Source organism: Perna viridis, chromosome 4 (genome assembly GCF_037379345.1).
Source record: "Perna viridis isolate PV_CMFRI_1.1 ecotype Kerala chromosome 4, ASM3737934v1, whole genome shotgun sequence".
NCBI classification, from domain to species: domain Eukaryota; kingdom Metazoa; phylum Mollusca; class Bivalvia; order Mytilida; family Mytilidae; genus Perna; species Perna viridis.
In genome coordinates this window covers 33262338-33373838 of record NC_142448.1, presented here as the reverse complement: position 1 = coordinate 33373838, position 111501 = coordinate 33262338, and the positions used below count along the sequence as shown (strand labels likewise).

The 111501-nt window shown below is 31.5% G+C and overlaps 6 protein-coding genes across 16 annotated transcripts; 3 read left to right on the top strand and 3 right to left on the bottom strand.

The window, feature by feature from the left end:
* Positions 1–1696: 1696 nt before the first annotated feature.
* LOC148619819 (uncharacterized) lies at positions 1697–10396 on the bottom strand. 2 transcript variants are annotated; one of them, XM_088580142.1, is made up of 11 exons: positions 10258–10396; positions 8266–8428; positions 7274–7346; positions 6709–6844; positions 5858–5972; positions 5218–5418; positions 4773–4876; positions 3864–3988; positions 3562–3617; positions 3066–3137; positions 1697–2636 (listed from the first exon to the last, which is right to left on the bottom strand). In XM_088580142.1, the coding sequence occupies exons 1-11, from the start codon at positions 10326–10328 to the stop codon at positions 2442–2444; spliced, it is 1311 nt and encodes a 436-aa protein (XP_088436268.1). In that variant the 5' UTR covers positions 10329–10396; the 3' UTR covers positions 1697–2441. The 2 variants fall into 2 exon arrangements, with proteins under 2 accessions (XP_088436268.1, XP_088436266.1); XM_088580140.1 differs by lacking the exon at positions 10258–10396 and adding an exon at positions 9689–9956.
* On the top strand, positions 10118–19393 carry LOC148619818 (enkurin domain-containing protein 1-like). Of its 2 annotated transcripts, none has more exons than XM_088580143.1 (7): positions 10118–10234; positions 13068–13181; positions 13677–13837; positions 14221–14364; positions 15657–15817; positions 16908–17044; positions 17415–19393. In XM_088580143.1, the coding sequence occupies exons 2-7, from the start codon at positions 13106–13108 to the stop codon at positions 17573–17575; spliced, it is 840 nt and encodes a 279-aa protein (XP_088436269.1). In that variant the 5' UTR covers positions 10118–10234; positions 13068–13105; the 3' UTR covers positions 17576–19393. The 2 variants fall into 2 exon arrangements, with proteins under 2 accessions (XP_088436269.1, XP_088436270.1); XM_088580144.1 differs by lacking the exon at positions 10118–10234 and adding an exon at positions 10362–10448 and having other exon boundaries at positions 17415–17715.
* A 4730-nt stretch (positions 19394–24123) lies between these two features.
* Positions 24124–41108, bottom strand: LOC148619817 (uncharacterized). Of its 5 annotated transcripts, none has more exons than XM_088580128.1 (8): positions 40894–41108; positions 35176–35290; positions 33871–34741; positions 33373–33467; positions 31364–31643; positions 30343–30443; positions 27760–27865; positions 24124–27414 (listed from the first exon to the last, which is right to left on the bottom strand). In XM_088580128.1, the coding sequence occupies exons 2-8, from the start codon at positions 35278–35280 to the stop codon at positions 27230–27232; spliced, it is 1743 nt and encodes a 580-aa protein (XP_088436254.1). In that variant the 5' UTR covers positions 35281–35290; positions 40894–41108; the 3' UTR covers positions 24124–27229. The 5 variants fall into 5 exon arrangements, with proteins under 5 accessions (XP_088436254.1, XP_088436258.1, XP_088436256.1 ...); XM_088580132.1 differs by lacking the exon at positions 40894–41108 and adding an exon at positions 39290–39309; XM_088580130.1 differs by lacking the exon at positions 40894–41108 and adding an exon at positions 37253–37341.
* A 34-nt stretch (positions 41109–41142) lies between these two features.
* LOC148619816 (integrator complex subunit 1-like) lies at positions 41143–84218 on the top strand. The gene is made up of 45 exons (XM_088580127.1): positions 41143–41297; positions 44322–44582; positions 45474–45670; positions 46534–46671; positions 47021–47165; positions 47646–47736; positions 48302–48488; positions 48801–48946; positions 49408–49549; positions 50186–50368; positions 50773–50881; positions 51940–52060; positions 52967–53044; positions 53462–53619; positions 54240–54336; positions 55129–55281; positions 56018–56093; positions 56996–57120; positions 58041–58170; positions 59640–59810; positions 60060–60209; positions 60742–60894; positions 61676–61780; positions 62318–62485; positions 62729–62840; positions 63164–63322; positions 63723–63971; positions 66590–66714; positions 67139–67195; positions 67599–67658; positions 69510–69602; positions 69982–70153; positions 71709–71838; positions 72401–72673; positions 73415–73502; positions 74050–74276; positions 75047–75173; positions 75712–75845; positions 76501–76690; positions 77474–77598; positions 79801–79997; positions 80806–80876; positions 81831–81922; positions 82926–83035; positions 83727–84218. The coding sequence occupies exons 1-45, from the start codon at positions 41267–41269 to the stop codon at positions 83843–83845; spliced, it is 6225 nt and encodes a 2074-aa protein (XP_088436253.1). The 5' UTR covers positions 41143–41266; the 3' UTR covers positions 83846–84218.
* A 1526-nt stretch (positions 84219–85744) lies between these two features.
* LOC148619815 (N-acetylglucosamine-1-phosphotransferase subunit gamma-like) lies at positions 85745–97827 on the bottom strand. Of its 4 annotated transcripts, none has more exons than XM_088580122.1 (10): positions 97673–97827; positions 95842–95890; positions 95436–95567; positions 95038–95121; positions 92430–92523; positions 91782–91979; positions 90879–91034; positions 89117–89240; positions 87791–87842; positions 85745–85828 (listed from the first exon to the last, which is right to left on the bottom strand). In XM_088580122.1, exons 1-9 carry the CDS (start codon positions 97728–97730, stop codon positions 87805–87807), a joined length of 933 nt encoding a protein of 310 aa, XP_088436248.1. In that variant the 5' UTR covers positions 97731–97827; the 3' UTR covers positions 85745–85828; positions 87791–87804. The 4 variants fall into 4 exon arrangements, with proteins under 4 accessions (XP_088436248.1, XP_088436249.1, XP_088436247.1 ...); XM_088580123.1 differs by having other exon boundaries at positions 87791–87827; XM_088580121.1 differs by lacking the exon at positions 87791–87842.
* LOC148619814 (outer mitochondrial transmembrane helix translocase-like) lies at positions 97809–109572 on the top strand. Of its 2 annotated transcripts, XM_088580119.1 has the most exons (11): positions 97825–98449; positions 99069–99110; positions 100213–100390; positions 100856–100924; positions 101818–101906; positions 102042–102084; positions 103822–103836; positions 106394–106590; positions 107064–107114; positions 107570–107715; positions 109382–109572. In XM_088580119.1, the coding sequence occupies exons 1-11, from the start codon at positions 98126–98128 to the stop codon at positions 109506–109508; spliced, it is 1281 nt and encodes a 426-aa protein (XP_088436245.1). In that variant the 5' UTR covers positions 97825–98125; the 3' UTR covers positions 109509–109572. The 2 variants fall into 2 exon arrangements, with proteins under 2 accessions (XP_088436246.1, XP_088436245.1); XM_088580120.1 differs by lacking the exon at positions 103822–103836 and having other exon boundaries at positions 97809–98449.
* The last annotated feature ends 1929 nt before the right edge of the window (positions 109573–111501 follow it).

The following is a 111501-nucleotide window of genomic DNA, read 5'->3' as shown; positions in this document are numbered from 1 at the left end:
ACCATATTGCAATCACCTTGTCTGTCCATTCGTTACACTTATTTAAAACAGCTTTCTCAGCTTCTACTTGCGGGAAAGCTTAGAATTTGGTATATTGCTTTCTCATGATGACTTATACCGTGTCTCCCCTTTTCAGGTTCCTCGCTCATCTACTTCCTGATTACTGATCATAGTTTTTTAAGTGCTGCATTATGGAAATTTTCCTAACAGATTTCACAGCTTCTACTGGAGGGAATGCTTAGATATTTGGTATATTGCTTTCTCATGATGACATGTACTGTGTCTGTCTTTCCCAGCTTTGACTGAAATGGTTTTGTGGGAGTAATCTTAGCATGACATGGCTGGTTGTTCTTGGCTGTAGAATGTATTTCATTGACATTGTAAATCATTGGGATTAGAACAATTGCACTGATTATGTTTCCCCAACAAACATATTGTTTTTACTTGTTTTAAGGTTTCGTCTTTCTCCTAACCATGCACCTCCTCAGAAATGGCTGAATGGATAAAAACCAAACTTAGCACAAAAAAAGGCCACCATATGTAGATGTGCACAAAGATTTTCAATTTTCAAATATGGCTGCCATTTCAAAATATGGCTGCTGTCCAAACTTGTAAAATTTGTCCAAAAATCACAATAAATCGTAGAATATTCATACTTGGTTTAAAAATAGGTCACCGCAAGGGCTTCCAATCAGTCATATTGAAATTTAAAGAAATAGCCGCCATTTCCAGATGACCACTACTAAAACAGTTTAAATATTCCAAAACGAATTTGTCAAAATTCAGGAGCGGTGTCTACACATTTCCTTCATCCCTTCACTATAAAATAACTAATTTACTTTAATGCCTTGAATGACATGAAATTGTTAGGACCCCTGCTACAATAGTCTTCTTAGATAAATATAAATCAGACACAAATATTCTTCTTTCATTATTGTGAGGAACTTGACATTTTAATTGAAGATGGGCAGCTTAAAGCCTTTTTGGTTGGAAATCTTATGAGAACAAAAATCATTTTTTGCCCAAAAGCATCAATCATTTATTTATCAAAGTGAAATACTGCGAATGTACTTTTGATTTGTGGAAACCAATTTTCATGGATTCAGGAAAAAACACAAGTTAGTGGATTGTTGAATTCATGGTTTTGAGGTTTTCAGTATACCAGTACGCATCAATGGAAATCTCCTTTTTCGTAAGGGACCAAATTTTGTGGTTTGGCCTATCCATGAAAACCATGAAAATTGATACCTCATGAACAATAGTACTTTCACAGTGCATCCTTGTAAATAAAGGTTGCTGACTTTCTGTATATACAAATGTATCTCATGTCTTTACTGCTTGAAGTTTGTACATGTTCATTTAATAAATAAGCAGAATATGGCAAAATAATACCAACAATATTGTAAAAACTAAAAAAAATACAGGTTTCTGCTTTCGAACTGAATAATATCAGGTATATATTTAAACAAAATGGTGACTTCAACTGATAAACAACTGATAGTATTTTAAATATTTGGGGGAAAGAGAATGCAACTCAATAATGTTCCCATCAAAATAAGTTGATGTTTTCAATACAACACAGAATTAGATTTTTTCAGCAGCGTCTTAATTTGGCCATATGCATAAGCTGAAAGTAAAGAAATAACTATCATTCTTTTGTCATTTTAGGTTTATGATAAAAACAAACACATAAAAATATCAGAAAAGTGTTTTATTGTTTCAGGTTTAGATATAGTAATATTCTCAATTATTCAAAATCAAAATGTATGAAAAAATATATTTCTAATTTGTAACATTAAATACATTTTCCATTGATAAGATTAAGAATACATCATTATTTTAAATGTAAGCACTAAAAGACACAAAACGTGTTTCATGAATTGTACTTCAGGGGAGGTAATTCAACTAATGTACAAAAGAAAAAAGACAACTTGTTTTTCAAAACAAGAGGAGAAAGGCAAATAAATATATAGCATGTTCTTCTGTCGGTATAAAATACAAGGAAATATACAGAAAGACTTTTAAACATTCTCAAACAATTAATACACACAAGTATTGTATACATGAATAACAATATACAATAATTTAACAATCATCTGTGAGATATTCAGAATAAAAAAAAATGCATGTATGTAAAATATTAAATACAAATTTTTGCCAGTTTGAACCTTTAAGTATCCAATTTGACCAGCTTGGATAAATGTTCTTTTCATTACAGACGGCTTGACTAATTATATATGTAACCATTCGTAATTTTGGGCCAGTGATATTCAACTATTAACAATGAATAGCTCACACATTGTATCGGACTTCATTTTCCTACACATTTTCCTATAGTATACAAATATTATACCAACATAATTAAGCAAAGATCATATCCTGGCTACAAAAAATAGCAGAATTTCAATTACATAAATAAATACTGTCCCAAACTTCAATTATCACGTAGTAATTCTTGCCTGGCTTGGTGGATGGGGTATAATAGGGGGCAGTGGTGGTGAGTCTCTAATTGGACGTAATATCGGTGTGTGTCTATCTAGTAAATCAGCTACATTTAATGTTGGACCAGATACTTTAGAATTCACTGGTTGTAGGTTCTTCTGACTCGCAGCAAATAGATCTGCCTTTCTCACATACTGAAATAATGCAAACAGAAGGTTTTCAATTAACATTTGATAAATGAAACTTATAAAAATATCATTTTATAGTCTTGCCTCAGTGAAGTAACTAATTTACAAGAGGTTACAGTAAAAAGATAGGTTAACATTTCTATTTTTCTACATAAATACCTCAAAATTAAAATTTATATACCTTGCCTACATACGCAAAACCAATAGCTTTCATCTCATAATCAATCTCCTATAAAAGCAAGCAATAATTTCATATTTCTTTTAGTACAAATTTATTTTAGATGGTCGGTGATCTTCGAATTTTAACAATTATAAAAACAGCAACTTAAAATGTTTACTTAAAAAAATATGTTTGAAAGCAGAGATATTTTCACTTATATTCCCACATTCTCACTGTACCATATATAATTGATTTGGCATTTATTGAAAACTTACTCTAGCAGGACCCCTTCTTGTCCTTTCTCCTTCCTTCACAGTGACACCTGCTGACAGTTCCATAGATTCAATCTGCAGGGTCATAAAAAAAGTCATGTGATTGTGGATACTTTCCAGTTATTACATTTATGTTCCTGAATATTGCTCAAAGCTCATATATATCAACTTGCTTAAGCTTTTACTAATTTTTTATTATATATCAACAGCAGTGATTTAGATGACATGTCTCATAATTGTATTTTCTGTTATTGATTACCTTGATTTTGAACTATTGCCCTTGATATCTATGGATGTCACTCAAAATACTATTTATTTAAGTTTTAATTCAAATTCATCAAAACACACTTAAGTGATGTGAAGTATTTAAGCATATTGTTAAAGAAAAGATGAACAGAAACTCAAATTGCATTGCTATCAATGCAAAAGGAAGGACAATAATCCTACATGTAATGATTAACACATACTCCTGGCTTCAGTGATTCAAATTCATACTTACCAATGGAGGAGGCAATGGAGTTTTCACATCCTTTGGTAACATTTCTTGTGAAGTATCTTAAAAGGAAAAGTCGATATTTTACTATCATTGATAATTTTAGGATCTAAATAAATCTATCTTATTGCAGTGTAAATTGGGTTGTATTATCTTATTAGCAGTATATCATTCATAATTTTCTATGCTCCAAAATAACCTCAGGAACATTTACACAATGAAAAGACCAAGATCCCAACAATTTTAATAATCAATCATAATCAACAAAAAACATCAAAAAGAAGAGGACATTAATATCATATACTAACCAACAGATCTTCCGTCAGATTTTTTCTTTTGTAATAATCTTTTCTGACGACCATGTCTCATGGCATCCAGTCTGGCTTGGGCTGCTTCTACAGAGGGATCTACTACCTGATAGTTCACCTTCACTCTGAAAATATTATAATAACATTTAACTTTTCATATTTAAATTGACCTTTTTTAAAATTTTTATGACATTATTTCATAATAAATTACTTGTGGATTTCCTCAATAAAGCTTACTCTTGGTCATTTTTTTTTCTGTTGTGTGTGATTGTTATAAGATTGCTCATTTTCTTTTAGTTTTTATAACTTGATTGTTGTTTCAGTATGCTATCTTTCCCTTGTCTTTATTGAGTTTTAATTAATACTGCAGTAATAATGGTTTTGCTTCAATCAGTTACTGGTTCTACTTCATTCCATTAATATTACACACTGAATTTTTGTTAGAAGGTTCATAAAGTCGATGGATTTCAACTGCCTAAAAATGAAATATCGACTGCCTAAAGATGAAATGCAATTTACACTTCTGCAGGCTGATGGCCAACAATTTTAACATGTTACTTCAGTAATATGCATTTACATTTTGAAAATATGATTAAACATGTGTATGGAAGGTTGGCTTTTGATATAACAAATGATTACTGGTAATGTTAATCTATGGTAAACTTTTATAGTTGAGGGATTTGTTGAGAAATATCAGCCTAGGACAGAGAAATGTGGTGTGAACTTGACTACAGCACTTATCTCCCTAAGAAGAAAAGAAATTAAGTTAAGTTTTTTTAAATGCAATTTTAGAATTGTCAAAGCTTCAAAAAAAGAATTTTTAAGTTCATTGAAGACCATGTGTTTTGGTGGATGAATGTCTAATTGGCAATTATTCCACATCTCCTATTTTAATATTCTATAACAAACCTATGGTTGGGTAATCTATCTGGGTTAATCTTCACTACAGCAATGACATTGCCCATATCATCGAACATAACATCTTTGTTGCCAGGTGGCCGGCCTGCTTGGACCTGGATAAAAAAAATTATATACACCAATTAAAAAATGGAATTAATGTAATGTTTTGTGAATGAAAATTTTATCTTTTTAGTCAAAAAGAACAGTTGTACATATTGTCAAGATAGGTATACCCCCTATTTGTATGGGAAGTCGACATTGGACTGCAACCAAAATCTCTCACAACAAATGCCCTAAATTTATAAAGCCACATCACAAATTTGAAATCAAACCATCCATTAGAAGCTGTAATAATTTCAACATAATTCAGACATACAGACAGATGGACAAGATGATTTCAATAAACCACCAGATCTTTGAGTGGGGATATAATACCTTTATAGAATTTTTTTACCTTCAATATAGAGTGACATGAAGCTGGCATATTAACCAGTCCACTTTGATTTTCTAGTCCTGCCTGGTATGAATCTCTCAGTTCTGCAGCAACAATCTTCATCTCTGTGTCATCCAATGATTGTGTCATATTCTTGACACTTGCTGATTTGAGCCGACCAGTGTATGGCTTAAACTTGGTCCTCTTCTTCTGTTTTGTATCCTGAAATTATATAATTGTTTTAGGAAGCTCTACGGAGATATTGATAAAAATGTTTGAAGTTGATCATGTTGATGGTTGGTCAGGTATGATAAGACAGACTTTTCAGACCTCAAACAATGATGAGAAAACATGTCAGACCAAGTTTCATGCTAAAAATAAATAAACAAAAAACTCCCTTTTTTTCGCCAATTAACTTAATTATTTGGAAAGAATGGAAACTGCATAAATAGATATCACTAATGCTTCAGATCTTTATTATAGCTGCCAACTTGTACTTACACTTTGAAAGGCAAAAAAATTCTGAACACAAGGTGGTATTAATTTAAGAACTGTGCCAAAAATAATCCATTGAAAAATTTGAAGAAATTTTGCTGAAAATGAAGGAAAAAATATCTTTACTTCAATCCAAAAAAGAACTAAGAACTGTAATGATTCAAACCTTGACTGGTTCTTCCTTTTTGGATTCTTCTTTAGCAGGTTCCTCATCATCGGAGACCTTGTCTTCTAGTTCTTCTGGTTCTTGCTCTTCCGTTACCTTGGACACCTCCTTTTCACTAAAACACAATTTCCAAGGTAGATAATTGAATAAAATTCTCTCATTATCACTCATTTCAAGTGTCTGGTCTGAAAAAACTCTCAATCATACAATTTAAACTGACAAGGTTTTTAGTGACATCAGATAAAGGAACAAATGAAGCTGATACAATAATTTTTGTGGCTATTGGATCAGATACAAATTTAAATTTTGTTTCCTAGACTTAAACAAAAAATAAAAGGAAAACGATGAAGGGATTTCAATCACATAAGAATATAAGATTTTGCCTGGTAACCAGAATTCAAAATTTGAGTTAATGATCTTGTTGTGAAAAACTGCCTTTTGTCCATCCATCAAACTTGAATTTTTCATAAAATACTGTATTTTCTATTATGGACCTTAAATTTTCTATTTTCCAGCCACTTTCAAGCTTTACAAGTTTCTAACAAATGGTTAACTTGTGATATTAACAATATTTATTGTGTGATATTAGCTGAACAGAAAGAGAAAATTGAAAAAAAGGAGACTAGGAAACACAAAGTGTTTTTTTTTTAATTCACAGAAGGTATCAAAGAAGACAACAAAATTGGTTAACACATTTTGAAAATAAATGTTATTAGGAGAACATCTTTAATTATTCCAAAACTTTAAATCAAGTTTAAATGCATGTATGCAAAAAAATTTATTCATATTCTTCATTGAAAGCAACTAAGTATTGGGTCACTACTATTCAAAAACAAAAGAACAAATCTTACAGCTCAGATGGTTCTTCATCAATAACATCCGGATGTTCATCAAATTCTTCTGCTACAGGAGAAATTGGACGTGGTGGGATGACATGCCTAGGAACAGATCCTTGTGCCCAACAATCAGTATCAGCAGCTTCTGGCTCTGTTATGAAAATAAGTATTTAAAATTGCTGATACTAAATCACACTGTAATTGTATATGAATATAGTGTCACAATAATAAGTCATTAGTTAATGGTCTAAGGTTTTCTACTTTTTATCTTATGTCTTTATAATGATTTATTATGTATCAAGGAATATCATTTTAAGTATCAACTGCCATTTATCTTTACCATTAATACATAATATACTGAAAAATGTCTAAATCAAATCTTTTATGAACAGTATAATTTGTTCAGTTTAGGCAGGGTGGGGGGTTCATTTACACAAATTCAAAATTCATTTAAACGAAAATAGGGAGATTTTCAAAATTGTCTCTTTTTGACAGATTTTCAGTTTATTTGGGGTTCAATTTTAGACAGATTTCACTGCATATTAAAATGATTTATTGTTCACTGAGCAAATTTGTATACCTTCATCTTCCATCCAACCTTCTTTTGTGCTTTCCAGTTCTGTTTCACCCTCATCTCTTGCCAAAAATTGCCACTGTATAAAAGTAATTTAAAGCTATCCATAAGTTACATTTTTATGTCTGATCATGTATTATTACCAATCACAAATTATGAATTCTGATTATAAATATATAGCAAATTTCTTGTTTTTCTTTATGAACTCATCTTCTAATATTTTCACATTCTATACAACAAAAAAAGCAAGATAAATGAATTACTGCAGTACATTTTGTAATGTTATGTAGTATTTGTAGATTGAATTTTGGTTATAATCCTTTTTCACATTATTACAAGGTAGCAATTAAAAAAAAACAAGGCTAAAAAATCCCAAACTAGAAATCACTGAGATGGAATCTAACAAGAGTTTGTCAACATAAAAAAAGGAATTTGACCTTCAGATCAAAGTTCAAGGTCACTATCCATGGTATGTGACACATTGTCTTTCTAGTGGTCTACCTACATGCCAAATATCAAAAGCTTACACTGAAAGACAAAAAAGGTATAGCACAGACATGAGTTTGTCAGCGAAAAACTTGAATTTGACTTTGAGGTCAAAGTTCAAGGTCATAGGGTAATATCCATGGTATGCAACACATTGTCTTTAGGTGATCTACCAACATGCCAAATATCAAAAGCCTACATTGAAAGACAAAAGAGTTATAGCCCAGACACTATCTGTTACGGACGGAAGGACAGAGTGATCACTAAAGGGCGGGCCTTAATAAAATTACTAATACCCCATCTACAATGTAGTTGTCAAAATGCTGTTCAAAATGCACTATTTATCATATGTCTTTTTTCCCTGCTAGCTGATGGCAATAAAAAAATTTAACCAAAAATTCTAAATTTTTATACATTTTTCCAAATTTCCCACATAAAAAAGTAAACTTCCCCAATAAAAATAAACAGGTTACAGGGTAGTTTTAAAAGGCAAAAATATTACTGGTTATTACCTCAATGACTTGAAGTATAGCATCTTTTGCCATGGTAACTGTAAAAGGTAACAACTGTTTTTCTAGGTAAAGCTTGTAGATTTTATCCATTGATGTATCAATGATTTCATCCACAATATCTTCAATGAAGTCTTCCGATCCATCTTTTTCTAACATCCAGTTCCTGAAAATAGCAGAGTTGATGTTAGACTACTTCAATGATCAACAGAACTACAAGAATATTAAAGAATTAATTTTATTAGCTGTAAACTCAGTCCTTGTGGTTTGGTTGCATGAGGAAATTATTTGGTAAGTATGCATCTACTAGCATGAAAAGAAAATATTCCTATTAATTTTCATAATATGAGCAATTGATATTTTTTTTTGGAACTCAAGTTTTTCACTGAGGTTTAGAAAAATTGAATACACATGCCTGTTGGAGCTCACGCTATTGCCAGAGATCCAAACAGGTTGCAGCCTCACTTCACTATATTTCCTTTTCACTTTAAAATGGCACATCTTATTCACACATTAGCTCCTCGGACAGCCCTGTCAAGAGGTCACTTTAATGCCAAATTTTATTGTTGTTGTTTTTGCATTTTTTAGATTAATGTAAAAACAAATTAAGGCATATATAAAAGGTCACATGAAGTAGGCCTGTCCTACACTCCTTGAGATATTTAGGTTTCCCACACAAAAACGATACATAAACACATGCTAAACTCTCACCAAACGCATGATAAACGAATGCTTCTATTGTGTATTTAAACATAAGCTCCCAGGATGCAATTAAACGCATGATAAACAAACACTCTTAGCATGTGTTTAAATGCACAATAGAACAGCAATGAAAAATAACAATATTAACAAATATAAATGAAGAAAGTTAAAATCGAAAATAGAATTAATGAAAATACAAAGAATAATAGCCAAAATTTTAAAAATAAAGATGAATAAAGGAAATATTGAAAGTACAAAAATAAACTAACGCTCCTATCATGCATTTAAATGAAAGCACATATCATACGTTTAATCAAAAGCTCATATTGTGCATTTAAACAACTGCTTCTACTGTGTGTTTATCTGAATGCAACACTATGTGTAAATGAACGATTAATGATGCACGAATGCTAAAATGGGAGATGTGAACATTTCAAGGAGTGCATATCTGGGTGAGCATAACAGCCATTCAGTAGACAAAGGAATAAAAACAAACATGATATATCATTTTGCTATCTAACTTGCTAATGGCAGGTTCATTTCTTCCATGACATATAAGTGCAGCATTGACATTGCATTTTGCATAACCTGTAAGTTGCATTTGTAAACAAGCACCTGCAAATGAAGTCCAGAACTTCAAGTATGATATGACAAGCATGAAGTGAAATCCGTTAAATTAACATTAGAGAGGCCAAATGAAATAACTCATAAACACAATACTGACCAGTCTTGATCATTGAATTTCCCTGGGACTATTTCATGAGAAACGACAGGTGTGTGAGCTGGGGCAGGTTTTGCCCCTTTATCAGCTCTAGATTTTGAAACTGCAGCTCGCGACATTTTCCGGTTTTAGAGTAGAACTTCTACATCAATAGCATTCACGTTTGGTTTCTGTTTTTCTACATAATTAAGAGTTTTAGTATCAAATTTGCATTCCCCTATTTTTTTTCTGCTCCAAAATCTCATCTACCGGATGTTTGCGTTTTCATAGAAACGACGCAATCTCGTTAAATTATCGGTGTTTTTTTTTGGTATTTTTTTGTTCAATCATGATGAATTTAAGACTGATAAAATATTTTTTTTAAAAGTAAATATGTAACAATTCATTTTAAGAAAAAAATATTTTGTTTATAATTTTTTTATCACGTGATCACAAATATTCAATATGGACGCCGACGGACAGTTTACCTTGTCAACACACGTTCTGTAGATTGCTTTTGTATGCTGTCATTATACAGGGAAATCAAGACCGCATTCCGGGTTTTTTAAGGCATGTTTAACTGAAAAACTTACCATTGTATCGTTGCCAACTCTGTTAAAGACATTTCTTTCACTTCTGTATTATCTGTAATTGACAACCCCATCTTTGCCGAATCTCAGGTAAACGTCACAATAACAGGAAACATTGTCATATATTTCAGGGGAACAATCACGTCGTTTCTAATTGATACGTGTCGCCAAGTTCAGTTGATGAAAAAATATTTGTAAGTTCCCTACAAGGCAGTGTTTAATGGTTGTAACTGTAAAAATGTTGATATCACATCAGTGGCAGCTAGTGCAGTTAATGTGAATCATTTGTGTTATCAAACTCTATTTGACTTGACTAAACAAATGTTCAATTATGATGTTTCTTTGCACAAAAATTGGGAAAGAGCATACATATGCAATTTTACTTTTCATCTGAAAAGAATACTTATACAGATGTGGTGTATGAAATGGTTTGAATAAAAAAAATGAGATAAGAAATTTTTGTAACAGTTTTTTTCTGAAACTGTTTTCTCACAGTCCCTTTAAATTTTGAAAGCAGTTTTAAATACAAGTTGTTAACACACATTTGGAAGTGATATGGATGTTTTTGCCCCTTCAATAATGCTGGAAGTTGCAAACAGCTGATTACTGGTTATTGGCATGTGACCTCATTGGTAATATCATCGCCATCAGCTCATTGTCAGTGTTACTTCATTGTTAAAGAAAGTTATGATCTGATTTTGAATTCAATAATTTGTTTATAAATGAAGAAATTGCATTCAAATATATGACTTTCCTTATATTTTGAGCAGAATTAGCATGTATGGTTTGAATACGAAATTATATTAACAGGTTTTTTCTGCTGCTACTGCCATGGCCACTTGATTTTTTGGCAATGGCTTTTATAGGTATTTTATTATATTGTAGATTTCTATTTCAAAGTTCAGCAAAAGCAACATTGACAATTTTGTTTATATTATGTCTTCATACATGTACATGGGCAGGGTATCCATAAAGGAGATGTGACACAAAAAATATCATTTTATAACCATTTATATTTATAAAACTATAGTATGTTTAATTAAGAGTGTAACAAACATTTTCTCATCAGGTTAGCACTAAATAAAGTTGGAATGATTTATTTGTGTTTTCATGATGACCTAATTAATATGCATGAATGAAAACCGGAAGTACTTTGTTACACTCATATCCTATATATGGAAATGCTACGTCATTGGTTCTCAATCTCCATTTGGGTACATTGAAAATGTATACACATGCCTGAAAAAATTAATACGTCTTTGAAAATAGCTTGTATTTCTGTCAGCTTTTCATTTTCGTTAGGCATACATCCCTACACAACTGCTTTGCACACTATTTTTTAGGATTTGAACAGGAGGGTACAACTAAAATAGTGACACTTGATGTATCTTTCTTTCTTTGCCACTGGGTTATATTAATAAACAATCCCAGAAGACTGAACTATGACCAAGAGATAGAGTGGGCAGCTTCTTTTATCTTTACATGGTTCAGTGACGCAGATGTCGACGCAGGTGTATGACTTCGATAATAATTGAAATAAATTTTAATTTCTTTTGTCTTACGGATTTTGAAATCCATGGAGAGTGTGACACAATACACAGTATATAATAGGTGATCCTAGGTGAGTTTATGGGAGCTTTCTTGGTATGGGCAATATTTTTTTATAGGTCTGTTGAAATATTTAATTATAGTGAAGAAGATTTACAACAAGGGGATGCTTCAGCACAAAACCCTTATGGGTTATCAAATAAAATTTTCAAAAACCAATAAAAGATAACAGGTTTGTATTATCCTCTGTATTGACAAGAACTTTATATTACGCTCCATGGTACTGGTACACTTGTCAGGAGTAACATTTCGTAAAAAGGGGTAAAATTATTATTTTCCTTGAAGATCGAGATCAGAGCAGTGTAAATCTTAGAGTATGAATTTAATTTACTTTATGTAAAAAGTTCAATCTTACATGACAGAACACAATGAAATATTTGTATGTAATCTTCCAGCAGAAGTGGTGTTGTCTCACTGTGGATAGTCTAGTCTTCATACATTTAATAGTTCAATGTTTCTGACATTGTTTATCATTTTCTTCTCAAAGTGGTTTAAATTGATACAGCTGTAAGTATATATTCACTGGCAAACCATAACTTTCAATATTTTCCCTCTCAGTTGTAGAAATCATGCAAGAAATGCATAAGCCCCATGCATTTCAACCACTCAATCTATGAATTGTGAACCATTGACGTCAAACGGTCAAGTGACCACATGGCTAATTAAAACTTGTATCACTTGGGTTGTAGTTGATTTTGAATCAATTTATCTCAAATTAAATGACATAAGTGACTATAAGGGGTGTTTTTATTATATACATGTATATTAGGTACAATAAATCAAATACATTTGTAAACCAAAAATTTTAAAAATGAATTTTTGTGTCACGCCTCCTTTAAATAAACTTTGCACACAGTCTTAACATGTAGTTTGTTTAGGTTTTTTTTTCTTTCAAGATCATTCACTGGTAATTGACTTATCACAGACTTAATACCTGATAAATGGGGACCAATCTGATCCTGGTTTTAAGGGTTGATCATTTCTTGTAAATTTAAGAATTTTCTTTTGAATGAATCTAATGTCATGTTCTTTTAAATTACTATTGAATGATTATGTAGCTGCATGGATTGGTTCAGGTACTGTACACTGTAATGTACAATAAAAAAAAACTCTGAAGAAGCAACTCATAGGTCTAATGGACAGTTGTAAATGATTGGAAATGATTGTTGTACATAGATAAAATATACTTATTTACCATCAAACAGGTAATCTTAAGACAAAGCAATCAACAAACAGCTCTAGAATGAAAATGCAAACAGCAAATACCTTTACACTACAAGGTACAGGATTCAGCAACTTACAGAATCACTACAGGCCAGGTGAGTATTTTTTTTCATTTATTTCTAACTATGGATGATTAAAATGTTTTACCTATGTACGGTTTTTAAGTTTCTTTTGTGCCTTCCAAGCATCTGTCTCTAAAGGGGAGAGCAAAATTTCATGTAGATTTTCCGTCTGTGCATCTTTTTGTCAGTCCTATTATAGTTCATATTGACTCTTTTTTTAAGATTTATTTATTTTCTTTATCATACAAAACTTTCTCTGCCTGTACATGTTGAAATATATATATATTTTATGAAAAAAAAAGTTTATTGTAGACCAGATATTGGAAAGATGGGCTTCTTAGTTTACATAAATCTGGTCTCTTTTAAAATCGTTCAGTACATGGAATAGATCTTAATGACAATAACTCACACTGTCAGTACTATCAAAAAGATTTTTTCACATGTGGGTATTTGATGCTTCAAAATATTGTAAAGAAAACTAATTTTTAAAATGTCTATAACTTAAATTATTGAATACTTTGGTTGCAGATTCTAGATCAAGGAATCATTATGCTGAGAATATGAGGAGAATTCGACAGATTCAAAGACAAAGCAAACAGAAGGAGAATGAATCACACCAGCCCGTCAAAGCTCTGTGGAAGTCAGAAAAATACAGTACAGTTACATCAAAGATAAAACAAGATATTGCTGTAAGTTGTTTTTTAATTTGAAGAAAAATTGAATCTTGGCTAGCCAAGGGTTACAGTCTTGTCCCCCTCTATTAATGGAGGGGAAACAGGACCATAAACCTTTGATAGGGAAGATGGAAGAAAAGTTGAATGAAGCATTTTAGGTCTAGCATTTAGCATACGAAGGTAGAGGTTCAACTGGAACTTATCAGTACCAGTTTGAGGAATGTTTGCATTTAGATTATATCTTTAAGCAGTCATAACTTAGATCTGAACTATCTAATACATAACTCTTGTAATGGAAACATCCCACTATCATAATGTCTGAAAATGTGAGATACTAAACTTGTTAAAGTTCACAATTCTTGGGTTTTATTTATTGTATCTGTTCTTTTTTTTTATAGAAAGAGCCTGAGGCACCAAGACCTCATACTGCTAACTTTCTACGAGCACACTCTCGTATGGGGCCACCAGCTATTCCTGTACAGAATAGACCATGTTCAGCTGAACCGCCAGTAGAGAAACTTACAATATCATCCTCAAGCGATGTAAGTACAGTGACATCTTTGTTCATGTAATCGCCTAGGTGATCTCAGGGTAGTGTGCTCGACTAAAGTGCTTTAGGGTTTGATCCCTGTCCAAGTCACACCAAAAACTGCTTCAACACTATTAAGTATGTAGTATTTAAGGTTATAGAGTGATAACTGGCTCCGGTGCCACCAAAGTTAGAAAAAACTTAAGTATGAGAATATTCTTAAGGTGCATTATAACTTCAGTATAAAAAAAATGATGTTGCATCTGTGAGGTAGCACAATTAAGACCCATCTAATCATGTTAAACTAGTACAAAGCAGGGTGTGTTTGATTGGTCAATCTTTCTGGTCTAGGAATGCATGAAATACCTAGAATATCTAGAATCTGACATTAAACCATTATCAATCTATCAATCTTTGTTCTGGTTGCATTTATGTTTTTGAATATGCTTGAAAGATGAGAAATATCCTGAATTAATTGTTGGAATCACTATGTACATGTTGAATCACTAAATGATGGAAAGAAAAAATTTGCATGATGCATTAAAATACTACACTCGAACTTCACTCACTTGAACTTGGATGGCTTGAACACCCGGGATTTCTTGGATGCAATTCAAAGTACAAAAATTTTCCCCTATATAATCAATATAAATAAACTTGGATTTCTCGAACAATCTAACTGACTGGTCAGTCCATTCGGTAATAAATCTTAGAGAATAACCCTCACTAACTCGAATTCGTCAGCCACTTTGTCAGCATGGGTAATAAAAGGTGTGAAAAACTGAAACCCTTTCATTAATCAGTGTCATTTTAGTTAATTACAGGTAAAATTTAAGTCATTACTCATTAGGTAGTTTTGATCTTAACATAGCACTGATTGAAGTTCGAGAATGTTCTGAAGTCAAAGAAAATCAGATGAAAACAAATCATTGACTTAGGAACTCGAACTCTGAATGTTTTTAAAAGCAAACACAGCATTTTTAATGTCCACAAGTCAACATATTCTCCCTAAAGTGAATGAAAAAGATGCACAAACTAACAAAACTTTGTAGGAAATAAGCAATTTCTAACGTTAAAGTCAAACTCAGACCGGTAACGAAAAAATCCAGAATTCTATGAACTTCAATTTCTCGAACTCTCGATAACTCAAACACTTTTCAGTGGTCCCTTGGAGTTCGAGCTACCAAGGTTTGACTGTACATTGTATTTCATAGATCTTCCAGTCATTTGATGGAAAAAATGTTAAGTCAAAACCAATACTGACATAGCATTTGAACATTTAAAGCAAACTTTTGTTCATTGCAGGTGAAATTGACAAGGCATAACTTTGACTTTATCAAAATAAATGGTATTGGAGCAAAAAAGTCCAGGATGGTCAAAAGTCCAAGTTTGACTAACTTGGATGAACTTAAGAAGAAACAAGATGAAGATTTGAACAAATATAAAAGGGGAGTTGTGCCTAATTAGTAAGTATAATCTGAAACCAGAATTAACTTTGTATGGAAGGCAATATTCTACAATAATATACATTTCAAGAAAAAAATTAACTTAGATAATACCTATTACACAGAGCATTTTTTTCTGTCAACTTGCAAAATAAAAAGGACATTTATATTTTCAATTAACTACTAGTGTGTTCAAAATATTCAAAAGAATTTTTGACAATTGAAAATTGGTATGGTAAAATTACATTTAATAAGTAGGAAAAAAAAAGCTCTTCTCAAAGGGAAATAATTGATGGGAAACTTTTTCAAAGGGGAGATAATTGGCAGAAAAATGTTCTTTTCAAATGGAAGGGCATTAAAGTTTTTTTTAATATTACACGAAAAAAGAGTTTGGTGACCCCCAATTTTCTTCTTGAAGTGTGAAAGATTTTCAGTTAATTGTTCTTTATGTAAATTAATAAGAAATCCTATTTGCCAGTTTTTCAATAGTATGCGAAATAGTGAAAATTCCCTACAGAATCCATATAAAATATTGTAAAAATTTGCTTTTTTAGGCTAAATTATCTGGAAATCAAGTTCAGTGACCTTTGTTTTTTATGTTAAAATTCTGAAGAATGTTCATTTAAGTTCATCTTAGAGAAAAACTAGAAAAATCTATCTGCTAAAAATGTTAGTTATGATCTACCTTTAAACAATGAAGTATTTTAATTGGCTATTGGTGTAAGATTAAAAGGCACAAATATGCACTTTTGAAATTAAGTCAAATTAAGCATATTTCTTGTTCATTTGACAAATTATGTAAAAGTTTATATGTATGAAGATTCACACTTTATTGCTTGTTACACAGTTTAATTGTAAAGCTTACTCATTTTTGTGGTTCAGGATTTAAAGCTGGTTTGTAATGTCGGTCTGCAGCAATAGTATTTTGTCTATGATTTGTCATAGATGACAACTATAATGAAATAAATTGACAACAATATTTAAAAAAATCATTTTGTTGACAATAAATTAAATGACGTGCAGTCACTGGCTTCTTATCACAGGGTTACTCTTTGAATGTCATAAAATTCTTAAGATGTGAATTAGCATTTTCTTCTTATAAATTTTTCAGTCTAGTAAATCGTAAAGAACAGTGGAAGAAGGATGAGGAGGACAGAATAGCTAATACACCTGATCCTGCCATGCCTCCAGGCCATCGTGTGTTACCTGAAAATGAAAGGAAACAAACCCTGAACTTATTGCAAGAGAGTGAGTATCTTTTAGCCATATTGGTTACAAAGTATAACAATGTTTAGATTTAAAGTAGTGGTTAGTTTATTTTTAAATTCGTAGATTATGTATAAAATGTCAAAGATATATTCCATTTGAAATTATGTTTTGGTAACTATGATAATTTGCTCACAATGAAGGAATGTTTTTAAAGGAGCAATTTCTTTTCTGTGAAAAAAAGTAAAAAGAAACCATTTGGTTTTTAATTCAGTGACAGTTTATTTAATCAGGACTCCTTGATAGGATCTGCTTTCTAATGTTGAAATTTTTTTATATTCTTGACTTGGAGAGTTTTTTTTTAATTACACAAATATTTGTATGATTGACATGAATCTTTTCTTTTCAATAGGAGAAAAAGATTTAATACAAAAATTATCAGCCCTTCCTTTAAGGATGGACACATATAGACTGAGGACAGAAAAACAGGAGTTAGAAGCAAAACTAGCAGAGATTGATGAAGGCAAAAAGATTTTCACAAGACCTAAAGTCTTTGTTAAGGTTGACAGCTAAGGCATTGTAGAGAATAATCACAGTTTATTATGGGACCATTTGGGTGTTGCATCATGGGAACAGTCACATGTCAGATTTATATGACTGTTGACTAAAATGATGCTCAAAAACTGAACTTAGATATCTGCTCAGTTATTAGTAGTAACTTTTTTTTAAGTAGATGACACTATTTTTTCTTGAGCTTGAATGGCTATCTACTTGCAAGATATACATTTATTCATGGAATTTCAAAAATCTATTATGATTTAGTAAATTTTAAGAAAGCCTTTTCATTTCATATCAAACTTCCATGCTTAAGTAAGTTAAAAATATTTATCAATTATTAATTTATTAATTTAATTAAAATATCTATAATGCAGGTTTATAGTAGAAGTTTACAATAATTTGTAATATAATATTGTTGTAACTTTCTTTAATTGTCTGTGATATTTTATTTTGTATTTTAATGTTTAATGTTTCAAATAATTTTCTTTTACCAATATTTTTACCTTACATAAAAATTATTACTAGGTAATTATAATCAAATTTATGTTAATCGTCAGTTTTCACTTGCAGTTTTTCAAGTTCATGTTTTTCTTTTATTCTTCTATATTGCTTTTATTTTTCATAAAACATAATAACTCAAAGGTTATTGAATTACATATTTTAGTAAATGCAATGATTTAGTCAAAAGAGCATTTTCCTGAATCTTTCATAACTACATTTTTTAACTTTTTAAAGGATATTTTGTTAGAAATTCAAAAGACTACCAAATGTAATTAATTTAATAGCACATTTTTAGTAAAGATATGTTCTAAACAATCTTCATTGTAACTGTTTTGTAAAATTTGTATGAAAGTTTACAATGAAATCTCCACTGCCAATTTTTTCATATGATGTCTCTTGTGTTAAAAATATCTGTCATAAGATGTACATATTGTCAGTTGGTATTTTTGGTAGTCATTGGTATGAACTACAGTGGTCCTTTTCACAAAAAATCGTAAGTGTAAAAGTAGTCGTAAGTTATGACGTCATAGTAAATAAAAGTATTGTGACGTCTTAACTTACAACTAATTTTACTCTTACGATTTTTTGTGAAAAGGGCCACAGGATATTATCTAATGTATATGTTTTCTATGGTGTTGTAAAACTATTGTAACTGTATGGCCATATAAGCATGAGAACAATTTGCTTATTTTCCAGTCTTATTTATTATTGAGAACAAAAGCTTTTAAAATTTATTTATGTCATTAGAATTCTATTGTATCTGAATGGTTGTGGAAGTTAGGACATTTTTTTTAGGACATAGAAGTATAATTGTTATTTCACCAGAGCTTTTCACTACTTCATACAGTTATTTTAGGGTATAATAAAAAAAAATTCCTAGATTCTCATCCAGCTTCTCTGAAAATTTTTTTAGAAACCGAAAATTATTTTTAAAAAAAGGTAGGTTCCAGACAAAACATGGATTATTTCAGGAACTTTGAATCGGGATTTTTTTAATCAAAAATTATTTCGTAATTAAAAAAAATATATTGGGATGTGGTTGGAAATTTAGTCAGATAGGAATGAGAATCTAGTAATTTTGTTATTTTTGCCTTAATGACAATTTTTATTTCCCTATATTAACCATTGCATTTAGTACAGAAATAGTGGAGAAGTTAATTTTATAGATATAATCAGCTATTTTTAAGATACACCAAGAAATGTTAACTGTATGGTCGTACCTACTCCTAGGTAGAGATATTTATTTAGAAGTTTGTTGATCAAAGTTCAATTTGTAAATACTATTTTTATAAATATTGATTTTAGATATATAAAGCAATATAACTGTTGATACTACAGAATTATTTTTTACTGCCTTCAATTGAATAACTGTGTTTTAATATTGTTAGAGGTATTATAAAATGTTTCCTTTCTTGCAATTCAGTTTCTCTTGATTTGCTGAGTATGTTCATGTACCATGAAGTGAAAGCAAGAGGTTTCACATTATTGCGTTAAGGATACTGTACCTGATCCAATCTGTGCCACTGTAATTGCTATCAGACATCAATCGGTTTCTGATCAGTCATTGATCCATCGAATTGATCCTTAAAACTGATGAGCACTTTCATTTTACACTACATGACAACTGATTGGTTTATTTATTATATGGAACTGTTTGTTTCTTTATTCCAAATTACATAAATGTATTAAATGATGTAAATTTATATATAAATTCAATAACTTTTCTTTTAAATCAGATTTTTAAATGAAATACAAAATGTGAATTATATATTTTAAATACAAAATTAATTAACTGTAGCATTATATTAAATTCCTCCCAATGAAAATTCTTAAACTTGCATAGATCGATCATCCATCATTTTTTAAAATAACAGAACTATAAATAGATTGGTCACTTGTCATTGGTTATGGATCAGTCAGCAATCAGTCCATTAGTGGTCTTCATTTTGTGAAATATTTGCACGTATCCATTCAGAGACAGTATATACATGCATTTAATTTGTAAAATAGGAATTTGTAGTCTTGATTTATAATGAACAACTTCTCCGGTGCTATCTGCTGTAAAGCAGAGAGTGCTTATCGTTCTGGTGGACCTGGTCCATGCTCTCAAATTTTAGTGAATTCCAGGTTGCTCATTTACTTGTGTTTTAAGTGGGTGTTGGTGTCTGTTTTCTTTGTATAGTTGTTATCCTTGGATTATATTCTTTTTGATGAATGTTAAAATCCTGGTTGCCTAAGAGGTGTTTACTAACACAGATTTTGCGTATTTTGACTGCAAATCAGGCTCTACAGATTGTGAATATATCCATAGTACCTTTGTTATAATTTCAGAAAATTTAGGATTTTACGGATTATTTCCATTGAATACTGTGAAAAGTATGGATTGTCATCAAGTAGTATAAACAGATCTGTTGCCTTGATTTCCCTGTCAAAGCTTCAAACCAAATATGAAGTCCGTGTACAAAATTCAAAGTTTTCAATTTGAATAAAATTCAGGGTTTTTGGTTTGACAAGCTGAAAACGAGATACTGCCAATAGCTAATTATACCAAAGCTACATGACCCCTTCTCAAGGAATTATGTCCTAAATCTCTGATGGCCCTTCCCTTGTCATAATGACTAATAACTTTTAACTTCAACTGAACAAACAAATAATATAAATTTTATTGAGTAAACTGAAATGAAAGACAAAGTATAACACATGAATGTGAAAAGACATATATTAGCTCTTTAAACACATGTTAGACAACATAGATCTAATACTTCAAAATGATCAGACATAAATGACATTGTATACCATGAAAATATTGTGCCTTATTGGAAGCCACTATACTCGGAAAAGATCTATGCATTTTTTATCTATAACTTGTACATTCATACATATATGGGTCCCTGTACGTATATTTACTACCATTTTGTCTCTACCGACCTGAAGAAATTGGTCAAATGAATTTTGAAAACTTAGTTTTACTAAGTTTGATCAGTCCATTTGTTATGTATTGCAATGAAATAATAACTAATTTTTACCTATATAACGAACATGGCTTTTCTTTCTTAAATCTGGTGACACACATGGATATTTCACTGTAAAGTCATGATGTTTTTCTCTGACCCTGTTTCACTTACTACATGATTCTTAAAGAGACTGGTAATTAACCACACCTACAACTGCCATATACTCTTAAAAAATAAAAGTTCATACTTGACTTTCAAAGTCAAGTTTTTAGCATGTACCATATGCCTCCAGTTTGTATGTACAAGGTAATTGATTATTTAATCTACTAGAAAGTTTGTGGTCTGGCAAAATATCATGAGTCAAACTGAAAAAAGGTACTTAAACAATGTAGCTCCCTAATGGAACTAGATAGAAAATCATGTAACAATGGAAGAGCTGAGCAAAATGACCTAAAAAATTTCCTACAGTAAAGTTTGTAATATCATATAATGAATAGTATGAGCAATTATTTTTCCTGAAATATATTGTATATATCAGTTTTTATCACTCCTACTAGCTAATGGGTTGTTAACGTATTTGTAAAAAATAAAATAGGCAGTGAAGTATTCATTTATCACAACCTATACTTCATACTGTGAAAGTACTATTTGTTGTGGAGTTCCAATAATCATGGTTTTCATGGCTAGGCCAAATCTTGAAATTTGGTTATCAATGAAATGGAGAATCCCACTAATCACTATAATGAAAGCCTCAAAAGTAAGGATTCGAGAATCCACAAACTTGTGTTTCTTTCCTTATCCATGAAAATTGGTATTCACGAATTAAAGTACTTTCACAGTACTTTAAAATTAACTGTAATGTCAGTCTATGTAAGGGTAAACAAGGTCATTTTATATTCTGAGTCAGTAAAGTCTGATTCTCAAAATATGAGTAAGATTGTGAAATATAACCAATTAATTAAAAAGTATTTATTGCATTACTGGGTTTTTGCTATAAAAAAGCAAGTGTGAAAAGTACTGATAGTATCCTTTATATAACAAAGCCTGAAGTTACTAAAAAAAATAATCCCTACTTAAGGAGGTAGACCTAGGGTAAGAGACATAACTCATGAAATCAGAGGTATGTTTGTATTATATTCAATTTCACCAAAGCCTCTCAAGCTTTCGTTTGAAGCAGAATAAAATGCATCCAAGTAAATTAGACGCTTACATAAGATTGATGTAAAATGCTGAATATAAACGTTCCAATGATTTTTAAAAGTTGTGTCCCTTACCCTAGGTCTACTTCCTTAAACAAAATATACCCATGAAAAAAATGTGTATTGTGTAATACATGCAGTAATATACCCAAAAAATCACAAACTTAAATACCACATTAAAATAACAAACATCATAAATTTAAAACTCCCAGCTTAATCAGAGCTATCAAATTAGATGCAATCTTGTTTGATTAAAAAGGCATCATCTATCTTAGTAAGTACATAATGGATTAAGTATTTATGGTATGAAATGAAATAAGTAGTTTTAGACAGTTTTTAAATCTTGAGTTACCTCCCTTTCTCCAATTCTAGCCTTTAATTTTTAGTTAAAATGATTAATTTTATAGAGGTTGTCAAAAAATAAACAATTAATCAGTGTAATTTTGAACAGAAACATATTCTAATCTTCAACTACCAAAAAGTAAATAGAATATCTTATTTGTGTTATTTTTAAACCTTATTTTGACACAATGGGGAAACTTTCATTAAAGGAAACAGCCTTATTTTGGATGTAATTTAAGAATATCACTGGTTTCAAACATCTTAAAACAATTGAGGCAGAAATTGTATTATCCCCGGCTGGGTATCAATACTGAAATTTGATTGGTAAACTACACGTCGCTCATAATCCCATATCCCCGGGGGTAGCTAGACATTTTCCTGGGGAACATAATGCGCACTGCTGACAGTATTTCCGTCCTCAATGAACACACAAATGACTGAATTAAGAAATCAACTGTCCGGAGTTAACTTAAATGACTTGCTCAGCAACTTTGCCGGTATTTCGTGGATGTTACATTGGATCTATCAACATCAACCAAAACAAATGAACATGAACTCCGATTTTAGCGCAAAATTTCTGTGATCGAATTATAAAGTTTTTTTGTAGAATTACTTGAAATTCCTCAAGGAATGATGAATTCTGTACATTTCATATATCCCCAGTAATTAAATGTACCTCTTAAATGAATTAATCCTTTGAGGCCATTAATTTGTCCTATTTTTCAGATTTTTTATGCACATGCCTTTGCTTAGTCATCATCATCGTCAATGGAATTCCTGACTTAGTTTAGTTTCGACATCACATCTCTGACACATGAACTTTTGACGTAGGTGACGTAGTGCTCGAGACGTTGACCAGCAAAAACAACATTGTTGATTTCCATTGTTATTTCAATTAAAATACCTTATATTTGGGCCCCTGTAGAGTTCTACCAAAGGTAGTACCCTACATCCGATAAAAAAAGCACTCAAAATTTGCATATTTCACTATATCTTTAAAAAATACTTGCAAAAACGTCGCATTTGCATTACATGTTGTGTTGAAAATCCCTTAAAAAATGCCTGTTCAAGCTTGAAACCGGGGATAAAATCGACATCTACGTTTGTGTCCATAGATATGGAGATTTAAAACCCTTCAGTACTACCATACACCCATTGGCTTCACCTGAGGATGTACTAACTTACTAACGTAGAAATAACATAATAATGTAATAACTTATAATATTACCTGAATGGGGATAAAATTGAACAATATTATATCTAAGTAAGCAAAAACAGGAATTACTTATATCATTTAATTTTAAAAATCTATCATTGTACAGCTTGGTCAACCCTGAAGCAATTTTTCAAGCCGTGTAGCTTGGTTAATAAAACCTGGAAAGACACATCTTTTAAGTTCGTGACTGTAAAGGAGTTCATGTAATGGAAACACCAAATTGTCGGACAGATTGTTATATAATCTGATGACAGCTAACAAAAAAGTTACAGGGGTCAGTTTAAGTACAGTAACTGTTACATCATTAGTTATCTCCCTTTAGAAGATAATTTATCAAAAAACCTTATGAAATTAACTTATTTTTTCTTCTATATAATCATATCAATATCTACAGCTTAATATCATATGATGTGGTTTAAGTACAGTACTTTAAAATAACTTGCACAAAAGAAAGCAGAAAAGTTGAGGTAAACACTGCTACATGTAATTGGGCTTGGAAGTCTGGTCATGTGATCCTGTGAATGCTTGAGAATAGATCCTTAACTCCCTTTCAAAAGTGTAGTAACTGGTTATTCATGGAATAGAGATTATTATCTTATCAATAAAAATATAAGGATTAAGTGTAAGTGTTTGTAAGAATCAGGCAAAATGGGAAAAATCAGAAACATGCACTTCAAAACCCTACCAATCTGATAAAAAAATACCACTCATAGATGCTCTCTCTTTTTTGAAAAGACCATTAGTTCATCTCTGTATCATTGGATTTGCTCAGAAAATTTTCAATAGAAACTGAGGTTTTTGACAGAGTTATTTGCCCTTGAAATGTTCATTTTCAGTGCAATTCAATGAAATTGTAACTCAACGGTCCAGCATGATGCAGAAAATCTTGTCTGTTTTCCTTAATTCTGATGGTGCAAATAGTCAAATTACACTATCAAAATGATGGCTTTTTTCATACCATGTTTCACCTACTGCCTGATTCTTACATGGACTGACACTTAACTATTTCTACATTATAATAAGTTTAGTAATAACAAAAGACAGAAAGTTCTGATAACTACTATGTATTATATTCATGTACCCGATAGTAACTAAATAAAAACACATCTGTTCTTGGAATCTAAATGCTTTAAACAGTTGAAATTCTCGATTAAAACTGTACATAGAATGAGACTTAAAAGCCCAATTGATTAAGAAAGTACTTTTAACAACAAAAATAATCTGTTTGTTTGAAAGATAATGAGTTCTACAAATACAAGACCACCTATATTTATCTAAATGTTTTGTGGAGTTCTGAGGAAAAAATATGAGCAAAAACACAAAAAAAAACATTAACATTAGTTGTCCACAACACCATAAACAAAATGTAATATCACATGGAATGTAAATAACTTAATGAAAAGTAAATGACACCATTATCTACTACAATAAAATATGTCTGAGCCAAATCTGGAATAAACCAAACACCTGTCTAAACCAAACACTGAATAAACCAAAACCTGTCATAACCAAACACTGAATAAACCAAAACCTGTCTAATCAAGACACTTTTTTAAAGTCCCTTCATATCAATCTAAATGTACATGGAACTTGGGTAAACTAAACAGCTGTCCAATCAGAACAAATTCTACAGTTCAAAAGGGAATTGTTTAGACATCAGGTTTCACTGTATTACAAATTAAAAGCTTTAGGGGCGGAATCCAGGATTTAGGAGAGGGATCCAGGATTTACAGGATGGATCCAGGATTTCAGGTAAGTGCAGGGGGTGTGTAAATATAATTAAAGTTAGTGCAAACAAAGATGAGAAAATTTTAAGGAGGAATATTGGAAAAATCAAATTTCATGTAATTTTTTTCCCCATAAAAAGGGGAGGGTACACCTAGCACATATTTCCATAGATACATGCCTGAGCATAATAATTAAACTTTGAAATAGAAACATTATGGAGATTCTCAATTTTGTTTTGCTGTAGTAGACCAGAAGCTTCATGTACATGTACCATAGTTAATGACTTGACAATAAACTGAATTATTGGTCAATTGCAAATTAAAATTCTAATTATGCAGATAAGTTAAATATGTACCTAAGGGCAGATAAGTATGAGGATGCTGTACCTGGGTACCTTGGTTCCATAAGTCATTACAAAAATAATGAGTATGTTTTTTAAAAAAATATATATTAAAAGGGGTCGTGTTATATGACCTCCTACTGTACGACCTATGGTACAATTTCAAATTCTTGTTGAATAATGATTCCTTAACACAACTACTAGTACATTGTAGAGAATGAATCATTGGTCACAAAATATTGTAAAAAATGACCCCTTTCACACCCACACAAAAGTGTAGTGGCATTAACCTATGATTATGACCCAAAAATATCAATTCTAGTGTAATAATAAGAAAATTGTACAAAACATAGTAATATATGTAAATATATGGAAATTAAATATTTGTAGCTTAGGTTCGTTGCAATGTTGTAACAATGGTACCACAATTATATGTCACTTAACATGTACTGCTAAAAATTGGAAATTTTGTCCTTTTTCAGACACATTTACACCCAGAAACCAAGGAACAACTTTGAATTTTTTTTTACATATATGTATGATGAGCTAATAAACATCTTCACAAAATATGAAGTTGTTTCTAGGATGTGGTCACTATCTCTTTGCCAGAGATACTAAAAAGTACAAAATGAACAGAATGTTCAAATTTTGTATACCTCAAGCAATACTTTTGTCATTTTAATGCAAAAAAATCTGGCAAAAATAATTTTAACCAACTAATACAAAGATATCAGTACATGTATTTGGAATGTTTGGTGTGTATTCCAAACTGAGAGAGATGTGTTTTCTTCAATTTTCAAAATGAAATTCTGCTTTTAGTAGGAATTAAAATTTTCACAAAAAACAAATAAAATGCATGTTATCTACAGTATGTTTTTTTTTCCCCGGACATTGGGAAAAAAACTGATGTCAGTAAACTGAGAATACAGCAACAATAATTTCATAATACATGTATCTGATTTTACATTTTTCAATTTTGACATACTCTTAAAAAAACAAACATTTTTATGGATAAGTTAATGATTACCTAAATATAGGATATGAATGATTGTATACATGAGTATTCATTACAACAATTTTGGTATGATATAAGAAAACCATGAAAAAGTTGTAGAACAGTTTTGAAAAATCACCGTCTGAAATTCGTGCATATCAGTTTTTGTACATGCAGTAAATGACTTCTGAACTTGCTCACCGACTTGTTGAAGCAAAGTAGTCTATAAAGTCCAAATACATGTATCCAGTTTTCTTCGGGGATTTTTTTTGCAATAATTTTCATTATTTTGTCTTTGCAAGCATATCCATATTGCCCAAAACCAGTACATGTAAGTAAGGCAACTTGCAAGTTTCACTGAGGTAAGTCTGAGTAAAAGGAACACCCATCTAAACCTAAATATCTGTCTGGTGTATAAGTTTAACAATAACAGAATACAAACTGACTATACTGCACACTATACCGATAAAAATTATAATAATATCTTTGGCAATGATAAAACGTGACAGTTCTCCCCAACATATCTTTAGGTGAAACAGGCAGGGTAAGATGAAAGCTAAAAGTGAACTTCCAACAGCACCTGAAAAAGATAAACAAATATTATGGTCATTGCAGCCAACATCAGTTCAAACCTTCCTTTTGTGCTTTAATTTCATAAGGTTCCATACATTTATTCATAAAAAACATTTTCTAAACACCAGAAAAATACCACTTTTTGGTGCCTCATAGCTAAATATTTAGAGCCATGGACTCAAAAATCTTTTAATTACCTCCCCTTAACAGTATGAAATTCATAAAGATCTATACACTCATAATCATTTTATTACCTTGAAACCAAATGTTTACAAATGATGACTATGACAATGCCACAACATTATGCAAGTGGTATCTTTTTTTAGGTTGTATATGTATATAAAAAACCTACCAGTAAATGCTCCAATATATGCAAAACTATCTCTAAATATCACAGCTAATCCTGTGGCTACACATACTACCATTAATCTAACAAGATTTCTTTTCCAAGCTGATACCTGAATATATAATAAAGTTTTAATAATAATGTCTTACAGAGGTCAATATGAAAAACATATAAATCAAATTGGCAGATTAATTTCATATAAGAAGCGCCAAGTGTATTAAAAGTACTGGTAATGGAGACCTTCACACATAGAAAAAATAAAAAATAAACTAATGCATGAATACAATCAAAAATATATCAAATACATTCAAGCACAAAAATTATATCCATGCATGAAAATGGTGTGTTGTATAGGCAAGTAAAAATCCATATTGGCAAAGATCTTACAGTGAGTTGACCTTGACCTCTGACCAAGTAACTTTCCTATTCTGTACGTAAAAATCTCCTTATTTCAGCTATTTAATTTTTACTCATTCAAGAGATGGATTCATTTAGTAAAACTGGTATTTACATATGTGTTAACCCTCCTGATTTCAGCGGGAGACTCCTGCAAAACAGACCTTTCTCCTGCAATTAGTCAGTCTCTAGGGCGGGAGGCACAAAAAACACATTTTTGTGGAAGTCTTCTGCGAGACCTCCCGTGATCGTATTTTTCACTTTATAACAGGCACCATTTTTGTTGTTATTTTAGACATACAACATTGGTTTCGTATGCACTTGGTTAATATAACTCTATGAAAATCTGATTAATGCTTGGTTGCTCCTTAGACTTTTCATGATCAACAAGGAAACACTGCATTGTTTACAATTTCGAATGGATAGTTACGTAAAGGTCAAGGTTGGTGATTTAATGAAATTCTTTTAACCAAAAGGGTGCTTACTCAAAAAGAAAAATAAACAATGACAATTGGGATGTATTATTTCCAACACTTCCACATAAAATGAAAAAATACTCTTGCAAATATTTACCAAATGGACAAAATTGCACACGTCGTCACATGGCTTAAATTTGGTCATTTGGTCCTTTTTGGAGTAATTTAGCATACTACCAACCATATGCATGTAATTAAATTTCAGTATTGTACTCAGAAGAGAAAATGAGGTAACATGGCATGCAGAAAATACTGGTCACAAACTGGCTGTTTCTGCAACTAAAGGCCCTGCATAGTCTTATCACTTTTATTCCTTTCATGTCAAAAGGTCATTTTCACAGAATCCCAAAATTAGAGCTGAGAATTGACATTAGAGCCTAATAAAAAGGGAGAAATGAGCAAAAAATTCACCTTGCTTGTGCTGACTTCTGCCATTTGTCTTTGAGTGTAAGAAGTTTTCGTAAAAGATTACATAGACAATAATGTCAAAATTGTTATTTTTCAAACAGAATTTACTCAAACTTCTCTGTGTCATCGATGTCTAGAGTAGGTACTGTACTTATCATTTCTAGAAGGGGATCATTTTTCAGGACTAGTACAAAATTTTTCCAGATAGTAATTTTTATTTTTTTAGAAAATTTATTACCAGGCTTTGCTTTTTGGATTCATATTTGTATTTTTCTCCCATAAAAAATGCATAAAGTATTCATCACTAATGACTTGTATATACATATGTGATATAAAAAATATTTGTCGAAAATGTCATCACTCATAATATCCTGCATATAGGAAATGAAATGCAGAAGATCTGCAAAGAGGATCCAGAAGGTTAACTGGTATGTTATTTACCATGGGCTATAGGGTTTGTAAGTCTCGTTCTAGTTTCAGTTTTCCTTCCGGAATTTTAGATGTAGAACGTTTTGAAATCCGAAGGCCGGTTTGCATTTTATTGTTCACTTCCGGGAAATGAAAACGCTATATCAATATGCAAAATCTACTATTTCTATGTTTTTCTTAACATTTTTATTCAGTAGAACTAGATTTTTGTCATTTTTTATCAGTATTTTTTCACAAAAATATATTTTGCTTTTAACATTGAACTCAACGCTATGTTAATGACGAATCTCTATGCATTTGAATGGGTGATAAGGACCCATTCTCATGAAATCATGGAGTCACGTGACGAGACTTAAATACTCTATTCCAGTTCAACAAGATCAGAGGTCATGATCAACTCACTGTAAATGCTTGCTTGCTCATTTTGTATATAGTTATGAAATGGTCAGCAGTCTTCAACCTAAAGCTTTCTGTTAAATTCAAGTTATTGTTCTATATTGTGCTTTATGTTGGCAAGTTATAATTAATTTATACCATACATGTATTGTTTTCTTCTCATAAATTAATCTTAGGTTATTAGTAATGGGAAACAGTTGATGCATGTTTATATTTTGTTTAATATACAGCTGTTTATTCATTATATCAACAAAGTTCGATTTTTAAGTCATATTTATCAGACAACTACAGATATACTGATTGTTCCAATCTCCTTGGAAAGAAAAAAACAAAAGTATTCCCCTTAGAAATTTGTAAACACACTGCACTTTTGCTTTTCACAAAATACCAAGTTCCTGTAGAACATTCTTTCTAAAATAAATTCAGTACAGAGCAACAAATCATGTAATGCATAGTACTGCTCAGACTACTTATTGCAGCTCACCTCTTTAGGTATAGTTTTGACTAAATCTGGAGATTCTTTCTGTAATAGTGTTTCTTCCTGATCATCTGGATCTCTTTCTTTCTTTGGTCCACATATACTACCTGTAATATACATAAAGAACATAGTGCTGAAGTACTTTCAACAAGGGTGAAATTTTCCAGTTTAAAAATTTGTTGATTACAATGATTGATGAAGCTCCATGTTAATTTTTTTTTCTTTATATAATTTAGAATCCCCCATATAAAAATGTAAGATGGGAGGTTTTGGGGAAAAAATTATCATATATTCTGTGGAAAATACTAAAAAGTTGATTTTTACTTAAAAAAATTGCATTCACATAAAATCTGCCACATGAGGCAGTGTCAAAGGAGGAGAATCAGTCAAAGGGTAACAATTATGGTACTTGAAAGAATACAAATAACTAATCGGAGAGACAATTAAAAGTAAATTTGTACCCCTACTATTTATGTTTTTCTCCCATTCAAAGCCAGTGATTAAAAATGCATGTCACTTTTTAACCACCTTGTGGTGATTAAATTTCTGCGAGTTTTCCTGCCATTTAACATTTCAGTTTTCTACAGATTTCATGGGAGAAACAGATTTTCCTCCAATGGTCTCGAGGATTACAAGATTTCTCCACTCCTGAACATTAATTTTAGATTTAACCAACTCACTGAAGCTCATGGGTTGAAATCTAAAATTTAACTAGCTCGAGAGGAGAAATCTTGTAACCCCCTTGAGACTGAAGGAGAACCTATATGTAACCACTACCAACAGAAGTGTGTTTCTGAAGCTTTTATTTTTTCATGTTATTTTTGCTTGCTTGTCCCCTGTGTATGCAAGCTTTTGTGTTCTATTTTTATTTGTATTTGGTAAGGCACTCTCAAGACCTCATATGAGTAGTTATAAAATGTGCTGAATATAATTAAGCTTTGCGATTTTTATCATTTAACTTGGTATTTGACAGCATTTAGGATTAAACAAATGAAGTTTGAAAGAAATATTATTGAATCAATTTTACCTCGAGAAAATAAAAGACTTTCTATCATCTCAACAACTGGATATATTTGTAATGGGAATGTCAGACCAACTCCAATGATCACACAAACATTTATAGATGAGGCTTCCCAACTATTGGCAGTTATGTTTAAATTCAACATCTGTTGGACTTCACTACCAAACCGCAGATATCCCAGAATTCCAAAACTGCCGAGAATCACAGAAAGAACCAAGATGGCTCCATGTAAAAATTTGGGAAAGTTGTGTCTGTTACCCTCCATACTAGATTCAACAGGAATCACCTGGAATAGAGATAATCCTGCTACATTAGAATATTAATCTTGTAAAGTTACACAGGGATGTAAAACTGATTATTTCCATGTCATATTAAAATAATCAAATTTAATTAAAGCACTTCCAGGTGTTCAGTTAAGCCATCATATTGCAAACTGACTTACCTCCCTTTTCTGACATGCATGTCTGCCAACAGAAGACACCACTTATAGTATAAATGCACTTCAAATCCTGCATAAGCCCTTTTTAATAGATGTGTGCAACAAAAACAATGTATATAGACAGTATCACATTTTCTTCTTAAAAGGTACACCCGTTTTTATTATGATTTCTGTAAATTATAAATGAATATCCTAGTTTAATTATCAGTGAGCAAATTTAACATAATTGGAGCAAATTCGAAGTGATAGGTTATATTGGAGTTTATTTTGGATCAAACACAGATTAATCAAAAAAAGTGAAAAGCAAAAATTGGGGGTCACCAAACTCTTTTTCTTGCAACATTAAAAAAACTAAAATTCCCTATAGGTCTCACTAACCATTTTCAATGTTTTCATTACTTTACATGTTAAACAAGTAATTTTCAATGTTTAACTGTGAATTCCCAGGACAAATGACACCTAAAAGTTGCATACCATTGCGAAGCTGGAAAATAAAGCTTTCAAAATTATTATTCTAATGGTACAATGACCGTAGAAATTCTTCACAAAATTTACTTGAATAAAAAATACTGAAAATCCCCATTTTTACCTTTTCTGCTAACTGACAGCATGGAGGCAAATTACTCACACATGTAAACAATATTCATACGCTTTTGTCGTAAATTACAAATATGATTTTAAAGTACACATTCTCAGCTTTATTTTGACTACTTTTGATCAGAATACACACAAATAATGCACTTACAATGCATATTTCTAGGTTCAGTGTGTTTTTGGTACATGTTTTTGGGTGGCCATTTAACCCAGAAGTGGTTAGTGAGATCTATACATTTTAAAGAACATTTTCCTGCCAATTATCTCCCTTTTAAAAGAATTTATCTTCCCCAGAAAGAGGCTTTTTAAAAATAATGTTTTTAATTTTACCATTCTAATTTTTGTGTCAAAAAACATTTGAAATAATTTAAATATAATATTTCTCATTATTTTAAACACTACAAGTTCATAGAAAATATTTATGTCTGTATGATTTTGCAAGATGACAGAACTGAATGCTTGGTGTAATATAGGTACGATCTACCTTAAGCATTGTCTATAGACATAATAAATTAGAAATTCTTATATGACCTGTGGTAAAATGGTGATAAACATATGACAAACATCATATATATATATATTACAGTCTTATTTCTAAGGTGATTTATGTTTTACTCAATTTTACCGATGTCACAGAAGAAATTGTTCAACAATGATCACCATTCTGTGCAACACATAGGTTGTGTCTTTCCATAAACATAAAGAAACTAGCTCTATTTGAATCAAAGTAATTCATGGAGACTCAATTTTATCATAATTTACTATATGCTATTGATAGAGGTAAAATAAGGTGACATGAATGACCAATCCATGGTAAAACAATGATAAAATAGAGTCTCCCTGAATTATTTCTTATTCAGCCAGATCAATACTGATTTTCATCATTTATCTTGCAATATGTAATTTGATTATTTTTATCTATTAAAAAAAATCTCAATATGTCAATACAGAAAAGTTAATTCAATAATCCCTCAAAACATACCAAACCAATTCCTTCAAAAGCAGCTGTTAATTGTCCAAAGAAAACAGGAAATCCTTCCCAGTTAAAATACCAAATGTCAGGATGGACAGAAAAATCTGGAAAAAAGATAAAAGTGACAAGCATATCATATGCAGTACATATGTTCTGAAGTTTAAAATAATAGTACGGTACTCAAATACATTTAAGATTACAGCTTTTTAGCTTCTTAAATTATTTGAAAACTCACAGCTGTATTATAGATACACATACATGTAGATAAATTAATGTAAAAAAATAAGAATAATATAAAATGAAATAATACATGTATGAACCTTAATAAAGGCGAATATCAACTAGATCAGTTTTTCTCTCACTGGCATCTTTTTCAACGTACATATAGTACTCAAAGGTGATATATTTAAGCCACAATTTACGTAAAAAAAAACAAAAGAATGATTTCTGAATATTCTTAATTTGAAAACCCTAGTAAGGGAGATTACTGATCATACAATTACTCACCTATAATAAGGAAGATGAATACAGCTATACAACCTAAAAATATGGATAAATTTGCCAGGACACTGATGAATGACATTTTCCTGATTGTCCTTATCATAGCAAATATAATGAATATAGGTAGTGGTGAAGCCACCAAAAGTTTTAGCGAAGGCGCTGTTGATTGCTCGACAATGCTAGAAATCTGAGATGCATTGGCAGCTGTTGTTGTTGATGGTATAGTTGTTGTTGATGTCTTATGTGTTGTTGATGTCAGAGTTGTTGTCACATTTTCTGATGTAGTTGTCTCCATTGTTGTACTATCATTCATGAAGGGAGGTAATGTGGTAAAATCAGAGCTATTTCTATCATCGACTAAATCCTTACTTGTTAAATCTCTAATGTCTCTATTGTGCTTTAGAAAAAGATCACTCTGATTCACTGGAGTGTTTATCCCTTTTGCCACATGACAAAATGGGTAATCATGGGAGGTAAAATTTGACAACCTTAAAAGATTATCACAAGGTTCAACCGGAAACAACCTGTGTAATGTGTTTCCAATAAAAATAAAATATCCAACACAAAATCCAAACTGAGTTACACCTATAAAAAAGTTAACAAGATAGAGTCCTGTTTTGCCGTATGCATTCCAACCAACATCTCCGTATGACATGTGACATTTCATATGTTCTTCTTGTTCCCGAACTTCATCAAATTCTAGTTCAACATCACTGACTTCTTCCGAGTCACTAGTGGCCAAGTATTGTTTTGTTCTTTTTGGTGTGCTATCCATGTCTTGAATACACTTTTTAATAGCACTGTATTTTGTTTTTACAATAAGATGACAGCAATGATCGGTGAGGGTAGCAACAAATACCAAACCAATAATACCAAGCTAAGAAAAGAAATGACGATATGAAAAATTCAAAACAAAGAAAAAAAGCACAGTATGTATCGAGTAAAAAGCAAAGTCATCCAATTCAATCAAATCAGTATTCTTGTTTTTTTTTATATAAAATTTTATTAGGTTCATTACTTATCAATCATAATTATTATCATGCATTTCAAGTTTCAGGATGATGTGATTTATCCTAAAAATGAAATCATATAACAGAAAAAAATTGTTATTTTCAAGAAGAAAATTTTTTCACTTTTCTGTTTAAAATATTCTTCTTCTAAATAGTATATCTCATAGTTGGGTTTTCATCACTTCAACACAACAGTCTCTTTTTCAGGTGGTGAAATAGAAGAAACAGATGAACTGACCCCTATACACAGCCCAACTTTGAAGTGTTCGGTATAAAATTAAATATTGACTAATAAACTTACCCCTAATCCACTTTGGTAAAATGCAAATGACACAGCTAGATAGTTAGACCCAATAAAGGCCTTGACCATGTTGGCAAAGTCTCCTAAATGCATGTACCACTTCATCTTTACTGATCTGAAAACAAACAAACAAAAATTACTAATACATAACATGACTTTTTCAAGCATTTAATAGGGTACTTTACATGTGCCCTTTTTTACGATAAAATTTCAAAATTATAAGTAACTCAATCTTCTGAATGACTACATTTTTTTTTAGAAGTCTATACAGAGCATCACATCAAGGACAATTATAGGAGTAACTGTACTCATATAAATCCCAGAATGATTTACTGAAGCTGTATACCACTGTATATACCTATAAAGTCATTACTTACCACTAAAGCATACAGGTAATTAATTGATCAAGTACAACATCATAGTGAATGTAACAGTTTAAATTGAAATTGACAAATTGGTATCAAGCACCGTCTCATAACATGTAAATTTCATCAAATTTACTTTCAAATTTTAAGTGTAAGAAAATTATACATATTACAGTTACTTTCATGAAAAACAATTTGATGATTCATCAACTAGTAGTCCTGATATATATGTAAAAGTAATGAAATGTACAATGATTCTAAATCTACTTGTAACTTGTGATTATTAGGATACATTTAAGTGCCAATAAGTACATCATGTACATAAAATATTGAGCTTAGTCACTGTCAAAAGATGAAAGAATTGATGACTGTAATTAAATCTGAGCAACAGTTAACAGGAGTTCAAATTAGCAATGGTCCTAGGTCTTGGACCCTCAATACCATTAAAATTTTATTAGTCCAGATCCTGAATCTTCAACTGCCGGTACATGTATGTTCATTGATACTTTATTGCAGACTTTCTTCAAGTGGACCATTGATTTGAAACTTCAAAAGGTCAACGACCTTCCACTCTTGAAAGTAAATTTGGACCCCTGAGGTGATTACCATGTACATACTGTACATTTATTTTATTGGGGGGTGACTATTGAGTTGTTCATACTTCGTGGTAGCATAGTGTTCACAACAGACAGTTTAGGGCAGGCCTGTGAATGAGCCTTGCTCTTTTTTTAAGGGATTTATATGCTACATGCCTTTTTCATTTTCCATACATGCATTTTGTAAATGTTAACCCTTGCATGATGTGCCTTCAAATTGACTGTAACATGCTAGAGTGCCCTTTTTTTTCTGGACTACTCTGCCCTTTTCAGAAGCTGCAGGGAACACTACCAGGTATACCACATGTTATACCTGTCCCCTTTTCATTGATATATTATGATCCTTATACTTCACCATCCATATTAAATAAAACATTGAAAAACAATTGATACCATAAAAGAGCATACTGCCATCAAGACAGAATGTTACACTGCATACTGCCTCTAGTGGTTAGCAAGACTAATAAGGGTTTAAAAATAGAACTAGAAAAAAAATTATCCATCGCCACATTAAAGCATGCAATTTACATAAAAAACATGAATAAAACTGCCTCCGAAACTTTTTTGTGTCTGGGAGACTGAATTATGCCCCCACACAATATGTACAATATTGTCAGATTTTGGTGCAATATGAATAAAAGAGTGACCTGAATTACATGTAGGTATAATACTCAATACCTCTGACACATGCGTAATCAAAAGATAAATATGTTCAACAATTCCTTTTAAGATAAAATTCTTTCCACCTCCTTATGATAGTCATCACTTCAATTCATTTCACTTCTCCTTAGTTTTATCCTCCTACAAGTATATGTGTTTCCCTTAATCTTATTTAAAAATCATGTCAGAAAATGTACACCATACTCTCATATCATCTTTTCTGTTCATCTTATCCTGCTCAGCTATATCAATTTATTCACTAAAATTTTAAACTTTATATTTGGTTATTTGCAATTTGCTCTTCAACAGAACATGCTAATAACACGAACACTTGACTTTCATCCTCACTTCTAAAAAATGAAGTCTGACTGATGTTTTTCTTAACTTTTCATCCTTTTCTACATCCACCTCAAGAGACACTTCTACTTCCTCTTATTCCAAATGTTTCACACTTACACCCTAAGCCTTCAATGATAACATCAAACCAGTTCTTTGCTTAAAAAGCAACAAATCTCAAATGCAACTGCGTTGGAAAAATTTTTTTTTCTTGTTTATCAACAAGGTTATGCAACTTAGTAAACAATGATAATTCATATATGCTCACATAATCTGAACTGAAACTACGACAAAGGTCATTGAAAACTTCCATCAATTTTATCATGCAAAGGACATGTTGGTGCATAATAATCATGTGTTTGTCCCATATAATTCATACATGTAAATATATACTGGTAAATACCAGAAATTACTGATACATTCAATGACCGTTAAGTTCAAAGTACAAGCTAAAGACAATGATCTACAAAAACAGTGTACATGTATTTTGACCTACATTACTTCATTATTAGTATAATATTTTGGAATACATGTAATTCATCATTTATGTAAATATGATCGACATAAAGGATATTTGAAATACATGTCTCATATGTATACAAAACCATTAATTATCTCATGAAGAAATTTTATTTAAATGATATTAATTTTAATAAGATAATTTAGTGTTTTAATGGCTATCAATACATGCCAGAGGATGGACAGCTATAAAGGGAAATGAGATAAAAGGAGTGGGAGATGGGAGACAAGGGTAGAGAGGTGAGAGAGAAGGGGGTAGGTTGTGAGATGGGGGGTGGTGGGAGAAAGCTGGTTTTGAAGTAGGAGAAGGGTGGGTGGGAGGTGGGGAAGTGAGACAGACGTGATATGGGAGATGGTACCACACCTGTCCAACCCCTCTTTAATACTCCTGCTTGTCAGCTGATTTGTGTTTGAACTTTAAATGTAGTAATGGAGGTTTCAGCAGTAATTGACCTTTCTGTTAAAACTGCATTTGTACCTAAGTTTTTTAAAATGTATAGGTCAGTCATAATCTAGTGTTAGGTAAAATACATACAGTCCGGACACAAAAAAAAATGAACCAGAATTTTAAATCAAGGGCTGGAAGTCCTTAAAGGAACAGTTCATGAGGAAGATTCAGATTCTCACCCATTAACAGTTCATGAGGGAGATTCAGATTCAGATTCAGATTCTCACCCATTAACAGTTCATGAGGTAGATTCTGATTCTTCCCCATTAACAGTTCATGAGGTAGATTCAGATTCTCACCCACTAACAGTTCATGAGGTAGATTCAGATTCTCACCCACTAACAGTGTCATGGGGGAGATTCAGATTCTCACCCATTAACAGTCTCATGCAGGAGATTCAGATTCTCACCCATTAACAGTCTAATGTGGGAGATTGTTACATGAAAGTAAGGCTTTGAAGTAAAATTTTTAAGTATTTTTCACTGAAAGTACAGTAATTTTAACCCAAATCCTCACACGAATCTTATGATTTTCAATTTTTCATTGATTTTGTGGGAGTCTCCCCCACTTATGTTGGAGGATTAACAGATATGGCTGTAACTCATATAAAGGAAATAATCCAAAATAAATATTTTCTTCTAATTATTCTTTAAGGAAATGAGAAATTTTACAAGACAGGTCAGGACATTTACTTTTTTAATACCCCACCCCCACCAAATGTTTACTCTCACAAAATTCAACAAGCTCCTAAAAGGGTATATGATTTAAAAAACTTTGGAACAGACAGAAGATTTCAATGCTACAATGACTTATTTATTATAGTGCATAGCCATAAAATACATATTGTAAAGTTAATAAATATCATCATGATGTATTTCCTTTTCTGAAATTCTTATAAGTTGGGTTGAATATGTACCAAAATCACATCTCTTATATAAAAGAATTATTTGAACTATTTTGAGTCTCTAAAAAGTCTTTGTATAATTAATTTTAGCTACAATGTATACCATTTAATTTTTGAAAATAAGTACAAATAGTACATGCAATCTGCTCAAATTGACATGATGTTGAAATTGAAGACACTACATGTATATTGACTACATTTCCTAGGTGCTTACACTATTATTAGAAAAGTTTTGCAGATAATAAATGTGATGAAAAGCAAAAATGTGTATAACTACAATGCTTACATACAAACTGTACAAAAGATATGAACTGAACAGATTAGACATAAATTGTCCCAGAAAATGACCTTTGATAAACAAAGACAAACAATTAGAACAATGTCATTAATATTTCCTGGTTTAGTATCTATCACTTATTTTCAGTTGCATATTCCTTTCTTTTGTTGTGGATGTCATTACATGTACATGACGTACAATGTATTTCTATTGTGAAAGCCAGGGTATTCCATTATACATGTATGTATTTTTTGGGGAAAGGGAATAACACTGGATCAATCAATATAATATACACATGTATGTATTAAAGTACATGTACATGCAACATTAAATTCAATTTTTGGAGTTGCATTGCCACAAAAACATATACCTTGAAAATCTTATAACTTAAACATGTACGTGCAGGTTATTTCTTTTTCATATCCCTACTTTAAGAAGAGAATAAACATTCTTTAAGACACCAAATGCCAAAATTACATTTCACCATATTTTCTCCAAAAAAAAAATTAGTCTAACCAATTTCAATCCACATAACAAATTTATATTAAGATTAAGGAAGTACAAAAGAAGAGAATACTCTAATTAAATATGACAAAGCAGTCAGAATATCTTTTAAAACTGGATCTTGTGTTATCTGAATTATAACACCAGATAGCCTCTATACATGTACTTAATAAAGTTCAACATCTTATTCATTCCAATTCAAAGATTAGAACACTATAAATGTAGACTGACTTATATTATTTCTCAGACTTAAACATTTAGTGTGGGGAAACGCTCTCAGAACCACGTGGGGTCTAGGAGTCGGCAACAGCGTCAACAGAGCAGCCCAGCCACTAGTAGGACATATTCTGACCGAGTTCTTATGTCAGGTTTCCAGAAGGCTGAGCTCTGCTACCACAAACTACTAAGAGACATCTACTAACACAATCCCCCACAAGGGGCAGTCATACAAAATCTGCTAGGACAGTCAAGACCATAAAAACCACCAATCAGATGTTCTTATTTTAACTGTGCCACCAATGGAGACAGCGGGTCTAGTAGCTGCCTGACACTGTCCCTACAGCTTATTATCGATAAATTTGAAATTGAACAGCTTGAACTCATCATCCATCATGTACATAACTCAAGATAAGAAATGGTATGACTCTATAATTCGTATAGGCCATAAATTTTATCACTTATGTTTTACACAGGAAATGAAAAAGTGCTTCAATCAGAGATAACCATGACAATTTCAGTTCAATTTCAGCATTATTCATTAAAAACAGTATCTCAAAAAAAAAACAAATACAATTTCATAGAGATCCTTACATTGTTAATGATTAGAATATAAAGTTACAAAAAAACAATGTATTGGCACAAAACTAGGAAAATTGTTGTTATTTGGATGCTTATGGCTCATAATGTCTTCGCAGCTCCTATACTTTTTTTGTATAGGGGGTACATGGATATAATAAGAATATTCATCATGCATTTATTCTACAAATACGAAAATAATTACAACACTGACAATAGGACAAGGATGTTTTTGGCTATCCATATAATTATGAAAACTTGGTATTTATGCATCTACTTCGATTTGTCGTATTATGTTGTTTGGTTTATCTTACCCTTAAAAGTTACGTCTTCGACCGACTGTGTTGCTTCGTTTGTTTGAGGTTTGTTCGTTGTTTTTTGGGGTTTTTTTAAGTTATCTTTTGCAGTTGTTGCCGAAATTTTTAGTTAATTCCGCTTTCACTTGACAGTAAAAACATTCAATTTCGATGAAATATTCCATAGTAATAACGGATTTTGCAAGGCTAGTTTGATTTTAACGTTGAAGTGCCCAGCTGCTTGTCACGTATCGGAACTCTTCAGCGTTGAGGATCAATAAAGTCTACAAACGCACAAACAACTCTTGCTGATCAGTGTGTGAAATGCGCTTTAATATAAAAAAAAAAGATGGGGTCCTTAATTTTCAACTTTTCTTAGTGATAAACCGAAATGTCTGGCAAAAGACCGGCTAAAGGAAAAGGTAAATAACAATTCTATTTTTTCTAGAAGACTGCAGTTTGACACATGCATGAGTATTTATGTATCCTTGGTTTAAAATTTTGTGCAGAACATACATCATCATGATCATGTCTTCATGATTACAGTCAGTAGTGTCCAATGTATATGTCATGTGAATTCATTTGTACATGCTTAACATGCTCCCGATGGGACCGTTTATGGTTGTATTATCAACTTGGTTCTGTATACTTTTGGCAAGAAAAAGCATCAATATCCGGTTTGTACCTTCATTATCAGGAGCTGAAAAACAGCATAAAAGCAGCTTCATTTGTGTACACTCGTATATGTGCAATTGAGAGCCAGCCCAGTCTTGGAAAATATTTGCTAGTTTCGGTAATTAAATACATATCAAATCATAGCTTTTCAAAGAAAGGGTTGGCCTTAAAATCTGCTGTATGGCGCCCAGATGTTTACGAAAATTACATAATCAATATTATCCATAATCCTTGGGTCATAAAAATTTTGAAACCAAAACGAAACAAAAATAATTGATAAAAGAAAGAACCAGAACAAATGAATTCGATAAAATGAATCAAATCGTTATAAAAACATATTTAAACTGTTCAAAATGAAACAGAATGAAGCGAAACTAAATGCAATAAAAGAAATCTTTTAAGACATTTCGCTAATTATAAGAACCATAATGTTAACCAGTGCTGGACAATTCAACCCAAAGACATTTCGGAACATGACAACCAATAATACCTTATGAATGCCGGACATTTCGGCCAATAGACATATCAGACCATGACAATTAGTATAATGCTAGAGAACAAATAAATATCATTACAAAATTTACCATACTTGAAGGTTATAAGTATAAAATATCAAATCAGAGCTGACAAAAAGTTATCAACGCTGTTTTTAATTAATGTTTGTTCGGGAGTGTTAAAAGGTTTCACCTTCATCATATTAGACAAGTGGTAAACTGGTGACAATTGTTGTTTCAACTTAAAATGTCTATTATTCTTGTAGGTGTAATTCTCACTTGGTAGTTAATGAAAATGAAATAACAAACAAATCGAAATAGAAAAAAATCCAAACTGTGTTTATATTCTCAAATGTATTCTCTTTTCCAATTATCTGGGCACTTTGAGGTCTAGGAGGTGTAGCAAGGTGACGCTTCATAGGTACCTAGAACCCCAAAAGCTAATTTAAAATCAGTTGCAGCTATTTTCTTTAATATGAGGAAGACAGTGACCTTTAGTGCAAGCAAAGTTTGAAGCTAGAGTATCAGGTTTCCTTTTCAACAAATTTGACTTGCCATTTATCATTTTGCCCAGTTTATTTTTGTTTTTTTTGGGGGGGAAATTTTCATCAGTATACAAATGGGAGATTCCAAATATTTGGGAACTGTTCCGGGTGTGGCATAGATTGCTGGGTTTTATCTAGATCTCAAACTGGAAGTACATGTATAACATAAGCATCTTTTAAACATTTTGTCTAGGCTGCATTTTTACTATTTTTAAGCTTTTAATGTACCCAGATGTAATGTTTTGCTTGGACGAAAGTTTCATAAGTGCCAGTATGATGAATTTGTAGACGAATTTCTACACCTATAAGAGCAAGCTTTACTCGATTATTGATAAAAAGTCCTCTTTTTTACAGTCTTTAGAGAAGATAATCCAGAGCATTTTTAATATTGATTTCTATATTCAAAGATACAAATGTATATATGATTGAACGGTAATGGCTTTTCCATCTCGACCATTAAACATGGTAGTTCCGAATGGTTTCTGGTCAGTTTGAATTCCTTCATTATGAAATCAAATTATAGTAAGTTATTTTATTCTTTACATATATGTTACTTCTTGGTATATTAGTATATACATGTTAACTTGAAGACAGTTTATTCTTGTTATTTTTAATGATATGATGCAGATGAAACCTGAAACAGGCTTAAAGAATCATATCTTTTACTACCTTGTTTTAGTGGCTTCTTTGGTCTGGAATGTCCAACATTTGTAAGGAAATTTGGGTATCAAAGACTGATAACAGATTTAAGTAAAAACTTTTTTGACTCTTTGGGCATATCTGTCTTTGAAAAAGGCTATGATTCAATTTGTATTTAATTATTGAAGTTATCAAATGTTTTCTGGTTTGGTTCTTAATCGCATTTATCAGTAAATGAAAAAAAGATTTGTTCCTGAATGGAGGTGCGAACCTGATACAGGTATTGATACTTTTTTATGACACAATTCCAATGAAACCAGGCTGATAATACAACCATTTACATGAGACACTGTAACCTTAAATGCTTCAGAAGAAATATAAATTCAAAACTCAAATTAGTTTCTGACATTTCCCACAACTCATTGTGATGTCATGATATTGCAGGAGTAAAGAGGAAACCCTTATTTGCAAATTGGCAGAATATTTGAGAGGAAGGGTAAAGTATTTCAGATCCTTAATTTATCATGTTACCATTTAGATTTTTTACATCTCCACCCTGTATTTTGTATATTGTTATGAATGTGTGATTGTCAAATTTCAATTATTGTCTAGTAGTATGGCACTTACAGGTCAATATATATATAGGTATTACCATTAGGACCTTATTTTTTTAAACAAAATTTTTGCCCATGGGCATGACACCCCAGTCTTTAAATGTTTAATTTAAAAAACAAGGTATTGGTAAACAAACAACAAAAAAGTAACTGATCTTTTATATTTTACTTTTAAAACTAAAATTTAATACTTGAATGATAACAGTAAGCATGAATGGATGTTTATCTGGTATCAGTATTCAAAATATAAATGTATTAGCAATTCTACCATTACAATTTTTCCATTCAAGTATGTTGATTATAATATCTTTTTGGTCTTTTCTACCATAATTATGATTTACACTATCATTTCGGGAAGTTATTGTATATGTATGATATGCCTTATTGTTCTATTCAGGCACACAAAGGACAACAAGTACTTTAGTAGTTTAGTTTGACCTGACGTTTATTTAATGTACATGTATATTTTTGTGTTTCAGTTCACATTGCACCTCCAGGGGATTTTATTGCGCTTGGAAAGCAGAGTAAATCTCCTGCAGACAGTGACCTCCCAAGATTACAATCGAGCAAAAAAACAGAAAAGAAGAGAGATGGAACACCAGTATCAGGAGCACCACCTGTTAAAAAGCCAAAGATTTTGTCTCAAGCACAAACCTTTACACCACTTGGAAGGTCAGACATTGATAGGAGAAGTTCCCCTGCACCTACAAGTAGTCAATATGATGACTTAGCTTTAGATGGTAAGAATTCAAAATGCTGAGCTCTACATTTGTTAATGAATATTAGAGTTTTAGAGATATTTCTTAAATTTATTTAAAGTGACTTTAAAAATGGTCCTACTGGCCGGCTTCAGTGTGGTTCAGGCTAGTATGTTATAGGTTTTGCATAGTTTTTTTGAGGGTAAAAATTTCAAAAAATGATTTTTGGCTAAAAAATTCTAAATTCTATAATCACACTCTATATTTAGTTTAAAACCCTACAGAACAATAACAATTTGTGACTAAAATTACATGTATACATAGAATAATAGTTACTTTTGATTTTAATACTGACAATATTCTGTTTATCGTTAATCTTATAGTTGCATTTTTGATCATTTCAGTGTGCTTTTAGACAAGAGTCTACAAATTGTGGCTGTATGACATCATTTTCATTCAAAACTCTAAAGGTCTTATGACATCACTATCACTCCCATCGGTTTGACCGATATTTTTGAATATTTTGTCTTGCAGGAGAGATAGAAAAATATCTGTCAACAACAATTAAGGATAGAAGTACAGATTATGGAGAAACATTTTAAATTAATTTTTTAAGCGAAAATTATGAAGCAATGTGTGATTATTTGAAAATGCGGGATTTTTGTGTAAAAATGTCAGTTATAAAACATATAAAAAGTATCGATAGAGAGAGTCAATTATTTGAATATAATGATCTTGGAAATGGTGAATATGTCAAAGAGACAACAACCCCATGTATACCCTGACATTAATTATGTTGTACAATGAAAAATAAATGTTGCGTTATAATTTCTAATTTACATTGTACACAACCTTAAGAATTTGTAATGCTGTGGTATTAGAAGCTATTATGAATATAGAGTCACTGCTTTTGATTTTATTGCATTTTTTTAGTTGAGGGTGTTGACCTTTTGGAGGAGGTTCTAGAGGCAGAGGACATGTGCAATGATGAACGGTTGGAGGGATTAATCTGTGGGGGAGTGAAGCAGTTGAAACTTCATCGAGCAAAACCAGATAATGCAATCTTTCTTACACTTATGTATTTGGCCAAAGAGAAATCTAGTTTGTTTAATAGTGAAATTGTTATTGAGGTAATGTCATAAAACTTTTCAGAAGAGTCTTCTACTTTTTAATTTGTCACAGAAGTATGTTCAAGTATAATCATTGCTACTAATCTACACCTACTTAGGTAATTGATTGGCTCTTTGAATATTTATTAATGGAAAATATATGTTTTTGAAATCCTGTTAGCACAATATTTATATGTAGTAAACATTTTTTACAATTTTTTGCAATGTATAACTACACATAAGTGAAACATAATGAAAAACTAATTATTTTTTTTAAAGCACAAAAATAATACTTGTAGATATGGTCATTAGACAATAATCTGCCATAAACAAGAACTGTGAAAATGAGTATGCTATCAGTAATACTTAAACCATGAAACCTGTCTAAACTGGACCTCATTTGGACCTTTAAATTGGTTTGGTGTAGACAGGTGTTAAGTTTACCATAATTATAAAGTGAACTAAAAAAGTGACTGGTTTAGACAGGTTTTCAGATTGTTCAGTGTTTGGTAAAGACAGGTTTTCATAGTATTCAGTATTTGGTTAAGACAGGTTTTTAGAGTATTCAAGGGTTTGGTTAAGATTTGGTTAAGACATGTTTTCAGAGTATTCAGTATTCAGTTGAGACATTTTTCAGATTATTCAATGTTTGGTTAAGACAGGTTTTCATAGTATTCAGTGTTTGGTTATGGCAGGTTTTCATAGTATTCAGTGTTTGGTTCAGACAGGTTTTCATAGAATTCAGTGTTTGGTTCAGACAGGTTTTTTAATATTCAGTGTTTGGTTAAGACAGGTTTTCTCTCTATTTACTCATTCCTCATATTACATTAACATATTTTACATTAACATATTTTGCAATAAATCATGACACTTTAATTTTGCAGTCATTATGTAGTGCTCTGAAAAGAGATGTTTCCTTGAACTTCAAGTCTAAAGGCAATCCTCTAGTGTCTGTGTGTGTCTGTAGCATTTTATTGGCTGCCTTCATTGAAGATGAAAATTGGCCTGATGAATTTGTTAAGGTAAATCATGTTAAAGTTGGCATTACACAAAGAATGACATTGTTTTCTATAATACACATATCTGACTTTATTGATTAATAATCTTTTTTATGTTTATTTTGATTTGATGAAGAAGTTCAGGAATGAAAATACATGTACCAATATGTCAGTGCACAATTCATAAAAGTTACTTAAAAATTGAAAATAAATAATTTTAGTCAAACTAGTTTAAATAATTGCAGAAAATTATTTATGGCATTAGCAATGAATTAGTTTTTTTATTAATCTTATTTTTAAATTGGGTGTACTGGTGTGGATGATTTTATTTTTTTAATTAAATATTTGTGGATGATTCAATATTTTTTATCAGGTGTACGTAGAAGATTCATTAGGAGACAGAGTATGGGTTGACAGGAGTGATTGTAAGGGATTAGTAGACAATATCATCACTGCTTTCAACACAAACCTACCTCCAAAGTCATTGCTGCAGTCAGAACCTTCTCAAAGCAGTCCTGGTATGTTACGTGACTTAGGCCACAATGTTTTGCTTGATTGAAATTGTATCAGATATAAACACAAAAGTCAATGAAAACAAATTTCTTTCTTGCACAGTGTACGACATGAAATACAAAACTATGGCAATCCTTTAAAATCTAGTGGTAGATCTAATCACTTAAGTTTGGTCTAGGGAGAATTTGTATGTTTTGTATTTTGTTACTCCTGTAAAAACTCGCGTTTGTTTCATCAAAGTATTCTTTTAATACAGTCTGTGGAACGGATGTCAAGTTGGATTAACATGTAATTTACCTGAACCAAGATAACAAAATGATAGAACATGATGAAAAATTCATGCGACATATTACATGTATAAGGCTCTCTAGGAAATCTGGTTCCAATCTTTTTTCCTCATCAGCAAATGATGAGTAAAACCTTGATCTAATATTTTCTTTAGGATTAGGGTATGATTAACAATTTTTTTTATATATCCCTTTTAGCTAGCCCTATAATAGTTGAAGATGAAGATGGAACAGTGAAAATGGAATCTTCAGACTTGTTTAGTGACCTTGACATAAATGTATTCCCAAGGTAAGAATTATACATTTCAAATGTACAGGTGTTCAAATTAAACAAAAAACAATTCTGGGTTGAACAATTTTCAAAATTTGAATATCAAGGAAGGAATATCTAGTCTAGGAAAAACTGTTATGTTCGGAAAGTAACTGCAATGATTGAGTTTAATGGGAAATACTTGCTAAATGCAAGGTAAAATTCAATTTTGCAAATAGTAATTTTTTCCACAAGCTAAAATTTGCCAATGGAATTCCATATGTATTGTAAGTTCAGTTTAGAAATAAACCAAGAAATTTAAATTTGGGGAGTGTAAATTTTCAGTACTTGCTAAATTTATCTAGTGGAAAGATTTCTTAAATTCAATCCCTTTAACATTTGTGAGATATGCATCCTCTTCCTTTTTTTTTTTTTTTTTTTAAAAACTACCATGTTAGATTTTCTTATGTATAATGTTAAAGATGAATAAGTATAAGCATATTTATGGACCATGTTTGTGGAGATTGACAGCTATTAAAAAAAGTGATGAAATTGAATAATCATTAGAAATCTGTTCTGTACTCCATTTTTTTTCATTTTGAAGATATCCCTTCCAACAAGACAGCATTGAGACCTATGTGGTAGACACAATCAAGGAACAGATGAACAGACGCCAGGGCACTGATTCAACAGCTCGAAATCTCATCAGGCTCATGACAGCAACTTGTGGTTATAGTGAAGTTCGACTTTTATCAGCTCAGAAGTTAGAAATGTGGCTTCAAAATCCAAAGGTAAAAATAAATGGCCTTTTTCGGAGCACTTAAACTGTAAAAATATATTTGTCTGGTATCTGTACTTGTTTATATAAAATAAAGCCTATAGAGTTTCCATTGTGCATTGCATTTCAGTAAAGTTACATTTTGTTTGTTTCTTTTTAAATAAATTGAGTAATTAATATCTTAGGAGGAAATGAGAAGTTCTTCAAATAAAATATAAAACAATGCATCTACAGTTGTATTGGTATAACGTCATGTTCAGTTTTCAGTTACCTTAATTTAGAAATTTTTCTAATCTAATTTTATATCAGTTGTGTTCTTTTGTAGCTCACTAGGTCAGCCCAGGACTTGTTGATGTCTGTCTGTCTGAATTGTGGACAAAATGACCCAAGTGATATTGAAGTACTGTCTATGCTAATCAAAATGCGAATGAAAACAAAACCATTGCTGAACCATTTCTTGGCTTGTCTGAAGTAAGTGTCAAAATGTGTTGGTAGTTAGATAATTATTGATAAAATAAATAGTATTATCGTTTTTTGGTATTCAAATTTATGAAAGCACACTTAAAGAAAAAAAATTCAATTTTACATATTTGAGTTATTGATACTCTTAAGGTCCTTTAATTTATGATTGGTTCTTCAAAATACAGTACCCCTATGATAAAATTTAGATGGTATTTCCAAAGCACCATAAATTGCAGTGAATAAATTTTAGTTTGATGAATAAAACCATAAATAAATTATGCATCTTATATATTAGTACTTAAATAGAACATGAATGTTTGGTTGACTAAGTATACTACTACAGTATATTTACTGTGGTGAGGTAAAAGAGTTTACAAAAAAAAGTATGAATGCAGTATACTGACTCTATTACTCTCTCACCTTCAGAATGACACTTAACTAACTAGAAAACAATTTTTCATACTTTTCAGAGAAGTACTATCCCAGCATCCAGAAAATTTAAGAATGATAATGACACACACTATCTACAATGAATTGTCTAACTCTCGTAACCCTAACAACATGGCATTGATAACAGTACTTTTCCAGAATTCTCAGTCTGATGCTGCTAGGGTAAGGTTTAGATAAGCCTGGCTAACATAGTTGGCCATAATATACAATTTTTGTTCCATCTATCTGTCTTACATAAGATCCTGGATTATATTTACATATAGTAAAAAAAAAACACTGTGAAAGTACTGTTGATCGTGGGGTACCAATTTTTGGAGTTGTTGTGGGTAGGCCAACACATGAAATTTTGTTCCCAATTTTTTTTTTCCACAGGGGAATTCAATTGATGTGTATACTGAAAACCTCAAAACCACAAATCCAAGAATCCACGAGCTTGTGTTTCTTCCATAATCCACCAAAATCGATATTCATGAATTGAAGTACTTTCACAGTTGTCAAAAGGAGGAAAGTCCATATTACAAATGGCAGTATCAAGGCAAAAACCAGAAAATTGGAAATAATCCCAATGGTCCTGATAGGATTGGATTTGTTTGCATATATACTTGTAGTTACCATTTTTTTATTTCGCTAATGTCATGTTCAGTAGTCTACACAAATGGAAGAAAAAAACTTACCTCAAGGTGGAGTTAGACACATGATGAGTCAAAATGTTTATCTGAACAATGGGTTACATTGTATTAAAAATCAACTTTAAAGATGTATGGAAATGAGATCACATTGTGTGCCTTTTCTCTCTAGATATTAGCAGAGATATTCCAAGACCTTCTCTCTAACAAGGATGACTACTTGAGAGCTGTCAGAGCTTTACTGAGAGAGATAGCTAGGAACCTTAGACATGATATAAACTTCTCTGCCTTCTGTCTTACACTGATGCAGGAAAGAGATGAGCCTAAATTTGCTGAAATGGAGCCTGCTTTTAAGGTACATGTGTATTGTATAAGGTCTTTTTGCTTTTAAAGTTTTATTTTGGATGGATCTCTTTTTGTGACCCTCTGCCAGTTTATGCATACTTTAAAGAAGATGTGAAGATATTGTCACAGTAATATGATAAGCTGTTATGGGTATTAATTGATTGATTGATTGATTAATGTTATTTATAAACACCATGTTGGCATTATGACCTGCTAGGGGATGAAGAGAATAGAATGAGGATAAAGAAAAAACACTTTGACTTTAATTTGTAATTAGTATGAATTAAATACTATGTTCATGAGGTACTGCTGAAGATTAAACATTCATTTTGAATTTTTGGAGTAACTTAAATTCAACAGAAGTACTATTAGACTGAAGTTTTAAAAAATGTTCTCCATGTTTCTTCTTTCCAGGAAAGATATGCATCATCTATAGCAGATATTGTAGCCTTAAGTGTTTTCCTCAGTATAACACCAACGATCAGAGAAACTGCTGTTCCTTCTGTTAAATCAGAGAAGAAAGGTATAATGATAAAACTAGTGTATAGTATAAAGAATGCCATGAGAGAAGAACATTAATTTTCTTTTGTATTCGAATAATTCTTTTATAGCAAACTTGGTCGGTATTCTCAAAAGGATATTAAAGAAGAAACAGTTTGGGCCTGAACTTGTAATTTAGTATGTTATGTGTCAGTCTCAGTAAGAATCAATCAGTGGGTGGAACATAGTATGGAAAAAGCTGCCATTATGATAGTTTAATTTGACTATTCAGAATCAAAGAAAAAGGACAAAATTTTCTGTTTCATTTTGGAAAGTTGAGTTATAATATCATTGAAATGCACTGAAAATAAACATTTTCAAATAATCCAAAACAGATAACTGTCAAAGTCTTCATTTTTCTAAGATTCTATTGAAAAATTTCTGAGAAAATCCAGTGATGCAGAGATCAAATAATGGTCTTTACAAATAGAGAAGCATCCTTGAGTGAAACTATACATTTATTGTCAGATTCGTTGGTTTTTGACATGTATGTTTCAGATCAATTGGTTGTTGACATGTATGTTTCAGATCAGTTGGTTTTTGACATGTATGTTTCTGATTTTTACCATTTTGCCCTAGATTCTTGAGACATCAGTGGTCTGTATCTGTGTTTTTTAAGGCAGTTGGAATTATTTTATGCAACTCGTGTTATTTTTTTTCCATCTTTTCCATGGTTATTTTTTTCATTTAGAATTAAAAGAAAATGTTTACTATTAAGCCATAATTCTGAATTAGTAATCCCCATTATCAATTTTTAACAAATTACTAGTTTGAACATAGATTTTTTTAAAAATACCTAAACATGAGGAAAATGAATTTCAATGATCAGTTCAATGAAAGTCTTGGGTATAATCATGTCACAAACAGTGAAGAATATTCTCAGACTTAAATTTTGTAATTTCCCACATTTTGTGGTGCTATGGTATGAACAGTTACTATATATTGATGCTGATTTTATTGAATTAATTAACCATCTAATAACACACATTTCTCAATCATCAAAACATATTTACTTAATAATTCATTTTTCCATTCATTCAGATATAGAAGCTTTACACATGTTTAGAGATAAGGTATCTGTAATACAGAGAGATGCTGTTTGGTGGTTACACACAGTCCTACCTAAATTCATGGAAATCAAACCAGCAGAATATGTTCATTGGTGAGTACTGGCCTGGATGCCAGAAAACATAAGATACTTAACTTTTAGAATGTCATTAAGTTTCATAGTACCTATCAGAGTCTTCCGTTTTTATCTGAATTCTGCCTTGTGAAGTTCAGATTTTGGCTGTTCCGTTCCTTTTTTAATGTATGTTTACTTCTGATTTGGACTATTACCATTTTTTTTGTTGGTGGCTTCATAGAATTAAATCTATATCTCATCATAACATTTTAGTACAGGTCCACCTGAGAATCATGCAATTAAAGAACAAGGCAGAAAATGAAGTTGAAAAATTTTTGTCAGCTTCCATGTCAAGATGAAACATGTTTATGATGAAAACACTTGGTAGAGTATCTAAGAGAAAGTGATAAAGTTTTGTTAAATTCCATTGAGAATATTCCCTGACAGTTTTTTTCACATGTGATTAATTTTTATCTGCACTTTCCCAATTTCATGATTACTTTGATTTGTTTTTAAAGCAGTAATAGGAGATACTGGGTGCACTTAAAACTATTAAAAATATTGACAACAAATATGGACTAACCACTTTCTGCATGATTTGCTGTTAACTTGTCCTTAAAAAAATCTGATTTGAGTAAATTGCCAGCCTACTTAAAATAGGTCAAAATGTTAAATTTGAAATTTAATTTGGAAAATTCGGCAATATTTTTTAATCTTTCATTTATTTGAAATATCTATGAACAGATCAATTAAAATGTATAAGTTGTTCTGTTGAGAAATGAATAAAATAATAATGGCCTTTATTTTGGAAGTTGAACATATGTAGTGAATTATTTGACATGAACTATAGGCTGTCTAATCACACACAATTATATTGATAATCTATTGAGGTCAGTTAGAATGTCTAATCTCAATCATAATTCATTTTTACAATCTTTATTTTAGTTTACACAAAGTGTTGTTTTTGGAGAACATTGAACAGTACTGTAACAAAGACAATTGGCCACCAGAGGTTGACAGAGTGTAGGTTTTATATGGTTAAGGAATTCTTATCTACATGTAAATGAAGGACTATTTGATACATGTATATTCCAAATGGTTGTGGGGATGTAACTAAGTAATTTAAGCTGTCAAATACATTGAACATAAAAATATAGGAATTGCATACAATTTTATCACTCAAAATGAAAAAAAGAGTTGAGTGAAAACAATCAGAAAATTTATCTTAAATTTTTATTTCTCACATATACTCATAAGGAGTACTATTTACATTTGACCTTTCATAACCTTTTTTCATGCTTTAAATCTATTCGTGTCACCATGTTTAGGCATAGTCATATACACTAGAGGCACATATTGAAATTTGAAATATGATTAAAAATACATATAGACAAACAGGTAGATGAAATGAGTCAATCTACTGGTACATGTATATTTCAGTTTGTACATGAGATTGGGATCAGAAGTACCAGTGTTAGAAGACACCCTGATGAGAGTGTTAGTGATAGGTTTGTCTCCAGATCTCCCCCTGGGACCAGCTGATGCTGTAGATCTGGCTGATCAACTCATCAAAAGGGCTGCTTATCTTAGTATGGATGGTAAGTGGACTATTTTATCATAGAAATAACTTGACAGCCTGAAGCTTTAAAAGCAGTTTAAGTTCAATAGAATTAAATTTACTGCTTAAAATATATTATTTTAATACAAGCCAGATTGAGTTTAATTAGATCAAAAGAAAATTTTATTGTACTGTTAATATCTATGTGATATAAAATGATATGATAAAACAAGTACATGTCTATATTTACTAGGAAAAACTCTTATTCGTAATGCTTAGAATACTTAGAAATGTGGTCCTTATATACAGCGGATCAAATTTGTCTCCAAGAGTGAAAGGTCTTTGGACTTTTTTTTTCATCCTTTCATCCAATGAAATGTTTACCAGAAGAAAGCAGAAGGTCCACAACTAAAGTAAATGAAAAGTATGGTAGGTCTTGGAACTATGTAAAGAAATTTCAATTGTCCTGCATCAGAAATTTAGGATTCCAGACCTTGGACCAGTGCTACTGGTAGTTTAAAATTACCATTAGAATTTCATTTGTTTGTCTAAAATTTCAAAACTGCAATATTGTTTTTAAAAAAAGCAATTATAAAATTGAAGTTATCTTTGTAGGCTGTCAGATTACTGTGAATAATTAAATGTGAACCTTTGTTACAGGACAAGTAGTGTTACAGATGGAGAGACTGGAGTTGATTGATGCTCTTTTAAATCTGTGTTCATACAGTCATCCTGTAGATATAACTTTACCAAAAGGGTAAGATAGGTCACTAAAAAAACAGAATTCATGTTTACAATCTAAATCTGGGTAAAGTGAAAACAAGTTGATTGTTTTTTTTTCCATTCAAATGTATTTTTTAAGACACAAAGTAATATACTTAACTTCAGGGAAAAGAGTTGGTCTTCTTCCGGAAATGACCCCTTTACGAGTTGATACAACTTGTGTATGATGTGGTCACATGCTCATCTTAACTTGTTCTCTTGACCAATGAAACATCTTAAAAGTGGCAGCATCATAGACATATTCAAAACAAAGGCAAGAGAAAATTTGATGTCACCATATACTATGTATCCAGAAATGGCGGCACTTTCTAGAAGAAGTGAACAAAGTACATGTGTATATATGTTTTTAAGGAAGAAACAGGTACTTAAACTTGTTGTAGATTAAAGATCATGTTATTTATCGCTCGTTGAAGAAATTCTTGGTCTTGTCACTCGTTCCGCTAAGCTCCACTCTTGAAACAGACTTGAATTTCTCAAGCTTGTGAAAGATAACCCGATTTTTAATCTTCACTCATGTAAGAAAACTATTATTCTTTTGATTAAAGGGCAATCACCAGATGAACTTCAGTAGAATTGACAAGGAGATTAAAACTTGTTATCAATCTTAGGTTGAAGTACTTTTAAAATGACAGAAAGTTTTAATTTCCATGTTAATTGTCTAGTTATATGTACCCACCTAAAAACTTGTGTCAAACTTCTTTTCAGTAATCTTCATAGGTTTAAATCGAAATAACCAAATTAATTAGTATGAATGTTATAATTACAGGTATAAACCACCAACACTAGCCATATCTAACCTGTACTGGAAATCTTGGGTGATGTTATTGGTACTATCAGCTTTCAATACAAGGACATTTGGTCTGACATCCTGGGAAAATTATCCAACATTAAAATGCATGATGGAGATGGTAATGACAAGGTACATGTACTTATAACATTGATTATTTTATGTTAGATTTTGAATCAATCTATGAGGTTGTTCATTGAGGTTCTTCCAGCACTTGATCTACATGTATGCTGTAGAGATGGTTGTGACTTGCCTTTAGGAATGAGTGTGGTTAATTGAGTACAGCTCCACATAGAAGTCATGCAGAGATTCATGAAAAATTATGTTTTGTTAGTTTTATCATAAGTGTGCATGTATCCAGTAGGTCCCTGTAGTGAATTAAGAACTACTAAAAGAGTAATCAAGGGAACCAAGATTCTAGCGGAAAACAGACACACACAACAAAGAAAAAAAAAATATTCAAAATATTACATACAAAGCAACAAAAGTAAATGAGCAACTTGAACTCCACTGAAAACTGGGAGCATGGACCAGGTGCACCAGTGGGGTAGCGTCCTCTGCTTTTCTAGAAATGCTAGCCGAGCTGCTCATAAATAGTCAAGTCCAGGGTAGATAAAAGATAAAACATACAAATAATATGAAATAATTGTTACTTTTGATTTTGATATTATGAGGAATATCATGATGGGCATGTTATATGTCCTTGTTTCATTTGACATTCTGGAAACAACAGCAATTTGATGACATCAGTTAAAATAAATCCACACTATATGTTACTATCACACCAAATGTTTTGACGAATGTTTTAAAATGTCTTGTCATGCATATGAGACAGAAAAATGTAAATAAAACCTATTGTTATTTTTAGAAACTATGTTTTCCCACCACCAACATCAGTTGTAGAAGATAAAACAGCCAATGATTTCCTAGACCAGGAGAGGCAGGTAGGTTGTTTATAGAAATCTGTTCTGTCGTAATATTTTTAATTTATCAGTGTTTTGATTTCGTTTTGATTCCTCAGATTTTTTAATTTTTCACAAACTTTAATCAACCAGTACTATGACTCTACAGAGTTATTTTACTGCCGTAGATTTTATATGTCTAATTATGGCTAAGATATGATCTGTTGAAATTGCTCATAAATAAGGTTTTTCCATTGAACATTATCACATCAGATATTTGTTTTTAAATTGTCTGTTTCAACAACATTTGTGGTGGTTCATATTTGTATAGCATTCAGTGAAGTATGCAGACTCTTTCGTTAAAAAAAATCCTTCATTATTAGGCAGTATGTTGTTATTGACAACAGGGTTCACCTTACTTTTATATAAATTTGATAAATTTTATTGAAATTAAATACTTCAATTCTAGATAAAGGAAATGAAACTTTTTTATGTGATTTTTTCATCAATAAGCTTAATGACATAACTGTTTCAATGCTTTTTACATCTAAATCTTAATAAGAAATTCATTAGAAAGAGTGAATAAATAAGAAATGATCATGTGGTGCCAAAGAATGCCAAGATTAAACAAATGTGTATAACTTGTTTCATGCACAAGTTAAATTTCCAGGCATTCTCAGCATGAGTAATTGCATTGTGTGAATATTTTGATTATTCCTGAAAAGTAATTATCCTCCTTATTATGTAAATTATCTTAGTAATTTATTGCTATTTTTAAATAAATTTTAAACTTTTTGATTAACAGATAAAATTCACAAAAAAGATGTTTTGACAAGATAATTTATACCACATGTGAATAATAATGGTGGAAAACTACACAGGGAACTTTTGATAATTCATTGTTATCTGTATAATTATATATTGTAATTGACACAATATTTCAGATTGCAGAACAGGAGAAGCAGGAGATTCTTGAGTTTGAGACACATTTAGCAGCAGCTACTAGTAAAGTAACCATCACAGATGCTAACAGTCTGTTGATAGCTCAGCTCACCTCTATGGATCCTAAGTAAGTATAGGCTAACAGTCTGTTGATAGCTCAGCTCACCTTTATGGATCCTAAGTAAGTATAGGCTAACAGTCTGTTGATAGCTCAGCTCACCTCTATGGATCCTAAGTAAGTATAGGCTAACAGTCTGTTGATAGCTCAGCTCACCTCTATGGATCCTAAGTAAGTATAGGCTAACAGTCTGTTGATAGCTCAGCTCACCTCTATGGATCCTAAGTAAGTATAGGCTAACAGTCTGTTGATAGCTCAGCTCACCTCTATGGATCCTAAGTAAGTATAGGCTAACAGTCTGTTGATAGCTCAGCTCACCTCTATGGATCCTAAGTAAGTATAGGCTAACAGTCTGTTGATAGCTCAGCTCACGTCTATGGATCCTAAGTAAGTATAGGCTAACAGTCTGTTGATAGCTCAGCTCACCTCTATGGATCCTAAGTAAGTATAGGCTAACAGTCTGTGGATAGCTCAGCTCACATCTATTGATCCTAAGTAAGGGTAGGCTTTACACATATTACAGAGGGCTATAATCTGTTTTAAAATAGCCAAGCTTAACTCCATGGATCTTAAGTAAGGGATGCAATAATCGGAATTGAAAATGAAAGTTTGGCATTCTTGCAACAAAATTGCTTAAGCATATAATTTTATTTTTTGTACATGAGTGAATAACAAATAAAATTGTCATGGAATAAAAATGGAAAAACTGTTAGTTGACATACAATTAGCTATTGTTATTTTTACATATGTGACACCATATTTTTCATACATGTATTTATCTACAACTACATTATTAACATGTAAGTGTAAAGGAGTCTGCCTGATGAGGAGGAATAATTGTTTTACCATACCCAATACACAGACCATAAGGTACATTATGAAGAAATTGACTATACTTATCTGGATTTAGTTTATTACTTATATTTCAGTGGACCAGCTAGGAAGCCTCCAGCAGCAGTACTAGAACAGATTAAAAACATCAACGACAGTTTACAAATAGGTCAAAGGTTATGTCGGAGTAGACAGCCTGATTTCTTACTGGACATAATACAAAGACAGGTATGATGTATCAAATAGTAAAATTAATCTCACAGCATTGACTGGAGTTTTTATGAGGAATACTAACTATATTGCTTTCGTGTAAATGTAGATGCAGACCATACTATTGTACAAGTACTTTAATCTTGAATATTCCTAGTTTCAGACTATGGTATTGTATAGAAGTTGTACAAGGATCTATATCACAAAAAAGATTATGATTTTTGAGAATATAACCTATTAGGTTTGGTGAAATTTTGGAAATTTTGTGAAGTTAATCAGTGTTTTCTTATTTGAGATTTCAATGAAACTTTTATGTTTCAGTGTAAATTAAACTAGAAACACTTAGCATATTTTCCTAGTGGACCTTAGTTAAATTCTACGTACTGTGAAAGTACTTTAATTCATGGATACCAAGTTTCGTGGATTAGGAAAGAAACACAAGTTCGTTGATTCTTGGAATTTGTGGTTTTGAGGTTTCCAATATCAGTATACACATCAATGGAAATTTCCTTTTTCTCAACAGGAACCAAATTTCATGGTTTAGCCCACCCATGAAAACCACAAAAACTGGTACCCACAAACAATAATACAGTTGAACTTCGCTCGCTCGAACTCGGATGGCTCGAACACCCAGGATTTCTCGAACACAATTCAAAGTACCAAAATTTTCTCCTATATAATCAATATAAATAACCTTGGATTTCTCGAACACTCGAACTGACTAGTCAGTCTGTTCGGTAACAAATCTCAGAGAATAGCCCTCACTAACTCGAACTCGTCAGCAATTTTGTCAGCTTGGGTAATAAAAGGTGTGAAAAACTGAAACCCTATCATTAATCAGTGTCATTTTAGTTAATTACAGGTAAAATTTAAGTCATCACTAATTAGGTAGTTTTGATCTTTAACATAACACTAATTGAAGTTCGAGAATGTTCCCAAGTCGGTATGATAAAAGCATGAAAGAAAATCGTTTGAAAACAAATTATTGACCAAGGAACTCGAACTCTGAATGTCTTTAAAAGCGAACACAGCATTTTTAATGTCCACAAATCAACATAATCTTCCAAAAGCGAACGAAAAAGATCCATGAACTAACACAACTTCGTAGGAAGCAGGCAATTTCTAACGATAAAGTTGAACTCGGACCGGCACCGAAAAAAATCTGGAAATATAAGAACTTCAATTTCTCGAAATCCCGATAACTTGAACACATTTCAATGGTCCCTTGGAATTTCAAGCTAACAAGGTTTGACTGTACTTTAACAGTAATTAGAAAGATGATTTTTGCATAACACTGGTCAATAAGGGTATTAACTGTAATGGTTATGAGTGGAAGGTCTAAGAAATCAAGTGAATAAGGATTTGTTTATGTATATGAATGTTTAAGATGGGTCTAGGACATATGTGGGGCTTTTATCGGGATCCTGTTTAAGATGTTGGTCCTTGTACTTTTCCCTTTTGAGTACAAATGTGCCTTACCATTTCAGGGTACATCAAAGACAATGCCTTGGCTTGCTGAGCTTGTAGATGGGAATGAAGGATCATTGCAAGTCTTACCAGTACAGTGTCTGTGTGAATTTCTCCTACAAGATTCTGACTCCACCATGTTTGATTCTGAAGAAGACTCTACACAGACAGACAAACATAAAAGAAGGCAGGTCAGTATATTGTAATTTGGGTTTTAGTCATTAGCTTTTGATGATGTATAGAACTCATGTAAAGGGTAATTGATCAGTTAATTAATATTTTGTATACATGAATATATGCATATGATATTTTTACGGTAAGTTTATTTTACATATGAATATGTTGTATTTAATGATTGATTTTACAAGTTTGAGTCTCTGGTATACAGTTCTATTTGTCTATAAAGTTTTAAGTTTCCATCAGTGAACATTTCTGTTTAGAAAATGAAGAAGAAAGAACAGTTACTGAAGCATCTACAGAGCTTGGTTCATGGAGAATCAACACAAGAAGATTCAGCAGGACAGGTCCTAGACTATTTCCTCAAGAGACTTTCTTCACAACAACCCTCCAATAGACTTCTTGCTATAAAGGTAGAGTATATGAGAATGTCTGGAAGTATCTACAGATTTAATGATGGGTTTATCAACATGACATTTTTCTTTATAAATATTTGGGAAATATAGCTTAAAAACAATGATAGTTACAAAATCTGCACTTCACTTCATTTTAATGTTATCTGAAGTTTTCTAGCACTCACTTCTCATGGCAAAAGATTGCTGAATATGACAAGAATTGATACTGTGAATGTACTATTGTTTGTGGGATACCAATTTTCATGGTTTTAGTGGGTAGGCCGAACTACGAAATTTAATTCCCAAAGAAAAGGAGATTTCCATTGATGTGTATACTAAACACCTTAAAACCATGAATTTAAGAATCCATGAACATGTGTTCCTTCCCTAATCCATGAAAATTGTTATCCATGAATTCAAGTACTTTCACATATTCAAGTTCATTGGGAAATCAGAATAAGTAACAGAATGTATTTAAGTTGCCTGTTTCTTTATTAAAGTTTTATGATTCCTTTCATACATAGACATAGAAACATATTTTTCTGAATAGGGCCTTTGGATGGTGTTGTCGGAGAAACCTATGGATGAAATGATGGAGATTGATTACATCAGCCAATCAAAACACACCTGGCTTCTGACTGACCTTCCAAAGATTCCTGTCTTTAATCAGGTCAAAGATCAGATCTGTACAGCCATTAGACAGGTAAAACTTATAAACCAATCAAAACACAGCTAGCATCTGTCTGACCTTCCAAAAACTCTAAGTCTTTGAACTCAGTCAAATATGAACAGCTTTTACGCTAGTAAGATTACCTAAGGAGGTAGACCTAGGGTAAGGGACATAACTCTTGAAATCATTGATATGTTTGTATCATATTCAATTTCACCAAAGCCTTGCAAGCTTTCCCTTGAAACAGAATGAAATCAGTCCAAGTTACTTAAATGCTTACATGGGATTGAGTATAATGGTGAATGCAAATGTTCCAATGATTTGTAAGAGTTGTGTCCCTTACCCTAGGTCTACCTTCTTTACAAAGGAAATGTTCGATCTGACACATGTGTCAAAATGACAAAGTTTTTTAAGGCAGACATCTTTCCTTTACACAACTCTTATCATATCTGGTACTTAGATCAGTAGCAGTGATTTATGCCCTTTTCACTATGGACTGTTTTAATTCATGACCATGTCATTTTACAGATTTTGAGTGTATAGATTGTCATTTCTATGACTAGTTCAGCAAATTTGGTCTAGATTTGAAGATATTTCATTCCTGTTTCACATGTAAAGTAGATATGCTATGTTAATCTGCATTAAGAAAAATAACTGGTTGCCTTAAGAGAAATTTGCCTGAGCTGAGGTGTAGAAAATGTGTCCAGGAGCCAATTTTAGCAAAACTTTATTGTGTTGACTTGTTAAATGTTACCAGGAATGACATTTAATTATTACATGTAGCTTGTTTGTTTATGAAAACGTTTATTTCTAGGCATGCCAGATTGAGACAGATCCATCACTGATCAGTTCATACATTATGTTCCTTTCTAACCAATCAAAAGACTTGACTTTGCAGCAGCTTGATGATGTTGTTTTGGTAGGTGTTAAGGGGCTTTTACAGTACTTTTTAAATTTTAAGAGTAAAAAAAGGATTGTATATGGCATATCTGATTTGTGTGTGATTTGGACACTTGCATTGACATGATTCTGTGAAGGAAAGGAGGGGAACTCCCACTACATGTATTTGTGATAATTATACCATTACTTGTAAACTAGAGGGCTATGTTGCATTTACATGTACTTTATCTTTCTATTTGTATATTCATCTGATTAAGAACTGGGCAGAAACTCATTTTTGTTCAACTATTCATTTGCACCTTTGGTACATGTATTGCATGTATTATGTCTTCCATTACAACTGTATTTCTATAATTCAGTTAACTGGAGAAGAATTTAGAATGTGTTGTTACTGCTTTACACCAAGTTTCTGAAATGAAGGAGGTTGATTTGGTCTTAAGTCACAAAAGTGTATCTTAGTAAGGTTATACATGTATGTCTTTCTGTATTCTATTATTTGTTATGTCAGTACCATAAATATGTCTTGTTTTACTAATAAGATTACTTTACTCTTTAGGACATGGCACAGCTTATAGTTGAAAGGAATACGATAATAAACCACATCTTACCTGAGGAAGGGAGAGAAAATTCACCTGAGACACACCAGACATTAAAGTCTCTCATCATGTTATATAATAGTTACCTGAAGAAAGCTAAAGAACCACAACAGGAAGGCTATTCATGGGTGTGTAAACTTATTATAGCGAGTTATATAGTTAACTTCGGGGAATAGAGTTGGTCTTCCCTCGAATGACTGACCATTACCTGGTGAAATGCCTAAGATAGTAAACTGGAAAATTAAAAAGGAGATTGAAACTTTATACCATTTAATTGGTATTTTAATCTGAATTAAATAGAAAATTTGAATCTCTGAATCTCCTTATCCAGTTAAATACCTATAATGAAATTGTCCTGATATCTTTTACAGTCGAACACACAGGACCAGATATTGTTACAATGGAAAGGAGGTGATTCAGCCACGATGCATATTCTGGTGGTTCACGCCATGATAATACTGCTTACATATGGTGCCCCTAATTGTAAGTACATGTGATATATCATGTATCTTTTGTTGCATTTTAGGATGATTAAGTGAATGAATTCATTGGCAGTATTATAAAATGTAGGCTTTCAAAAGAAGTGTCTACTGTATTTTTAAATGTTTAAGTGTACAGACATTTAGTTCCAGTTTTTTAGTTCTCTGATGTAATATCATTTTGCATAGTAGTACTATGTCATATATACTCATCTTGATATGGGTAGCACATTTTTAAAGACAGAAACCAGATCACTCATATTTTTGTTAACTTATGCTTCATAAGTTTTAGATTAGGCACAAACACGGAGTCTGTTTTTTTTGCAGGTGAAAGTCAATATGAAGAACTATTAGAAACCTGGTTCCCTGTAGATGGAAGCCCTCCCTCTGCTTTCCTCCTTGATACTTCAGAGGAAGCTTTACTATTACCAGATTGGCTGAAACTCAGAATGATCAGATCACATGTACAACAATTAGTTGATGTTGGTAGGTGCTTTTGCATGTGTAGCAATTTAGCAAGTTTTTCTGAATATAGACAGAAATGTATACAAAATAATGAATCAAGTAAATGTCCATTAGGCAGTCAACCCAATAGTAAATATCCTTAAAAACAACAAAGACAAAAAATTTGGCTTTCATTATTGTCTTTAAAAGCTATTGGCATAAAGGTTTTTGTCATTCAGCCAAATAAAATAAAGTCAGGGATGATCTTTTACAGTTAATTGATCATTTTATGAATAACATTCACTGTCTTTAATATATCAACAGTTTTAAAAAATGAATTGAACTTATCCTATGTAGAATGTCTATTTTATACACTCTTTTAGATCATAGAGAACTGACAGTTCATAAATAATGTTCATGGTCTCCATTTCCTTTTCTACAGCTCTTCAGGATATAGAGCCCAGTCAACTGCTCCTTTTCATTCAGTCTTTTGGTATACCTATGAAGAGCATGACCTCACTTCTTGCCTGTCTAGACAAGTCTGTGATCTCTGACCCTGGACAATTGGAAGAGTCAGTAGAGGATAAGCAGTATATGGCACAGCTGATAGAAATACAACACATGAGAGGAGCTAAAGGGGGAGAAGTCTTCTACAAGTTGTTGAAACAGGGAGATCTAGCTTCTAATTTAGGTACTGCTAATTTCAGTGAATATTGTAAAACCTGTCTAAAACAAACTGATTTTGCACTGTAGAATTTGTTTTGTTTAGACAGGTGTTTTGCACTGTAGAATTTGTTTTGTTTAGACAGGTGTTCTGCACTGTAGAATTTTTTTAGTCAGATGTTCTGTATGATTAGGTTTAAGATTTAAACTGATATTAAGGGACTTCTAAAAGTGTCTGATTTAAACAGGTTTTGGGTTTATTCAGAGTTCAGTTTAGGCTAAAAACCACTAATTCCACTTCCCATAGGCTTCTATGCTAATTTCACAATATTCAATGGCTTCTCTTGACTTTACCTTAACTTTAACCTGCAGAGGACTATATATCAGCATGATTCTACATATGTCAGCTCACAATCCTCAGAATGGCATGTGGGGTTAGCAGACTTGCAGTGCAGTACTGGTCACCGGAAGTGAAGGGTCTGTAAATAGCATGGGAAATCCCAGTGTTTTCACAAGATAGGGGTATATTTAAAAATCATTATGGAGATTAGGCTTCACATCACAAGAAGCAAAATGCACCTATAAAATGTACAGAAATGTTTTTCCTTTCAGAAACTGTTTAAATTTTTTAAATAAGATGAGAACTTTTTTCACAGCACTATGAGGAACAGGGGTAATTTCTGCGTAGGACTATTTTTGCGTACATTCCAAATGCTCATTGGTTGAATTGGTGGTCTGTAACCTTTAGACAGGTTTCCTTGTATTTATATTACTTCATTCTATGACTGGATTGTAATCAGGAAAAGCAGACCTTGATAAAAGAAACAATAAGCTGGACTTTTCCTGTTATCGCAAAACATACATGTAAATTCACATTGAGCATAAATCATGTGTTAATACACAAACACTGAGTTTAATACATTAGATTGGAATTGAGTGTTCATTTAAAACAATTTTTACAACTGTGATTAGTCATTAAGAAAGATTTTTGTGTCACTGTGAAAGTAATTTTATTCATTGATAACTACATCATACAGAGGAATGAGAAATTTCTGTTGTGAGAATCAAATGTTTTTGTTTGCCACACCCACAAAAACAACATAATTGGTTTCCCACAAAATATACTTTTAGGAAATGCTTTACACTAAATTTTTAAGATGATTCCCTTATGAGCATTTTACAATTTCATATGTTTTAGTACATTTATGATAGGAATTTACTGTAAACTATGAATTTTTCCAAACAGTTTTATTTATATTTATTTATACCATTTTTGATGAAAGACCTGTTATACAAAAATAAATCAATGTGAATATTTCCTTTGAAGAGCATTATAACACGAATTGAGGAACAGCTATGAATTCATAACTGCATGAAATTAGATGGAACTGATGTTGGGATTTTTGTTTCGTTGAAAAACATGGCCGCCTTTACTAAAAATTGAACATAGGGGTCAGACAGTAGTTTTTCACATGTATCTCCTAAACCGTTAGGTGTAGCAAAATTCTGACAGGGTGAAAGTGTTCAGCAGGATGAGATCTATTGCTGGTCAAATTTTGGTTTTAATCCATTAAGGTCTCACTAACCACTTCTAACGTTTCCATTACTTTACATGTTAAAAAAGTAATTTTCAAAGTCTCACTGTGAATTCCCAGGACAAATGACATCTTAAAGTTGCATACCGTTGCGAAGCTTGGAAAATAAGGCTTCCAAAATCATTATGCTAATGGTACGATGATAGTAGAAATTCTTCACAAAATTTACTTGAATAAATAATACTGAAAATCCACATTTTTACCTGTTCTGCTAACTGACAGCATGGAGGCAAATTACTCACACATGTAAACAATATTCATACACTTTTGTAGTTAATTACATATATGATTTTAAAGTACACATTCTCAGCTTCATTTTGACTACTTTTAATCATAATACACACAAATAATGCACTTACAATGCATGTCTCGGTTCAGTGTGTTTTTGGTACTACATAGGGGGGTGGCCATTTGACCCGGAAGTGGTTAGTGAGACCTAAGCCATGTTGGAGTTATTGCCCTTTTCAAAGATTTTTGCTATTTTTAATGTTATTTCTTTCAAAAATCTTCTCCTCTGACATTATTTGATCAATTGAATCCAAACTTGGTACAAATGTTCCTTGGTGTATCCTGCATAGAACTGATGTTGGGGTTTTTGATCTGTCAAAAAACATGGCAGTCGTTACTAAAAATAGAACAGGGGTCAGACAGTAGTTTTTCACATATATCACAAAAACCGTTAGGTTTAGCCAAATTCTTTCAATAGCTGAAATAATCCATATTATTAGGACTACAAAAGTTTTCAGAGATAAAAGTTGTCAGATGACTCCTTGTAAGAGTTATTGCCCTTGAAAGGGGAAAAATATAACAGTTTTCAGTCAATATCTTGAAAACTATGATAGATAGAAAGAAACTTTCAGTTGTTGAAAAGCTCTTATGATTAGTCCTACCAAAGACTTCTTGAGTCAAAGTTGTTGGACAATTTCTTGTTAAATTTATTGCCTTTGAAAGGCAAAATTCAACCAGATGAGCGATTCAGGTTCCTGGGAGCCTCTTGTTAAGTATTGTAATAAAAACTTAAAATGGAACTAATGTATGTGTCCTTCTACAGCAGCTACAAAGGATGTAGAGATGAAGGACAAGGCACCAAGGATAAGTGGCTGGTGGCAAAAATCACATTTACATAAAACTACAGCTGCCTGGGATAAAGAACAAATACAGACTCTCTTGTTTAAGGTATATAGGTAAAAAGAAAAGGGGGGTGGTTAAAGCATTACATGTATATGTATATTGTGTGTATTGTAATTCACTAAGAAATGTTAGATGGAGGAAAAGGGAACAGAATATATAGCAACAGTTGTCTTGATAAAGGACATTTACAATCCCTTTTATTTTAAAAAAAGGAGTCAAAAGGAAATGGGTTGAATGTTACTAATTCAATGTAATACAGATAAATTGGGTACAAATATACCCACACACACAGTGCATTGTAGGGTGTTGAACAGATGTAACATTAGAAAAGGGAAAATACTGACATTACTATCTGATTTAAACTTAAAACTGCATTTATGAATGTTCTGATGAAGACTTAGTACTTGTTACATGTATAGTTTCTGTTTTCATGTTTTTTTTAAATACATGAATTTTACAATTTTGACAGGTGTATTGTGGGAAGACATCATCAGATGATCATAAGAACTATCAGACCTTACTTACTGTAGGTATATGAGTAAGGGTTCTTAGTAACAATAATTTTATGTATTAATTATTTTGTGAAACTTATAGCTCAATGATAAATTGATTTTTCATACTTGAAAAAGATAAGGTTTGAGAGGTAAACAAAACATCTCTAATAAAAAAATTTTTATCACTTACACTCAAGTTAAATGAAACAGTGAGTATATTTAACTAGAAATGAAATATTGTTATAAAATGTCCATGCACTCATTGTCGAAGTTAGTCTGCTCAATAATTAGAACCATACATGTTAAACTCACCCATATCAAATTCTTCTTAGAGATTATATATGTAGTGCATGGCATTTTGTAACATAGTGAAATAAAATTTTAATGATTTTTTATAGCATTTGTCATTTTGGTTTCATTATCTGTCTTTTTTAGACAATCTCAAGACCAGCTAACCTCTCTATAATGCAGAATATTGTAACAGGAGTTTTAGAGGTAAGTTGATGGTCAGAAATATGAAAATGTACCTATTAAGTAAGTCTTAGATAATTCTAACTGTTTGTGACATCAATCAAACTCCAAGACTTGGAGTTACAATTGAAGTTAAAGAACTTCTCAGACTTAAGAATTTTCTTAAATGTTTTCTGTCACTGGGACTGAATTTTCTTGGAGCTTTTATAAAGCATATACATGTGAATCAAATAAGAAACCACACAGAAAAATATTAATTGATCATGTGAAATACCACATACTTGGTGATTTTCATGTCAGCTATTGATTTAATATTGGCTTTGCAATGTTATTTAGGGTATGTCTCTCAGTATAATTTTACCATGACAATTACACACACTCAGTACCTAATAAACATTCTAATTTCTTTTTTGATGTTTCATTTTTTAACATATGATAAAGAAAATACTTGATTTATTTTTATCTTTGACAACTATTATCTCAATTAAGGAGGTAGACCTAGGGTAAGGGACAACTCTTACAAATCAGCATTTGTATTCAGCATTTTACATCAGTTTCATGTAAGCATCAAAGTAACTTGGATTGATTTTATTCTGTTTCAAATGGAAGCTTGATAGGTTTATATTAAATTGTACAAGATACAAAGTGATATCTATGTATTAATAATTTTATAGGAAAGAGCTTCTACATCCTATAATGTAGATGCTCTGAAACAGAAATGGGTCAAAATTGATATGTTGGAAGTGACGTAAATTAGAAATTGACATTACTTAGGAAGTGATAGATTTTACTTTTTATGGCAGATCCACTACATGTGTCATTGGAAGTATCATATATTCTCATATGTCAAGACATAACCCATTACAAGTACAAATAGCTCTTCACCTCATTTGCAAAGCTTAAAATCATGTTAATATTTTTTTACTAATAAAGCATGCATGTTATGGATATACAGTGAAACCTCCAAACCAGCCACCACTGGGACAAGAGGAAATGGCTGCCCGTTTTGTAATAAATAGAAACATATTCTACATTGTTTCCATTTATGTGTTCTATAACCCAACAAGTTGTCAGTTTTCTGGTCGAGGCATGTTTAATGCCAATTCAAAATTTTAGCCCTTTTGTTACATTTCAAAGCTTGCATCATTTGTAAATGATTTGATTTTATAAACGGTATTGCCGACAAAATAATGTTTACGGTTTTGAAAGAATGTGTATTAAAGATCAAAGGGCTGTTGATGGTAATTAATAATTTGTATTGTTTTAGTAAATTAGTTTAATAATTTCACCTATTGATTGTTTTGGCTTGGGTACAGGTCACATTAATTGACAGTTTAAAGATCGTACTATTAAATGACCCCAATTGCCTGATGAGTGTACACACCAATTAACACCCAACCAGTGACAAAATGTGGTCTGGATTAGATATGTTGTTTTAACTTCTGTCCCCGTCAATTATCATCTGTCCACTGTTGAAATGCAAACAAGTCAGTGTATGAATTACTAATTACATAATATTACATAATCGTTTACAGTTTTGTTGACACATTTATTACAGGTGAATAATAACCATTCGGCCAGAATTGAGAGGTTGTTTTTACTTGAATTATATATTTAAAATTGTGAAAAACCGGCCGACGTATGGTTTCTATGGGATGGCCTGTCTATTGAAGACAAAACACACAGGTTTGAAGGTATATCGGCAAGAACCTTTGAACACGGCCAGTTTGTGGGGAAGACCAGTTTTCTAAGGGACTGGTTTGGAGAAGTTTCACTGTAGTAATTCTATTGATGTGGCTAAACTGCTTCAGAAAATATAAATAATGGCTTTCTGTAATAGAAATGAAATAAAGACTTTGTTAATTTTAATTTCAGCTTATGGTAGGACCTGAACGTGAGAAGTTTGTTAAAGGAATATTGACAAACCCCAAGTCTTGTCCCCTGTTCAAGATCATGGTATCACACAGTGTAAGTGTTGATGTTAACTGTTAACATGGCATATTTATTTTCTGGTTTTTTTTTTGTTTTTTTTGTTTTTTGTTTTTTTTTTTGTAAGCCATCATTTTTGACAGACACACTTTAGTGGATGCCAGTTTGTCTGTCAGCCCACACAATTTATAACTCAAAAAAGAATAGAGGAATCTTAATTGTTGCATGTAAGGAGTTATGTTCATGATGTTATCCAGCTTCTTCATGAAATCACTTGACTTGTGCATGTTATAATATCCACACAGCTTAGTGTGAGTGTAGAGCAATCAGAGAATTTTGTTCCTATATTATTGGGAAAGAGAGGTAGGAAAAATCAGATTGAGCTGTTGGCATTGAGTATTTATTTTTATTTTTGCAGACTGGCCTTGGACAAGCCCTAGACTTATTGATGCAGAAGCTCTCTGAAGTATCACATAATCAGAAGTCTGTATTGAAGCCCATCTTAGTGAAATATCAGAGGGAGAGAGGGTTAAAAGAAGTGGATAAAGAACAGGAAAAGCTTACTGGTACACCAGAAACAATTGTACAGGGTATGTTTTAAATTTTGTAGTGTATGAGATTTGAAATTTTAGGGATTGAAATGGAAGAAGACATTGCATCCAATTTCTGATCAAATTTTGGGAAGGCAGCAAATTTTTTGTTGGTGAAAAGTTATTGAATCCAAAGACAGTTGAACCTTGATGTGTCAAACTTGGAAGAGTCAAATTCTTGGATAACTCAAACTAATTTCAAAGTCCCAGCAAAACTCCCTTAACTCCAATACAATTCTATGTCGGATGACTGGAACTTGGAGGAAGCAAAATCTCAGATAACTCAAAGTTTTCAATCAGTTCCCTTGATAGGACTTCAAGGATGTCACAAAATCTACTAATAAGTTGTTAAACTGATTGCTTTATTACAAACAGTGATTAAGGTTTGTTTTTACAATGATTAGTGTGGCTTTTAAAATTATTTGTTGACACTCTTTATGGCTTGATTTGTGTATTTAGTTAACCCAAAATAATGTGTCTAGTGAACAGAAACAAATTTGTATTAATCGCATGTTGGAATTCACACTAATAGTGATATCGGATATTTTGATTAAAAAAGAAAAAAAAGATGGTATCTGAACATTTAAAATTTTAAATAAAACACTTAACAGACAACAGTAAGTGTATTTCAACGACTACATTCATTTCACTTGTGAATCAGCAATTTTATCATAGTAATGTAGAGGTCGACGAGTATGACAATACTCCTGATGATCAACTTAGGACGTTTTTGATGTAGAAAAGATAAACAGGGAATTTCCCTAAAACACTCAGTGTTGTTCAACATTTAAAACATGATAAACAAAACATAATAGATATCTTCCGATATGAAACGCAAGACACCATGAAGTACCCTGCATAGTGAAGTACAAGTACATGTGCAAGCACAACAAATGATGTAATGCAGAAACAATCATCGACCAAACTATTTCTGGATTCTACTTGACCTCAAATGACTCGAAACTTGGATAACTCAAACATTTTTTTCTGGTCCCTTCAACTTTGACTTAACGAGGTTCGACTGTATGAGAATTTAACTATGTTCAGATTTATAGCCTTGTCCATCTTTCTGTCCTTTTGTCATGCCACAACAAACACTGTTACAAGTTATTTCATACACTTGTAAAGATTGAGATGATATTTGGTATTTGTATTTTGATGGGTTACAGATCAAGTTTAAGTTTCATTTCTATACACTAATTTTCAATAGAATTTACCATTGGAGTCGTTCCAGTAAAGCATATGAGGGAAAAGGGGAAGGCACTTTATTCTTTGTATATGGGTGGGTGTTCAGGTCTCTTTACAAATTAGACAGTTTAATACAGAACATTAATAGAACTTCTGGTGAAAAAGTGCCTTCCCTGGGTACCTCATATCTTTCGATGGAACAGCCTTTATAAAATGACACTTTTCTAAATTCTACACATTAATTTTCAAGTTTTAGATTTTAACCTTACTAAGAGACCCAAAGACCGACCGGTATTTTTAGTATGGGAACGTGTTTGGGTTGTTAAATAGTTAATACTGTCTGCATGGGACTTTGACTGTATTGTAGGCCTTATAAATCAGTCAGGAGAAGGGAAACAGACACTTGAAACCTTGATGAAGAGCTGTATGAAGGGTTTAATAAGAGCTGATCAAAATACAAAAGCTACTGAGGTTGCTTGTATGGCCATTCTTAGCAGGTAATTTCACAATAACTGTAACAAGTGGGAGGTGAATTTGTGGACAGAAGGAACAATTATAAGAGAGTAATAGGAAACCTATGATATTTCAAAGCAGGTTTTACCTCCAATTTTAAAATATATCTCATATTCAATTTATTACAGGTGAACAATAACCGGAATTGAGAGGTTGTTTTTATTTGAAGTCTGTAACTAAAACTGTGAAAAACCGGCCGATGTATGGTTTTAGGGGGTGGCCGGTCTATAGAAGACAGAACGTGCAGGTTTTAAGGTTTTTTGGCGGGAATTTTGAAAACGGCCGGTTTGAAGGAAAGACCGGTTTTCTGAGGGTCCGGTTAGGAGAAGTTTCACTGTACTAGGAAACCTATGATATTTCAAAGCAGCTTTTACCTCCATTTTTAAAATATATCACATATTCAGTATGGTAGCGGTATCTGAGTATTGGAAAGAGGATTGCATATTGTACCAAAATTTGGTTTAGATAAGTTTTGTAACGTAAGATGTGGAATTTCCAAAAGAAGCAAATTGAATTTTCTAATGTACTATTTTTTCTGCATTTCAGTGAAAACTCTTTGATGACACGGGGAATGTCAACACTGCTAGTTGATTGGTTAGAATTACTAGATCCAGAAATAGTCCAGGTTGTCCCAGATCTTGAACGGCAACTTCTTTTTGCCAAACAGAACACTTCAGGGATTACTTCCCCCGTTAGCCCATCAGGAGTTAGTTCCCCTAACTGTAGAGCATTCCTTCTTGCCATGTTAACCCATCAGACTAGCTGGTCATCCCTCCATCAATGTATTCATACTGTTTTGAGACAAAATTCTTTAAATAGGTATGTATAAACTAAGCAAAAGTAAGTATAGGGTTTGCTTTGATTATAAATACATTTATGGATTAGAACTATATTCTAGTAAGTTATTGGGAAACATACTGTTTGAAATAGATAGAAATTATAGTTTGTAATTCAGTGACATGGGTGTTATTGTGAACCATATTGTTTGAAGGGATCAAATAGATAGAAATTATGGTCTGTAATTCAGTGACATGGGTGTTATTGGGAACCATATTGTTTGAAGGGATCAAATAGTTAGAAATTATAGTCTGTAAATTCAGGGATATGGGTGTTATTGGGAACCATACTGTTAGAAGGGATCAAATAGATAGAAATTATAGTCTGTACTTAGTGACATGGGGTATATTTACTTGCTCAGCAAAAAGTTGTTTATTTGCTCATCATTTGTGGCAAAATTGAGTGTTGGGCAAATGGCAATATTTGAGAATTCCAAGTCATCACAGTAAAATGGACATTAGTTTTGAACTGTCATAGTAATGACAGTCCATACTAATACAAGCAGCTATCATGTTGTATGAGTCACTTATTTCAAGTTACAGTGAATTTGATAATTGAAACATAAATGTGTTTATATAATTAAGTAGTTAAAAACTTAATGTATTAGAGAAATTCAGAAAGCAACTAAAACTGTTTCTCATAACAAAATTTCATTTTCATGTCAACTTTATAAAAACACAAAAAATTGTAGCGATAGTTCATGTCAGATGTTTTATTTGACAGTTATGACCCTACAGCTGTATTGGATTTTCTCTGGGCTTGTCTACAAATTCCTAAAATATGGAGAGGAAGAGAACAAAAACTACCAAAGGTTTGTATTACTCTGTCTTATCATATATTGTATATAGATCTTGTGGAAAGAACATACAAGTAATCCTGTCTAATCCATACAAGACTTATTTATGAAGGTTGTAAAACAAGGATATTTTCCATTTTATAACTTATATGCGTCAGTTTACATTGAATTATAGAAATATGTGTAAAAAAATAAATTCTACTGCATGAATTATTTTTGAAATGCATGAAATTTAGAAAAGCAGTTATTTTCACTAAGTTGTTGTTTTGTTTTGTTTTTTTTTAATTTTATTATTCATTCATTACCAACATCATCATGTCAGTGACGTGGTCTTGGGTAGGAGTCAACAAGAGGCATGAACAGTTAAAGTGATATTGGTTTATTTATTCTGATTCCTGCCTTCTATTTCTTTTTTTTCTGTGGTATATAATTCCTAGAGAAATATGGAAAGATATCTAAAGAAGGTGATTTGTGTTGGCATACCACTGGATATGACTGAACTTAATTTAATCTCTTTTTTTCTCTTCTGCATTGTCTCTAACAAATCCCCTCATCATTTTAGAACCATCAACCAGAAGATATACTTGCATTGGCCCCTCAGCATATCATATCAATAGTAGAGTTCATAGTTCAGGAGGTGACCATGACAACAGAAAAGTTAGCAGACGACAGCTCTGCAGAGGAGAGAATCAAACTTAGAAGTAAACTGTTGATGTCCTGCATCAGAGAAAATGAGTTGTCCATGAAATGTGCCATTAAACATGTCGTCACAGCCATTAATGATAATAGGTATGGTAATTATTCTGCTAAGACAACAGAAATAGTAGATTTCTTTCACACTCCTTTACAGAAAGTTTCTTCAATTATATTGGGTTCAAATGTTGTGAAATCCTGACATTGCAACGGGAGCCAAGGGAACAGAAACTTGATTTGATTGCAACAAAGAATTTGTTAATGATTTATATATTATAAAAGCATTTCAGATATTTTCATGTTTGGAGACATATTTCTTGTAGCCTTCAGATCCAAAATTCTTCCTTTGTCTAGTATAAAACCATAAAACCAGTTTCTACCAGATTCAACGTAACTGGCAAATGTGAAAGTTGTCTGTTGAAAAATTATCTTAAGTTTTACAATGTTCTTTGCTTTGTCATTGCGTCATAAAATTTTAACAGTTGTTCGAACTATCGTAGAATCTTGCTTGGACTAAAACAAATTTCAGTATGGAATCTTTCATTTGAAGAAATTGTTAATGTTAAGTCTGCAGTCAAGATAGGTCAAATTTGAAATTTGAAATTTCTATCCTTTGTATTACATTGAAATAATTGTATTTTATATATTTTTGAGTCTCTCATTATATCCTCTTTTTCCTTTATGTTATGAACTTTGTTAAATGAATTCGATATTTTGTAAAAGAAAAAAAAACAATGAATTTCAACCAATTGAAATTATTTTACATGGTGTATGAAAATTAATCACTGCTCACAAAAGTAAAATTTAGATATTAGATATTGATAGCCTGTCTCATTACTTAATATTTTTTTCATACCTTTTTTAAGAAATAAAAGTGTATATGAACATGTCCTACTAGAGCTGTACTCCCAGTGCCCTAAAGTCCTCCTAATGATGCCAGACTCTGATGTATCTCTCACTGACATCAAAACTTCACAAACATTTATGACAAAGGTAAGAAATTGATGTACTTTTCAGCACTGTAATTTCAGTAGACAAGAGAAATAAACATTATATTATATCCCCACTCAACTACATGGGTGGTAAATTCATCTTGTAAGTCAGCCATGCATCAATCTGAATTTTGTAGAAATTATCTCATTTCCCACGGATGGATTAATTTAAAATTTAGTATGTGGCTTTACAAAGATGGGGCTTATGTTGTAAGTGATTTTGGTTGTTGTTGTACAAAATAAACTTGCTGTAGGAGTGAGGGTATATCTAGCTTAACAATCCATCAAATAACTTTGAAAATGACAAGAAAAGCATTCAAAAGTCAAAATTTCATAAGTTAAAACTAGCAGTTCCTTTTTTTAAGGGGGGAGGGGGGTGTGGGCATTGATTTTTACATGTAAAATTGAATTGGCATCATGGAAAATAAAAATGAATATGTATTCACAAAACTGAATCAGTGTATTTTCGTTGTTCATAAAAAAATTTTCAAGTTAACCAATGAAAACTTATTTTACATTCTGTCTTGGGTTTATTTCAGGTTGACTTGGTATCTCACAGATTACTATCAGGACTAGGGCAAGCGGGACATGGGAAGAGGCACGAAGACAGAATGGCTGATGCCACAATGGCATGTAAAAAATTGGCTGTGCAGCATCCAGTATTACTTCTAAGGTAAACAATGTATTGACTACAGTCAAATCTGTCTTAGCGATCACCTGAATTCAGCAATAATAAAACACTTTGCTGCTGTCTGTCCTGTGGTGTGAGGTTTCCCCATTGTTCATGGAAGACATATTGTTGTCCCTTTGACACATTCACCATATCCATTCTTCTTATGTTTGATTAAATTCTGTATGTAATGCACTCTATGTAAAATTATCCTGTATTATGTGACCGAGATTTTGCTCTCCCTTGGCAGGTCACTGATGACAGATTTGATGTGTAAACATTTGATGTATATACTGTAGAGACACTATGGAGTTAAAATTTCTTGGTTTTTGATAAAAAAAAAAAAAGTTTTTTTAATTTATAGGGATAAATTTTTGTGGTTTTAACTTTGAAAAAGTTTTTTTTCAGTTGATTGCTTAATTTCATTTATATTTATTATCCATGTTAGAAACAAAAAAACAGAGAATAGCAAGTCACCTGGTAGTATAAAATCATTAACATTTTTGGCACCAGAATTGTTAACATGTCTCAGATTAGATAATCTGTGACATAACCTTTCAATTTTACACTTTCTGATTTTAAGTTGAAGTCAAGAATTAATTTTTTTGAATAACACATTTATTTATTGAAAGATGTTTACAATGATTTTATTTTGTAGGCAATTACCATTGATAGCAGCTTTACTGAAGGGTAAAACAGATTTCAAGTTTGGTGAAATGAGACACAAGAACTATGTTCTATTGTTTACCCATATACAGGCCTTGTTAGAGAACCTACAACCTCATGTATTCTACAAAGATATGACATCATTGGAGGATATCATTGGCTCATACTTCTCTTTAATACAGGTGAGAGTTCAAAGGTCACATGTTGTTTGATATGACTTGCATATTTTTTGTTTTGATTTTTGGGAGGGGGGTTACATAGTGCAAGTTTACTTTAAGCTTTAATTGTGAACCTCCTACCAAATGTATACTATTAAATAGCATCTGACCTTTTAGAGAATATCATTAACTTAATCATCCCACTTATGAGGGTCAGAGTTCAGAATTATGAAATAAACTAACTTTCTGATTCAGGTGAGAAATATTAAATGGTTGTAGAATTGTGTCTAAAAAGTAATGTATAGACGAGTCAGAGTTTGAATCACTCAATCAGTGAAGCTAAGACTCCTTTCAATTTAGATTTTTGCATGTAAAAAATGTTTTTATGAAAAGTACCATTAGACTTACTGGATATGTATAATACTGTATAACAAATAATATAATATGAAATTAGTTTGAAATGTAGCAAGCTCAGTTGTTTTAATTTACTTTTTCCACTTCATTTCCACTACTAGCTTTGACTTCTTATCACAATTTTAATGCACATGGCAAAAACTTTTGATTTCTTTCAATGCAAGAGAAACCCATTTTATAGTGGAAAACTTGCAATGTACCTGATTCAGTGTAATTAGAGTTTTAAAAAATAGTTTAGTACATGTATGTCCATTACAGCAATTAAATACATGTAAATGGTGATCTAAAGAGTTCCTGTAAACAATGAAATTCAAATATGTTTATCTCATTCAGTATTCCAATTATTGATAGATTTCAGCTATATGTACATGTGTAAAATACTTATTTTTACAGAACCATGGTAATGAGAAGGTATTAGTCCCAATTATTGCTAAATTCATCAAGTTTCTGAACAAATTTGTCACTTGTCAACCACAACAGTCTGTAGTTATGTTACAGAAATATGTCAAATTGTTAAGGTAGGTATTACATGCCCTTTTCACACCCCATGCAGTGAGTCAGAGGTATATAGTGATCCTCGTCACCATCTGTGTAAGGGAATTACCACTTGGTTTTTATAAGGGGGCTAGCATCAAATTTGAAACAAAAAGGCAGGATTGAAATTTTGAATTTTTAAAAAAGCAGGATCTATTTTTGTTCTAATATTTCTCGTTAATATTAAAATTGCGCTGAAGAGTAAGAAAGGCAGGATAGATGATAAAATTCAAATTGTTAACCCTAGGATTCAGAAACGGTAAAAAATGCTGGTCATTGACTGACAAATTTTGCAAATGTCCGACAACCATTTTCCAATATCAGACATAAAAAAAATTGTCAACCCTTATAAATTACAGTCAGCGTGGTTTTATTACTTTATAAACATCCTGGCTATCTGTCTCCTAATTGTTTATTGGAAATTATTTGATAGGTGTAGGTCAATATTAATTAGCCAATATGCAGCCACCTGTGACTGCAATTTTACCTGTAACTGATTAGTTGATTGCATAATTAAATCAATGCTACACATGCAGCACCACTGCGTATACAAATTAATTGAAGTGACTCTGAGAATATTCATACATTAGTTACTTGATTTGAATAAGAAAAAGATTGACAAATCCATTTTCCCACCGATTTTTCAGAGGTAACAAAAGCACAAGGTGCTGAAACTACGAATCAATCGTAGTTTGTTATTATTAATTCATCGATTGAATCTTTATAATACAGAAGTCAACAACCCATTCAAATCATTATACAAAATGATTTTCATTTTTAAAATAATCAACATTTTTTTTTCATCACCTAGAAGTTTTCAGCTGTTTGCCGATGTGATGAAAAAGTCCGAGAGACACGATGTTTTGTTTACATGTCAGAACATCCACGTGTGGTTGAAACCAAACTTGTTCACGTGTTCAGATATTTTGTAAAAGACAGAGTATGTGTTGGAATAACACAAATTCCAATATTTATCTTTAAATAACTACAGAAAGGGTTTTTGAAAGTTTATTCTCAATCTAGGTAGGTAAAAGACTGACACAAACGTCTGCTGAAATTTGATAAAATGTCCGATATGGGCTATCAATATTTCCGTACCTTTGCTCCCTTCTCATCCATCTAACATGCTTTGGGATTCTTTTTAAAGTTTTTAATTGATCCACTGAACCATTTGTTTTCAAATGAAAACACAATGCTATAGACTATTAAAAAAAAACTGAGTAAAGAGTATATTGCATAGTACACTTTAAATCCTCTTTTTTTATCATCAAATCAAGAATATTGCAGTTGTTACTAAGCTCTGGTATTTTGTTTTGATGTTGCCATTTGTTATATGGACTTTCGTTCTTTTTACTATTGCCTGGAGTTTTTCCCAATCAATTATTAATAGCATAATTAATTGGAAAGAGTAAATAACCAAAATATTATCACGAGTGCGGAAGGAACGTCTAGATTTAATGAGTGTGCAGAACATGTGTGAAACAAGTTTCGCTCACACGTTAAATCTAGGCGTTCTTCGTCACTCGTGATTTAAATCCTCAAGCGTTCTTGGCACGAGTGAAAATGTTAAGGTTATCCACCATAACCAATTGATTATCCTATTTATTATATAGATTTTCTTCATAATTTATCGATATTTTCAATATGAATTTTAAAATTCTGTGATTGGCAGATTGATATCAAAGCTGTGACATTTTGGGGGGAGAAAGTTTGAGAGTGAAATTACCAAATTTATTTCACAGTGTGAATTATCGAAATTTATTACACTGGGAACATTCGATAAAACACTGGTATCTACACAAGTTATTACCATCCATTTACCAAATGTGAGTTTAACAAAAATGTGGAATGTTAGACTCTTTGTGAACAAGATCAACTTTTCTAGTTTGAATTGGACGAGGAACTCACATTCACATTTTATGGCTTTGTCAGATCCTATATATTACCATTATCAGATGAAGCACCAACTATTGATCAAAAGTCTTCCTTAATTTTGTTTTTTTATCAGTTTATGAATTTAACTTTTTTGTCTCCAGTATTTTGAAAACCCATACATAAGTCTTAAAACTTTTCTAAGTTTATCTTTTCTTAACTTATTTGTATGGAAGTATTGCCATTCAGTTCTGTAGTTATTTTATTTTCTAAAGTTCTTGATAAAGTGTTATAATTTGTTATATCAATTTCAGTGATGTCTCATCCCTTTATCCAGAAATGGTTGGCTTAAAATCATTACTTGCTGGTTTAAGCCTGCCTACGCAAAACAAGGGACACAAGTCTCCTGTACCAGAATCTCAGTTACCTGCCCTTCCTCCACGACCATCTTCTCCTTATACTTCAAGTCAGCTGGCTCCTTTTGTAAAAAAATTCAAAGGAACCAGTCAAGGTAAGTTTTGTGTAGTACTTATGAATGATAAATTGTTTAAAGGGTAATCAAGGGAACCAAGGTTATAGCAGTAATCAAAAGAATGTAATCCAGGGACAAAGACCAGACATGGAAAACAGACATACACAACAAAGAACATAAAGTAACTAAAATCATACATACAAAGTAACAAAAGTAAATGAGCAACTCGGACTCCACTAAAAACTGGGAGCATAGACCAGGTGCACCGGTAGGGTAAGCGTCCTCTGCAAAGAATGATAATTAAACAATGCAGTGATGAAACAGGAAGTACCCCTACAACAGTAACTGCATCAGTAAATACATGAACATGATAAAATACAACAAGAAAGCGAAGCCTTTAACCTTCAATTTGAATACAAATTGTATGAAAACACTAATCATTTGATAGGGAGGAAATTGTATTGCAATTTTCTATAACTTCCTACAGAAACTTAACTCTTAAAGTAATTTGATTCTACTTCATATTAAAAATACTGGAAAGTTTTCTTAGTACAAATGAGGGTTAACAATTGTATAAACACACTAGCAGTTTACTCTTTGTTGAGGAAAATGTTACTACTCTTTCAGCCAGAGATGGTGTTATTGTAGTTGTATTTATCAGCTGTAATCAATTACTTTTTGTTCAAGTACTCATTGTAATCATTAATCACCCTAAGATCTTATTATGTGTAACTTAATGTAATACAATTGAAATGAATATTCATAATGTTGATATTCTATAACTTCATGACCAATAAGTACTATATATATATTTGTTATTTAAAATGTATGACCTTTCTGATTTTAGATGTGTTTGATGTTTTGAGAGAACTTGATGAGTTTTCTAAGAGAAAGGTTGACATTCTAGAACATTTCATTGTAAGTTATGAAATTATAAAAGAGCTATACATGTACTTTATCAAGCATTTCATATGCCTAACTCACTGTTGAACCTTTTCCTAAGATGTATTTATCCCTTGAGCAGCATAAAATCTATTTTATGCCTTACCAAGCATCTCTTCTGTGAATATATGTATAATTCATTTTGTTGATTCTTTTGTACATGTATATATCATGTATTTATGGTTTTGAAAAAATACTTAAAATCCTGTTTTATTTGATTTATAAGTTAACAAAATATGTCAATAACATCGTCATGCAAAATCGCCCGCAATTTTATGATGGATTGCAGGAGATCTCCCACACTTAGATTTGACTAGGTTAACAGGTATGTTGAGCAGTCATTCTACAACTCTTACAAAATGATTATGTGTATATATGATAATCAATGTCACATTTAAAATAAACATCTTAAATCTAATACATGAAAAGAAAAAGCAAGTTGATATTGCCTGAAATGTTGGTTAATGTTGAAAGCAATATCACTTCAAAAGAGCAGTCAAATTATCTGTAATTCCCTATACATTAGCAACTATTGTGTTCATTGACATTTTATTGAGAAATCTGAAGCGGGCATAACTGTGTGGTATTGCCCTTGGCATTATCATGTAGTAATGCCCTCTTGACATTTTAACAAACATTAATGAATACCACATGACTATGTTTTTACCAATAAGAATACTCCATAGCTCATACACCTCTGATATGAAATAATGTGGTATCTATTTCTACTGTTTTGGGAGATATAATTGAAACCTGTCACTCCCTATCTAAAACAAGGATGTGACACCTAGGTCATGTTTTCACTACTCAGTAGGATTGGCATGATTCTTTGGTAAAACATGTATTGAAGTACAATAAAGATAAATTGCTTTGACTTGAAGTAGGACTTCAGCGCTATGGACACTTAAATTTATTATCCTTTTATTGTAGATTCATTTGAAAGAGAAGTTGGATGACTGTAATGATCAGATTAGAAACACTGCCTTTAACTTGGTGATGAGACACATTAGACAACATCCAGGGTAAATATATGTTACATTTCCCTCTTGGAAGATCGGTAGTTTCCTAATCAAGTCCCTATTTGAAATTTGGGATTTCTTCCATGAGTGTGAGAAATTCTATCTAGGATATGAGTTTAGCACTATGGAACAAATCATAAGAAAGGTAAATTCTCACATGAAAGGCAGAAAAAAATCCAAGAGATTCACTAATGAGTGTAAATACCGAACTCTATTGTAAAACACTAGGATTTGCAAGCAGTTTATGTGTAATCATAGAAAAAGGTGAACCGTGTACCACTACCATTATTGTAACATTATTAACTTGTCTGTGATGTTTTTGTTACCTCTATGAACATCTACTATCATGTGACATTGATGTTTGAAATAGCCACAATGATAGGATTGAAATAGCCACAATGATAGGATTTTTACCCATATAAGACAGTCATGCCCCTTTTTCAATGGAAAATTGTCTTATGTCAAAGAAAAATTTGATTTCTTTTAAATTGAGTTAAATTTGCATTTTCTATACTGTACATTTTAAATGCATTATCAATTAATAGCATAATAGAATGTGAAATTATTGTATATCAGCTCATCAAAGATCTTAATTAATACTTTAATTTTTTATTGCTAATTGAAAAGGAATACTAGGAAAGTATTAACTTTTGTGGGGTACTGATTTTTGCTATTTTTGCAGTGGACAAATAAGAGCGAAAAATAGTACCTACAAAATGGGTTTTAACCACTTTGAAACACTTATCATTCTGTAAATCGCAAAATGATACCCACAAATATGCTCACTTGACAGACTTTGCAAAAATTAACAACTGTGAAACTTTCATCTGTTTGCAGTATTTTTATTGTAATGACAGGGCTTAGAACTTATTCAAGTTTACTCCAGAAATAAAAGACAATTGTTTCAAATTTTCTAATAAATAAGTGGTGGGATCATTGAAGTTCAATTCATATTTGCTTGTTTATTCAAAATGATGGTTTGAATGAAATGTCATCTATTTTTCAGCACTGCCACAGACTTTGTAGCTTTATATATTCAGTGTCTAGACCATTACAGCCCAGATGTTGTAACCAGTGCTCTCAAAGTTTTACCAGAGTTCTGTGTTCTTTGTCAAGGTAATCAATAAAGGATCCACCCCTATTCTCTGTGAAACATAAGATATATAAGATACAAATAACTAGATGGACAGGGTGTACAGAATTATATCATGTCCAATAAATATAACATGAACTTGCTACATGTATTTCATTTTACTATTGATTAGGTATTTAAAGGGCAAAACAAACAATCTGCTGTGGGATCTAGATTTTAATCAATACACATGTAGGGATTTTCTTTATATGAAGTCGGGTGCATGTTAAGGTAAAGAAGATATATATATATATGAAGTACCAGGTTACATGTATAGCATAGGTTAAACACTAGGATTTACGCCGGCAATTGGGCTTCATTCACATTGTCTGTCTGTCTGTCTGTAAGTACACATGTATAAGAATTCTGTTCATGTGTCTCTCAGCTTCTTCTCAGCAAAATGTCCAAGTATATTTAGGTTTTACATGATGAGTGCTGGTTACAAATATTTAGGAGACCATGATTAGAATGAGGAACATAGTATCTGTAATCCAGGGAGGAAGGACGAAATACTGTAAATAACATGAATACATTCATTAGCTAAAGGAGAATAGGTTATACTTCCTAAATATTGCATTTTGGAGATTTGAAGTAAGTTCTGAATAACATTGTGTAAAATATCTTGGTAATGAAGCTGGAAAAGATGATGATATTAACAAGCTTCATTACTTTTAGATCAGTCCAGTTTAATCCTGCAGAAAGCCTTTTGTGTGGGAACATCAACCTCTATAGACAGTGGACCATACATAACAGAGACATTACAACTACTCAACTTAGATACCATGAACACATGATAGTAACCTGAGGTTTTGTGTCAGCCATATTCCACCAAGTTAATTACAGTTATTCAACTATGAATACATTATGGGATACCACCGAATCCTGATATATGATCATCATAAATTGCATTATACTTCCATTGGTGTACCTGCGAAATGGTATACATTCAAGTGAACCAAGCTTTCAAGACCTTGTTAAGCATTTTTTCATGTAGACAGTTCTCATCATTAATAATAAATGGGAAGTTTCATTTTGAAATTAACATTTCTGTACTCCAATGTGGTTTACAAGGTCATGTTCAATTAACTGAAATGTTGTTGTTTTGTTACGATTATAAGTGCTATTTGTAATTTTTGTCATAAAAATGAAAATATAATTAATACTTAATATGCTTTTGGTTGTTATTGTCAACTAGGAAATATTTTACAAATACATGTACATGTATGTGATGAAGATGTGACACCCTACATAGGTTAATATGTAGGTTACAAAATTTCACTAAAATTCACTCAAACAACCATTGTCATTTGAAAAGAAATGAAAGGCTCTCAAGAACCTCAATGGCTCACCTGAGTTGAGAAGCTACATTCTATTTTTTTGTGAAAGACCCAACGTTTTTTTTTCAGGGGTGAAAAATCCCAATAGTTATTTTGTGCAGGATACTCTAAGAAACAATCATACCAACTTTCATTGAATTCTGCCAGTAGTTTCTGAGAAAAAGCAAAACACATCCAAAAAGGCCAATGACACGAACTTGGGTCAACAAAAAACAGATAGATCTCGTCATTTTGAACATGATTTGGCAAAAAACTAAGGATTTTGAAGAAATACGTGAAAAACTGATACTATGTTCTATTTTCAGTATAAATGGCAGACATTTTTTTTTTTAACTGATCAAGAATCTCAATGGTCATTTTGTACAAAATAACCTAAGAAGCAATTATACATCTGTCAAGTAGCTTTTAAGGAAAAGATCTTTGAAAAAATGTTAACAATGACCATGACGAAGACAGATGCCAAGTAATGGTAATAGCTCACACGACCTATGGCCAGATGAGCTGAAATAGCAACATTTGCCAGATACATTTCTTCATCCCAATGAAACTGCAAATTTTACATACACAAAAAACAGCTGCTACACTATAACAACAAGCTTGCACCTTGATGGTATTTCAACATCAACACTAGAATCTGTTGAAAAATGGCATCTAAAGTAGTTTGTCATCTGATATTTTTTAGATGATTTACCTCTGAGCTGCCATCAAAAATATTCAGAAACAGTGTTTGTAAGAATCATGTAAATTCTGTAATATGTGATACACCCCAAAAAAAGAAAACACATCGGGGGCCACAAGAAGGGAAGAAATGTAAAAAAAAAACTGATTAAAGAATGATAAGGATTGCAGTATAAAGAAAATAACTGTATATTGACTAGAAATAAAAACAATATAAAAATTTGACACAAATCTGAAAAAAACAGCAAGCCTTGTGTTTTACACCGTTTCTAAGCCTCATCCATATGGTATTGTTTTTATTTCTGGTCAATATAGTTATTTTCTATTTGCATGATTCTTAGCTGGAGTGCTACTTAACAAGGTATAAATACTGAGTTCATGTAATATGATTTATCAATTCAAAATACCCTACGTTCCACTGTTGATTCAATTCCATTGTGGGCTTGATTATTAACTTTAATTATGTACCCCTAAAACATATTACTGGCCTTAAATTCTGTAAAATAAGGCCTTCTAGTATTTTTTATATGTAAACCTTAATTCTTGTACAATGTGCAAAATTTCCTTTCAAGTGATGTTCTAGATAGAATCTTAAGTTTTCCGAGTTCTGGTTCTTCAGATTTTGTTTTTTGAGGGAAGGGGAAGGTAATCAATTAATAAGGCAGATTAAAATAAGGCTTTGTCAGTCTCCAACAGATGTTTTATTACTTTTAGACATCATATTGACTAGTTTTGTTATGTTCTTCTGCTTCTTTGTGTTACCTACAAAAGAAAACAACATTCAAGGATTTAATATTCCATCTTTTGTCAGCATTCTGTACCATGAATCATGTTCTGTGGTGACCCACTGCTTTAGTCCATTAGTATTAAGTACCAACAGACATTTCTACAAAAAGTCAAAAGTGTAAAAAATTATCTTAAGTTCTGATGTTGCAATGCTATCTTCAACTGTGACATCATAAGTTATTATCAATTTTACTCTTACAAGTTTTTGTGAAATTTCTGTATTATGATCTGTACTTTTGAGAAAACCATACATTGATCTCCCACTAAAACCAAATCAAGAACAGTAACTCTTGCAAAGTGCCAATTTCATACACAATCTATATAATTTTTATCTCAAAAGCACGAAGACCAAATGAAAAACTAAGACTGGTTATGTGATCAGTAACTGTTTCTGAACAAGAAATACAATTGAATTCAGTGGGTTTTTGACTTGCATGAATCACCTCCTGTCTCATTTTTATAAAGACTGCTACTAAAGTCGAAACATACTTCAAGATTACTGGAAGTTGTTTATCAATCGATACCATCTCTTATGATTTAAATGTAACAAAAGTTACGGACTAGCCAAAAGTTCATTGATTATTTCAAGATTAGAGTAACTCAAGCAGATATCAAGTGGTAAGCTTGAAACATTGCATAAACTCAACTACACACTGGCATGATGTGAATGATACATACATAAATTCAAACACTACACAGCTACATGTGTATTTTTTAATGTAAAATGATTCAGAGAATATGAATGCAATATTTAAAGTAGGCTATATTTTAATCGGCATAGTTATTACCTAAGAACACTTGCTTTCATTACCAGTACTTTATCAAACTCACCAAATGTTCAGCATATAAAATTTAAAAAACCAACAAAACTGTGAAAGTACTTTTATTCATGGGTACCAATTTTCATGGTATAGGGAAATATCAGTTCACAGATCCTTGAATTCGTGGATTTGACAACTCTATCATGCAAACAAATGGGAAGTTTCCTTTTCGTTGGGAACCAAATTTCATGGTTTACAAAACCCATGAAAATCATAAAACTCGATACCCCATGAACAATAATACTTTCACAGTAATTTATTTAACTTGCAATGGTCATTCCTATTACTGTAAGTTGATAGTGTGTTAGTCACATTGCGTTAGATGAGATTCTACAGATATATATTTCTCTAAGTAATAAATACTGGTACTTACACATGAAATATTAGTTCACTAGATATTTTAAAACAGTAACACTATTCAATTTAATTTTAAATTTCCATCACAAAATTAACAAAGACCAAGACATCATTTTTGATTGAGCTTTGTTAATTAAAACTGTATACTGTTCCGGTTCAAAAATAGTTCCAACAAGAACTACTCTGCCTTTTTCTTTTCATAAAAGAAAAACCTTTCTTATGCATAAGAAGGATCTGTTCAAATTCATTTCCAAATCTGATTCTAATTTATATATTTTTGACTGGACTAGATGAATTTTTCTACAATTATTTTTTTCTGTGTCAAAATTCTTTGGAGTCTGTTCTTTATAAGAGGTGATATCTGACATAATTTTTTAACACATAGGACAGGACACTTCTTTAACCTACAGAATGCTATATTTCTGGCAAACAATAGGATATTTCTTTTTCTGCAGTTGAGGTTATTTTTTAGTGTCATGGACATCTTGGACTACATGTAGTTTAGATTGAAAGAGGTTTAGCAAAGTGATTAAAAGAATTTTTTTAACCCCTACTTATTGGCCCTAAGTCTTAATCTTACAAGATGAATTTTCAAAAGGTACCAAATAACCTACTTTTCGTGATAATGACCTATTATGTTATGTTTCATGACATTATCCCATTGACAAATACATCAACTCCTAATCATAATTAGTGTATAGACAGCAGTGTTAAAAAGCTACCTATATTAAAGTGGAGAAAGAAGGCTAACCATCCATACCTCAGTGATAGTATTTAATGCTCTGTTGTTGGCATTTCTGTGGGTAGGGTAATTTAAAGTACAAATTCATGCATGCTCTAAACATGGTATTACATGTATACAATCTGGTACTGTTTTAGAATTTAGAAATGTGAGAAAATGATTTTTATTACTTACCCCTTACTGAAGGAGGTAAGCCTTGCCATCATGGCTAAGGGCTAATAGATAAGTTAACCTTTCCTAAGAAGATTAGCCTTGCCATCACAATTAAGTGCTTAAATAAGTTACCCATAACTAAAGATATCGGCATTGCCATCATGGCTAAGGACTTCGGTAAAATAGATAACAAAGTAAAAATTAAGTCACCTAGCATAGCCAGAATGCCATATGATTAACCCCTTTAGTAATTGCGAGTGTCGTTATTAATTTTCAATTCATTTTCTAAAATTATAACGGTAAATAACTTCAAATTCAAATACATGTAATACCTTGTTTCTATGTTTTTTAATGTATTACAAAGATTACAACACTATACATGAAATAAAAGAATATTTAATTTACTAAGTTCTGAAATAACATGGCTTAAATACAAGCCAATGTAAGCAAAATTAACTACTGTAATAATACAACATTTTGGCAAAAACTCCCAATTTTCTCCTTTATCTGAGTGCCATTCTGATGGTATACATGTACTTACAATGTACCCAAATAATTAAATAGTAGTGAATATTGTCATAGGCAGACCCAAGGGGTGGGAAGGCTTGGCACCCATCATGCTTGAAAAAAAAAAAACAAAAAAGAAAAAAAAATGGTTGATCATATAGAAAAACAGAAAAAAAAAAGAAAAAAAAACTTGAAATCATTGCTGGAGTGCATCCCCATTACATAAGCCAGAGGACCTCCTTTCTGGAATCTCTGGATTGACCAATGGTTGTGTACAGGTAGCATTCAAATGTGCATTAAAATCCCTCCCCATCAGTGTACTGGTATTTGGAAAAAAACACAAGTTTATTTATTTAGATATTAATTAAGAAATAAATCATGGAATCTCCGTTTTATCATTGTTTCATCATTGTTTTACCACAGACTGGCCATATATGTCACATTGTTTTACTCGGAGGATAGCGAGAGGTTAAATAACAACATAAATGGCAAGCCTGTGGTAAACAATGATAAAATGAAGTTTCCAAGATTTATTTCTATTCTAATAGGACTAGTTTCTTCATATTTCTGAATAGACATAGCCTATGTGTGCACGAAATGTTGGTCATGTGTTTTTACCATGGCTGTGGTCTAAAGAGCTTTGAAGCATGTCATATTAGAATAATTATTTCAGTATGATCTTACCTAAACTTTTATTATGTCTATTGACCTCCATTTTTATTGCCCTCTCCCTTGTTTTATGGTCAACAACAGGATCTTTTAAAACCATTTTTAATGCATCTAATTCCTGTTTTATTTTTTGATATTCCTGTAAAATAGACAAACATTCATAATGGTAATGAATTCATTATTTATAAAGAATACAAGAACAAGATACTGTTTAATAATTTCTTTCACATCAATCATTAACATTTTTTGTACTTCTTAACCATTTTACTATCATTTTAATATGAGTTAGGCACAGCCTACAACCAAGCATCACACATATACATTTTTCTTACTTTTGTAACATCATTGAAAATAGGGTTGATAGCTGAAAGGGGCGAGATAGGATAGGTAAACAGTTGTCTATTTTTTTTTTTTAAATAATTCAGTGTACCAGATCTAGATACTGTAAATAATTCTTTTTTAAGTTTTCTTTGTTTTTGAATGCATATTCTAATTTCAAATTTTAATTTACATTATACCAAAATTCAAACTTAAAGGCAGCGTCCAAAAGGTAACACAGGTGTTCGGTGGTAATTAAATAGGACACATGGATGTAATGCAGGGCAGATTTCTACCTAGAGAGCCTATCTAGATTGCATTGAAGTTGGAACTTTTCTATTTCAACTAGCTGTAAGATAATGATTGCATCCTTTCTGATATTTGAAATTTAGATGTTTAATAATACAAACTCAGATAATAAAATTATGAAAAAATCAAAATTGCATTTGGACAAAAAGAACTAAATCACAATAATATAGCATTCTTGCGTAAGGTTTTCCATATTGGCTTAATTATTGGTCTGAGGCTAACCATATTGGACTGAGGCATAGCAAAAGTCTAATATTGCTAGCTATGGCCCAATAACTCAGCCAATATGGAAAACCATACATAATTATACGTTTATTGACTAACTATTCCAATACTTCAAATTGGCCCATGCCAATATGGATTTTAACTAGGCCAATATAACGTATTGGACGGCTAAAGCCCTTTTTGGACGGCTGAGTCCTGTATTGGCGCACTTTTGTATTTTGTATTATATTGGTAGTTTTGATCATATTTAGGCTAATATTCGAATGTTAGTCAATAATATAGTAATATTGCGTAAGGTTTACCATATCGGCTTAGTTATTGGTTCCAGGCTAGCCATGTTGGACTGAGGCATAGCCAAAGTCCAGTATTGCTAACTGAGGACCAATAACTCAGCCAATATGGAAAACCTTATGCATTTATACCTTTATTGACTAACAACTCCAATAGGTCATATTGGCTAGACCAATATGACTTTTAATCAGGCCAATATGACGTATTGGACAGGTAAAAGCCGTATTAGATGGCTAAATCATGTACTGGACGGCTAAAACGGCTGTATTGGTGACTTCTGTATTTTGTATTGTATTGGCAGTTTTGATCATATTTAGGCTAACATTCAATACTAAAACATTAGTCAATAATGAATAACACATGCAATTATCTCTTAACTTACAGTCTACCTAATATCAACAATATGCGATATTGTTTGAAGACAAAATTGGGTTATAATATAATACAGTAAAACCTGTCCTAACCAAAACCTTTTCGGACTGTGGAATTTGTTCAGTTAAGACAGGTGTTTGGTTAACTAAGGTTCAAAATACATTTAAACAGATATTAAGGAACTTCAATAGGTGGCTGGTGTAGACAGGTTTTTGGATCATTCAGGGTTCAGTTTAGACAGGTTTTAATGTATTATATTTACATGCGTGCACTGCTGCAAAGAATCAAATTCCCCATTCTCTTCTTTTTCTTGTTTTTCCTCCTTTTTGACTGCTTGTTCTGATATTTTATCTTTTTGATGACTTGAAAGATAATATCCTGCTTTTTCAAATATTCCATTCAATCTTTTTTTATATCCCTAAAAAAAACATAAACAAATTGTAATATACTGATAAGGCCCCTCTGATAAAGTTAATTCATGGGTTCAAAGGTTATTTTTCATAAAATATAATAATAATAATAAGGGAGTGCTGCATTTTTTCTGACTAAAAAAAATGATGAGGGTGCTTTTTTAGATTTTTCATAACAAGAACAAATGATAAGGAGAATGCTTTTCTGCTATTGCAGTTAGAATATATGACAAAGGGCCTGAAAGCTAAGAAACCAAGAAATAACATAGCAGGCCTAAATATTTTCTCAAGTGAAGTGAAATATAAGGAATCTACAGTAATCAAAATACACCAACCAAATTAAGACAACGAAAAATAATACACAGGTAATTCTGACTCTTTCTAAGAGTAGACAGACACTTATGGTACTTATCTATTCAGTTTAATTGCTGCCAATTTAAAAATTTCAAACAAAGCTACTGCTCATGTTGAACAGCTAGACAATATCTTGTAAATGGTTGTAATCTGATAAAGATTGCATCAAAGTTGAAAAAAGGGAAGATAATTCAACGAGTTAAAAAATATAATTTTTATCCCACTAATATAGTTTCACCTTATTTTAAACCTATTATCAGTAATGCTACCATTGAAAAGGTTATTCTGAAGATGCACAAATATTTGTTTTATCTGTGTTTTTAATACCCAATTATGTGTAAAAGTGTATAATGAATTTGAGATTATGAAGAGACCAGTTTCTGTTACATGTAACTCCATACCTTTAATGTTATTTCTTCATTGACCAATCGTCCCTCAAGGAGAGCCCACTCATCACGTAAGTCTTGAGATAATGTTGGAAAAACTAACATGGCATGTGGATGACAGGCATAAGGTGTATTAAAATTCATATGGTATTGACATGTGTTTGGCTCAGATACATTCACTATTTCATTCTTGTTGCCACATCTGAAGAAAACCTGAAACAATTGATTGACATTATATTCAATATTCTGAATTAGATGCATAATAAGAAGGGGAATGATATAATTAGAGCATGTAAAATTGATAATTTTCGGAATTTATGAAAATTCCATGTTGAAATATAACATTTTAACCTAAAAAATTTTTATTTGTAATTACAATTCACACTCAAATAATGATAGTCATTTGATTTCAGTTTTGAATTTGTTGGGCATTTAATTTAAGAACAACTTTTACCATGCAGTATTGTTTTTAAATTTAACTTTTGTAACTTTCGTGATATCTTCTCGTCGATATTATAAATATTGGTCAACATCTCCTTTAACCAACATGATTCAAATTTTAGAACAAGGTACTGATCCACTGATAATAAAAGACATAACTTTAGATAATTGTCTACAGTTCCCCTGTATACCACAAACAGATTTATCACAAGGTAATAATACCTTTGTTGATCTGAAAAGTTCACCACAATTATCCCCTTCTCTCATCACCATAGCAACAAAGGTATTGTTTTCAATTGCCCATTCTTGCCACACACTGCAGAAAAAAGAATATCATGAAGTTAAAGAAAGCTGATGCAGCTGAAGTTTGGCTGTAATAAGGTAATTGACACCCTTAGATTATAACCAAAAGAAAGTGGTCATAGATATAAATAGTATACAGTGCACTTTAAAATGGCAGTAAAGGGGAGATAGTTCATCATTTTTTTTAGATAATGCCCTTTTTTACTAAATGTTTAAACCTTACCAGTAATGCTACAACTAAAAAGGCTATTCTAAATGGTCAATAGTAATTTTAGCAATAAAAAAGTTTACAAAAAAAAATGTATGCATATTATCAATAGGATTCTAATTTTTCAGATATATTTAAAAGCTAAAAGGAGTATTTGTATACATATTTTTTACAGGATCATTATTTTATCCAAGAACATGTATACATGTACATAATAACAAAGGGGTTGTAAATATTTCACAAATCTCTATTTTCAGAATCTTAATAGACTACTTAAATATTGCACCCTACAAAAACCTTTTGTTCTACTCTATGACACAAACAAAATAATACAGATCTAAACAATCAACTTAATAAGACAGATCTAAACAATCAACTTAATAAGACAGATCTCAACAATCCACTAAATAAGACAGATCTAAATAATCCACTAAATAAGACAGATCTAAATAATCCACTAAATAAGACAGATCTAAATAATCCACTAAATAAGACAGATCTAAATAATCCACTAAATAAGACAGATCTAAATAATCCACTAAATAAGACAGATCTAATAATCCACTAAATAAGACAGATCTAAATAATCCACTAAATAAGACAGATCTAAATAATCAACTTAATAAGACAGATCTAAATAATCCACTAAATAAGACAGATCTAATAATCCACTAAATCAGACAGATCTAAATAATCAACTTAATAAGACAGATCTAAATAATTCACTAAATAAGACAGATCTAAATAATCCACTAAATAAGACAGATCTAAATAATCCACTAAATCAGACAGATCTAAATAATCAACTTAATAAGACAGATCTAAATAATTCACTAAATAAGACAGATCTAAATAATCCATTAAATAAGACAGATCTAAATAATCAACTTAATAAGACAGATCTCAACAATGCACTAAATCCAACAGATCTAATAATCCACTAAATAAGACAGATCTAAATAATCAACTTAATAAGACAGATCTCAACAATGCACTAAATCCAACACATCTAATAATCCACTAAATAAGACAGATCTAAATAATCAACTTAATAAGACAGATCTCAACAATGCACTAAATCCAACAGATCTAATAATCCACTAAATAAGACAGATCTAAATAATCAACTTAATAAGACAGATCTAAATAATCCACTTAATAAGACAGATCTAAATAATCCACTAAATAAGACAGATCTAATAATCCACTAAATCAGACAGATCAAAATAATCCACTAAATAAGACAGATCTAATAATCAACTAAATCAGACAGATCTAAATAATCCACTAAATAAGACAGATCTAAATAATCAACTTAATAAGACAGGTCTAAATAATCCACTAAATAAGACAGATCTAAATAATCAACTTAATAAGACAGATCTAAATAATCCACTAAATAAGACAGATCTAAATAATCCACTAAATAAGACAGATCTAATAATCCACTAAATCAGACAGATCAAAATAATCCACTAAATAAGACAGATCTAATAATCAACTAAATAAGACAGATCTAAATAATCCACTAAATAAGACAGATCTAAATAATCAACTTAATAAGACAGATCTAAATAATCCACTTAATAAGACAGATCTAAATAATCCACTAAATAAGACAGATCTAATAATCCACTAAATCAGACAGATCTAAATAATCCACTAAATAAGACAGATCTAAATAATCCACTAAATCAGACAGATCTAAATAATCCACTAAATAAGACAGATCTAAATAATCCACTAAATCAGACAGATCTAAATAATCCACTAAATAAGACAGATCTAAATAATCAACTTAATAAGACAGATCTCAACAATGCACTAAATCCAACAGATCTAATAATCCACTAAATAAGACAGATCTAAATAATCAACTTAATAAGACAGATCTCAACAATCCACTAAATCAGACAGATCTAAATAATCCACTAAATCAGACAGATCTAAATAATCCACTAAATAAGACAGATCTAAATAATCCACTAAATAAGACAGATCTAAATAATCCACTAAATAAGACAGATCTAAATAATCCACTAAATCGGACAGATCTAAATAATCCACCAAGGTTTGACACTAACTTCATTTGTTTGGTGGTCAACAGGACTACTTCAGAGGTAAAAAAGCTAGTCCACAGATGGTAATGATGGTTCTGTTCTTATATCTTATGAAAAATAAGGTAAAATTTAGATAGCCCATTGGATTTCCATGAACATTTTTCAAGTTGTCCTCTCCAAAATTAGGATGGCATAGGACTATCAGACTACTGTTAGTGTAGATCCCTGTAAACTACAAACTACCGTTACCAGAACATACCCTAGAATGCCATTATAAGGGTTCCATCTATAAGATTCCTCATGCTGAGACACATTGGAAAAGGGACAAAATTTATAGGTATACCTGCAAAAAATAGAATTAAATGTAGTTGACTCACTTCTCAAAATGATATTCCGTTCAGCAAAGAGTTAAAGAATATTAAAGCATTGATTCTCTACATGACATTCAATGTAACTTCACATCCTGAAGAGTTAGAAGATTCTCAGGTAAGATATTTGAAAGATGAATTTAAATATCTGATTACCATAATGATTTAAACATAACATTTTAATTATAAAAGGAGGAAAAGAATATGATCAAAAATGGTAAGTTGCCATTAACGCTGCTATTATGGCTTTTATAATATAATTTCAAAATAGAAACAGATTCCAACATACGAGTCAATCTTTTTACTGAAACATTTATCCACCAATCTTCTAAGATGCTCTGGTCCAGAAAATTTAGAAGGCTGAACTCTCATCTTCAGCTGATTTTCATCATGTGAATTCTGAGCATTAAAATTGTTGAGTCTACAAACAAGAAAATATAAACAAATCTTAATTGCATCTACAATGTACATGTATCAGAAAAAAATATAACTTACCAGTAAACCATTTTAACACAAAGATATTACTCATTTCATAACAATGTTTTAAACTTTGCATCTTAAAACTTAAAGGAAGAAGACTACCCCGGTAATGCGTATGAAAGTATATTCAAATGTTAAGTAGTTACATAGTAGAAATGTGCCATTATTTTTGTGCTTATATTTGAATTTGAAACAATTATTACTTTGTAACATACCCATAACTTGAAGGTTCCTCCACTATTTTCATATTTATCATTTCAATACCTTAAAAATATAAAATAAAAATCACCTTAGGTAAAGGTCAAATATCAAACCCATTGTTCTATTGCTCTATACTTATAAAATTCTTAATTTTAGGTACATGGGAGTAAATTCCTTATACTCTGTACAGAATTAAACATTCAATGAAGATTTTAAAGACTGTCATGAAATGTGTGGGTCATTTGCAAGGTCAACTAAAATTACACAATGTTCATGCTAGACTTCTTACAAGTAGGCTTCTGGAACAGGGTTATGTTGCGTACAAGATTGAAGTCATCAGTACAGAAGTTTTGTGGTCATCATCATGAACTCATGGATAATTCTAGAGTATATCTGCACCATGAGAACCAATTTGTTCACTGTGCCATAGTTTTCATTTCCTCTTGTGTCTAACTTAGACTTGACTTTTTATGAGCAACTCGGCAGGAGTTTCTATAGAAGAAGAGGGCGCTTACCCTACCGATGCACCTGGTCCATGCTCCCAGTTTTCAGTGGAGTTGAGTTGCTCATTTACTTTAGTTTCTTAGTATATGTTATTTTTGTTTATCAAGTTCTTTGTTGTGTGTGTCTATTTTCCCTGTCTAGTTTTTATCCCTGGATTGCATCCTTTTTGGTTTTTGCTAGAATCTTGGTTCCCTTGATTACTCTTTAATAGCACTTTTGAGATAAAATATTGCCAATTTAGGCTGAGAGATTGCCATGAGATAAAACAAGATATGAGAAAATATTATTAAAACAATTGTAAACCCACTATAGTCGCTAAAATGATTAAGTTTAACAGACTACCATATGCATAAATATGAGTACATTTAGTTCAAAATAACCAGCTGTTCTCACAGGTACAAGGGCTCATGACATATTTTGCCCCCTTTCCCCAAAACCAATAATATTTTCTGCTAAATAATTATTAACCTTCCCCTTTAATCTCTCTGTTATGATTTCTCATTGATTTTTTTGCAGTCTTACTATCAAGCCTTTTTCCAATTTACTATTATAAGAAAAAAGTAACTCACTTCATTGGTTTGACCTACCGGTACATCTATCTGGAATATTGGTGAGGGAATCCTGTTAACATTATTATTTTTTACTTACTACTCTGAACACTGGCATATATCAGATCCTGTATTGTTAAACTCTTATCCTATCAAGTTTTAGAATTTTTTAACAATTTTTCTTTGGCTTATCAGTCTGTTTTGACTAGTTCCAATAGATGTTGTTTCTAAAAGATTGGAAATAATGTGATGGTATACAGCTGGTTCCTGAAATCAGAGAAGTCAGCAATAAGATGTGTTTTGAAATGCTCATTATCTATGAAAAGTTAAAAGAATTTACATTTTGTTAAATTTTATGAAATAGAAAAGGCACAAAAGAGAATTTTGAAGTTATTTTTGTGCCGTTTCTACTTCATAAAAGTCAGGGGGATTCAAATTATGTCATGACCCTGTGTACCTGTGACAGTTCTAGAGTAAGATATGCCATATATACATGCATGTGACAATAAAACATTCTGGCATCTGAAGAATGAAGAGGAAAAATGCCTTTAAAATGGCAAATAGGGCATATACAAGGCTTGGGATACTCAGACACCCATGTGCAGGTGATATTTCACTGTTCTCTAAATCAGCAAAGCTGAACTTAGGTCTTCGAAATTTTCTGTTGAGCACTGCCAACAAGAATTCATGTTCCCATTGACAGATTAGGTTGAATTATACATATGACAGGGAATACTAACTGACAAGTCACCATGACAGATTCAGATTACACTTCCAGAATGTGTTAGTATACCTATAAGAATGTGAACAAATGAGAATAAGATCAAAAGGATTAACGCAGCTTGCCGCATCTTCTTTTAGAATATTGGATTATTGCTACTGATGTACATGTAGAGTGCCGAACGAAGTTGTAGCCCCTGCCTACTTTCATTTTCAGAGTAACAACTTCCGATTTAAAGCGAAAGTAGGTTAATCGTTATCTCATACCCTGTCCTTCATTGTCATTACTGTTGTTGACTATTCTTTTTAATGCCCGCAAGGAATATGTATACAACATGATATTTGTTACCAAATGCACAGAAGGAAGTTCTTTACATTTAAAAGCATCTTGTAGCAATTAGAAGAGGGAGAGGGTAGCATCATTAGACATAGATAATTTCATTGCATCAGAATCTTAAATTTCTGAAAATTCTGTGCAGATATATTATTTTATTTGACTCCCAGTCTTCGATTTATTTGATGCTTTATGATGGAAGAATTAAAAGGTTCAATTAAACCGGTTGCAGATGGTGTTAAAGAGAAAGTATCACCTGTATTATCTGTATTGACTGGATGGATAAAGCCTGTGATTCAAATGGAAGGGGTATCAAACCAAACTGCACAATCAGTCGCAACATCTGTGCCACAAGAAATTATTCAAGATAATGAAACCAGGCGAATATTAATAGCAAAACTAATATCAACTGGAATAAGTCTAGTTGCTTCCGTTGGAATTTCTTATATCTTAGTTAAAATAGTATCAAACATGATGGATCCCACCAGGAAAGAGAAAACTGTTGCCAAACAGAAGGTATGAAGAAAATATAGGTTAAGATATAGATCATCAAACATGACAGGAAGCTAGAAAACATAGTAAACACATATTTAAGAATTTCTATGTAATTGTTAATGACATGGGCTTGAGTTTATGATCAATGGAGTTATATTTACACTAAATCGCTATGTGCTCTATCAAAAATCTTTTAACTCAATGGCTAGATAAATTTTACTCATAGATTCCAGCCCTTGTGATTTAAAGGTAAAATGGAATTGAAACAATTTGACATGAAACACTGGGAATTTTTTATTTCCTTATTTCAATCTGAAATAAATGCTCTAAATTATCATGAAAGGTCTATAGTTGGTGCATATTAAAAAGACATCTGACTGAACTTAGCAAAAGGTTTAACTAAGTGAAAAATCTTTCAAAAATGTCATGGTTGTGAACAAGTCAACAAGTCAAAATTGTCTGTTTACTTTTGCCATTATTTTATATACTAGAAATGTTAACCATTTTATAAAAAAACAATGTTAGCTATTTCACATACTAGAAATGTTAACCATTTTATAAACAAAAAGTGTTAGCAATTTCACATACTAGAAATGTTAACCATTTTATAGAATTAATTTTTTTGATATTCCACTTTCAGGCTGATACAATTTTGAAGAGGCTTGGCGTGACCGGTGTACAGGTATGTTCTGATATTCATTTATTTTGATATTCTTAATACATTTGTTCGTACTTTATTTATTCAAGGCTGATATGATATGTGCCAATTCTATTAATTTCAGATTTTTCGCTTTATTGGACTTTATTTGTACAAAAATGGGTTGATTTTTTATTTTTGGACTATTAATCAAAAACCATTGCAGCAATTTCAAGAAAATTTTGATTAATTGTTTATTTTCCTTATGAAAGCTCCCTTTTAAATTTTGAATATTTGTGATTTTACAATTTAGAGTAATGGGACTCATAAAAATGGGAGAATTTTTTAGTTTTCACACTATGAATCAATAGTGTTTTCATGAAACTTTGGTTAATTGTTTTGTGTGATTGATGTGAGCTAACTTTTTGTTATCATAAATTTCTGAATTTTCATTTTTGAGTTATGGGACTTAATTTATAAAAAATTGGGATTTCCAATAACGATTCAAGCAATTTTTATGAAAATATGATGAATAGTTAATTTTTATTAGTGTAAGCACCCTTTTGATTTTTATATATTTTGATATTTGAGTTGTGGACTTATTTATACAAATTTAGGGAAATTTCCCATTTTTTTCCTCCAAATGCCATGAAATTGTGAGTTGTTAATTTCCTTTTATCGGGGTATGTGATTTTAATTTTTATTTATAATACACTACAAAAAGAAATTTTCAGATTATTAGAAAGCACTTTTTCCGTCCGTCTGTTTGTCTGTTCATGGTATCTTTCAAAGTCTTATCACTATTGAACGCTTCCATCCTGTGCTATACCTTTAATCACGAAAAGCTTGTACTTCGTTTCCACATTTGCTTCACCTGTTCAGGGTTTGACCTCTTCTGTCGTATCTAGCAGAAATCTGCAAAGCATTTTATTAATTCATTTAATATCAAGAAAAGTCTTGGGTCATAAACAGCTGCTATGACAACCCTGCATTTAAAATTAAAACATGATGATGCTGTATTTTTCTTGTTTACAGTACTCAATGAAGTAAGAAATATTTTATTTTGTCTAAGTAATATATCAATTGTTTACAGATACATCACTATTAACAGTTCATTTGATAAGTTAATACTTGTATCATTTTTTAGCTTTCACCATATGAGTTGTGTATTGCTGCTAACCTTGTTGACCCTGTCTCCATGGAGATATCTTGGGATGATATTGGAGGCCTTGAAGATATCATTGAGCAGATAAAAGAAACTGTCATTTTCCCTCTGAGGAACAGAAATCTTTTCTTACATTCTAAACTTCTACAACCACCAAAAGGTATGAATCAATCCGTTTTACAAACCCTTTTAGTGTCTACTTTAAAATATTTGTCAATTTTTCTAACCAAGTTTAACAAATGGTTGTCACTACTATTTTGAGACCATAATGTCAAAACCCCACTGATCTGACAATAAAATATCACTCAAGGATGCTTTCTCTATTTAAAAAAAAAACATTATTTGAACTCTGCATCATTGGATTTGCTGTGAAATTTTCCAGGAGAATCTTAGAAAAATGAGGTTTTTGACTGAGTTATCTGCCCTTGAAATGTTCATTTTCAGTACATTTCAATGAAATTGTAACTGAATGGTCCAGCATGATATGGAAAATCTTTTCTGTTTTCCTTAATTTTGATGGTACAAATAGTCGAATTAAACTTTCAAAATTGTGGGTTTTTTCATACCATGTTTCACCCACTGCCTGATTCTTACAAAGACTGCTACTTAAGTATTGTACTTCCAGGAATGTTGCTATATGGACCACCAGGATGTGGAAAAACTATGATTGCCAAGGCAACAGCTAAAGCTGCAGGTATTGTTAAAAACAACAATTTTCAATTGTTCTGTGTAGACTGAAGATATAAGGACCACTTTTTAGTAAGTTAATTTTTTTTAAATTATGGTACTGGTTAGGAATCCATCCAATACTCAGTAGTTTAAGGAGGTAGACCTAGGGTAAGGGACATACCTTTTGAAATCAGTGATATGTTTGTATCATATTCAATTACACCAAACTCTTTCAAGTTTTCACTTTGAAACAGAATGAAATCAGTCCAAATTATTTTGATGCTTACAAATGTTCTTTGTTGTGTATGTCTGTTTTCCATGTCTGGTCTTTGTCCCTGGATTACATTCTTTTGATTACCGCTATAACCTTGGTTCCTTTGATTACTCTTTCATGAGATTGATATAAAATTTTGAATACAAATGTTTCGATGATTTGTAAGACTTGTGTTTCTTACAGTAGGTTTACCTCCTTAAAATGTATGTTGAAAGATGAAATGTCAATTTCAAATGTAACACAGTGAAACCTTTATGACAAGAAACCTATGTAAACCAGACATCTTCTGAAGTCCCTCTTTATCAATTTCAATGTATTTTGAGCTTGTGTTAACTGAACACCTGCCTTAAACAAATCCCTCAGTCTAAAACAGGTTCTGTTTAGACAGGTGAAATTTCTGGCTGCTGTATGTATTGTTTCATTTTCACTTTTAGTTTACTTTTTATGTTACTGAAGTATATGGGGGAAACTATTTCACTGTACCTGTGTATTAAGTTGTTTGGGGCCAGCTGTAGCCTGCCTTGTGGTGTAAGGGTGTCCTTATCATTCATTGAAGACTCATGGATGGACTTGAGCTGACATTTTTCATCCATTTTTGTTACATTTACTGTGTATTGTTTATAACAATGTGGATTTGTTTACAGGTTGCAGGTTTATCAACTTACAGATATCATCATTAGTTGACAAGTGGTATGGTGAGTCCCAGAAACTGGCTGCTGCTGTTTTCTCATTGGTTAGTATAATAGCATAACAGTGGTTCTTATTTAACAAGCTTGTTTTTTCTGTGTATATATAAAATTTTTCATCATTTATAAAATCAACTGTACTTTACATTCTATCATTAAACCATTCTTTTTGTATTTGTTAGGCAATAAAGTTACAGCCGTCCATTATATTTATTGACGAGATTGGTAAGTTACCCAGTACTAAAGAAATACAGGCATTTCTTAATACAAACATTATAATTTCCTTGTCTTGTCTACTTAATTTTAGAAGTTTTGACTGTATTAATTCTAAAGAAAGGCAAAAGGTATATGTCCATCACAAGGCCCTTCTGAGAGTTTGGACAATTGATTCAGTTTCCAAATAGTAACTTGAATGTTGCTGTATAAATCTCTGTGAAACTGTACCACAATATTCTGTACTAAATGGGATTGATTTTGGGGGTTATGCTCTTTATGATTTTTTTACCATGTATTTTGAGCTCTTATTTTGAACTAAGATCTAAAATGTCAAAAGAGGTGGGAGCTATAACTGTCACAATGGCCCTAAATTTCCAGAAAATATTTGATTTGTGTTTCATCTAGAATTTTGGCTTAATATGAACAATTGGCATTGTAACAGCACTTTTGTACAAATCATTTTTCTTAAAACTGATGCAATGACATAATTATGATGTCATAATAAAAGGTATTTTGTCAGAAATGATGAAAATTCTTCCAAAATCCCAAAATAAAAAATAGTAACCTCCACATTCTTCCACCAATTAATTATTTTCATATGTGGTGTACAGTACATTATTACAAGACATATTAAGTAACTGTCTTTGTAAGAATCATGCAAAATGTGAAAAATGTGATACACCCCAAAAAAGGCTACATATTTTTTATTTTTGTAATTAAGTTGTTTTATGGGTCTATACTATGAAATGTGTAATTATTCATTCAAATTTGTCTGCTCTTAGGAGATAATCAACATTGAAAATCCAATAGATTCTATTGTATTTGGGTGTCATTTACAGAGATATCTCCCTTATTTTGAAATCTACATTGCATTCTATATAATTTTTATATCCTAAGAACACAGGTTATATGAAAAACTGAATGTTAATTTCTGTTTACTATGGCAATTCAAACAAAATATCAAAAATAAAAATATGTAGGCTTTTTACCCATGAATCACATTTTGCATGATTCTTAGCTTGAGTGCTACTTAAAAGGTCTTTTTGGTGGAAAAGTGTTGAGGCATCAAATTTTAACATTTAATGACCAAATATAGCATTTTTTTCAAAAATATGCATATTCTTGATGCTGTTTCACTATGTTAATTTTGTAATTTTAAACTCAAATTGCAAAACAAGAAAGACTGTCTACCAGAAATTTAAATGCAAACATATTCAATACTGTAGAAAGTTATTTTATATTGAGGCCATATGGTGGCTTTATAGCTCCCACCTCTTATCCTCTGTTTGATCACAACAAAAAATTGTACATTTCGGCATTATATTGGTACAAAGTCTCCCACTTTTGTTGGGAGCTTCCTGATAATTTTATGAAAGAATTAAACAATCTCCTGGTTTTGTGCCTGTGTGTGTCAAAGAGGAAGTTTTAGTCACATTCAGTTACTATCATTGTAAAATATAGAGAAACATTGATATCTTTTAGGGGAAGGGAAGTCACAAGAAATTGTCACAGTGAATTGGGATTCAAGTTCAAATAAGGCAAAACCTCAAAACCTTGGCAAATCTCCTGCTTTGAGAAAATTTTGAGAGGGGGAACTCCCTCTTTAGAATTTTCAAAGGTTTTATAAACAACTATGTCATTAAAACAAATTCTTGATGTAATTTTTGTCAGAGACATTTTCTTCCATATTGTATTAAAAGATTTGGCACAATAGGGGTAATTGCACAGTATGAATTTGTCTTGTAGGTTTTCTACCAAAGAGTATGTACATCAAACATATACTCTGTACTTGCTTTTGTTGAGTTCCAACTAAAAAGTATGCTTGCTGTTAGCATACAGCATTATATTTATCTAAAAATGTTGTCAATATAGATGCAAAAGACATGCTAAATCAGATGATTATCGTAATTGGTCTATAGTTTTTTTAGTTTTTGGCTATCAGTGGTATCTCCTTTCGTTTTATTTATGGTTAAAATATTAATGAACAGCCAAGTACAATTAAAGTATTAATTTTCACAGTGTACTAATTTTCGCTATTTTCGTGGTGAGTACAAAAACGTGAAAAATAGTACCCATGATTTTTAACACTATATAAGGTTTATCATGTTTTGAAACCGCAAAAATTGATACCCGCGTATATGTTTACTTGATAGAATCTGCGAAAATTAGCAGCCACAAAAACTAATACGTTTACAGTATCAGGTTAGATCTCGCTGTCAATTATTACATTAAAAGTTTTGACGCATACATCAGTTTTAAAAAGTTTTATAATGAATATGTTAAATACATATTTACAATGAAATCCTTCTCTAGGGCTTTCTCGTTTTAAGACTATTTATACATTTACAGATCATTTAAATGTATAAAATATTGTGTGGTATAGATAGGCATTTACCGGTTTTCCTTTTACTTTCATTATAAATTTTTCTAATATTCTTTAGGATAAGTAGGCTTTAGATGACTAATTTTTTTTCTCTGATGTTTACGTAAGTTTCTTTCCATTTAATATACGACCTAGATCATGTAGATGCTTTATTTCATCATACATTCTCCAGCTTTGCTACTCTAATTTCAGCTTTTCTGTTATAATCAAACCATAGTTAGGTCAAAATACCTGTTCTCCATATTTCTTTGAGATGCTGAATCTTACTATATATATACTTTTTTTTATTTGTGGCCACATTTTCAATCTGACCTAAATCAGGATCAAAAGGGTCCAAAATTACAACTTCCTTTGTTTCAACTAAAATTTTGTCCAAGCTTGTGCAATAGATTTTGGATATTTGGCTATAAAATAGATTCATGTTCAATTTTAAATTATATTTATCAGTACATAGACAATTTTTAGGACCACAAATTTTGCATTCATATAATGTTAAGGCAGTGGCACAGCCCTTGTCACTGTCATCTGTGGACACTTTGTTCCTGTGTGATAAGTTAAGATATGATTTTTCTATACACTAAAGAAATATTCTTATTTAATTTGGAGTTTGTGGCCCTTTTCGTTTAAGAAAAAATGTCAAAAAGGATAAAAATAGATGTTTTATTAAAACCCATGTAGAACGTTTGTTTTTCTTCCAATTTTGATTATTCTTTTTTATTGTGTTCATTAATTAATTCTGGTACACATATTAAACAAGACAGATTTGATACGTTTTGGACCTTTTTCTAGTTACAAGGTGTCAAAGGGACCACACCCCAAAAAGTGACTTTTTTAATTTTTTGTCTGATTTCGTAAATTTTTGTTTAGTGGATTCCTTAAAATAATCACTGCCTGCTTTTTTAAATTAGATTTCAGACATCTCTTGTGGTACAATAAGTATAAGGGGCCACATTCCAAAAAAATGGTTTTTTTTAATTTTTGGTTTGATTTCGAAAATTTCTGTTTATTGAATTACTTATGATAATCCCTGCCTGCATTTTTCAATCAGATTTCAGGCATATCTTATGGTATTTGAAGTATAAGGAGTCAAAGAGGCCACACCCCAAAAAAATGACTTTTTTGTTTTTGGTTTGGTTTCGAAATTTTTTTTTTATTGGATTCCTTTTGAAAATCCCTGCTTGCATTTTTTAATCAGATTTCAGGTATCTTTTATGGTTTTCAAGAGGGACCACTTTTTATATGATTTTGAAAATTTTTGATTGAATTTCAAATTTTGTGCAATATAGTGTTCAAACCAGTTGTAGTCTCAATAATGAATTTGAAGTCTGTATGCTTTAGTGTGTCAAAAACTAATATTGTCCCAACTGTTCAGGATCCGACCACTGTGGTTGTACCATGCTGCACTTGACTAAGCTTTCTATTTTTTTATGTCAAATACCTATGCTGTATCAAAGATTTAATCACAAATTGAAATTCAGAACTGTATTTAGCTTGAATGTAGGGTAGATTACGTTGAGTTTTGATCTCTGTAGTAGTATCAAGCTTCTCCTTCTAGAGCATTTTTATCAAGACCCAAATAATACAAACAAAATAGCATTTTTCATTCAGAAAAATTAAGGTAGACAGCTATTTCAGCACAACATTATATTGAGCATACATGTACAGACTACTTGGTATGTGAAACAAAAATTTCTCACATCCTAGAAGTCAAAAGATTTTTACTCAAGTTGTGATTGAGTGATGATTGGTTTGTAAAGTGTTTGAGTTAAATGACATGCCTTTCTATGGGTTATTGTTCATTCTACTCATAGAATAAAGATCTGGCATGTCCCTTTAGAAGGTAGAATCAATACAGTTGATTGATTCATTTTCTTTTGAAATGCATGAAACATTTATGGACAGACAATAAACTACAATGTGTCTTTGTTTTGATAGATTCTTTCCTGAGGTCCAGAAAAGCTGAGGACCATGAAGCAACAGCTATGATGAAAACCCAGTTCATGAGTTTATGGGATGGTATAATAACTGACCCTACTTGCCAAATTATGATTGTTGGTGCTACTAACAGACCACAAGACCTTGATGCTGCTATCCTCAGAAGGTTGCCTTGTCAGTTTAAAATTGGAACTCCTGTAAGTTAAGGTTATCAAATTTACATGTATGTATTTTCTATTGGGAAAAAGATACACTAAATATAGGGTACATGATTTTATCTCATAAATCTTTCTTACTGGTAGTCCTATTTTCAGTGTTTGTATAAGTAAAGATACGACTCCTCATCACATTTTGAAGATTATTTGAGTGAGCAGATATTTCTTGTATAATGTTTCATGTGTTAAGTTCAGGAAATTTTGAAATGCATGGAAATATGGTTTAACTGTGGTACAGTTGTTAAGTTTTATCTTGTTTTGTCAGAGATCTGATTTAAATATTATGGGAGAAAAAACCTACAGGATTTTGATATTGAATGTATTTAAAAATCATTTACCGGTAGGTACACAAGAACTTGATTAAGAAATCATAAGGTTACCCTACCAGGTTTTTTTTTTATAGTGGAGTTCAAGAATGATATTTCTTTTTAATTTTTATGATCCTTTGTTTTTAGGGAAGAGATCAAAGAATACACATTATGAAGATCATTCTTGAAGAAGAAGAGGTAAGGCTATGATTTAACTGAAGAAAATAATTCTATGAATGTGCTATAAAACTGTCGAAACCAAACTTTTGAGTTGAGGGGGTGAAGATTTTATTGACCCTGTTACAATGAATAATCACAACCTAACAATGATCTGTTTTATGGACCTGTAAATCTGAATCTAGCTACAGTAGAACCTGCCTTTAGAGCAAGCAAAAATGGTCCCTCAAGACAGGTGGTCTTTTGAAATAGGTTGATCAGGCAGCGTTTGGAGACATGCATTTATTGGATTTTAAGACAATAACTTTTCCATTTTTCCCTGCAATGATGTCAAAGCAAGTTTCTGTATGCTTAAATTTTTTTTTTTTTATTTCTTTAAAGGATATTTTTTATTTTATTTATTTTATTTGGGCATATTTATAGATTAGGATGAAGTCTGTTGTTATTTAACATGCATATTATTAATTATATAATAGGTAGATGAAATAGATTTTAACAAATTAGGAAGCTTAACAGATGGATTTTCTGGTAGTGATTTAAAGGAAGCCTGTAGACAAGCAGCATTTTACCGAGTTCGTGAGCTGCTTGAGGATCATAGGAATGCTTATGGTGCTGATGCTTTGTAAGTAATTTATTGGTTGCATACTCGTATGGATATACCTGAATTCTGATGAGAGAAAGTTGTCATGATGTACAATTGATCATTGGACGTTATGAGGCCAAGTAAAATTAAATGGTAGATTGTCATTCAACCTTCACAAAAAATATGGGCCAGGTGGGAGGATTTTATTTTTTATTTTTTATTTCTGACTGGATATTTGCTAGCCTAATTTTAGCTATTTGAAGTATATATATGTTCTTAATCCATAGCCACATCAGTTGTAGAGAAGAATCAATTTAGTCACCAAAAAATGAAAAATTTGTGTATTAGAGTACCTCAATACTGGAAACTGATGCCAAAAAATCTTGATTTTTAAATTCCTGCCCCATTTTTTTTGTATTTTTGTCAATTTTTTAGGGGTGGGAGGGGATGACAATCTACTAATTTATTTTATGTGGCCTAACCCTGAAACATGAAACAATCTTGGTACAAACTGTGATTGTTACTAGTTCATAAAGTAGAACTAGAATCGCTGGACATAGTGGAGGCCCATAGCCAGAATTTTTTGTTGCGTGGGTTTACTGGGGGTTATCTGGATTAAACTTTTCTACTTAAGGAGGTAGACTTAAGGAGGAGGACACAACTCTTACAAATCATTGGAACGTTTGTATTCAGCATTTTATATCAATCTCATGTGTGCATCAAAGTAACTTGGACTGATTCCATTCTTTTTCAAAGGAATGTTTGGTATGCTTTGGTGAAATTGAATATGATACAAACATATCACTGATTTTTAGAATTATGTACCTTACCCTAGGTTTACTTCCTTAAATAGAGCTTAAATCATTCTGAGCTCATTTTTACAGATATTGGCACTCTTTTTACTTCCAAGGAGGGGTATTCATTATGCCACTTATTTTTTAACTCTTGCTTGTAAGGGTCATCTGCACTTTCTGTAAAGGCAGAGGAATTTTCAGAAAATATATTTTACGGACAATCTGGATTGTGCATTCAGGAAATTTAACTCTCCATAAAAGAAAAAGAACAAGGTATTTAGAAGCATTTACTCTCAAGCAAATTTCTTCTTTACGGTCATTTGTACTCATTTGTTACTTGTTAAGTAGCACTCCAGCTAAGAATCATGCAAAATGTGATATATGATTGAAAAGCCTACATATTTTTATTTTTATATTTTGTTTAAAATGCTTTAGTAAACAGAAATGAACATTTGAATGGACTGTGGATTTCAAAATTAAGGGAGATAACTCTGTAAATGACACTCAAATACAGTAGAATCTACTGGATTTTCAATGTTGATTACCTCCTAAGAGCAGACAGATCGGAATGAATAATTACACATTTCATAATATACACCCATAAAACAACGTAATTACAAAAATAAAAATATGTAGCCTTTTTTGGGGTGTATCACATTTTTCAGATTTTGCATGATTCTTACAAAGACAGTTACTTAATTTTAGAGCTATTTATTTTATTTTTGTTATTAGATTTTTTTACTATTTTTAAGTTTTTTCTTTTTTTAAATTTTCATCACAAAACTGAGAAGTGCAATGCTGTACATACATGTATGGTATTTCTTATTTGATGGTATATTTTGTTTAAACTACCGATTGAGTGTTGTGTTTGTTCTTGTTTATTTATTTACTTTATTTTTTTCTAATTTCAGAGAAATTCCTGCCAGTACCAACTTACGTGAAATGAATATGTCAGATTTAGAATATGGAATTAATCAAGTGAGAGACTCTAAAAAATTATTATCAGGAAGTCTTATTCAAACTCCCTTGTTAGACTGATACAATGGTGCATAGTTGTTTTGTTGAGTGTCTACTTAATAAAATTGTGTTTTAAATATTACAAGTTGACTTGTGCTATTTCTTAAACTATGAAATGTGATATAGCGACATTTTTATGACCACCAAAAATTTGCCTTCTTATATGGTAATGGTATGTTTGTGTTGCCATCTGCATCATTCATTGAATTATTCTTTCTGGTCAGAATGTTGTCAAGCATTTCATCACAATATTACAATCAAAAGTAAGAGCTGTATCAAGTTTGGTTGTTATTGTCTATACTTGTCACTATTGTTGAGGTTTTGACATCTTCAGGCATATCTAGCTACACAGAGTGTGGCATTTTGTTTCTTCTGTTTCAATCCTTTTTTAATAAGACTGCACAAAATTTAAGTGCTATTGTTTTTTTAAGCACAACTCCTCTCAAATAACTGAACAGAACTTCACTAAATTGGTATGTAGTAAGAATACAATTTGTAGTTCCAAGAAAATTTTTATCCCTAAAATTGTGTGGGAGTTATGCCCCTTTGTTCTAAATTTGTGGCACTGGGTCCAAGATTTCATACCACAAGATGTGGGATTGTTTTCAGTTTTAGATTGTTTTCCCAATTATTTGGAGACAAAATACAAGCATCCCAAAATAAATCTAAATTGCTTACCAAATTATTTTGTGTTGAGCCACTTCATACAAAACTTGCTTTTATAGTGCATGTCAACCTTTCTTTGTATAACTCTATAAATTTTGTGTATTTCAGATAAGGTAAAAGTGGTCTTACTTTGTAGAATTAAAAGAATGTATATTTGCATAACCACAAATAAAGTCAGGACTTACATCAAAACTATACACACAGAGATAATATGAATCCTTTATAACAGTCAAGATAACTATTCAGATGAAAAACGTTTTTTTTTTTTTTTTTTTTTTTTTTTTTTTTAAACTTTATTCAGACATCAACAATCGTAAGTTTTCAATCCAAACTTACAGACAAACATAAAATTCTTAATATGAAAATAAAACATTATTCTTATATTAATATTATAATGTTTCAATATAACTATAAACTTGTAAAAAACCTATTGATAAGCATTTACTTTAAAACATAAATGCACTATATAACATTATAACATATCACAGAAATGGCTCCATAAAAAAATACAATATACAAATCTACTGGCAGTTCATACAAATATAGGTCAATTCCAAATGAGTTTTGATTTCCATTTGGGTAGCTATGGGTAGACTGATTTGAAAAGAGCAAATTGAAAGTAAAAAATTGAAACAAAACAAAAAAAATTAACTTATTGATCCTGATTTCCTGCATTTTTCCTATGCTCAGAATAATAGCTTTTTTTTTTTAAAGAAATTATTAGTAGAACGAAAACAAGTTTCCACATCTAGGTATAAATTTAAAACTTTGTGATGTACAGTACTCAATTTGTATTATTGATGTCACAATATTGAGCATTTATGACTTATACCCTCAATGGCTGCCATTAGATATATAGATACAATCATTTGATCCAGATTATAAATCTATGGATGATAAAGACTGTTGAACAATAAGAAAAATACACATTTAAGCCTGAAATACTGGTATGTTTATACCAGTTGAATAGAACAATTTGCAAGTAAATTGATTGTTTCTTCAGAAATGCCAAAGATTCATTAAGAAAGCACTCTTTATATTTCAAATATTTCATTATCAATACAACATACTGACTGAATTTAAAATAATTTCTCATGATTCATATGTCAGACTGACATTCTTTTTTTTATCAATATATCACTGCCATTTAAGACTTCAAAAATTGAAGTTACCAACTCAAAACTGGATATGTTAAGGAGACAGCAGCATAAATCTGGCAAAGGTCATAAAAACAATTCTTATCACAAATACAGGTACATGTAAAAGAAAACACACATATCACAGATAGAAAAAAATTATAGTTGGCAACAATAAACAACATTCTCTTCCTAAATTATGTGTCAGTCTC

What these genes read in the sequence shown, in the direction of transcription:
- LOC148619819 (XM_088580140.1), bottom strand. Translation starts at nt 9,804, where the DNA reads ATGTCGCGAGCTGCAGTTTCAAAATCTAGAGCTGATAAAGGGGCAAAA. An exon ending in GATGAAGAACCATCTGAGCT is followed by an intron (nt 5,973 to 6,708) that starts GTAAGATTTGTT and finishes ATTGTGTTTTAG; the next exon opens with TGAAAAGGAGGTGTCCAAGG. An exon ending in CAAGAAGGGGTCCTGCTAGA is followed by an intron (nt 2,637 to 3,065) that starts GTAAGTTTTCAA and finishes GCATTATTTCAG; the next exon opens with TATGTGAGAAAGGCAGATCT.
- LOC148619818 (XM_088580143.1), top strand. Translation starts at nt 13,106, where the DNA reads ATGAAAATGCAAACAGCAAATACCTTTACACTACAAGGTACAGGATTC. An exon ending in ACAGAATCACTACAGGCCAG is followed by an intron (nt 13,182 to 13,676) that starts GTGAGTATTTTT and finishes CTTTGGTTGCAG; the next exon opens with ATTCTAGATCAAGGAATCAT. An exon ending in AGATAAAACAAGATATTGCT is followed by an intron (nt 13,838 to 14,220) that starts GTAAGTTGTTTT and finishes TTTTTTTTATAG; the next exon opens with AAAGAGCCTGAGGCACCAAG.
- LOC148619817 (XM_088580128.1), bottom strand. Translation starts at nt 35,280, where the DNA reads ATGAAGTGGTACATGCATTTAGGAGACTTTGCCAACATGGTCAAGGCC. An exon ending in ATTCATCTTCCTTATTATAG is followed by an intron (nt 33,468 to 33,870) that starts GTGAGTAATTGT and finishes TCTTTTTTCCAG; the next exon opens with ATTTTTCTGTCCATCCTGAC. An exon ending in AAGTCTTTTATTTTCTCGAG is followed by an intron (nt 30,444 to 31,363) that starts GTAAAATTGATT and finishes TGTATATTACAG; the next exon opens with GTAGTATATGTGGACCAAAG.
- LOC148619816 (XM_088580127.1), top strand. Translation starts at nt 41,267, where the DNA reads ATGTCTGGCAAAAGACCGGCTAAAGGAAAAG. An exon ending in TCTGTACAGCCATTAGACAG is followed by an intron (nt 60,895 to 61,675) that starts GTAAAACTTATA and finishes GTTTATTTCTAG; the next exon opens with GCATGCCAGATTGAGACAGA. An exon ending in AAATATGTCAAATTGTTAAG is followed by an intron (nt 77,599 to 79,800) that starts GTAGGTATTACA and finishes TATCAATTTCAG; the next exon opens with TGATGTCTCATCCCTTTATC.
- LOC148619815 (XM_088580121.1), bottom strand. Translation starts at nt 97,730, where the DNA reads ATGCGGCAAGCTGCGTTAATCCTTTTGATCTTATTCTCATTTGTTCAC. An exon ending in ATTTGTTCACATTCTTATAG is followed by an intron (nt 95,891 to 97,672) that starts GTATACTAACAC and finishes TATATTTTTAAG; the next exon opens with GTATTGAAATGATAAATATG. An exon ending in CTTTGCAGCAGTGCACGCAT is followed by an intron (nt 89,241 to 90,878) that starts GTAAATATAATA and finishes TCTATTTTACAG; the next exon opens with GAATATCAAAAAATAAAACA.
- LOC148619814 (XM_088580119.1), top strand. Translation starts at nt 98,126, where the DNA reads ATGATGGAAGAATTAAAAGGTTCAATTAAACCGGTTGCAGATGGTGTT. An exon ending in TCATTCTTGAAGAAGAAGAG is followed by an intron (nt 107,115 to 107,569) that starts GTAAGGCTATGA and finishes ATTATATAATAG; the next exon opens with GTAGATGAAATAGATTTTAA. An exon ending in GCTTATGGTGCTGATGCTTT is followed by an intron (nt 107,716 to 109,381) that starts GTAAGTAATTTA and finishes TTCTAATTTCAG; the next exon opens with AGAAATTCCTGCCAGTACCA.